Source organism: Anomaloglossus baeobatrachus, chromosome 4 (genome assembly GCF_048569485.1).
Source record: "Anomaloglossus baeobatrachus isolate aAnoBae1 chromosome 4, aAnoBae1.hap1, whole genome shotgun sequence".
NCBI lineage: Eukaryota > Metazoa > Chordata > Amphibia > Anura > Aromobatidae > Anomaloglossus > Anomaloglossus baeobatrachus.
In genome coordinates, this window is record NC_134356.1 from 674,117,924 (window position 1) to 674,262,102 (window position 144,179).

Here is a 144,179-nt window from a genome sequence, read left to right on the forward strand (position 1 = left end):
TACCATGCTCAGGTGCTCAGTACTGGTAACTAGTGATGAGCGGGCACTACCATGCTCGGCTGCTCAGTACTGGTAACTAGTGATGAGCGGGCACTACCATGCTCAGGTGCTCAGTACTGGTAACTAGTGATGAGCGGGCACTACCATGCTCGGGTGCTCAGTACTGGTAACTAGTGATGAGCGGGCACTACCATGCTCAGGTGCTCAGTACTGGTAACTAGTGATGAGCGGGCACTACCATGCTCGGGTGCTCAGTACTGGTAACTAGTGATGAGCGGGCACTACCATGCTCGGGTGCTCAGTACTGGTAACTAGTGATGAGCGGGCTCTACCATGCTCGGGTGCTCAGTACTGGTAACTAGTGATGAGCGGGCACTACCATGCTCGGGTGCTCAGTACTGGTAACTAGTGATGAGCGGGCACTACCATGCTCGGGTGCTCAGTACTGGTAATTAGTGATGAGCGAGCACTACCATGCTCAGGTGCTCTGTACTGGTAACTAGTGATGAGCGGGCACTACCATGCTCGGTGCTCAGTACTGGTAACTAGTGATGAGTGGGCACTACCATGCTCGGTGCTCAGTACTGGTAACTAGTGATGAGCGGGCACTACCATGCTCAGGTGCTCAGTACTGGTAACTAGTGATGAGCGGGCACTACCATGCTCGGTGCTCAGTACTGGTAACTAGTGATGAGCGGGCACTACCATGCTCGGTGCTCAGTACTGGTAACTAGTGATGAGCGGGCACTACCATGCTCGGTGCTCAGTACTGGTAACTAGTGATGAGCGGGCACTACCATGCTCGGGTGCTCAGTACTGGTAACTAGTGATGAGCGGGCACTACCATGCTCGGGTGCTCAGTACTGGTAACTAGTGATGAGCGGGCTCTACCATGCTCGGGTGCTCAGTACTGGTAACTAGTGATGAGCGGGCACTACCATGCTCGGGTGCTCAGTACTGGTAACTAGTGATGAGCGGGCACTACCATGCTCGGGTGCTCAGTACTGGTAATTAGTGATGAGCGAGCACTACCATGCTCAGGTGCTCTGTACTGGTAACTAGTGATGAGCGGGCACTACCATGCTCGGTGCTCAGTACTGGTAACTAGTGATGAGTGGGCACTACCATGCTCGGTGCTCAGTACTGGTAACTAGTGATGAGCGGGCACTACCATGCTCAGGTGCTCAGTACTGGTAACTAGTGATGAGCGGGCACTACCATGCTCGGTGCTCAGTACTGGTAACTAGTGATGAGCGGGCACTACCATGCTCAGGTGCTCAGTACTGGTAACTAGTGATGAGCGGGCACTACCATGCTCGGTGCTCAGTACTGGTAACTAGTGATGAGCGGGCACTACCATGCTCGGTGCTCAGTACTGGTAACTAGTGATGAGCGGGCACTACCATGCTCGGTGCTCAGTACTGGTAACTAGTGATGAGCGGGCACTACCATGCTCGGTGCTCAGTACTGGTAACTAGTGATGAGCGGGCACTACCATGCTCAGGTGCTCAGTACTGGTAACTAGTGATGAGCGGGCACTACCATGCTCGGTGCTCAGTACTGGTAACTAGTGATGAGCGGGCACTACCATGCTCGGTGCTCAGTACTGGTAACTAGTGATGAGCGGGCACTACCATGCTCGGTGCTCAGTACTGGTAACTAGTGATGAGCGGGCACTACCATGCTCGGGTGCTCAGTACTGGTAACTAGTGATGAGCGGGCACTACCATGCTCGGGTGCTCAGTACTGGTAACTAGTGATGAGCGGGCTCTACCATGCTCGGGTGCTCAGTACTGGTAACTAGTGATGAGCGGGCACTACCATGCTCGGGTGCTCAGTACTGGTAACTAGTGATGAGCGGGCACTACCATGCTCGGGTGCTCAGTACTGGTAATTAGTGATGAGCGAGCACTACCATGCTCAGGTGCTCTGTACTGGTAACTAGTGATGAGCGGGCACTACCATGCTCGGTGCTCAGTACTGGTAACTAGTGATGAGTGGGCACTACCATGCTCGGTGCTCAGTACTGGTAACTAGTGATGAGCGGGCACTACCATGCTCAGGTGCTCAGTACTGGTAACTAGTGATGAGCGGGCACTACCATGCTCGGTGCTCAGTACTGGTAACTAGTGATGAGCGGGCACTACCATGCTCAGGTGCTCAGTACTGGTAACTAGTGATGAGCGGGCACTACCATGCTCGGTGCTCAGTACTGGTAACTAGTGATGAGCGGGCACTACCATGCTCGGTGCTCAGTACTGGTAACTAGTGATGAGCAACTTCGGAGGCTTTGTACTCGGAACTCATAGCATTGTTGTGCTCCTCATCACTAGACCCTCAGCAATTGGAAAAGTTTAAACTTGAGAAAATCCCATTAATCCTCAGAAATATTCCCCCCATTACTGCTCATTGTATAAATAGCAAAAAAGGAGAAAAGAACCAAAACTCTAATTACAATTCAGAGTCATGACAAAAATTGTAAAACTTTCCAGAAGCTTCCAGCCAATGTTATCATGAGATTTACAAGAATATAACTACTATAATACTGCCCCTATGTACAAGAATATAACTACTATAATACTGCTCCTATGTACAAGAATATAACTACTATAATACTGCCCCTATGTACAAGAATATAACTACTATAATACTGCCCCTATGTACAAGAATATAACTACTATAATACTGCCCCTATGTACAAGAATATGACTACTATAATACTGCCCCTATGTACAAGAATATAACTACTATAATACTGCCCCTATATACAAGAATATAACTACTATAATACTGCCTCCTATGTACAAGAATATAGCTACTATAATACTGCCTCCTATGTACAAGAATATAACTACTATAATACTGCCCCTATGTACAAGAATATAACTACTATAATACTGCCCCTATGTACAAGAATATAACTACTATAATACTGCCCCTATGTACAAGAATATAACTACTATAATACTGCCCCTATGTACAAGAATATAACTACTATAATACTGCCCCTATGTACAAGAATATAACTACTATAATACTGCCTCCTATGTACAAGAATATAACTACTATAATACTGCCTCCTATGTACAAGAATATATCTACTATAATACTGCCCCTATATACAAGAATATAACTACTATAATACTGCCCCTATGTACAAGAATATAACTACTATAATACTGCCTCCTATGTACAAGAATATAACTACTATAATACTGCCTCCTATGTACAAGAATATATCTACAATAATACTGCCCCTATATACAAGAATATAACTACTATAATACTGCCCCTATGTACAAGAATATAACTACTATAATACTGCCCCTATGTACAAGAATATAACTACTATAATACTGCCCCTATGTACAAGAATATAACTACTATAATACTGCCTCCTATGTACAAGAATATAACTACTATAATACTGCTTCCTATGTACAAGAATATAACTACTATAATACTGCCTCCTATATACAAGAATATAACTACTATAATACTGCCCCTATGTACAAGAATATAACTACTATAATACTGCCCCTATGTACAAGAATATAACTACTATAATACTGCCCCTATGTACAAGAATATATCTACTATAGTACTGCCCCTATGTACAAGAATATAACTACTATAATACTGCCCCCTATGTACAAGAATATAACTACTATAATACTGCCCCCTATGCACAAGAATATAACTACTATAATACTGCCCCCTATGTACAAGAATATAACTACTATAATACTGCCCTTATGTACAAGAATATAACTACTATAATACTGCCCCTATATACAAGAATATAACTACTATAATACTGCCCCTATGTACAAGAATATAACTACTATAATACTGCCCCTATATACAAGAATATAACTACTATAATACTGCCCCTATGTACAAGAATATAACTACTATAATACTGCTCCTATGTACAAGAATATAACTACTATAATACTGCCCCCTATATACAAGAATATAACTACTATAATACTGCCCCCTATGTACAAGAATATAACTACTATAATACTGCCCCCTATGTACAAGAATATAACTACTATAATACTGCTCCTATATACAAGAATATAACTACTATAATACTGCCCCCTATGTACAAGAATATAACTACTATAATACTGCCCCCTATGTACAAGAATATAACTACTATAATACTGCCCTTATGTACAGGAATATAACTACTATAATACTGCTCCTATGTACAAGAATATAACTACTATAATACTGCTCCTATATACAAGAATATAACTACTATAATACTGCTCCTATGTACAAGAATATAACTACTATAATACTGCCCTATGTTCTTGGTCTCTTTCCCATGTTCTGCTGGTGGTTGTTGTGTATATACCGCCCCTATGTTGTTGCTGTCTTTCCCATGTTCAGGGGGTTGTTGTGTATATACCGCCATGTGGCTGGCGCTCGGCTGTGTACGCTCCTATGTGCCGTCAGACGATATGGAAGTGTCTTATCTTAAGTGTCCTATTTTTAAAGAATAGATAGTGAGCAGGGTATTATAAAGGCTGTAAGGCCCTGACTGACTATTTAGAGTTTAGGAGGAGGAATATAATGTGAAGCCACCTAGAGCTATAGATCAGTGTGTATATGGAGCATCCGTGCCCGGGGCTGTATACACCCCTCATAGTGTGCTGGGCATAGCTACGTGATGGCCATTATACTGTATGTATGTGTGACGCCTGGCCTATCAGGTGGTCACAGGGTATTGTGCCATGTCCCCTTCTGCACAGTATCCATCCTCCTTGGTTACGGATCCCTGGCCTTCGGTGTTGCTAAGAGCAGAGCCAGTCAAAACCCTAGGAACACTTTGCACCACACCCACCAGACACACCGTTGGGGGGGCCTGAAGGGAATAGGGCTGGACACTTGGGGGGTTGGTAGGGGAGAGTCAGAAGTGTTAGAGGAGACAAGTGTGAGGAGAGGAGAGGAGAGAGGAGGTCAGGAGCTGGACTCCTTGAGACTACTAGGTGGCAGACGTTGGTCTTGGCCTAGTAGGAGCTGGAACCCCGGTCGCAGGGGATCGTGTCAAGGGGAACGGATCTGCCAAGGAGGGCAGTCGGCGGCCTTGAGCCATCTCCAGGCAGGGGCCAGGGCACGACGGGGTACGCGGACCCTAGGCTGGGAAATAGCTTCACGTGTCCCGGTAATTTACCCAACGAGGGGGAAGTCTTCAAGATTCATCCTCCACCTGCTCCAAAATCAGGGTACTAGCGCAACGAGGGGGATAGGACTTTCCCACTACATAGTCCAGAGAATCCCAAGCGTGAACCCTGAGAGCAAGTGTGGCGCCCCTGACCTGGTCAGGCACCACTGAGTACTGCACCCATGCTGGGGGCAGTACAATACAGGTAATCCAGATGGCTGACAGGGGTGTGGAACACAGGCGCATAGTGATCAGGTCTCACACATGTACCCATGAGAGGACCCCTGGGGATCCCAGGAGGGGGCAAGCCTTCACCTTCACTGGAATAGTGGAGGGGGTAGAGCCTCCATCTCCTCTCAAGGGGTGTGGTAAGAGAGTCTGGTTGCTAGGTGGCGTAGGCAAGAACAGGAGAGGAGGAGCAGTGAGTCAGTTAGGGCAGAACTCCATAGGGCTCAGTGAGGAGCAGACCTGTGGGGATGTTGCTGTCTAACAGCGCCCGCGCAGTGGCTATTGACGGGGGAGAACGGTCAACTAGGAGTGCTGCCTGAAAGCCAGCTTCAGCTAGAGAGAAAGCACGGAGTGGGAAGTAAGGAGACTGCTAGAGAGCACCAGGCCCAACCGGGCGGCAGATCCCGAAGCGGGGATAGATTCAACTTTCTTCTGCTAAACCTGCCGGTGTGGGGCTCTCAAAGCCCACACCACAACACCACAAAAGCCGCAGCCACGTAACCGCAAGTTAGGGCCCATAGGTCATAGGAGGCAAGAGGCTGGAGTGGCCTGGTCCGGGGAACAAGCACACGGCAAACGAAGGGGAGAGAGGCTTCAGCATCTTCCCTGGGTGACCCCCATAGGGACTCAAAGTCGGGGTCACCCCAAACCACCAAGGGCTAAGGAAGGCGAGTCAGTAGTCACCCTCATAAAGTCAGCCTGAAGGATACCTGGTTCCTACCTGGTTCATCTCAGCTACGCCCGGGTTACTCACCCTGCCACCTGAAGTGAGTAAAAACCCTGAAAGACATCCTGCCTGTGTGGTCATTCTGCGACTTGTGGTACTACAAACCTACACAGGGCCCTGGGGCTTGCCTCACTCTCAGGAGGCTCCTACATCTAACTGCACACACCATCAGCCCCAGGCGACCCTCAACCTGCAGTGGCGGTCCCTACTGGCCGCAATACTGAGAGTGGCGTCACGATCAAAACCGAAGATTCCCTACCTGTGACCAGAACCAGCTACGTGGAGTCCCTGAAGGTATGCACCGACACAACACCTGCGGGGCTTCACATCTGGCGTCACGAACAGGATAAGGACTAGACCTGTCCAGACAGGTGACCATGTGCCTGGGCGGTCCGCTTGAAAAATTGGAAGCGCCGCCATATTGCCACCATGAAAAGCGCGCTGAAAAACAACAGCAGCCCGCGCTGGAAGAAGTTACCGCCCACGAAGAGGTGTGGCTACCCAGAGATCCCCTGCAGAGTTCTGACCTCGCTTGTGAAGAAAGCGGAAGCGTCCAGAGACGGCGGAGCAGAGAAGAAGCCAGTAGCGTGCTAGAGAAAATGGAGTCCAGACGTGGATACCCAGAACCAGGCACTGCTGCCTGGTGGTGCCGGGAGCTCGCTATTTTCTGCGACCAGCTGGAGGCCAGGATTGTGCGACAGCTCAGGGAAGAACGCACGGAGCTCCTGGAGATGGCTGCGGCGGTGCGGACCTACGAGGAGGGAGCCGCGCGGAGCCTGCCGGATCGAGCGGCGACGACGATTCAGACCCCGATGGGTGAGTCCGGTGTTGCCCCGGCTAGAACAAGAGCCCCGACCCTAGCTGCTACGACCGCGGTCCCAGAGGAGGCGCCCGGTGCGGCGATGCTGAGTGAGGCCGCAGCCACGCTAGGTGCGGCCCGCCAAGCCCAGGCCGCCGCAGCGATGCCCCGCCTGTCCCGCAGGGCTCCGACCACCACGGCAGTGCTCATCCGTGCTGCAGGTGTGACGCTGACCCAGGCTGCCACCCTGCTGAACCCGGTCCGCCAAGACCCCAACGCAGCAGCGACGCTCGTCCGCGCCGCAAGTGATATGCTGAACCAGGCCGCAGCCCCGCCGGGTGCGGCCCGCCAAGCTCCGATCACTGCAGCGACGCCCGACTCAGCCTGCACGGACCCCATCGAGGCTGCGACGCCAAGTGAGACCGTGGCTGCAGTGTCCAGTCCGGCCCGCCAGGAACCGGCCGTGACAGAAACGCCAATTCAGGCCGCCGCCATACAGGGCGCGGCCCACCAAGACCAGGCCGCCGCCATGCCAGGCGCGGCCCGCCAAGACCAGGCCGCCGCCATGCCAGGCGCGGCCCGCCAAGACCAGGCCGCCGCCATGCCAGGCGCGGCCCGCCAAGACCAGGCCGCCGCCATACAAGGCGCGGCCCGCCAAGACCAGGCCGCCGCCATGTCGGGCGCGGCCCGCCAAGACCAGGCCGCCGCCATGCCAGGCGCGGCCCGCCAAGAAGAGAAGACTACCTCATCATTTTCCCCGGCCTGCAAGGCCAGAGCAGACACCGCTCCCCAGTCCAGAGAGGTCCCTGCTAGGAAGACCCTGATAGGAGAGGACCCTGAATACTGGAAGCTGAAGGCTGACCTAGAGGCCCAGTTCCCGCAGGAGATGGTGGATCGGTATCTGCTCCCTCCGCATACCCCCAAGGAGATTCCGGCAACCCCTGCAGCCGCGCCAGAGAGTCCACCGTCCAGCCCAGCTGAAGAAAGCCCATCCCCAGCACTGCCACCAAAGGAGTGCCAAGAAGAACTAAGGGGGAGAGGAGGCCAGGAAGCTGAGGAGCTGACTCCAGTGCCACCAGCAGTGGACCCATACCCAGAGCCGGAGATGCTGCCCTATTCCCGCTGGGAGGAGGAAGACTTGACACCGTCAGCAGATGAAGATCAGCCCAAAGACCTCACCTGGGAGCCCGCAGGCATGAACCCAGCCCGCAAGACACGGCGCAGCAGAACAAAGTATCCTCCAACACCACAGTCTCCAGAGCAGAGAGAGGTCACAGCCAGAGACCTGGAGGAGAAAAGGTGCCTAAGAAGGTCCAAAGCCCAGGCTAGAGGACCCCTTTACAGAGGAATAGTAGAGGACTTCAACTTGAAAAGCGGATACGGCTTCATTGTAGTAAAAGGAATAAAAGAGGGCATATTTGTGAATCGGAGAGATGTTCAAGCCCACCTGCCCAGAGGACATTCAGGCAGAAATTTGAAAATTGGGGACTTAGTACAGTTCACCTTGCATCAAGGAGAAAGGGGCTACTATGCCTTAGACGTAGCACCATGTCCCAGACAAGAAAGACAAGAAAGACAAGAAAGAAAAGACAGAGATAAAGAACCAGAAGTAGAAACAGACGAAGACCAAGAAAGGAAAGATAAAGAACCTACAGATGAAACAACCACAGACAAAGATCCTACAGATGAAACAACCACGGACGACGACGGAGAGCAAGAAAGTCACAGGTGCCGGTGCCCTACATGCCCACGCCCTGGTGAAATGGAGGAGTAGAGTAGAAAGAAGTAAAGAAATACAGCAAGTTACCAGTTGAAGTTTTGACAAGTTTTGTTTGCAACGTTTAAGAAATGCGCCCACAAAAACTATTGTGAGAAAACCATAAACCTTAAGGCTATGAACTTGCTATAGCCACAAACTCTCGCAGTGTAAATAGTTACACCAGTGGCACCACCACCAGGGCCAGCCTGTTTAGGGGCTTGGCTCGTCTGCAACCAGGGGGGGCCCGTCCGTAGAAAAGGGCCTTGGCTCACCTGCGACCAGAGAGCACGCCTGTTTATGGGGCCTTGGCTCACCACCACAAAGAGGGTACCTGGTCAGCACCAACTGTGGAGGCCGCCTCTGCATCCTGCCAGAAGAGGCTGAAGGCGCGGATCCACCAGGCCAGGTATACCCTGAAACCACCAGCCCATGAAAGCCGCCTCTACATCCTGCCAGAAGTGGCTGAAGCCGCGGCCAACGGGAGAGGAAGACTGGAGGAAAGGTCTGGGGAAACGGATGGCCCAGACCTGGTTACCAACAGGACCGGTGACCTGCCTCCTGAGAGGGTTTTGGGTGGGTTAACGGACTTGTGGGTGGAGGGTGGTGATGTCTGATACCTGGTGGTTTTAAAAATGTTTTACATGTTTTAATGTTTTATGCATTTTAAAATGTTGTCTTGCAGCCCGAGGACGTGCTGGTGATAACTAAGGGGGAATGTGGCGCCCCTGACCTGGTCAGGCACCACTGAGTACTGCACCCATGCTGGGGACAGTACAATACAGGTAATCCAGATGGCTGACAGGGGTGTGGAACACAGGCGCATAGTGATCAGGTCTCACACATGTACCCATGAGAGGACCCCTGGGGATCCCAGGAGGGGGCAAGCCTTCACCTTCACTGGAATAGTGGAGGGGGTAGAGCCTCCATCTCCTCTCAAGGGGTGTGGTAAGAGAGTCTGGTTGCTAGGTGGCGTAGGCAAGAACAGGAGAGGAGGGGCAGTGAGTCAGTTAGGGCAGAACTCCATAGGGCTCAGTGAGGAGCAGACCTGTGGGGATGTTGCTGTCTAACAGCGCCCGCGCAGTGGCTATTGACGGGGGAGAACGGTCAACTAGGAGTGCTGCCTGAAAGCCAGCTTCAGCTAGAGAGTGCAACGGAGTGGGAAGTAAGGAGACTGCTAGAGAGCACCAGGCCCAACCGGGCGGCAGATCCCGAAGCGGGGATAGATTCAACTTTCTTCTGCTAAACCTGCCGGTGTGGGGCTCTTAAAGCCCACACCACAACACTACAAAAGCCGCAGCCACGTAACCGCAAGTTAGGGCCCATAGGTCATAGGAGGCAAGAGGCTGGAGTGGCCTGGTCCGGGGAACAAGCACACGGCAAACGAAGGGGAGAGAGGCTTCAGCATCTTCCCTGGGTGACCCCCATAGGGACTCAAAGTCGGGGTCACCCCAAACCACCAAGGGCTAAGGAAGGCGAGTCAGTAGTCACCCTCATAAAGTCAGCCTGAAGGATACCTGGTTCCTACCTGGTTCATCTCAGCTACGCCCGGGTTACTCACCCTGCCACCTGAAGTGAGTAAAAACCCTGAAAGACATCCTGCCTGTGTGGTCATTCTGCGACTTGTGGTACTACAAACCTACACAGGGCCCTGGGGCTTGCCTCACTCTCAGGAGGCTCCTACATCTAACTGCACACACCATCAGCCCCAGGCGACCCTCAACCTGCAGTGGCGGTCCCTACTGGCCGCAATACTGAGAGTGGCGTCACGATCAAAACCGAAGATTCCCTACCTGTGACCAGAACCAGCTACGTGGAGTCCCTGAAGGTATGCACCGACACTACACCTGTGGGGCTTCACACAAGCTCACTCCGTTAGCCATACGGGGGAGCGGAACCCGACTAGTTCCACATTACAGGGGCCAAATTGTGAAGAAAGTGCCACGGAAAAGGCCACAGGCTAACAAGCAACACCAAGGGGCACAGATCCACGCGTGCTCCCTGCCTGCTGCAGCGGTGCTCAGAATTCTGGTTTACAAGTTGTCGGTGTCAGTATTCTTGGACTGAGCGAGTACGCAGAAACCCTTTCCTCCCCAACGGCCCCCCTTCACTACCATCACCAGGCTCCCAGTGCAAAACCCCCTACCCACGGCACCACAACAGCAGCGGTGGTACTCCATCTTACCACGCACCAAGGGTGGCATCACAAACTTCTAATCCCCCTGTATATATTCCCCCCTTTTTAAATTCGAGTGTCCACGCGAACCCCACCCGGGTCTGGAGACCCCTCGAGCCACCGCGGCTCCGGATCCGAGCGGCTCGGCCGCTGACATGGGGGTGGTACACAAGCAATTATACAGTGCAAAGGATTGTGATTGGTCTATTGTACAGTACTGTATGGAGGGCTATGTGGGGCCCATTATTCTGTATGGAGGGCTATGTGGGGCCCATTATTCTGTATGGAGGACTATGTGGGCCCATTATTCTGTATGGAGGGCTATGTGGGGCTCATTATTCTGTATGGAGGGCTATGTGGGGCCCATTATTCTGTATGGAGGGCTATGTGGGGCCCATTATTCTGTATGGAGGGCTATGTGGGGCACATTATTCTGTATGGAGGACTATGTGGGGCCATTATTCTGTATGGAGGGCTATGTGGGGCCCATTATTCTGTATGGAGGACTATGTGGGGCCATTATTCTGTATGGAGGGCTATGTGGGGCCCATTATTCTGTATGGAGGACTATGTGGGGCACATTATTCTGTATGGAGGACTATGTGGGGCCATTATTCTGTATGGAGGACTATGTGGGGCCCATTATTCTGTATGGAGGACTATGTGGGGCCATTATTCTGTATGGAGGACTATGTGGGGCCCATTATTCTGTATGGAGGGCTATGTGGGGCCCATTATTCTGTATGGAGGACTATGTGGGGCCCATTATTCTGTATGGAGGACTATGTCGGGCCCATTATTCTGTATGGAGGGCTATGTGGGGCCCATTATTCTGTATGGAGGACTATGTCGGGCCCATTATTCTGTATGGAGGGCTATGTGGGGCCCATTATTCTGTATGGAGGACTATGTGGGGCACATTATTCTGTATGGAGGACTATGTGGGGCCATTATTCTGTATGGAGGACTATGTGGGGCCCATTATTCTGTATGGAGGACTATGTGGGGCCATTATTCTGTATGGAGGACTATGTGGGGCCCATTATTCTGTATGGAGGGCTATGTGGGGTCCATTATTCTGTATGGAGGACTATGTGGGGCCATTATTCTGTATGGAGGACTATGTGGGGCCATTATTCTGTATGGAGGGCTATGTGGGGCCCATTATTCTGTATGGAGGGCTATGTGGGGCCCATTATTCTGTATGGAGGGCTATGTGGGGCCCATTATTCTGTATGGAGGGCTATGTGGGGCCCATTATTCTGTATGGAGGGCTATGTGGGGCCCATTATTCTGTATGGAGGGCTATGTGGGGCCATTATTCTGTATGGAGGACTATGTGGGGCTCATTATTCTGTATGGAGGGCTATGTAGGGCCCATTATTCTGTATGGAGGGCTATGTGGGGCCCATTATTCTGTATGGAGGGCTATGTGGGGCCCATTATTCTGTATGGAGGGCTATGTGGAGCCCATTATTCTGTATGGAGGGCTATGTGGAGCCCATTATTCTGTATGGAGGGCTATGTGGGGCCCATTATTCTGTATGGAGGACTATGTGGGGCCATTATTCTGTATGGAGGACTATGTGGGGCTCATTATTCTGTATGGAGGGCTATGTAGGGCCCATTATTCTGTATGGAGGGCTATGTGGGGCCCATTATTCTGTATGGAGGGCTATGTGGGGCCCATTATTCTGTATGGAGGGCTATGTGGGGCCCATTATTCTGTATGGAGGGCTATGTGAGGCTCATTATTCTGTATGGAGGGCTATGTGGGGCCCATTATTCTGTATGGAGGGCTATGTGGGGCCCATTATTCTGTGTGGAGGGCTATGTGAGGCTCATTATTCTGTATGGAGGGCTATGTGGGCCCATTATTCTGTATGGAGGGCTATGTGGGGCCCATTATTCTGTATGGAGGACTATGTGGGGCCCATTATTCTGTATGGAGGGCTATGTGGGGTCCATTATTCTGTATGGAGGGCTATGTGGGGCCCATTATTCTGTATGGAGGACTATGTGGGGCCCATTATTCTGTATGGAGGGCTATGTGGGGCCCATTATTCTGTATGGAGGGCTATGTGGGGCCCATTATTCTGTATGGAGGACTATGTGGGGTCCATTATTCTGTATGGAGGGCTATGTGGGGCCCATTATTCTGTATGGAGGGCTATGTGGGGCCCATTATTCTGTATGGAGGGCTATGTGGGGCACATTATTCTGTATGGAGGACTATGTGGGGCCATTATTCTGTATGGAGGACTATGTGGGGCCCATTATTCTGTATGGAGGACTATGTGGGGCCATTATTCTGTATGGAGGACTATGTGGGGCCCATTATTCTGTATGGAGGGCTATGTGGGGTCCATTATTCTGTATGGAGGGCTATGTGGGGCCATTATTCTGTATGGAGGACTATGTGGGGCTCATTATTCTGTATGGAGGGCTATGTAGGGCCCATTATTCTGTATGGAGGGCTATGTGGGGCCCATTATTCTGTATGGAGGGCTATGTGGGGCCCATTATTCTGTATGGAGGGCTATGTGGGGCCCATTATTCTGTATGGAGGGCTATGTGAGGCTCATTATTCTGTATGGAGGGCTATGTGGGGCCCATTATTCTGTATGGAGGGCTATGTGGGGCCCATTATTCTGTGTGGAGGGCTATGTGAGGCTCATTATTCTGTATGGAGGGCTATGTGGGCCCATTATTCTGTATGGAGGGCTATGTGGGGCCCATTATTCTGTATGGAGGACTATGTGGGGCCCATTATTCTGTATGGAGGGCTATGTGGGGTCCATTATTCTGTATGGAGGGCTATGTGGGGCCCATTATTCTGTATGGAGGACTATGTGGGGCCCATTATTCTGTATGGAGGGCTATGTGGGGCCCATTATTCTGTATGGAGGGCTATGTGGGGCCCATTATTCTGTATGGAGGACTATGTGGGGTCCATTATTCTGTATGGAGGGCTATGTGGGGCCCATTATTCTGTATGGAGGGCTATGTGGGGCTCATTATTCTGTATGGAGGGCTATGTGGGGCCTATTATTCTGTATGGAGGGCTATGTGGGGCCATTATTCTGTATGGAGGGCTATGTGGGGCCCATTATTCTGTATGGAGGGCTATGTGGGGCCCATTATTCTGTATGGAGGGCTATGTGGGGCCCATTATTCTGTATGGAGGGCTATGTGGGGCCCATTATTCTGTATGGAGGGCTATGTGGGGCCCATTATTCTGTATGGAGGGCTATGTGGGGTCCATTATTCTGTATGGAGGGCTATGTGGGGCCCATTATTCTGTATGGAGGGCTATGTGGGGCTCATTATTCTGTATGGAGGGCTATGTGGGGCCATTATTCTGTATGGAGGGCTATGTGGGGCCCATTATTCTATATGGAGGGCTATGTGGGGACCATTATTCTGTATGGAGGGCTATGTGGGGCCATTATTCTGTATGGAGGGCTATGTGGGGCCCATTATTCTGTATGGAGGACTATGTGGGGCCCATTATTCTGTATGGAGGGCTATGTGGGGTCCATTATTCTGTATGGAGGGCTATGTGGGGCCCATTATTCTGTATGGAGGACTATGTGGGGCCCATTATTCTGTATGGAGGGCTATGTGGGGCCCATTATTCTGTATGGAGGGCTATGTGGGGTCCATTATTCTGTATGGAGGGCTATGTGGGGCCCATTATTCTGTATGGAGAGCTATGTGGGGCTCATTATTCTGTATGGAGGGCTATGTGGGGCCATTATTCTGTATGGAGGGCTATGTGGGGCCCATTATTCTGTATGGAGGGCTATGTGGGGCCATTATTCTGTATGGAGGGCTATGTGGGGCCCATTATTCTGTATTGAGAGCTATGTGGGGCCCATTATTCTGTATGGAGGGCTATGTGGGGCCCATTATTCTGTATGGAGAGCTATGTGGGGCTCATTATTCTGTATGGAGGGCTATGTGGGGCCCATTATTCTGTATGGAGGGCTATGTGGGGCGTATTATTCTATATGGAGAGCTATGTGGGGTCCATTATTCTGTATGGAGAGCTATGTGGGGCCCATTATTCTGTATGGAGGGTTATGTGGGGCCCATTATTCTGTATGGAGGGCTATGTGGGGGCCATTATTCTGTATGGAGGGCTATGTGGGGCCCATTATTCTGTATGGAGGGCTATGTGGGGCTCATTATTCTGTATGGAGGGCTATGTGGGGCCCATTATTCTATATGGAGGGCTATGTGGGGCCCATTATTCTGTATGGAGGGCTATGTGGGGCCCATTATTCTGTATGGAGGGTTATGTGGGGCCATTATTCTGTATGGAGGGTTATGTGGGGCCATTATTCTGTATGGAGGGCTATGTGGGGCCCATTATTCTGTATGGAGGGCTATGTGGGGCCCATTATTCTATATGGAGGGCTATGTGGGGCCCATTATTCTGTATGGAGGGCTCTGTGGGGCCCATTATTCTGTATGGAGGGCTATGTGGGGCCATTATTCTGTATGGAGGGCTATGTGGATCCCATTATTCTGTATGGAGGGCTATGTGGGGCCCATTATTCTGTATGGAGGGCTATGTGGGGCACATTATACTGTATGGAGGGCTATGTGGGGCCCATTATTCTGTATGGAGGGCTCTGTGGGGCCCATTATTCTGTATGGAGGGCTATGTGGGGCCATTATTCTGTATGGAGGACTATGTGGGACCATTATTCTGTATGGAGGACTATGTGGGACCATTATTCTGTATGGAGGACTATGTGGGGCCCATTATTCTGTATGGAGGGATATGTGGGGCCCATTATTCTGTAAGGAGGACTATGTGGGGCTCATTATTCTGTATGGAGGGCTATGTGGGGCCATTATTCTGTATGGAGAGCTATGTGTATGTGGCGCCCTGGACAAGCCAGGACGTCACAGGTACTACAACAACACACCCCACACCCCGGCTAGGCACACCGAAGTCAATCAAAAATCCTTGTTGCCTCCCTCCAGGGGCTGATGTCCACACCAGGGGGTGGAGCCAGGCGGTTGGTTCCACCCACCGAGGAGTTCACAGTCCTGGAGGCGGGAAAAGGAAGTCAAAAAAGTTGAGTTTGGAGTTTGAAGAGGAGAGTGAGGTGGTAGTGGAGGAGACTGACCGTGTCCAGGTGTGTTTCCCGGGCACATACAGCAAGGTTGGCAGACGGTGGTGACCGCCTGCAGGAGAGGCTGATTGAAGTGAACCGTAAGGACTGGGGACGGGCGGTAGCCCGCCGGTACCGGATCGGGGAGCGAAGAGAAGCCAGCACCATTCGGCAGGGCCTACGGACCCCGACCAGGCTAGAGTCGCCGTAAAACCGGTCAAATCCGTTAGCGAAGGGAACCTCCGGGGTTTCTCAGCAGTCAAGACCCGATTGAAGGCAACCGCTCAAACCGTGAAGGGAAACACAGTCACCGCCAAGGCTACAGTTCTCAGGGCCAGAGCCTGCGGGCAAAAGGGGCTCTCTCAGCCTTCATCCAAGCTGGGGAGCGGGTTACTGGTGGGAAGCCATTGGAACCGTGAACATAACACAGGTGCAGGGAAAGGCAGTCACCGCCAACCTACCGGGAGAAGAACTACCGCAGCCGTCTGTGGGACCCGTCCATCCAGCCGTTTGTTTTACCGCAGACTTTGCATTCATCATTGGCTGAGTGAGTACCACCGTGCCGTGCGGCACCGCGCTGCCCCTGCGACCCTGCACCTCACAAGGCCCCGTAGCCCGCCTGCCATCCCTCCCTCACCGGGCCCCGGGACAACCAACCCCCCTACCCACGGAGGGGAGAAAACAACATCCAAGCTGCTCCCTGTCACCGCTCCCGGGATCCCCGTCCAGAGCAGCGGTAGTGCCACAACCTCACCACAACCGTGGGTGGCATCACGGACAATATCCCTAAACCAAACCACCCCCTTTCATTCACGGGCGAGGAGCGCCGCTCGAGTCCCCGGGATCCGGCTCACTGCTCGAGCCACCGAGCAGCAGCAGCCGGACCCGAGCAGTGGGTGAGCGCAGCGTCCCCTCCCCGCACGCGACAACTTGGCATCACGAACAGGATCTTACCGCTCTGCCGTCTGGTAGAGGTGCGCCTTGTGACCGCCGGAGGTGTCCGGATGAAAATTTTGAGAAGCCGCCATGTTGGGCGCGAAAAGTCCCCGCTCGAGCGTCTTCCCGAGTAGTGGAGGCGCGAAAGCCGAAACCCCGCCCCTGTAGAGGAGGAGCCAGAGAAAGACTAAGGGGGAACGGGATGGAAGATGTCGGCTCCCGAGTTTGATGCTAACCCCACGCCAACTGATGGAGCGGTGGCACTCGCGGGGGCAGAGGATGGTGAGATGGCTGTAGCCCCTACTCCGGTCGCAGGAGCAGCAGGCCCCGAGAATGCGGCAGTAATTCCCCGGGCGGCAGCTGACAGCGGCCCGCCTGCCGCAGGGAGGATGTCTGCCCCGGCAATCCGCCCGACCGTGACAGGAGTGGCGGCCGGCGCGGAAGACCCGGGGGGCGCCAGCTCGGGACAGGAGACGACAGATGGAGGTAGCTCAGGGGAAGATACGGAGTCCCTGTCGGAAGATGAGACCCCCCTCGTCATTCGCGCCTTCGGAGACACGTGGGTGGCGTGCTGCAGGTACTGCCGGCAACTGGGGCACTTTGCAGGTCAGTGCCCTGCAAATGTACGGCCTTGACGTAAGAAAAGTTAGAGCATGGTAGCGGTTCTCGGTTACCTTGCTGTCGGTCCCCATTGGGACTCTGCTGACGTTCCAGACGGCCATCAAGGCTAAGGAGTCCGGTTGGAGGAGCAGTCGTACCCGCATCATCGGCAGCTGAAAATGGAGTCCTGTGGGACAGTGTCACCCCTGTGTGAGGGTGGCGTTGGGGCCTCGTGCTGTTCGATGGTGGACTGTGGGAAAGCTGCGGGAGGAAGCTGTACCGGAGCCAGGTGTTGTGGATGGCCCCTGGGACCCAGCTAACAGTCCCCGTTGGGACCCTACGGCATGTCTCCGTTAGGACCCTACAGTTTTGTTTGTGGTAGCCCATTGGCTACGAAGCACTGTTGTCCCCGTAGGGACTTCCTGCAACCGTTGCGTAAGGGACTTCTTACGGACAAGCCCGAGAACTGGCAGGGCAACCACAAACTAGTGGGATGTAAATAAAAATGTTTGGCTTGATACCGTTACCGCCTCCAGAGAGGCTAATTTGGGAGGATGGGCCTGGAGGAAAGGGATGGCCCAGGCCCGCCACTACCAAAACCGGTGGCGATCCTCCGGGGGTTCAGGGGTTCCCCATGGACGTCGGTCCCCTGAAAGAGACAGTACCCGCTCGGGCAGCCTGGTGATGGACTGGGGCAAGGGGTGCTGCCCACTTCTTAGGGGCAGCATCAGGGCCAGGTTGTTTGGGTGGGAGAAGAGCGGAAGCCGTTACCTTTTGCAACGTTTAAGAACCATACCTCCGATTAAGGGAAGTTTATACAGCAATGCTTGTTTTAATGTTTATATGTTTTTATCCCTTTTTCTACAGTTAACAAAAATAAAACCGGTGATGGACGGGCAGCCCGCAGACGGTCTGCATTTTACTAAGGGGGAATGTGGCGCCCTGGACAAGCCAGGACGTCACAGGTACTACAACAACACACCCCACACCCCGGCTAGGCACACCGAAGTCAAACAAAAATCCTTGTTGCCTCCCTCCAGGGGCTGATGTCCACACCAGGGGGTGGAGCCAGGTGGTTGGCCCCACCCACCGAGGAGTTCACAGTCCTGGAGGCGGGAAAAGGAAGTCAGAAAAGTTGAGTTTGGAGTTTGAGGAGGAGAGTGAGGTGGTAGTGGAGGAGGGGAGAAAACAACATCCAAGCTGCTCCCTGTCACCGCTCCCGGGATCCCCGTCCAGAGCAGCGGTGGTGCCACAACCTCACCACAACGGTGGGTGGCGTCACGGACAATATCCCTAAACCAAACCACCCCCTTTCACTCACGGGTGAGGAGCGCCGCTTGAGTCCCCGGGATCCGGCCCACCGCTCGAGCCACCAAGCAGCAGCAGCAGAAGCCGGACCCGAGTAGTGGGTGAGTGCAGCGTCCCCTCCCCACCCGTGACATGTGCCCATTATTCTGTATGGAGGGCTATGTGTGCCCATTATTCTGTATGGAGGGCTATGTGGGGCCCATTATTCTGTATGGAGGGCTATGTGGGGCCATTATTCTGTATGGAGGGCTATGTGGGGTCCATTATTCTGTATGGAGGACTATGTGGGGCCCATTATTCTGTATGGAGGGCTATGTGGAGCCCATTATTCTGTATGGGGGGCTATGTGGGGCCATTATTCTGTATGGAGGGCTATGTGGGGCACATTATTCTGTATGGAGGGCTATGTGGGGCCATTATTTTGTATGGAGGACTATGTGGGGCCCATTATTCTGTATGGAGAGCTATGTGGGGCTCATTATTCTCTATGGAGAGCTATGTGGGGTCATTATTCTGTATGGAGGGCTATGTTGGGCCCATTATTCTGTATGGAGGGCTATGTGGGGCCATTATTCTGTATGGAGGACTATGTGGGGCCATTATTCTGTATGGAGGGCTATGTGGGGCACATTATTCTGTATGGAGGGCTATGTGGGGCCATTATTTTGTATGGAGGACTATGTGGGGCCCATTATTCTGTATGGAGGACTATGTGGGGCCCATTATTCTGTATGGAGGGCTATGTGGGGCCATTATTCTGTATGGAGGGCTATGTGGGGCCCATTATTCTGTATGGAGAGCTATGTGGGGCTCATTATTCTCTATGGAGAGCTATGTGGGGTCATTATTCTGTATGGAGGGCTATGTGGAGCCCATTATTCTGTATGGAGGACTATGTAGTGCCATTATTCTGTATGGAGGGATATGTGGGGCCATTATTCTGTATGGAGGGCTATGTGGGGCGCATTATTCTGTATGGAGGACTATGTGGGGCCATTATTCTGTAGGGAGGGCTATGTGGGGCCCATTATTCTGTATGGAGGGCTATGTGGGGCCATTATTCTGTATGGAGTGCTATGTGGGGCACATTATTCTGTATGGAGGACTATGTGGGGCCATTATTCTGTATGGAGGATTATGTGGGGCACATTATTCTGTATGGAGGGCTATGTGGGGCCATTATTCTGTATGGAGGGCTATGTGGGCCCATTATTCTGTATGGAGAGCTATGTGAGGTCCATTATTCTGTATGGAGGACTATGTTGGGTCCATTATTCTGTATGGAGGGGTATGTGGAGCTCATTATTCTGTATGGAGGGCTATGTGGGGTCATTATTCTGTATGGTGGGCTATGAGGGGTCATTATTCTGTATGGAGGGCTATGTGGGCCCATTATTCTGTATGGAGGGCTATGTGGAGTCATTATTCTGTATGGAGGGCTATGTGGGGTCATTATTCTGTATGGTGGGCTATGAGGGGTCATTATTCTGTATGGAGGGATATGTGGAGCACATTATTCTGTATGGAGGACTATGTGAGGCCACTGTTCCGTATAGAGGGCTAGTGGGGGTTATTATATTGTATGGAGGGCTATGTGGGGGTCAGAGTTGAGGGTAAAGCTGTATTGGGATCACCATATCTTGCCGGGGTAGTTGAGGGGCATTCAGTATTGGGGCATCATACAGTGTTTGGGGGGCACTTCAGTAGGAGGAAAATTACTTTGTAAGGGCATGAAACATTGCGAGATGTGTTATATTTTTATTTGGGGGTGTTGTGGGGTGAAGTGAAAAATTTTGCTACTGGGCCCCGTGAGATCGTTGTACTCCCCTAACATGGTGGTACCGCTTTGGGGAGAATGGTGGAACTAGATGAGCAGTTGTAATATGTGAGCTACAACCTAAAGGCCTTCAAAAATCTTGCCCAAATGTTGACCTTGGTTTGGTTTTGGTAGGTGACATGATATCCTACTACTTTTTTTATTGTCCTTTTGAAAACCTTCTTGTAAGTTTCAAAACGTATGCATCAAAAAAGTCACCTTCATTCAGCATGGAAGCTACCAAAACCATCGGAAATGATGGTGGAAAAATGACCACATGTGATATTTGTCATCCAAGGGTCATGGACCATCTTGACTATCTCAAAAGTATTGATGACTTCTCCTTCTCGTTGGTCTACCAGAGGATTCTCCACTAAGTCCGGACTCAATACACTGGGCACCATGTAAGTATATCAGTGCGGTGAATATTATTCCAGTATTGCATCTCCAGCCATCCAGCCTCAGATTTCACGGGACATCTACATGTGTAGACCTCACTATGACCATCAGAACAGAAGCGGATATCACAGTCTCCTCTGGTGGCACCGATGTCACTTCTACTGATTCGGAGAAATCCCTGTCACTCGGATGATCTGGAACTTGTCACTCTTCTCATGTCTCGGCTGAATCCTGTCCCTCGCTGGCCGCCCTCCTGACCTTGACAGTAAAGAAATGTCTACACGCTCAAGTGGCTTTACATACCTTCCAGTCAGAAGATGTCAAACCCGAGGCGTCATGGCGGAGAACATGACAAATCTGCGATAAGTTCAGAAAAAAGGAAAACATTTTTAAAGGGGAAATCCATCTAAAGTTATAAGTGGAAGATGATGTCGGTGGATGTCCATGAGACAGTGTCATGGGTGTGCTCCATGTGGGGGGGGGACCTTTGGTAAGTCTTGAACCTGAAGTTCTTAATGGTGTTGTAGGGGTTTAAGGACACTTTCCTATCTGGCTGTCCTTTGGAGCTTTAATCTCAGGTACAGCTGTTTGTGACCACCCCCTTCTTCTTACCATCTGATGCCAACTATGGAATCTTATCATTCACGTCTCTGGAAGAAGCTGAGGAGTTGTGACAATTGCAGCTGTGATGTTAGTGTCGCGGGCGGAGGAGGGGACGCTGCGCTCTCCCACTGCTCGGGTCCGGCTGCTGCTGCTACTGCTGCTCGATGGTGGCTCGAGCGGTTGGCCAGATCCCGGGGACTCGAGCGGCGTTCCTCGCCCGTGAGTGAAAAGGGGTTTGGTTTTGGGGATATATTGTCCGTGACGCCACCCACGGTTGTGGTGAGGTTGTGACACCACCGCTGCTCTGGACAGGGATCCCGGGAGCGGTGACAGGGAGCAGCTTGGATGTTGGTTCTCCCCTCCGTGGGTAGGGGGGTCGGTTGTCCCGGGGCTCGGTGAGGGGTAGGGATGGATGGCAGGCGGGTTACAGGGCCTGGTGAGGTGCAGGGTCGCGGGGGCAGCACTGTGCCGCACGGCACGGTGGTACTCACTCAGCCAGTAACGAATATACAGTCTCCGGTAAAACAAACGGCTGGATGGACGGGTCCCACAGATGGCTGCGGTGTTTCTCCTCCCGGCAGGTTGATGGTGACTGCCTTTCCCTGCACCTGAGTAGTGTGTACGGTTCCAATGGGTTCCCACCGATAACCCGCTCCCCAGCTTGGATGGGTGCTGAAGGAGCTCCTTTTGCCCGCAGGCTCTGGCCCTGGGAACTTTAGCCTTGGCGGTGACTGTGTTTCCCTCTATGGTGTGAGCTGTTGCCTTCAATCGGGACTTGGCTGCTGGGAAACCCTGGAGGTTCCCTTCGCTAACGGATTTGACAATTTCAACGGCGACTCCTAGCCTTGTCGGGGTCCGTAAGCCCTGCCGGATTGTGCTGGCTTCTCTTTGCTCACCGGTCCGGTACCGCCGGGCCACCGCCCGTCCATGGTCCTTACGGGTTGCTCCAATAGGCCTCTCCTGCAGACGGTCACCACCGTCTGCCAACCTTGCTGTTCCGTCCGGGCCACAAACCCGGACGCAGTCAGTCTGCTCCTTTACCACTTCACTTCAAAACTAATCTCAAACTAATCTGCTTTTCCCGCCTCCAGGACTGTGAACTCCTCGGTGGGCGGGACCAACTGCCTGGCCCACCCCCTGGTGTGGACATCAGCCCCTGGAGGAAGGCAACAAGGGTTTTGTGTTTGGCTTCGGTGTGCCTAATCGGGGTGAGTTGGTGTAGTACCTGTGACGACCTGGCTTGTCCAGGGCGCCACATTCCCCCTTAGTAAAATGCAGACCGTCCGCGGGCTGCCCGTCCATCACCGGTTTTATTTTAACTGTAAAAAGATAAAGAAATGGTAAAACAAGCATTTTCAATCTTCCCATAATGGGAGGTACATTTCTTAAACGTTACCAACATTTTAATAAATAACGGTTAAGGCTTCCGCTCTCTCCCACCCAAGCAACCTGGCCCTGAGGCTGCCCCTAAGCAAATGGGCAGCACCCCTTGACCCCAGTCCAGCACCAAATTGCTCGAGCGGGTTCTGTCCCTTTCAGGGGCCCCGGACTCTGAAGGTCGCTTTTCACGGATTGTGTGGGCCACCAGCTCTGCCTTCCTTTGCTCCCTTCCTGCGATCTCCTGGCCCAGCGGGGTCTGTCCTCTATTCCAGTAGGGGGCTGCTGCAGGCCCCGGCACACGGGTCGGGCCCCGCGAGACCTCCTTCACACTGCCCAGGACTGGCATTCTGGGGGGAAAGTCCCGCTGTGTCATGGCCTGGGGTGCTGTTCAGCAGCGAGGGGACGAGGGGACGCTGCGCTCTCCCACTGCTCGGGTCCGGCTGCTGCTGCTACTGCTGCTCGGTGGTGGCTCGAGCGGTGGGCCGGATACTGGGGACTCGAGCGGCGTTCCTCGCCCATGAGTGAAAAGGGGTTTGGTTTTGGGGATTTATTGTCTGTGACGCCACCCACGGTTGTGGTGAGGTTGTGACACCACCGCTGCTCTGGACCGGGATCCCGGGAGCGGTGACAGGGAGCAGCTTGGATGTTGTTTTCTCCCCTCCGTGGGTAGGGGGGTTGATTGTCCCGGTGCCCGGTGAGGGAGTGATGGCTGGCGGGTTACGGGGCCTGGTGAGGTGCAGGGTCGCGGGGGCAGCGCTGTGCCGCACGGCACGGTTGTACTCACTCAGCCAGAAGCGAATACACAGTCTCCGGTAAAACAAACGGCTGGATGGACGGGTCCCACAGACGGCTGCGGTGTTGTTTCTTCTCCCGGCAGGTTGATGGTGACTGCCTTTCCCTGCACCTGAGTAGAGTGTATGGTTCCAATGGGTTCCCACCGGTAACCCGCTCCCCAGCTTGGATGGGTGTTGAAGGAGCCCCTTTTGCCCGCAGGCTCTGGCCCTGGGAACTGTAGCCTTGGCGGTGACTGTGTTTCCCTTCACGGTTTGAGCTGTCGCCTTCTGTCGGGACTTGGCTGCTGGGAAACCCCGGAGGTTCCCTTCGCTAACGGATTTGACAATTTCAACGGCGACTCCTAGCTTTGTCGGGGTCCGTAAGCCCTGCCGGATGGTGCTGGCTTCTCTTTGCTCACCGGTCCGGTACTGCCGGGCCACCGCCCGTCCACAGTCCTTACGGGTTGCTCCAATATACCTCTCCTGCAGACGATCACCACCGTCTGCCAACCTTGCTGTTTCGTCCGGGCCACACACCCGGACGCTGTCAGACTGCTCTTTCACCACCTCACTTCTCCACTTCCAAACTAATCTAATCTGCTCTCCTTTTCCCGCCTCCAGGACTGTGAACTCCTCGGTGGGTGGGACCAACCGCCTGGCCCACGCCCTGGTGTGGACATCAGCCCCTGGAGGAAGGCAACAAGGGTTTTGTGTTTGGCTTCGGTGTGCCTAACCGGGGTGTGGGGTGTGTTGGTGTAGTACCTGTGACGACCTGGCTTGTCCAGGGCGCCACATTAGCTGCATTGGAGGAGGTGGAGTGTTTTCCTTTTTGTGTCTATTTCTGCCCCATCTCTCTTCCTACCCTTTTGTTGTATTACTACAGTGGTGAGACTAGTGCTCTCACTGGCCTTCTCACTAGCCAGGGTGAGTTCAGGGCAGGTCAGGGCCTAGGCACATGATCGGTGATTTGGGGAAGAACTAATACGACATTAGGGAGTGCTGGAGGTGACCCCACTCCCCTCACTCTAGCACCAGGGCCCACTGTTGTATCGTGTTCCCGGTGAACCATTTGTTGCGGCGCTCGTCTGAGGTTCCCTTATTCCTGGCAAAACCCTGTCAGGACCTAATGGGAGTCAACCATCACTGATATCACTCCCAGTGGCACTTCCATTTCCCCCTGTCTGTCTCCTTTCCCGTGTTGTATTATTGCAGTGGTGAGACTAGTGTTCTCACAAGCCTTCTCACTAGCCATGGTGAGTTCAGGGCAAACGAGGGCCTAGACACATGATCAGCGACGAGGGGAAGGACTCATATAAGGACGTTAGGGAGTGCAGGAGATAACCCCGCTCCCCTCTCCCTAGCACCAGGACCCACTGTTGTATCGTGTTCCCAGTGAACCATTTGTTCCAGTGCTCGCCTGAGGTTCCCTTATTCCTGGCGGAACCCCACCCGGACCTAATGGGATTCAACCATCACTGATATCACTCCCAGCAGCACTTCCATTTCCCATTGTCTGTGTCCCTTCCCCTGTGTTGTATGGTTGCTGTGGTGAGACTAGTGCTCTCACCAGCCTTCTCACTAGCCAGGGTGAGTTGAGGGCAAGTGAGGGCCAACACACATATCGGCAATGAGGGGAAGGACTCATATATGGATGTTAAGGAGTGCAGGTGGTGACCTTACTCCCCTCTCCCAGGACCCACTGTTGTATTGTGTCCCCGGTGTAGCCTGTTTGTTCCGGCACTCGCCTGAGGTTCCATATTAGTGGCGGAACCCCGCCAGAACCTAATGGGCTTCAACCATCTCTGATCTCACTGCCCCAGCACCACCGTCCTCCACTGATGCCACTTTCAGAATCGTAGATGATGGCTCTAGGCTGCAAAAAATGAATTGTTATACCACAACCCCATGGTATGAAATGAATCCCTAGGTAAAAAGGGATGGAAGCAGCAACTATATGGTGTAATGGATAGAGTACAAACATGCCAATAATAGAGAGTAGATATCTCCACGGAAGGTAGGCTCTTACACGCCAATAGGTTCATAAACACCCATGTGCAGTAACAAAATACAATAAATAGGTCATGCTACCTTAATAGGTGATAGACTGCATATGGGGTCGCAGGCAGAGATTCCCTCCACACTGACACGTGTTTCACCCCCAGAAGAAGCTGGGCGAAACACAACTTGGATCAGAGGGACGTTCTGCACATGGCTGGTTATTAACCTATTCATCTGTTTTTATATTTAAGCCTTAATAAAGATATAACTTTTAAATACAATCTCTTTGTACCCAGGGATTAATTACGTACCCTGGGGATGGGGTAGATCATCTAGTGAAGTGTCATGCACTTGGTATAAACACTTTTTAAACATACTTGTAACATTGACCACTGACACCCCCCACTTTTAACATTGACCCCTGACACCTCCCACTTGTAACATTGACCTGCTGACACCCCCCACTTTTAACATTGACTCCCTGACACCTCCCACTTGTCAGATTGACTCCCCTGACACCTCCCACTTGAAACATTGACCTGCTGACACCTCCCACTTGTAACATTGACCTGCTGACACCTCCCACTTGTGACATTGACCCCCCTGACACCTCCCACGTGTTACATTAACCCCTGACACCTCCCACTTTTAACATTGACCCCTCCCACTTTTAACATTGACCCCCCTGACACCTCCCACTTGTAACATTGACCTGTTGACACCTCCCACTTGTGACATTGACACCCCTGACACCTCCCACTTGTTACATTAACCCCTGCCACCTACCATTTTTAACATGAATCCCCTAACAACTCCCACTTGTAACATTTCCCCCACCCCCTGACACCTCCCACTTGTGACTGAGCCTTGACACCTCCCACTTGTGACATTGACACCCCTGACACCTCCCACTTGTTACATTAACCCCTGCCACCTACCATTTTTAACATGAATCCCCTAACACCTCCCACTTGTAATATTTCCCCCACCCCCTGACACCTCCCACTTGTGACTGAGCCTTGACACCTCCCACTTGTCATATTGTCCTGACTCCTCCCACTTGTACATATCCTCTTTTGAACCCTGTAATCTCCAGTGGTGTAGTAGTCCTCGCTGATCATTAGTGCTGGTGCCCCATCCTGGCTGCCGGACCATCAGGTGTTCTGGACTACTGGACTCCAGACTGTAGAGCCTCATGATGCTTTATATTGTGATATTATATCGGTGTAGTTTATTGCAGGGATCTGACGGTAATAACTGAGGGGTCAGATCAGAACCCTGGAGCCAGGAGAGGCCGGGAAACTTGCTATTTTTCTGGAAATGTCAGCCATTATATTGAAAGACCCCCACCCCTGTGTGCAGAGCGCCAGCAGGTGACTGCCCCCCCCCCCCCGGTCAGGTCACTGGCACGCGGTGTGTTAATTCCTGGCGCTCGGCTCCGTCCTCGGAATATGACACTCGCTCCGTCTGAGTCTCTTTCCGCTTTTCAATAATGGATTTGGAAAGTGAATCTTATTAATGAGTAATGGCCGCTGCTGTCACCGGCGTTTCCCTGGACGTATACACAGATCCCCCCGTATAGGGGTCACCGGGGGCCAGGCGCTTCTGTGAGTACGGGGGTCTCCCCGGGGCCATCACCAGGGTCATATAATACACATATAATGATCCACAGTCCACGCCTTATATGATCTATACTGTTAGGGTTAATACAACACCCTTCATTGATCAAATATCGAAAAATCCCTGGTGGTCTAGGGTCAAAAAGACATTAATGTAAGGGTCCCTGGTGGTCTAGGGTCATATTAATGTAAGGGTCCCTGGTGGTCTAGGGTCATATTAATGTAATCGTCCATGGTGGCCTAGGGTCATATTAATGTAAGGGTCCCTGGTGGTCTAGGGTCATATTAATGTAAGCGTCCCTGGTTGTCTAATGTCAAAAAGACATTAATGTAAGGGTCCCTGGTGGTCTAGGGTCATATTAATGTAAGCATCCCTGGTGGTCTAGGGTCTTATTAATGTAAGCGTCCCTGGTAGTCTAGGGTCATATTAATGTAATCGTCCCTGGTGGTCTAAGGTCATATTGATGTAATCGTCCCTGGTGGTCTAGGGTCATATTAATGTAAGGGTCCCTGGTGGTCTGGGTCATATTAATGTAAGCGTCCCTGGTGGTCTAAGGTCATATTAATGTAAGCGTCCCTGGTGGTCTAGGGTCATATTAATGTAATCGTCCCTGGTGGTCTAGGGTCATATTAATGTAATCGTCCCTGGTGGTCTAGGGTCATATTAATGTAATCGTCCCTGGTGGTCTAGGGTCATATTAATGTAATCGTCCCTGGTGGTCTAGGGTCATATTAATGTAAGCGTCCCTGGTGGTCTAGGGCATATTAATGTAATCGTCCCTGGTAGTCTAGGGTCATATTAATGTAAGCGTCCCTGGTGGTCTAGGGTCATATTAATGTAAGCGTCCCTGGTGGTCTAGGGTCATATTAATGTAAGCGTCCCTGGTGGTCTAGGGTCATATTAATGTAAGCATCTCTGGTAGTCTAGGGTCATATTAATGTAAGCTTCCCTGGTGGTCTAATGTGGTTAAAATGATCCATGTCAACATCTCAAGAGGTCTATTGCAATAAGGCGTAATTATGAATATATCGGTTGGTCTAATGTTAATATCCTTGACCACTTATTGGTTATGGTCAGACGTCCTGCTGGTCTAGGGGAATAAGATAAATGTAATCATCCGTGGCTGTCAAGTGAAATTAAGGGATCAATCTCAGCATACCCTGTGGTTCAGGTCTCTTAATGGATTCATATCAATATCCCTAGTGGCTTAGGGCACTGAGAGGTTAATGTAAGTGTCCCTGGTGGTCTAGAGTGGTAATGAGATTAATATCAATATCTCTTGTTGACTAAGGTAAAGGTTAATTAGGGTCAAAAGCCTTGCTAGGAAAGCGAGTGACAGTATGGGCAGAAATTTGATAATATAACACTCCATAATGGTTGGCAGGGAAGGAAGCATTCCTGGTGGTCTAGTGTTCTTTGTGGGTTAACATTAGACTCCCCTAGTGGTCAGGGTGAGGTATTACGGCAAGCATTCATGGTGGTCTAGGGTAATGAAGTGGCAATGTAATCATCCCTGGTGGTCCAGAGCAGATACAGTTGAAACCAGAAGTTTCCCCCCACTCTCTATACAGACACATCTGCAGCTTTTTCTCTCCGCTCTCTATACAGACACATCTGCAGGTTTCTCCCTCCGCTCTCTATACAGACACATCTGCAGGTTTTTCCCTCCGCTCTCTATACAGACACATCTGTAGGTTTTTTCCTCCACTCTCTATACAGACACATCTGCAGGTTTTTCCCTCCGCTCTCTATACAGACACATCTGTAGGTTTTTTCCTCCACTCTCTATACAGACACATCTGCAGGTTTTTCCCTCCGCTCTCTATACAGACACATCTGCAGGTTTTTCCCTCCGCTCTCTATACAGACACATCTGCAGGTTTTTCCCTCCGCTCTCTATACAAACACATCTGCAGGTTTTTCCCTCGCACACTATACAGACACATCTGCAGGTTCTTCCCTCCGCTCTCTATACAGACACATCTGCAGGTTTCTCCCTCCGGTGTCCATACAGACACATCTGCAGGTTTTTCCCTCCGCTCTCTATACAGACACATCTGTAGGTTTTTTCCTCCACTCTCTATACAGACACATCTGCAGGTTTTTCCCTCCGCTCTCTATACAGACACATCTTCAGGTTTTTCCCTCCGCTCTCTATACAGACACATCTGCAGGTTTTTCCCTCACACACTATACAGACACATCTGCAGGTTCTTCCCTCCGCTCTCTATACAGACACATCTACAGGTTTTTCTCCCCGCTCTTTTTACAGACACATCTGTAGGTTTTTCCCCTCCACTCTCTATACAGACACATCTGCAGCTTTTTCCCTCCGCTTTCTATACAGACACATATGCAGGTTTTTCTCTCCGCTCTCTATACAGACACATCTGCAGGTTTTTCCCTCCGCTTTCTATACAGACACATCTGCAAGTTTTTCCTTTCACTCTATAAAGACACATCTGCAGCTTTTTCCCTCCGCTCTCTATACAGACACATCTGCAGGTTTTTCCCTTCACTCTATAAAGACACATCTGCAACTTTTTCCCTCCGCTCTCTATACAGACACATCTGCAGGTTTTTCCCTCCTCTCTATACAGACACATCTTCAGCTTTTTCCCTCCGCTCTCTATACAGACACATCTGCAGGTTTTTCCCTCCACTCTCTATACAGACACATCTGTAGGTTTTTCCCTCTGCTCTCTAAAAAGACACATCTGCAGGTTTTTTCCTCGGCTGTCTATACAGACACATCTGCAGGTTTTTTCCTCGGCTGTCTATACAGACAGACACATCTACAGATTTTTCTCACAACGTGACATGATATCAGAATAAACCTTTCCCGTTTTCGGTCAATTAGGAACCAAAAATATTTCTATTTGCAAAATTCCAGAATAATGAGAGAGAGAGAATGTTTTAAGACATCTTTATTACTTTCTGCAAAGTCAAGAGTTTACATACACTAAGAGCACTATGCCTTTAAACAATATGGGACCGCCCATATGATGATGTCATGTCTTTGGAAGCTTCTGATAGGTTTATTGGCAACATCTGAGTTAGTTAGAGACACACCTGTGGGTGTATTGTAATGCACACCTGAAAACACACAAAAGAAATCAGCCAAGATCTCAGGAAGAGATTTGTGGACTTGCATAAGTCTGGTTCACCCTTACATGCAATTTCCAGAGACCTGAAGGTGCCTCATTCATCTGTACAAACAATTATACGCAAGTACAAAGAAGATGGGAATGTCCATCCATCATACCGCTCAGGAAGGAGACATGTTCTGTGTGCTAGAGATGAACATGCTTTGGTCAGACATGTGCATCAACCCAAGAACAAAAGCAAAAGACCTTGTGAAGATACTGGAGGAAGCTGGTAAGATTGTGTCATTATCCACAGTGAAACGAGCACTGTATTAACATGGGCTGAAAGCCTCTCTGCCAGGAAGAAGCCATTACTCCAAAAGAAACAGAAAAAAGACAGATTAATGATTGCAAATGCACACAGGAACAAAGAGCTGAAATTTTTGAGACATGTCCTGTGGTCTGACAAACTGTTTGGCCATAATGACCATTGTTACATTTGGAGGAAAAAAGGAGAAGCTTTGAAGTCTAAGAACATCATCTCAACTATAAAACACGGGGGCGGCAGCATCATGTTGTTGGGGTTGTTTTGCTGCAGGAGGGACTGGTGCACTTCACAAAATAGATGGCATAATGAGGAAAGAAGATCATGTGGCAATACTTGTTGCACATCTTCTAGCTTCCCAGTTGCAGAACAAAGTTCACAGAGCAGATTACATGGGACAACAAGATCTTTACTTCTCAGAGCACGAGGTAAAAATATGCACAGTCATACAGCATTGTATCAGGAAAAGAAACCAAAACCAGAACGAAAAACAAAATACTTTTTTACAATACAGTGAGTAAGGAAACTTTACACAACATCGCCATCTACTGTTAGATTAGCATAAAGGCCTCCTTCACACATACAAAGAAGTCCTCATCTGTTGCATATACCAACAATACTAAAGCAACATCTCAAGACATCAGCCAGGAACTTAAAGCTTGGGCAGAAATGGGTCTTCCAAATGGGAAGTGACACGAAGCTACTGCGAAACTGGTTACAAAGTGGCTTAAGGATAACAAACTCAATGATTTGGAGTGGCCATCATAAAGCCCTGATCTCAATCCTATAGAAAATGTATGTGTGAGCAGTGACCTACAAATATGACTCAGCTACACCATTTCTGTCAGGAGGAATCAGCCCAAATTCCACCAATTATTGTGAGAAGATTGTGGACGGATATCTAAAACGTTTCCCTCAAGTCAAACAGTGTAAGGGCAATGGCACCATGTGTCACTAGACCCGGGGCTAGAATGAATCCCTTGTTCTGATCCGGAGCTAGCTCCACGTCAGCCCAATATTTACTTTATGACAAGAACACGTAGCAGGATAGATGACATATACGCTACTGCGAGCAATATATCTGAAGATCTTAAAATGTCACTTGTCATCGGAATCAAATCTCACTTCTCTAATTATGTTTTTGTCACCACAAGCCAAGAAATCCCCACATGGGACACACCCTGCCCTCATTCTCCCTATAAATCGGTTATTTTTGTCACGTAGGGTTTATCTACCAAGACAAACATTTCTCACTTTTCAGGGTGTCATTAGAGGAAAGTCAGAGATATCAGGTGTCAGTTTTTAGGACATTCCAACAATGTTTGGACCATGAATCCCTCATCTGATTCCACAGATAAATCTGACTTCCCATTCCTGACTTTTGGGGAGACTCGATTTGAAGACAAGGTGCTCCCATGGGGTTCGCTACGCCCTAAGATACCTCTTTTTTATATTACGATTACTGTATCCCCTTTGTTGGAATCGTTCCTTCTGGTCCTGAGCCTGTGCTTCACATTTCTGATCTGTGGAGCAGGCATGTCTGACCCCCAAAAACTGCCCTAATGATGGATCGTGTATTGGCTGGAGAGGGTTCACAGAAGTTTCCTTCCTGCGAATATCCATCTGACGCCATCATCCCCCACTTCAAAACAAATATCTAAAAACTCAATCCGTTTCTGATGTGCAATATAAATCAGTTTGATATTTATAATTATTCTGATTTATTTGTTTCATAATTTCCTCCATCCCAGACCTGGCACCCTGCCGCAGGAGCAGCACGTCGTCAATATATGTAAGCCAAATTACCACATGTTTGAGAAAGTGGGAGTTTTTATCAAATAATCCTCTTTCCCACAGACCAAGAAATAAATTAGCATACGGTGGCGTACGTGCTGCGCCCATTGCGGTGCCACATCTCTGCAGGAAGAATCTATCTTTAAATAAGAAAACATTAGAAGTTCAAGTAAATTCCAGTAATTCAATAACTAGTCCACAGATAGGGCCATCCCAACTACTGGCTTCAAGGAAAAGGTGAGCCACCTCCAAACCATCCTGTATAGAGGGACTCCACATTGGCCATCACCGACCACGTATCATGATCAATGTGGAGTCAGCACATCTGTAGTATCTCGAACATACAATGGCAAATTGTGCACCAGGGGTTTGAGAGAAAAGTTGATAAATTTGCAAATGGGATCACAGATGCCACCAATCCCCAAGACAATGGGATGTCCTGGGGGATTGGTGGCATCCTTGTAGACTTTGGACATCAAAAAAATGTTGGTGCCTTCGGATGTTTAACCAGTAACCATCCATCACTTTTTTGGGGATCACTCCATTGTGACAAACCCTGTCTAAAATTTCCTGTGTGAGGTTTATTCATCGATTCTTTGTAGGACCACCTTTCTGTCTTTTGGGGGATGTCTCTACCAGCTTTGCACATCTACAGGTGACATTTTTCCTTCTTCTTTGCACTTGAGTTCTCCAGTGAGATTGGATGGAGACGTCTGTGATCAGCAATTTTCATGTCTCGTCACAGATTCTCAGTGGGATTTCATTCTGGACTATGACTGGGCCGCTCACACAGAGGAATATGCTCTGACCTAATCCACCTAATCCATCCATTTAATCTCCGGCAGGATGTTTATGGTCATTGTCCTGCTGGAAGGTGAACGTACACCTGAGTCTCAAGTCTTTTGCAGCCTCTAACAGGTTTTTCTCCAGGATTGTCCTGTATTTAGCTCCATCCATCTTCCCATCACCTCTGACCAGCTTCCCTGCCTCTGCTGAAGAAAAGCCTCCGCACAGCAGGATGCTGCCTCTGTGCTGCCCCTAAGCAGGCGAACTGCTCCGATCCGGGATCGATGTGGTTCGAGGGTTTCCGGACCCGGGGCTCAGCGGCCAGTCAATGAAGAGGGTAATTACAAGGGAGTAATGTTTGTGATGCCACCTGCGGGTTGCAGTAATGGGAGTACCACCGCTGCTGGAGGGAGGACCGGGGCAGATGGTGTGAAGCAGCAAGGTGACAGTCCCTCCGCAGGTAGGGAAGGCCCCGGTGTTCAGGTGAAGGGAGGCAGGGTGCAGGGGCAGGTGTACTCACTGTGGTGGTTGATGCACTGTACGGCAGAGATAAACTGAGTCACACACTGTTCTTAACCAAGTCTCTGTGTACAGCTGACGCTGTCGGGAGCCCGTCCGTGTACCCGGTCCCACCGGTGTCACGTAGTGATTCGGAGCCTGCCTCCATGCACAATTTGTTGTCCGTTGATGGTCCCCGTGGCTTGAAGCTGTTGGGGGCCCTGCTCACTATGTGTAGTGTAACCGTGCTCTTAAGGGCTGGCGCTTGGGACCTCAGTGGGTTGCTTAGTCTGGAAAACCTGTCCCCCTCGTTGTGCTGATGCCCTCAATCTTTGAGCTCCTTGGAAGGTCCCTGAAGCACCCCTTCCTCTGCAGGTTAATTGCCAGGACATTGAATCGGCTCCTGACCTAGAGTCCTGTACCTCGTCGTGCTCGGTACCGGTCAGTTCTGTCAGTCCCTGAACCTGGTCACCAACACCTCTGGTCCCGGATCACTGCTTGCGACCCAACGTCTCCTTACTACGGTATCTCCCCGGGAGCTAACACTCCATCTCCTGTCACTTTGGGAGCTCTCTCTTCCTCCCCAGTCTGCCTGACCCCTAGGTGGGTGGTCCTGTTCAGCTGGACCAACCCACTGGTGTGTCTGACAGGTCATGATGTGAGGTGTGGGTTGGGATTTGTGGTGCAGATGGGAGTGACACCGATTTCCTGGGTACCTGGAACCATGGGGGGTAGGCCCTGCACCCTGGGTAAGGATGCAGTTCCCTGTAGCACCCTGATGTATTCAGGGGCGCTACACTTCCACTATGTATGATGGTGGGGAGGGTGTTTTCAGGGTGTTGTGCAGGCTTAGTTTTCCACCACACATAGTGTTTTGCATTTAGCCGAAAAAGTTGTCGTTTGGTCCCATCTGACCAAATCACCTTTCTCCACTGCTCTCTGTGTCTCCTCCATTGGTTTTTGCAAACAGCAAACAGTACTTCTTATGGCTTTTTGGTTTAAAAAATGTTTTACTTGCCAGTGCCACTCTTCCATAAAGGACAGATTTGTGGAGTATAGGACTAATAGTCGTCCTGTGGACACATTCTCCCCCTGAGCTGTGATCTGTGCGGCTCCTCCAGTGACCATGGCCTTTTAGCTGCTTCTCTAATTACTGCTCACCTTCTTGGGATGTCAATGTCGGTGGACGGTCATGTCTTGGTAGGTTTGCCATTGTACCATACCCCTTCCATTTTTGGTTGATGGATTGAAAAGTGCTCCAAGAGATGTTCAGAGCTTGGGCTATTGGTTATAACCTAACCCTGCTTTACTCTTCTCCACAACTTTATCCCTGACCTGTCTGGTGGGTTCCTTGGTTTTCATGATGCTGTTTGATCTTTAATGTTTAAAAAAACCTGTGAAGCCTTCATCGATCAGGTTTAGTTATACTGAGAAGAAAGTACACCCAGATGGAGTCAATTTACTAATTAGGCGACTTCTGGAGACAATTGGTCACTCAGGATTTGATTTAGGGCCATCAGATTACAGGGGGCTGAATACAAATGCACATCACAATTTTCAGATTTAAAATATTTAGAAAACCTTGTATTATTTCCTTTACACTTCACAAATACCTGCTAGTTAGTGTTGGTATATCACATAAAAGACATGTAAGTTTGTGGATAGAACGTGAAAAAACTGTGGAAAACCTCACTTGGTGTGAAAACTTTTTGTACGAGGAGGCAACACTTATAATTATCTCTTGGAATGAGTTCAACATTATATCGGATTTGATTCCTTTAGAAAAAAAAAAAATTCTGTTCCCTATTATCATCTCCAAAAGTTCTACCAATAAACATCACAATCTCTCAGATGTGCCCTCACCTTTACACCCTTTATCATTGAGGACCTTTAATCCTTACCTCCTGGCTGCTCCTTGCCCTTTCGTCAATCCTTCTTAAAGATCCTGAGATATTTCCTTGGCCTAGATACAAAGCTTTCCTCCTTTTACTAGAAGGTTTTCCTCCAGTCTCAGAACAAAGATGATGCAAATCTCGCAAAAAAAATAGTCTTCAATCTTACAGCTCCATGACTCTTCTGCTTTCTTCTCTTTGACACCTCTTTGTGGGACCTAAAACAAGTCTGTACTGAATAGCGAGGCAGTCTATTGTACAGCAGAACCTCTAGTAATAACATTGGTCAAAACTGTTTTAGTTAAATGGTGGTCAACAAGTAATATATGCAGGAAAGAAGGGGTTGGTATCTTTTTGGTAGGTTACCCCAGTTGACTTGGCCACCAAAACAAAGTTAGAAGTAGGTCTTGACTTGGATTCGTGAGGATTATCCCATTATATTGGAACAAAAATAAAATGACTAGCTCCTCTTAGTTTTTGATGATTAGAGTCTTGAGATGTTTGGACTGGACCTTCAGTATGATCCAATCAAGGATTTGGAAGGAAACTACCCACCTCAACTAACAAAAATCTGATAACTTCTGAGGGTTCATGTTTTAGGAAGACGGATTAGTTCTTTATCAGGAATCATAAAGGTCCTGCAACGTCCCTTTCCATGCGTAGTGGCTAAATCTGTGGGGCCACATGGACAGACTGGAGAAAAGGATAATTTGGGCTGAAAGAACCTTCTTCGATTTATATAATTTATTTTGAGACTCCCTTGAGACAGAAGAATAACTGTTGACTTAATTTAATGGGTAGTATGCATATGACTAACTGAGCACTGTGTGGTGACCGGTGGGTATTCGTGGGCAACTCAAAGTTGAGTGTGGTCCTTTTTTCTAACTCATCGTCTTGGATTTTCGACTACAGAACTGGCTGAACTGCTCTGATTTTTAGACCCTAGTAGAGTCATCTTCGAAGACCAAATCTGACCTTATCAATGTCATCCCTCAGCCCTCTTCTGTAAATCTAAACCTAATCTTGATGTTTCCATCTAACAGAACTTAAAAAGGTAACCATTTATGATATGTTTTCAGAGGAATAGTAGTATATACAGGAAAGAATGAGTTGGTATCTTTGAGGTCCATTAACCAAAGTTGACTTGGCTTCCAAAATCCAAACTATATAAAGATCTTGGCCTGGGCTTCAACTTTCCCTCCGTTGATTTAAAAGTTGACCACCTCTTGGTGTCAGGACTTGACCAGAAGCATGTTCCAGTCAAGGTTTGAGAAGAACAATACCAACCTCAAATTCAATTAATGGACTACACATGGTCAATTTTTTTATTGGGTATAAGGCATATGTGTAACTGAGCAGTGTGTGGTCACCAGTTGGTATCAGTAAACAACTCAATGTTGAGTGTGGTCCTTTTCTCCAACTCATCATCTTGGATTTCTGACCACAGAACTGGTTGAACCACTCTGGTGGTAGACCTTGGTAGAGTTATTCTCAAAGACCAAAACTGACCTTATCGATGTCATCCCTCACCCCTCTCCCGTAAAGCTAACCATAATCTTGATTTTTCCATCTAATGTGACTTAAAAGTGTAACCATTTATAATAAATTTTTAGAGGAAGAGTAGTATACGCAGGAAACAATGGGTTGGTGTCTTTGAGGTCCATTAACCAAAATTGACTTGGCTACAAAAACCTAAAGTAGATGAAGGTCTTGGCCTAGACTTCAACTTTTCCTCCATTGATGAAAAAGTTGACTATTTCTTTTCTGATTTTGGTGCTTGGTGTCAGGACTTGACCAGCAGCATGTTCCAGGCCAGTCAAGGTTTGTGAGGAACAATACAGACCTCAAATTCAATCTTCTAAATGAAGCCCACTTTTTGATGCACAGTTAACGTTTCCCCAGTGATGTCACTTTATAAGCTTTTTGGATATATTTTTATTGACGATCTAACACTTTATGTTTTTCAAAATTGTGATGTCACCATAAAAATGCTGAATCAGAATTTAGTTTGTCACAAGCCTTCTGTAAAATTGTAGATCTAGAAAGCCCAACAAGACGCGAGGACAATGCCATCCTCCATTCGAGAACTTCTGTTTAGCCCATAGGCATCACATTAAGTCTAGATCTTTCATCCATTCCTACCACTGACCTCACACTAAAATTGATATAAAAAAAACAAAAACAATTTCAACCTAAACGATAGTTTGTTGAGGGAAAAATTGATAGGCTAAAATAATCGTTTGTTAAAGGCAAACCATCATCAACGGGAAAGATATTTTGTTGGCCAAAGATGTTTCCTTATAGATTGTTCGTCCTTCGTCAGATGTCACCTAACATGTATTGGTCAACTACAGTCACCATGTGATCATTTAACGGGTGTTCAACCATTGATCTAAGTCGTAAAATGTACGGCCATTTTTAAGCCACAGACAAGCCAAAAAAGTGTGATGGTATTGGTTGAAGGTTACCAGACCTTACTGATACCAACAAAGGTAATTTCTGTCTTGAGTAAGAGGTGACCATCTATAATGAGGAAACAGTGACTCTCATGACATACCAAAAATTTTTTAGAAAAACACCTTTTAATGGGACTCTGTCAACAAACTCAAAAGTGACTAATTTTACTCCTATAGGATTCCCGCTGGTTCCCTGAGTCAGACACTTTTTGTTTTTTGGAAATCCACCATACGGTTCCAGAGATATGGGCCTTTTTATTTAGTGCAAATTTTTATGGACTTTGCAAGAGGGCGTGGCTAATAATGCAAAGCAGCCTAAAACCCGCCCCAGAGGAGCCAGTAAAATGTAGACATAATTAAAAAGTCTCATATCTTTTGAACCGTTTGTCCGATTTACGAAAAACAAAAAACAAAATACTCAGGAGAACAACTGGAACATAATAAGGGTAAAAACTATTCACTCTTGCTTGGTGACAAATTGTCTTCAAAGATTTTCAAAGATGGTTCCTGTTCATGTTCAACCATTTCAAATTTTTGCCAGAAGAAATGATTTTTCTATATGGTTTTTAGGATCGTTAACCTCTTCAAAAATGGAAAACCGGACCTAAATAATAGTGATTCAAAGTTATTCTCCACATTGACACATGGAGGAAGGTTTTGAAGAAGATCGTACTCGTTCCTGGGCTTCATTTAGGTAAATTGAGAACGACCTCTGGCTCAATCACTCGTGTTTTTTTATGGTTTACACAGACAGGAATTAAGGGCAGAACTCATTGTACGAAATCTCACAGCTAGAAAGTCCACAAGAAGATTAACGCTCATATCTTAACCTAAAGTTCTGGTAGACGTCCACCTGATCTCTGGGTTTAAAGTTCATCCGTTTTATGGATTTTTCCGTTTTTTCTTCCAAAAAACTGAAAAGTCAAATGACTTTTAGACTATCAGATGCGGAAAGTCCACAGGACACCTTGTACTCGTCAAACAGCTCCTTAAGGCCCTGTATGTAGAGTGCGTGATACTGCTCCACTTCACTCTCTGACGGCACCGGACAGTGCGGAACACGGATGGGCTTTCCAACTGTAATGAAAATTAAGAGAGTTAATAAAAAAAGGGGTTAATTCAACTCCATATTCTACACTATAAGAGGCAGTATTATAATAGTTATATTCCTGTATATAGGGGGCAGTATTATAGTAGTTATATTCTTGTACATAGGGGGCAGTATTATAGTAGTTATATTCTTGTACATAGGGGCAGTATTATAGTAGTTATATTCTTGTACATAGGGGCAGTATTATAGTAGTTATATTCTTGTACATAGGAGCAGTATTATAGTAGTTATATTCTTGTACATAGGAGGCAGTATTATAGTAGTTATATTCCTGTACATAGCAGCAGTATTATAGTAGTTATATTCTTGTACATAGCAGCAGTATTATAGTAGTTATATTCTTGTACATAGGGGCAGTATTATAGTAGTTATTTTCTTGTACATAGGAGCAGTATTATAGTAGTTATATTCTTGTACGTAGGGGGCAGTATTATAGTAGTTATATTCTTGTACATAGGAGAAGTATTATAGTAGTTATATTCTTGTACATAGGGGGCAGTATTATAGTAGTTATATTCTTGTACATAGGGGGCAGTATTATAGTAGTTATATTCTTGTATATACGAACAGTATTATAGTAGTTATATTCTTGTACATAGGAGCAGTATTATAGTAGTTATATTCTTGTGCATAGGGGCAGTATTATAGTAGTTATATTCTTGTACATAGGGGCAGTATTATAGTAGTTATTTTCTTGTACATAGGAGCAGTATTATAGTAGATATATTCTTGTACATAGGGGGCAGTATTATAGTAGTTATATTCCAGTACATAGGGGCAGTATTATAGTAGTTATATTCTTGTACATAGGGGCAGTATTATAGTAGTTATTTTCTTGTACATAGGGGCAGTATTATAGTAGTTATATTCTTGTACATAGGGGCAGTATTATAGTAGTTATTTTCTTGTACATAGGGGCAGTATTATAGCAGTTATATTCTTGTACATAGGAGCAGTATTGTAGTAGTTATATTCTTGTACATAGGGGCAGTATTATAGTAGTTATTTTCTTGTACATAGGAGCAGTATTATAGTAGATATATTCTTGTACATAGGGGGCAGTATTATAGTAGTTATATTCCAGTACATAGGGGCAGTATTATAGTAGTTATATTCTTGTACATAGGGGCAGTATTATAGTAGTTATATTTATTGTACATAGGGGGCAGTATTATAGTAGTTATATTCTTGTACATAGGGGCAGTATTATAGTAGTTATATTCTTGTACATAGGAGCAGTATTATAGTAGTTATATTCTTGTACATAGGGGCAGTATTATAGTAGTTATTTTCTTGTACATAGGGGGCAGTATTATAGTAGTTATATTCCAGTACATAGGGGCAGTATTATAGTAGTTATATTCTTGTACATAGGGGCAGTATTATAGTAGTTATATTCTTGTACATAGGGGGCAGTATTATAGTAGTTATATTCTTGTACATAGGAGCAGTATTGTAGTAGTTATATTCTTGTACATAGGGGGCAGTATTATAGCAGTTATATTCTTGTACATAGGAGCAGTATTGTAGTAGTTATATTCTTGTACATAGGGGGCAGTATTATAGTAGTTATATTCTTGTACATAGGGGCAGTATTATAGTAGTTATATTCTTGTACATAGGGGGCAGTATTATAGTAGTTATATTCCAGTACATAGGGGCAGTATTATAGTAGTTATATTCTTGTACATAGAGGACAGTATTATAGTAGTTATATTCTTGTACATAGGGGCAGTATTATAGTAGTTATATTTATTGTACATAGGGGGCAGTATTATAGTAGTTATATTCTTGTACATAGGGGCAGTATTATAGTAGTTATATTCTTGTACATAGGAGCAGTATTATAGTAGTTATATTCTTGTACATAGGGGCAGTATTATAGTAGTTATATTCTTGTACATAGGAGCAGTATTATAGTAGTTATATTCTTGTACATAGGGGCAGTATTATAGTAGTTATATTCTTGTACATAGGGGCAGTATTATAGTAGTTATATTCTTGTACATAGGGGCAATTTTTATTAGAAAAAACAAACATAAATACATGAATAAGAAACAAAAACTCACATTAATACAAGTCACAAATCACTGAGGTTACACAGACACCGGCACTAAATAATCAGATCAAACACAGAAATAAATAACGAGTCCACACCTGTGCGGGGGAATGAAGCATCAATGAAACTCAGCAATCACCATATAATATATAGAAGGAGCAGAGTGATACTCATCATCCCGAGTCAGGGACATTCTGTCCACCACCGGTGTCCATGGCAGATTCTACCTGAGGGTCTACAGAGAGGGGCCTCCGCTTTGGCGGGGGATGTTCCTCTATGTCCCTGTCACATTCAAGTGTCCCCAATTCCCTCTCAAAATCATCATCATGGGACAAAGCCCCATACTTGTTGGACACGACCATCGCACCCACAGAGCTCTGGACCTTCTTACTAGCCCTGTCACATGCAGCCTCAGGTCTACGGGAGGACGCGTCCTTCTTCTTCCTTTTATTCTGACTAATGGTCCAGTCATCAGATACAGATGCTGAAGGGGGGGCCACCTGAGACTGCCGGACCTGAGGGACGACCTCCATGTTCCCCTCCTCACCCTCCTGCTCTGGTACTGGTATTAGCTGAGCGGACACCCGGGGGACATCGGAGTTGGGCAGTACCTCTCCTGATGGTAAAACCTCCTCCTGGGCCACTGCCACCACCTCCTGAGCCTCTGCCACCACCTCCTGAGCCTCCACCTCCTGAGCCTCTGCCACCACCTCCTGAGCCTCAGCCCCTGCCATCACATCCTCATCAGGGAACTCTCTGCAGATGTTGTGCCAGGCGTCTGGACAGTCCCTGTGAGGATGGCCCATCTTACCACAGAGGTTGCACCTGACGTCCCGGCAGTCTGCAGCGATATGACCGATGTCCCCACACAGGCTACACTTCACCACGGTACAGGCATTGGCCAGATGACCAGTCTTACCACATTTGAAGCACTTTCGGGGCTGCCCGGGGTAGTAACATCTCCCCTTCTCCCTCCCAATGAAGAAGGAGTTGGGTAGGTGGGCAGTGATGTTATTATATTGCCTCAGCTTCACCTGTACCTTCCACCCCATAGTCCAGATACCGTCCTCATCTCTGACCTTGGAGAGTCCAGAGACGAGGTCACAATGTCTCCGGAGCCACACCTCGATGTCCTGTGGGGGAACGGCCTCATTCCAGAAGGTGACATTCACAGTGACAGTATCAGGCCTAGAAATAGGGACCAACAAAAACTCATTCCAGCCCTCGGTGTCCCGGAACTTGGGGTAATCGGCCCAGAACCTGTCCAGGGCAGACATGAGCTTAAAGCTGACGTCATAGCCCTGCCCGTCCTGCAGATTAGAGACCGCCAGGATCTCACGCGGTACAAACCCCATCTGGTGGCACAGCAGCTCCCTCACCACAAACCTGCGCTGCGGCAGAACCTCCTTGGGACCTATGTACTTAAAACGTACAACATTAATACGCTTGAAAGTCTGGCCGGTATACTGGGCTCCGGAGGTGAAGGATGGGGCGCCGCGGCTCCAGGCATTCCTGGGGGGCACCTGCCGGGACACCCTGGGCTGACGGACAGGACGAGGGTCTGTAGCAGGGGGGGCTGGTACACCTTGCGGGTTAGACAGCAAAGGGGGAAAATCACATATGTCATGCACATCAACATGAGCAGCATCATCATCATCATCACATTGTGCAATGTCCATCACAGACTGTGAATCCCCTCCAGCCCCCGACCCCACAGGCACAACAACACCATCCCCAGCCTGTGCACCGGCCTCCACAGCACAGACAGTCACACATGGAAGGTCCTGCTCCTGTGCGGGGCACTCTGGGACTTGTAGTGCCTCCACAGTCTGAGGTGTAAGCTCCTGTAGCTGCAGTTGTGTCCCATCCAGAAAACAGAATCTGGCCGCCTGTATCACCGGTCGCGTCTGCTGTTGGGGGGTCTCGTCCCGAGCGGCCTCTGACTGCACAGCAGGGGTCTCCACAGCACAGTCCTGCCTATGGGAGGCCAAACATTCCTGGGTCATATAGGTCTCCTTCAGGGGCCCCATACTCTCCAGCACAGTGTCCATGTCCTGCACCAGGGGCCCCATACTCTCCAGCACAGTGTCCATGTCCTGCACCACACTCTCCAGCACAGAGTCCATGTCCTGCACCACACTCGCCAGCACAGAGTCCATGTCCTGCACCACACTCTCCAGCACAGTGTCCATGTCCTGCACCACACTCTCCAGCACAGAGTCCATGTCCTGCACCACACTCGCCAGCACAGAGTCCATGTCCTGCACCACACTCTCCAGCACAGAGTCCATGTCCTGCACCACACTCGCCAGCACAGAGTCCATGTCCTGCACCACACTCTCCAGCACAGTGTCCATGTCCTGCACCACACTCGCCAGCTCCAAACCCTTTTTGTTCAGTCTCTGGTCACACACAGAGGTCAGGGCAGGATCTAAAGTGGCCCTTAGATTATAGAGACAGTCTATCTCCGCCTGCAGCATGCCTTTCATCGACCGTAACTCACCCAGTCTTCTGACTAGTCCAGGCATCTCATCCGCTAGCTGCGGCTCGGGCACACACACTGTATCCACAGCTTCAGGCTCGGCCACAGGTGCAGGGACCTTGAACACAGGCTTGTTACAGGCCTCCACCACAGATGTCTGCATGGTGGTCTTGCTGGACCCAGGCACTGGGACTTGCTTACCGCTGGCACCGGACTGCGACCTGGTGCGGCCTGAGCTCGCCATGCCGGACACCACATGCTGCTGCCGGAGATTTTCTTGCAGGGTCTGCTTCTCCAAAGACGTCCTCTGTCTGCGGGCCGGAGAGCTGAGCTGCACACCTGATGGTGATGGAGGCTGAGCTGCGGCTGGAGCTGTGCACTGACCGGGGCTTCTCTGCAGGAATCACAAGACTTAACACTTTGCTGCTTTTCTTTAGGGACATATTCCGGCTTCTTTGCTGCACTTGGAGTTGGTTTTCCTCCCAAAACATTACACACCGATTCCTTAGATTCTCCTTTCTTGCTGGAGCTTTGTGCAACAGTCACAGGTCTCACAGCGACTCTGGGGGTGGTATTCCCAATGGAAGAGGCCTGGGAGCCATGTCCCAGTGTAGGCCGGGAAGCCTGGGCCTTGCCTGGGGAGCTTCCCCGCCCTGGGCTTGCTCCAGACATCAGGAGAACTGCTCACACACAACCTCACAGCTTGGGGGCAGTATTATAGTAGTTATATTCTTGTACATAGGGGCAGTATTATAGTAGTTATATTTATTGTACATAGGGGGCAGTATTATAGTAGTTATATTCTTGTACATAGGGGCAGTATTATAGTAGTTATATTCTTGTACATAGGAGCAGTATTATAGTAGTTATATTCTTGTACATAGGGGCAGTATTATAGTAGTTATATTCTTGTACATAGGGGGCAGTATTATAGTAGTTATATTCTTGTACATAGGGGGCAGTATTATAATAGTTATATTCTTGTACATAGGGGCAGTATTATAGTAGTTATATTCTTGTACATAGGGGCAGTATTATAGTAATTATATTCTTGTACATAGGGGCAGTATTATAGTAGTTATATTCTTGTACATAGGGGGCAGTATTATAGTAGTTATATTTATTGTACATAGGGGGCAGTATTATAGTAGTTATATTCTTGTACATAGGGGCAGTATTATAGTAGTTATATTCTTGTACATAGGGGCAGTATTATAATAGTTATATTCTTGTACATAGGGGCAGTATTATAGTAGTTATATTCTTGTACATAGGGGCAGTATTATAATAGTTATATTCTTGTACATAGGGGCAGTATTATAGTAGTTATATTCTTGTACATAGGGGCAGTATTATAGTAATTATATTCTTGTACATAGGGGCAGTATTATAGTAGTTATATTCTTGTACATAGGGGCAGTATTATAGTAGTTATATTCTTGTACATAGGGGGCAGTATTATAGTAGTTATATTCTTGTACATAGGGGCAGTATTATAGTAGTTATATTCTTGTACATAGGAGCAGTATTATAGTAGTTATATTCTTGTACATAGGGGCAGTATTATAATAGTTATATTCTTGTACATAGGGGCAGTATTATAGTAGTTATATTCTTGTACATAGGGGCAGTATTATAGTAATTATATTCTTGTACATAGGGGCAGTATTATAGTAGTTATATTCTTGTACATAGGAGCAGTATTATAGTAGTTATATTCTTGTACATAGGGGCAGTATTATAGTAGTTATATTTATTGTACATAGGGGGCAGTATTATAGTAGTTATATTCTTGTACATAGGGGCAGTATTATAGTAGTTATATTCTTGTACATAGGGGCAGTATTATAATAGTTATATTCTTGTACATAGGGGCAGTATTATAGTAGTTATATTCTTGTACATAGGGGCAGTATTATAATAGTTATATTCTTGTACATAGGGGCAGTATTATAGTAGTTATATTCTTGTACATAGGGGCAGTATTATAGTAATTATATTCTTGTACATAGGGGCAGTATTATAGTAGTTATATTCTTGTACATAGGGGCAGTATTATAGTAGTTATATTCTTGTACATAGGGGGCAGTATTATAGTAGTTATATTCTTGTACATAGGGGCAGTATTATAGTAGTTATATTCTTGTACATAGGGGGCAGTATTATAGTAGTTATATTCTTGTACATAGGGGCAGTATTATAGTAGTTATATTCTTGTACATAGGGGGCAGTATTATAGTAGTTATATTCTTGTACATAGGGGCAGTATTATAGTAGTTATATTCTTGTACATAGGGGCAGTATTATAGTAGTTATATTCTTGTACATAGGGGCAGTATTATAGTAGTTATATTCTTGTACATAGGGGCTGTATTATAGTAGTTATATTCTTGTACATAGAGGCAGAATTATAGTAGTTATATTCTTGTACATAGAGGCAGTATTATAGTAGTTATATTCTTGTACATAGGGGGCAGTATTATAGTAGTTATATTCTTGTACATAGGGGCAGTATTATAGTAGTTATATTCTTGTACATACGGGCAGTATTATTGTAGTTATATTCTTGTACATAGGGGCAGTATTATAGTAGTTATATTCTTGTACATAGGGGGCAGTATTATAGTAGTTATATTCTTGTACATAGGGGGCAGTATTATAGTAGTTATATTCCTGTACATAGGGGGCAGTATTATAGTAGTTATATTCTTGTACATAGGGGCAGTATTATAGTAGTTATATTCTTGTACATAGGGGCTGTATTATAGTAGTTATATTCTTGTACATAGAGGCAGAATTATAGTAGTTATATTCTTGTACATAGAGGCAGTATTATAGTAGTTATATTCCTGTACATAGGGGGCAGTATTATAGTAGTTATATTCTTGTACATAGGGGGCAGTATTATAGTAGTTATATTCTTGTACATAGGGGCAGTATTATAGTAGTTATATTCTTGTACATAGGGGCAGTATTATAGTAGTTATATTCCTGTACATAGGGGGCAGTATTATAGTAGTTATATTCTTGTACATAGGGGCAGTATTATAGTAGTTATATTCTTGTACATAGGGGCAGTATTATAGTAGTTATATTCCTGTACATAGGGGGCAGTATTATAGTAGTTATATTCTTGTACATAGGGGCAGTATTATAGTAGTTATATTCTTGTACATAGGGGCTGTATTATAGTAGTTATATTCTTGTACATAGAGGCAGAATTATAGTAGTTATATTCTTGTACATAGAGGCAGTATTATAGTAGTTATATTCTTGTACATAGGGGGCAGTATTATAGTAGTTATATTCTTGTACATAGGGGCAGTATTATAGTAGTTATATTCTTGTACATACGGGCAGTATTATTGTAGTTATATTCTTGTACATAGGGGCAGTATTATAGTAGTTATATTCTTGTACATAGGGGGCAGTATTATAGTAGTTATATTCTTGTACATACGGGCAGTATTATTGTAGTTATATTCTTGTACATAGGGGCAGTATTATAGTAGTTATATTCTTGTACATAGGGGCAGTATTATAGTAGTTATATTCTTGTACATAGGGGCAGTATTATAGTAGTTATATTCCTGTACATAGGGGGCAGTATTATAGTAGTTATATTCTTGTACATAGGGGCAGTATTATAGTAGTTATATTCTTGTACATAGGGGCAGTATTATAGTAGTTATATTCCTGTACATAGGGGGCAGTGTTATAGTAGTTATATTCTTGTACATAGGGGCAGTATTATAGTAGTTATATTCTTGTATATAGGGGCAGTATTATAGTAGTTATATTCTTGTACATAGGGGCAGTATTATAGTAGTTATATTCTTGTACATAGGGGCAGTATTATAGTAGTTATATTCTTGTACATAGGGGGCAGTATTATATAGTAGTTATATTCTTGTACATAGGGGCAGTATTATAGTAGTTATATTCTTGTACATAGGAGCAGTATTATAGTAGTTATATTCTTGTACATAGGGGCAGTATTATAGTAGTTATATTCTTGTACATAGGGACAGTATTATAGTAGTTATATTCTTGTACATAGGGGCAGTATTATAGTAGTTATATTCTTGTACATAGGGGCAGTATTATAGTAGTTATATTCTTGTACATAGGGGCAGTATTATAGTAGTTATATTCTTGTACATAGGGGCAGTATTATAGTAGTTATATTCTTGTACATAGGGGGCAGTATTATAGTAGTTATATTCTTGTACATAGGGGCAGTATTATAGTAGTTATATTCTTGTACATAGGGGCAGTATTATAGTAGTTATATTCTTGTACATAGGGGCAGTATTATAGTAGTTATATTCTTGTACATAGGGGCAGTATTATAGTAGTTATATTCTTGTACATAGGGGCAGTATTATAGTAGTTATATTCTTGTACATAGGGGCAGCATTAGTTATATATTTATATGCACTATACATGCTCCACATTATTAGTAAACAGTTAAAGCTGATGGAATAGATATCAGGTGGACCATTTTGGGTAGCCCCTATTCGTCCCCCCCTCTGATTATATAGATCTCCCACTCCCATTGATTGCGGCCCCTCATTACTGTGTCCTCTCCCTTCCTCCGGTGTCTGTATACTCCATCTGTCCCCCTGCCATTATGGCAGCTTTTCTTCCCCCTCGTCTCTCGCTGCCCCCTCCTCGTCCTCTGTGTCCTTCTCTTTGTGTTCTTCTCTTTTCTTTCCCCTTTTCTTCCTGTGTGCCCCCCGCTCTGCCAGGCTGTGGTGTATCCGCTCCCCCCTCCGGGGTCCAGTGCCCCCTCTGCCCCCCGCTGCGCCCTCTCCCCGCTCTCTGTGCCCTCGTCCTCTATCTCTCTGTGTTCTCAGTATCTCTGTAACCAGATGACACAGAATCTGCATCTAATGTTACCGGAACCTGGAATTACACCCACTGCAGAGCATCTCACCCAGACAGTGCAGAGCATCTCACCCAATGTGTGCCACCCTCACTGCAGAGCATCTCACCACAACAGTGCACCAGCTCACACATACATAAAGTGCACCATCCCTCTGCAGAGCATCTGACCCAATGTGCACCAGCCCACTGCAGAGCATCTCACCCACGCATAATGTGCAGCAACCCACTGCAGAGCATCTCACTGAGACATAATGTGCACCAGCCCACTGCAGAGCATCTCACCCCTACATGATGTGCACCAGCCCACTGCAGAGCATCTCACCCTGACATAATGTGCAGCAGCCCACTGCAGAGCATCTCACCCCTACATGATGTGCACCAGCCCACTGCAGCGCATCTCACCCCGACATAATGTGCACCAGCCCACTGCAGAGCATCTCACCCTGACATAATGTGCAGCAGCCCACTGCAGAGCATCTCACCCTGACATAATGTGCAGCAGCCCACTGCAGAGCATCTCACCCCGACATAATGTGCACCAGCCCACTGCAGAGCATCTCACCCTGACATAATATGCACCAGCCCACTGCAGAGCATCTCACCCCGACATAATATGCAGCAGCCCACTGCAGAGCATCTCACCCTGACATAATATGCAGCAGCCCACTGCAGAGCATCTCACCCTGACATAATGTGCAGCAGCCCACTGCAGAGCATCTCACCCCGACATAATGTGCACCAGCCCACTGCAGAGCATCTCACCCCGACATAATGTGCAGCAGCCCACTGCAGAGCATCTCACCCTGACATAATATGCAGCAGCCCACTGCAGAGCATCTCACCCCGACATAATGTGCAGCAGCCCACTGCAGAGCATCTCACCCCGACATAATGTGCACCAGCCCACTGCAGAGCATCTCACCCCGACATGATGTGCACCAGCCCACTGCAGAGCATCTCACCCAGACATAATGTGCACCAGCCCACTGCAGAGCATCTCACCCTGACATAATGTGCACCAGCCCACTGCAGAGCATCTCACTGAGACATAATGTGCACCAGCCCACTGCAGAGCATCTCACCCCGACATGATGTGCAGCAGCCCACTGCAGAGCATCTCACCCAGACATAATATGCAGCAGCCCACTGCAGAGCATCTCACCCCGACATGATGTGCAGCAGCCCACTGCAGAGCATCTCACTGAGACATAATGTGCACCAGCCCACTGCAGAGCATCTCACCCCGACATGTTGTGCAGCAGCCCACTGCAGAGCATCTCACTGAGACATAATGTGCACCAGCCCACTGCAGAGCATCTCACCCCAACATAATGTGCACCAGCCCACTGCAGAGCATCTCACCCCGACATGATGTGCAGCAGCCCACTGCAGAGCATCTCATCCCGACATAATATGCAGCAGCCCACTGCAGAGCATCTCACCCCAACATAATATGCAGCAGCCCACTGCAGAGCATCTCACCCTGACTTGATGTGCAGCAGCCCACTGCAACCCAGACATAATGTGCACCAGCCCACTGCAGAGCATCTCACCCCGACATAATGTGCAGCAGCCCACTGCAGAGCATCTCACCCCGACATGATGTGCACCAGCCCACTGCAGAGCATCTCACCCCGACATGATGTGCAGCAGCCCACTGCAGAGCATCTCACCCCGACATGATGTGCACCAGCCCACTGCAGAGCATCTCACTGAGACATAATGTGCACCAGCCCACTGCAGAGCATCTCACCCCGACATGATGTGCAGCAGCCCACTGCAGAGCATCTCACCCAGACATAATATGCAGCAGCCCACTGCAGAGCATCTCACCCCGACATGATGTGCAGCAGCCCACTGCAGAGCATCTCACTGAGACATAATGTGCACCAGCCCACTGCAGAGCATCTCACCCCGACATGTTGTGCAGCAGCCCACTGCAGAGCATCTCACTGAGACATAATGTGCACCAGCCCACTGCAGAGCATCTCACCCCGACATGATGTGCAGCAGCCCACTGCAGAGCATCTCACCCCGATATAATATGCAGCAGCCCACTGCAGAGCATCTCACCCCGACATAATATGCAGCAGCCCACTGCAGAGCATCTCACCCTGACATGATGTGCAGCAGCCCACTGCAACCCAGACATAATGTGCACCAGCCCACTGCAGAGCATCTCACCCCGACATAATGTGCACCAGCCCACTGCAGAGCATCTCACCCCGACATAATGTGCACCAGCCCACTGCAGAGCATCTCACCCCGACATAATGTGCACCAGCTCTCTGCAGAGCATCTCACCCAGACATAATGTGCACCAGCCCACTGCAGAGCATCTCACCCCGACATAATGTGCACCAGCCCACTGCAGAGCATCTCACCCCGACATAATGTGCACCAGCCCACTGCAGAGCATCTCACCCAGACATAATATGCACCAGCTCTCTTCAGAGCATCTCACCCAGACATAATGTGCACCAGCTCTCTTCAGAGCATCTCACCCAGACATAATGTGCACCAGCCCACTGCAGAGCATCTCACCCCGACATAACAGGTAGTATAGCCGCTCCATTGTGCAGATCATCTTCCCCATATTCTGACATTCTGCAGACTATCTTTCTTGATCTGATGAATATAGTTCCCCCTAGACAATAAGGCCATGTCTCAGCCGCCCCCTCCCCTGCAGGGTCAGTGCGCAATGCTCTGCAGCCTGAGGCCGCCGGTCTTTATGGTGGCGTGTGCTGGTGTCAGGCGGCTCCTGTAAAGGGGCCTCATTTTTATCATTGTGATGTTCCCTATTCACTGGCTGTTACTTACCCACAGAGGTCACGGGGCGAGGGAAGGGGTTCAGGCCCCAGCTGGCCTCCCCGAACACCGCTGTGCCTTTAAATAGACAGGGGGCAAATCCGACATGTTTCTGGAATAGGAGCTGAAGTTTCCAGCCCCAGGAGTCCGGGGAGAAGCGCACCTGCTCATAGAGATCGTTCTCTCCGAAGGAATACACGGGAACCAGGTCCGCCCTGAAATCACAGCGACACGTCACCAGGCGCAAAGATCATATAGTGTATATTGTATTTGCATTTTTACATTTGGGTTTCATTATAAATGTTGCACCCTTTTCCTTTACAGCCTTTTTTGTTGTTGTTGCACATTCTACTTTCATGTGGTCACAAATCAGCTGAAAGGAGCTCAGAAAAATAACCAACTCACTGACCGGATCTCAGTTACCTCATTCTGCAGCCATTAGTAGGGATTATAGAAGGCAATGGTGCCAAATTGTTCATAAGACTCAATTACTAATGGGGAGGGGGAGAACTGATGATTCATTTGGAAGAGGACAGGGACTAATATGAGTAATGGCGATAATCTCTGTACAATGCTGCAGAGTAAGTTGGTGAAATACAGTAGTGAAAAGAATGCTACAAAGTAAGACGCTTCCAACAATAAAAGCGTTAATGGTTTATTTCTTATTAATGATCAAAATGCAAACGAAACCAAATATCCAGCCAAGGTCATTAATAACATAGAGTCATAGAGGTGATGATCCGGCCCCCACACAGCCCCGATCCAGCCCTCGCAGAGCCCTGATCCAGACTCTAAAGTGCCTGATCCAGCCCCCGCAGAGGCCTGATCCAGCCTCCAAAGAGCCTGATCCAGCCCCCACAGAGCCCTGATCCAGCCCTCGCAGAACCCTGATGCAGCCCCCACAGAGCCCTGATCCAGCAACACACAGAGCTCTGATCCAGCCCCCGCAGAGCCCTGATCCAGCCTCCAAAGAGCCTGATCAGCCCCCACAGAGCCCTGATCCAGCCCCCGCACAGCCCTGATCCAACCCCCGCACAGCCCTGATCCAGCCCCCACAGAGCCCTGATCCAGCCCCTGCAGAGCCCTGATCCAGCCCCCGCAGAGCCCTGATCCAGCCCCCGCACAGCCCTGATCCAGCCCCCACAGAGCCCTGATCCAGCTCTCGCAGAACCCTGATGCAGCCCCCACAGAGCCCTGATCCAGCCCCCACAGAGCTCTGATCCAGCCACTGCAGAGCCCTGATCCAGCCCTCGCAGAACCCTGATCCAGCCCCCACAGAGCCCTGATCCAGCCCCCACAGAGCTCTGATCCAGCCCTCGCAGAGCCTTGATCCAGCCACTGCAGAGCCCTAATCCAGCCCTCGCAGAACCCTGATCCAGCCACTGCAGAGCCCTGATCCAGCCTGCAAAGCGCCTGATCCAGCCTCCAAAGAGCCTGATCCAACCCCCTGCAGAGCCTGATCTGTCCCCCCTAGAGCCTGATCCAGCCCTCGCAGAGCCCTGATCCAGCTCTCGCAGAGCCCTGATCCAGCCCCCGCAGAACCCTGATCCAGCCACTGCAGAGCCCTGATCCAGCCCTCGCAGAACCCTGATCCAGCCACTGCAGAGCCCTGATCCAGCCTGCAAAGCGCCTGATCCAGCCTCCAAAGCGCCTGATTCGGCCCCCACAGAGCCCTGAACCAGCCCTCGCAGAGCCCTGATCCAGCCCCCGCAGAACCCTGATCCAGCCACTGCAGAGCCCTGATCCAGCCTCCAAAGAGTCTGATCCAGCCTCCAAAGAGCCTGATCCAGCCCCCTGTAGAGCCTGATCTGGCCCCCACAGAACCATGATCCAGCCACTGCAGGGCCCTAATCCAGCCTCCAAAGCGCCTAATCCAGCCTCCAAAGAGCCTGATCCAGCCACCTGCAGAGCCTGATCTGGCCCACGGAAAGCCTGACCTGGCCCCCGCAGATCCTGACCCAGCCACCTGCAGAGCCCTGATCTGGCCCCTGTAGAGCCTAACCTAGCCCCCATAGAGCCTGATCCAGCCACTGCAGAGCCCTGATACAACCTCCAAAGTGCCTGATCCAGCCTCCAAAGAGCCTGATCTGGCCCCCGCAGAGCGTGATCCAGCCTCCGCAGAGCCTGATCTGGCCCCCGTAGAGCCTGATCCAGCCTCTGCAGAGCCTGATCCAGCCCCTGGAAAGCCTGACCTGGCCCCCGCAGAGCCTGATCTAGCCCTCGCAGAGAATGATCCAGCCCCCGCAGAGCCCTGATCTGGCCCCTGCAAAGCCTGATCTGACCCCCGTAGAGCCTGATCCAGCCCTCGCAGAGCCCTGATCCAGCCCTCGCAGAGCCCTGATCCAGCCCCCACAGAGCCCTGATCCAGCCCTCGCAGAACCCTGATCCAGCCACTGCAGAGCCCTGATCCAGCCCTCGCAGAACCCTGATCCAGCCACTGCAGAGCCCTGATCCAGCCTGCAAAGCGCCTGATCCAGCCTCCAAAGAGCCTGATCCAACCCCCTGCAGAGCCTGATCTGGCCCCCCCTAGAGCCTGATCCAGCCCTCGCAGAGCCCTGATCCAGCCCTCGCAGAGCCCTGATCCAGCCCCCACAGAGCCCTGATCCAGCCCTCGCAGAGCCCTGATCCAGTCTCCAAAGCGCCTGATCCAGCCTCCAAAGCGCCTGATCCAGCCCCCACAGAGCCCTGATCCAGCCCTCGCAGAGCCCTGATCCAGCCCCCGCAGAACCCTGATCCAGCCACTGCAGAGCCCTGATCCAGCCCTCGCAGAACCCTGATCCAGCCACTGCAGAGCCCTGATCCAGCCTGCAAAGCGCCTGATCCAGCCTCCAAAGCGCCTGATCCGGCCCCCACAGAGCCCTGAACCAGCCCTCGCAGAGCCCTGATCCAGCCCCCGCAGAACCCTGATCCAGCCACTGCAGAGCCCTGATCCAGCCTCCAAAGAGTCTGATCCAGCCCCCTGTAGTGCCTGATCTGGCCCCCACAGAACCATGATCCAGCCACTGCAGGGCCCTAATCCAGCCTCCAAAGCGCCTAATCCAGCCTCCAAAGAGCCTGATCCAGCCACCTGCAGAGCCTGATCTGGCCCACGGAAAGCCTGACCTGGCCCCCGCAGATCCTGACCCAGCCACCTGCAGAGCCCTGATCTGGCCCCTGTAGAGCCTAACCTAGCCCCCATAGAGCCTGATCCAGCCACTGCAGAGCCCTGATACAACCTCCAAAGTGCCTGATCCAGCCTCCAAAGAGCCTGATCTGGCCCCCGCAGAGCGTGATCCAGCCTCCGCAGAGCCTGATCTGGCCCCCGTAGAGCCTGATCCAGCCCCTGCAGAGCCTGATCCAGCCCCTGGAAAGCCTGACCTGGCCCCCGCAGAGCCTGATCTAGCCCTCGCAGAGAATGATCCAGCCCCCGCAGAGCTCTGATCTGGCCCCTGCAAAGCCTGATCTGGCCCCCATAGAGCCTGATCCAGCCTCCGCAGAGCCTGATCTTGCCCCCACTAGAGCCTGATCCAGTCCCTGCAGAGCCTGATCCAGCCCCCGGAAAGCCAGACCTGGCCCCTGCAGAGCCTGATCTAGCCCTCGCAGAGAATGATCCAGCCCCCGCAGAGCTTGATCTGGTCCCCTCAGAGCTTGATGGAGTCCCCGCAGAGCCTGATCCAGCCACCGCAGAGCATGATCCATCCCCTGCAGAGCCCTGATCCAGCCCCCAAAGCACCTGATACGGCCCCCGCAGAGCCCAGATCTCACATCAATCCATCTGAGATCAAGAGACAGCCTTGATCACAAGCCTCATACACAGAAGATCGGGGGTGAGTTCTCTAAGATGTTGGGAATGACCTCCTGCCAAATTTCTCCAAAAACTGTGTACAAGTGTCCAGTGTCTAGAAGAACTGAGATCTAAGGGGTAAGGTCTATCCTTGTAGAGAGTGACATGCCAGTGTAAGAAGACATATAGAACAGCTGTTACCCCTTGGACCTCAGCCAGAAACCTTTCATACAGTTAATTCAGATCTTCTGCTTTGCACTGAGGAGGATCAATACCCCAAAACATGTTTCTGCAAATAGACAGACTGGTTTGGCTTTTATCCTAAGTCATGTGGCAAGGCTCGTTAAATGGTCTGTGTTGACTTTTCGGATTGCCTTTTTCAATAGGTGGCATAAGAGTTCAAGTCATCTTCCTCTCTGAAGAGGCAATTTATTTCCCAGAGGAGCATTGTATGGCTTATAAGTCTCCTTTCACTGGCATGTCATGCATGTCACTCTGCACAAGAAGAGATGTTACCCCTCAGGCCCCAGTGAGAAGCATCTCATACAGCCACTCAGATCTACTGCTTTGCACTGCTTAGGATCAACACTTCCAAAATGTTTCTGCGAATAGAGATTCTGGATTGGCTTTTATCCTAAGTCATGTAACAAGGCTCGTTAAAGGGTCGGTACTGACTTTTAGGATTGCTACTTGCAATAGGTGGCACTAGAGTTTTCTTCCTCTCTGAAGAGGCAATTTGCATATTTAATTTTCCAGAGGAGCATTGCATGGCTTATAAGGCTCCTTATACTGGCATTTCAAGCATGGGACTCTCCACAGGAAGAGTTGTTACCTCTTAGACCACAGTGAGAAGCACCTCATACAATCAGATCTCCTGCTTTGCACAGAGGAGGATTAAAACACCGAAACACGTTTCTGCAACTAGAGATTCTGGTTTGGCTTTTATCCTAAGTCATATGGGAAGCCTCCTTAAAGGATTGACTTTTAGCATTGGTACTTCCAATAGGAGATGCTAGAGTTCAAGACCTCCTCATCTTTCAAGAGGAAATTTGAATACTTAGTTTCCCAGAGGAGCATTGCATGGCTACTAATGCACTGATGAAGGGCAAACACCCCGAAACGCATGTTTGCCAATACAAACTCTAGATTAGCTTTTATCCTAAGTCATAAGGCAATGCTCGTTTTGACTTTTAGGATTGCTACTTCCAGTAGGTGGCACTAGAGTTTCCGTCCTCTTTTCTGAAGAAGCCGATCATCGAGGAATCCTGAAGAACAAACAGGGATTTCCAAAGTGCTCTAATCTAATATATAAATCTGAGTGTGTGTGTGTGTATGTATGTGTGTGTATGTCCGCTAAAGAAATCCGCACCGTTGCATTTACAATCATGAAATTTTGCACAGATGCCTCATGTGACCCAGGGAACGTCGTAGACTATGTTTTCACAGGAAAATGTAACCCTGCGCTTTACAGTTACTCTCCAAAAAACATGGCTCCATTCAAATAAATGGAGCCTGGAACTACAGTTTATTAATAGGAGCTATGATTGGTTGTTATAGGAACAAAAGACATTCATAGTATAAAAAGCTGAGGTAACATGATGTCAGTGGGGAGACAGATAGAGAGAGACAGAAAGAGACAGACAGGGAAAGAGACAGAGAAATAGAGACAGACAAGGAAAGAGACAGACAGGGAAAGAGACAGGAAGGAGACGGGAAGACAGACAGGTAAAAAGACAAACCTGGAAAGAGACAGACAGAGACAAGCAGACAGGGAAAGAGACAGACTTTGAAAGAGACAGACGGGGAAATAGACAGACAAGGAAAGAGACAGACCTGGAAAGAGACAGATGGGGAAAGAGATGGGGAAAGAGACAGACGGGGAAAGAGACAGACGGGGAAAGAGATAGCCCTGGAAAGAAACAGACCTGGAAAGAGACAGATGGGGCAAGAGACAGACAGACCTGGAAAGAGACAGATGGGGCAAGAGAGAGACAGACCTGGAAAGAGACAGACAGGGAAAGAGACAGACAGGGAAAGAGACAGCCCTGGAAAGAGACAGATGGTCCAAGAGAGAGACAGACCTGGAAAGAGACAGACCTGGAAAGAGACAGACGGGGAAAGAGACAGACAGGGAAAGAGACAGACGGGGAAAGAGACAGACAGGGAAAGAGACAGATGGGGCAAGAGAGAGACAGACAGACACAGACATAGAGACAGACACAGAGATAGAGACAGACAGACAGACACAGAGAGACAAGGAAAGAGACAGACAGAGACACACACAGAGACTGGGAGAGAAGAGAGACAGAGACAGTTACTATCCCGGGTAACGCCAGGTACTACAGCTAGTGAAATTATATTTATGTATCCTTTAATTACATTATTGCTATGTATGTATTTTTGGCCGTCCGCTACCCAAGGCTGCACTCACTGGTATTGGGACCTACCCGTTTTCCAAGGCGAGTCGTACAAATCCTTTCCTGTTGCTCAGAGTCACGGAATGCTCCCCGGGGCTGCTCTGCAGGGACTCGGCCGCCCCTCCGACCACGATGAAAACCGCATTCCCCGTACCACAGCAGGACAGGAGGTACTGAAGGCTGTCTTTACTCACAGGGATAGTGCCTAGGTAAGAAGGAGGGGGTGAGATAATGAGCAAAACACTAAGGAATGACACAAACTATGTGTAATATAGAATATCAGCTGTGGTATATGGGATTCCTGCCCAGAATAGTGCACAAATAACACCATAGAACAGCACAACGGGAAAGCTCGACATCGCCATCTGGTGTTCAGTCATGGTACTTCATTATACAATTTTGGCTTTTTTTGCCGATTGAATTGACGTCTACAAACATAAAATTCATTTATTTATTGATTTATCTATTTCATAAACCAGTATTTCATATAAAAATAGAGAAATCTGTTTCTTTCTCCACCTGGATTGATCATTCATTCTCACTTTTCTGGATTCAAGGGTAAAATGTGTCTTTTTTGAATACGCTTTCCCATTACTGAGACAGAAGATGATGGTTGGTGCTCATAAAATTCAATGGAAAACTAACTGTCGTTTCAGAAGAACTTGCAGTCTGTGTCTGTCTCTAGCTCCTCCTCTATATGCCTCTAGCTCTTCCTGTATGTGTGTGTCTGCCTCTAGCTCCTTCCCCTCTATGTCTGTGTCTGTCTCTAGCTCTTCCTCTATGTCTGTGTCTGCCTCTAGCTCCTCCTCTATGTCTGTGTCTGTCTCTAGCTCCTTCCCTTCTATGTCTGTGTCTGCCTCTAGCTCTTCCTGTATGTCTGTGTCTGCCTCTATCTCCTTTCCCTCTATATCTGTGTCTGCCTCTATCTCCTTTCCCTCTATATCTGTGTCTGCCTCTATCTCCTTCCCCTCTATGCCTGTGTCTGCCTCTATCTCCTTTCCCTCTATGTCGGTGTCTGTCTCTAGCTCCTTTCCCTCTATATCTGTGTCTGCCTCTATCTCCTTCCCCTCTATGTCTGTGTCTGCCTCTATCTCCTTCCCCTCTATGTCTGTGTCAGCCTCTATCTTCTTCCCCTTTATGTCTGTGTATGCCTCTAGCTCCTTCCCCTCCATGTCTGTGTCAGCCTCTAGCTCCTTCCCCTCCATGTCTGTGTCAGCCTCTAGCTCTTTCCCCTCTATGCCTGTGTATGCCTCTAGCTACTTTTATATGTTTGTGTCTGCCTCTAGCTCCTTCCCTTCTATGTCTGCGTCTGCCTCTAGCTTCTCCTCTATGTCTGTGTATGCCTCTAGCTCCTCCCCTCTATACCTGTGTCTTCCTCTAGCTCCTCCTATGTCTGTGTCTGCCTCTAGATCTTCCCCTCTATGTCTATGTCTGCCTTTATCTCCTCCCCCTCTATGTCTGTTTCTGCCTCTATCTCCTCCCTCTCTATGCCTGTGTCTGCCTCTATCTTCTTCCCCTCTATGTCTGTGTCTGCCTCTATCTCCTTCCCCTCTATGTCTGCCTCTATCTCCTACCCTCTATGCCTGTGTCTGCCTCTATCTCCTTCCCCTCTATGTCTGTGTCTGCCTCTATCTCCTTCCCCTCTATGTCTGCCTCTATCTCCTCCCCTCTATGCCTGTGTCTGCCTCTATCTTCTTCCCCTCTATGCCTGTGTCTGCCTCTATCTCCTCCCCTCTATGCCTGTGTCTGCCTCTATCTCCTCCCCTCTATGGCTGTGTCTGCCTCTATCTTCTTCCCCTCTATGCCTGTGTCTGCCTCTATCTCCTCCCCTCTATGCCTGTGTCTGCCTCTATCTCCTCCCCTCTATGCCTGTGTCTGCCTCTATCTTCTTCCCCTCTATGTCTGCCTCTATCTCCTCCCCTCTATGCCTGTGTCTGCCTCTATCTCCTCCCCTCTATGGCTGTGTCTGCCTCTATCTTCTTCCCCTCTATGCCTGTGTCTGCCTCTATCTCCTTCCCCTCTATGTCTGCCTCTATCTCCTCCCCTCTATGCCTGTGTCTGCCTCTATCTTCTTCCCCTCTATGTCTGCCTCTATCTCCTCCCCTCTATGCCTGTGTCTGCCTCTATCTCCTCCCCTCTATGGATGTGTCTGCCTCTATCTTCTTCCCATCTATGCCTGTGTCTGCCTCTATCTCCTCCCCTCTATGCCTGTGTCTGCCTCTATCTCCTCCCCTCTATGCCTGTGTCTGCCTCTATCTCCTCCCCTCTATGCCTGTGTCTGCCTCTATCTTCTTCCCCTCTATGTCTGCCTCTATCTCCTCCCCTCTATGCCTGTGTCTGCCTCTATCTTCTTCCCCTCTATGTCTGCCTCTATCTCCTCCCCTCTATGCCTGTGTCTGCCTCTATCTTCTTCCCCTCTATGTCTGCCTCTATCTCCTCCCCTCTATGCCTGTGTCTGCCTCTATATCCTTCCCCTCTATGTCTGCCTCTATCTCCTCCCCTCTATGCCTATGTCTGCCTCTATCTTCTTCCCCTCTATGTCTGCCTCTATCTCCTCCCCTCTATGCCTGTGTCTGCCTCTATATCCTTCCCCTCTATGTCTGCCTCTATCTCCTCCCCTCTATGCCTGTGTCTGCCTCTATCTTCTCCCCTCTATGCCTGTGTCTGCCTCTATCTTCTTCCCCTCTATGTCTGCCTCTATCTCCTCCCCTCTATGCCTGTGTCTGCCTCTAAGTCCTTCCCCTCTATGTCTGCCTCTATCTCCTCCCCTCTATGCCTGTGTCTGCCTCTATCTCCTCCCCTCTATGCCTGTGCCCGCCTCTATCTTCTTCCCCTCTATGTCCGCCTCTATCTTCTTCCCCTCTATGCCTGTGTCTGCCTCTATCTCCTCCCCTCCATGTCTGTGTCAGCCTCTAGCTTCTTCCCCTCTATGTCTGTGTCAGCCTCTATTTTCTTCCCCTCTAATGTCTCTGTCTGCATCTAGCTCCTTCCCCTCCATGTCTGTGTCTGCCTCTAGCTCCTTCCCTTCTATGTCTGCGTCTGCCTCTAGCTTCTCCTCTATGTCTGTGTATGCCTCTAGCTCCTCCCCTCTATGCCTGTGTCTTCCTCTAGCTCCTCCTATGTCTGTGTCTGCCTCTAGATCTTCCCCTCTATGTCTATGTCTGCCTTTATCTCCTCCCCCTCTATGTCTGTTTCTGCCTCTATGCCTTCCCCTCTATGTCTGTGTCAGCCTCTATTTTCTTCCCCTCTAATGTCTGTGTCTGCATCTAGCTCCTTCCCCTCCATGTCTGTGTCAGCCTCTAGCTCTTTCCCCTCAATGTCTGTGTATGCCTCTAGATCCTTCCCCTCTATGTCTGTGTATGCCTCTAACTACTCCTATATGTCTGTGTCTGCCTCTAGCTCCTTCCCTTCTATGTCTGTGTCTGCCTCTAGCTCCTTCCCTTCTATGTCTGTGTATGCCTCTAGCTCCTCCCCTCTATGCCTGTGTCTGCCTCTAGCTCCTCCTATGTCTGTGTCTGCCTCTAGCTCTTCCCCTCTATGTCTATGTCTGCCTTTATCTCCTCCCCCTCTATGTCTGTTTCTGCCTCTATCTCCTCCCTCTCTATGCCTGTGTCTGCCTCTATCTTCTTCCCCTCTATGTCTGTGTCTGCCTCTATCTCCTTCCCCTCTATGTCTGCCTCTATCTCCTACCCTCTATGCCTGTGTCTGCCTCTATCTTCTTCCCCTCTATGTCTGTGTCTGCCTCTATCTCCTTCCCCTCTATGTCTGCCTCTATCTCCTCCCCTCTATGCCTGTGTCTGCCTCTATCTTCTTCCCCTCTATGCCTGTGTCTGCCTCTATCTCCTCCCCTCTATGCCTGTGTCTGCCTCTATCTCCTCCCCTCTATGCCTGTGTCTGCCTCTATCTCCTCCCCTCTATGCCTGTGTCTGCCTCTAGCTCCTTCCCCTCTATGCCTGTGCCTGCCTCTATCTTCTTCCCCTCTATGTCTGCCTCTATCTCCTCCCCTCTATGCCTGTGTCTGCCTCTATCTCCTCCCCTCTATGCCTGTGTCTGCCTCTATCTCCTCCCCTCTATGCCTGTGTCTGCCTCTATCTCCTCCCCTCTATGCCTGTGCCTGCCTCTATCTTCTTCCCCTCTATGTCTGCCTCTATCTCCTCCCCTCTATGCCTGTGTCTGCCTCTATCTTCTTCCCCTCTATGTCTGCCTCTATCTCCTCCCCTCTATGCTTGTGTCTTCCTCTATCTTCTTCCCCTCTATGTCTGCCTCTATCTCCTCCCCTCTATGCCTGTGTCTGCCTCTATCTCCTCCCCTCTATGCCTGTGTCTGCCTCTATCTCCTCCCCTCTATGGCTGTGTCTGCCTCTATCTCCTCCCCTCTATGCCTGTGTCTGCCTCTATCTCCTCCCCTCTATGCCTGTGTCTGCCTCTATCTCCTCCCCTCTATGCCTGTGTCTGCCTCTATCTCCTCCCCTCTATGTCTGCCTCTATCTCCTTCCCCTCTATGTCTGCCTCTATCTCCTCCCCTCTATGCCTGTGTCTGCCTCTATCTCCTCCCCTCTATGCCTGTGTCTGCCTCTATCTCCTCCCCTCTATGCCTGTGTCTGCCTCTATCTCCTCCCCTCTATGTCTGCCTCTATCTCCTTCCCCTCTATGTCTGCCTCTATCTCCTCCCCTCTATGCCTGTGTCTGCCTCTATCTCCTCCCCTCTATGCCTGTGTCTGCCTCTATCTCCTCCCCTCTATGCCTGTGTCTGCCTCTATCTCCTCCCCTCTATGCCTGTGTCTGCCTCTATCTCCTCCCCTCTATGCCTGTGTCTGCCTCTATCTCCTCCCCTCTATGCCTGTGTCTGCCTCTATCTCCTCCTTCTTCTGTCTCCTGTATTATTGATTTATGAAATAAAAATTAAAACGAAAGATCCACTTTAAGCAAGAAAACAGTTGAAAATGCTGCAAATCGATAAAGTTGATACAGATCTGGTAGACTGAGTTCTTGTCACCTCCAGCCTTCTCACCTGCCGACATGATATAGTCCCGGTATATAGGCAACCTGAAGACCCCTGCTAGAACAGCCAGCCACGGGCGGACCCCCGGATAAATCTCAGAGAAACCGGTGGCCTCAGTAGCAAAGTTACAGAAGGACGAAACTGAGAATATTCCGTGGGGGTGACACCCCAGCACGTAATTCCTGTCGGGGCTGAGCGGAGCCGCCTGGACGAGCTGTTAGGGTAGAGAACACAAAGCTTCATAAAAGCAAAAGTGAGCCAAAACGATAAAACTGAACATACTATAAACTGATGCTGAACCAAAGGAGTGACACCGGTGTAGAGTGGATGGGCGCCAAAGGGGGTGGCAAAAAGCCAATGTGCTTTTGCAATGGTATTTAGATATAGGGCTAGAACATCAAAATGTATCTTTGCCCCTTAGGATAGCTCGGCCATGTCTTTGCCTAATCAGGCTTGAATTGATTGGATCGGGCTATGACTTGGGACAATCAACTACTCAATATATCAATAGGGTCATGATGATGCTAATAGAAGAGTCATGATGACCCCATCCTACATGGCATAGTTGGATATATGGGCAACACAGATAGTACTTGACCATTCCATTCTTTGGTCAATGCATAGAAAATTATGGCTACCCGCATCAGTCTCCTCTGCCAACATGAACTGGTTGACAGCAGGTCTGCACTGAGTAAAGTGGATAACAGGGGATCGGGGCTTCTAGACTGGCCCTCAGGCTAGGGGACAACTATCTGTCCCTTCACTCAGAGATACGCCTAATCGTGAAGATGTCTGGGCCACCTTCCTTGCCCTGCTCCTGGCCAGCTCTAAGCTAATACGCCCTCTCGACCCACCCCCGGGGCTGGGTCAGTACATGAGTGGTTGAACCCACAGATATGGACAAACAGGGGAACCCAATACTCTATCACACAGCACGCTCACACAGAGATATAAGACAATACGTGATAAGGAGGAAATTAAAAGCAGGGAGGAAATAACCAGACAAGATGAAGTCCACATAACACCAAGCAACACACAGTTACTGGAACACAACAGCAGCTGGGACCAGTTGAGCAAAAGCTATAGTGGGCATGAGAAGACAGGTTCCTCCATCTTAGAAAGGCGGGAAGTAACTGCGATAAGTCTCCGCAACATCTGATCCAAGAAGCAACGAGTAGGCTAACAGAAATGTACTCATGCTAGCCTGATCACTAATGAGCACACAGCTGCTTGAGCTCGAGCCTGTCTGTGCATAGTGTCTGCAGTCTGAACAGTGTCTGATGCCACCACAACACTCGGTGAGTTAGGAGCCAAACACCGTGTGACAGTTTTTGCTCTTGTGAAAGTTTTGAGATCAGGGAAGACAAAAAAATTGTGGAAATGAAGACGAACGTAGTTGTGGAATTTAGCTTGAAACACGTAGGGCCATGAAGGTCTATCTTAATTTGCATGCAGACCATGAAGGACCAACTCAATGATGAGGATAATCGTGATCAGGAGAGATGAAGGCACAGAAGAAAGAGGAAGATGAGATGGATAAGGGCAATCACCAAAATCATGCACAAAGCAGAAGACAGGACATTCTGGAGGCACTCCATCCATATGACCACCAATAGGACATCCCATCATGGTGGCACCCAATGATGATAATACCGGAAATAAACCAAAATCACATGGAAAATCTTAGATTTGGGTCACGGTGTGTAATACTGAGGTTACCTTTATGGGGAAGTAATCTCTGAAATGCTTCCAGATTGTCCATCTCCTCACCCATTGTACTCTACGACCACCTGTCAAGAAAGACCATATAGAATAGATATGTGCATGAAATTACCAGGGCGCCATCCAAGTGGCATTCTAGTTCTCTTTTAGATTGGTGATATATTGGGATGTATAAAAGTAGATTAGCAGTAACTCACCCAAACTGTGGACCACAATGTATAGGACAATGGACCTACGCGTTTCGGCTTATAATATAGTGATACCATAAGGTCTATTTCTTATGATATGATCACAAATAATCTACTTGTGAACCTACCATGTCTGTGCACGTGTTTTGTTTAGCTAGAGGCTAGGTCCTTAGGATCCCTCTGGTGGCCCAAGGAACCCAAGTTCAACAATGGACCTAATCAAAATGTTGGAGATCAGATCGCGTGTTTCAGTGGTTTCTTTGTTCTATGGTGATACGACAGTTGTGTCCCACCAAGGTTAGTGATGGCCCCAGAATATCCCTGGAGTTATTGGAGTGGGGAACGCTTGGACTATGAATTGGATAGGTTCCTCACAATAACAATTGGGTCATTCTTATTAGTACTATGTGATTTCGATAAATCAGTGAAGATGAGTTAACCTCATAAACCCCAAATGCTCATTTGATTTTTTGCTAAAGTTTAGTAAGTCCATACCTTTCACTGGAGTGTCCCAATCAATTAGAAGAAACGTGAAATACACCACAGGTATGATCCAGAAGGAGGTGAACAACAAGTACAACAAAACGATGGTGAAAAATGTCCCTAAAAAGGAGACAAAACACATTTGTAAAAATAATACAGCAGGAAAGTATCTGTGCACATGTGACGCCCTGGACTAGTCAGGTCGTCCCAGGTAGTCCCATGCCCACACATCCCCTCCCTGAAAAGGTGACAGCAGCCAACCAAGAAACTCTTCTCACCACCCTCCAGGTTTGATGTCCACACCAGGAGGGTGGAGCCAAGTGGTTGGCTCCACCCACTGAGGAGTTCACAGGCCTGGAGGCGGGAAAGACACACAAGTACAAGTTCTAGTGCAGAGTGAAGAGTAGTCTTGACAGTGAAGGAGAGAGGTTGAGTTCAAGGGCAGATCTGTGACCAGGCCTGCCAACAGTCTACTCAGGTGGCTGGGTCGGAGCCCAGTCACCTCTGGCAAGGAGGCAGATGGTGGTGGCCGCCTGCAGGAGCTGGGATTACAGCCGGTGGAACCATAGGGACCGGGGTCGGGCAGTGGCCCGCCGGTACCGAACCGGGGAACTGATTGGATCCGGAGCACCAGGAGGGGTACTCAGACCCAGTACAAAGCCCCAAATCAACAGGGCTGAGTCAAATCAACTGATTGAGGACTGGACTTAAGGACCTATCCCACACAAGACCCGTTAGAAGACAACAGCCCAACCATACAGGGTAAAGCCACCGCCAAGGCATAGAGACCCAAAGGGCCAGCGTCTGCGGGCAAACGGGGCTCTTCCAACAACCAGCAAGCCGGGGAGCGGACTACCGTTGCTTAGGCATAGGAGTCAAACATTCATATAAAAAGGTGCAGGAGAAAGGCGGAAACCACCAACCCGTTCAGGGAGAAGCTGCAGCCGGCAGTGGGCCCCGTTCATCATCTTGTTTGGTTTACCAGAGACTCCAGTGTATTGTGTCATAGTGAGTACACCAGTGCCTTCGGGCCGCGCACCGCGCTGCACCGCGCCAGCATCCAGCTCGCACCCGCTCCCACGCCTCATCAGCTCCCTCGGGCCCCCGGGACCATCACTCCCCTACCCACGGAGGGGTCAACACCAAGCTGCGCAACACTGTCACCGGGAGGCCTAGTTAACGGCAGCGGTGTTGTCCATCTATTCACCACAACCCGTGGGTGGCGTCATGAACTTACACCCCTACCAAACCACCGCGGCCCCGGCCGTGGAACTTCCCCCCACTGAAGTCCCTGCGTGTAGCGCCAACCCCCTTGCAGAGCGACGTGACCCCCGGGTCCGTGAGGAGCTCAAGCCACCCACCGTATGAGCACGGATCCGAGTGGCTCGGCGGTCACAGCCGAGCCCGTGGGGCGGTACATATCTATCATCCAGCTGTGAAAAAGATCCTGGAATATTGGATAGCAGTAGTGGAGGAGAAAGCTGATGTTGTAGGGGGCTGTGACTTGTCCAAAAATGTGAAGCTAAAGCCTTATGCCATAATTGGTGGGGTTGGTGGAGATGTAGACCCCGACAGTAGCTCCAGCTTCTGGAGAGATTGGGCTAGAGAAAGCATAGAGGTTTCAGTTTGGCTCTAAATTCGCCAAGTGTCATGGCGGCATCAGACGCTATTCAGACTACATACACTGACACTTCTCACTATGCTTTTTCTGGTGCTTCTGAGTAGTACAGACAGGCTCGGGCTTCAACCAGCTGTGTGTTCATTACTGATTGGTCTAGCATGAGTTAATTTCTGCTATCCTGCTGGTTACCTTTTGGATCACATGTTATGAGAGCTATCACAGTTACTCCCCCCTTTTTTAAGATGGAGGAAATTGTCTTCCCATGCCGACTATAGTATTTGGCTAAACCGGTCTGTGTGCTGTTGTGTTCCATTATCTGTTGATTTACTGCGTGTTGCTTGGTGTAGAATTCCTCCTGTCAGCTGGTTATTTACTCTCTGCTCTTTGTTTTCCTCCTTATCATTGTTGTCAGATTACTCTGTGAGCATGCTGCGTGATAGAGTTTGGTGTTGGCGTTAACATGCTCCTGTCCAGTACCCCCCACCCCTGGGGTATGGATGGGGTGTTTGATCACGGCTGGTCAGGATCAGGGTCAGGCTGGTGGCTCAGACATCCTCACCATCAGAGGTAACTTTGAGATAAGGGATAGCCAGGGCCCCCCTAATCTGAGGGCCAGTCTAGGAGCCAGCCCCGGTCCCTGCTCTCCCCCGATGACCATGACACTATCATATGGAATGGTTGACTTGGCTAGTTTCCCTCTGGAACAAACACCCTGTCACCACATCTCGACTCATTCATGGGTCAGTTCTAAGTGTACAGCTCAGAGTATCCCAAGTATACAAAGTATGTTCAGACCGGTGTGGGCTCATTTTTCGGCTAGACTGTGGGTCTGTGGCCATGTCTAGTGTGGATTTTCCAGACTGATAAACCCAGTGATATAGGCTATAATGTTCCTTCCACTTACCCATCAGAAGAAACGTCATCACCCACTGGAAAACGCTAATGGACAAGACATGTTTTCTCACAGAGTCGTCCATCCTGGGCCTCGTAATTGTGTCACCTGGCAATGGGAACACAAGCCATAACATTGGTTGTCCTCATTTAGGAAGCAGAGTCAACCACATATCTCCATATCACTTCCTCCCACCATTTAGACTATCATGCTTTCTGATTGGTATTTGTAACCAAACTTGGGCTGCCGTAGGCTTCCAATCAGTCTCAAACTTTTCCCTTGGAATCAGAGGAACTGAGGGTTGATTGTCTTCTTACGAAGACTGTACATGTCCAGCTATAATGAGACTCAAGATCCAACTAGAAGGTAAAAAGGTTAATAGATCCTTACACTTGGCCAAAACTGTTGCTTACATGGAAGTGGTTATTAGATGGAGTACTGATTAATTTTTTTAACAATTACCCATTCCATGTTGGTGGACATCTCTAATATATCGGAGAGTTTTCAGTTTCATAATTGGCCAAGAAGAAGGTAGTGCCGGCATAAAAATGGGTCAAGACTCAGAGCACACGATGGTGAAGAACAATGGGTTTATGACCTGAGCTGTACCAAGAGGTAAAGGTCCTATAGAAAAATGCTGTCCTCCTGGCAAAGGTTCATAACTCTGGTACCCTGCTACAACAGGACCTAGATCTTCAGGGCGAGGAGTAACATAGGCCATATGTAATTTACTCAGTTTTAGAAATGTCAGTGAAAGTGGAAGTGTTGGAACTTCCACCAAAATTCTGGCAATGATCGGTAAGTGCCTTCAGCTGTTATGAACTATTCATTGGAGGTGGAATTTCTCACCTCAAAGTGCTAATTCTCGGAGGCCTCAACCACCCAAACTTCCCTCCCAGGTCAGTGTTTTTGATCCCAAATCTTAGCTTATCCTTATTATTATCAATCACAGTTTGGAAATTGTAGGTCTTTGGAAAGTTTGCTGTGGGAATCCTTGGATCCAAACTGATGGGGAATCCTGTGGTGGCTGTCAGAAATCGTGTCAAGCTTAGGTTAGGTATGGGCTGAGGGAGTTACTTAGAGCAGAGGTGGTCTCTATCGAGCAATTGTCCTTCCTATATGTGGCAGCCATGAGAAGATAGATGGGTTCTGGGTCCCATGAATGTAAATCCAACCACCTAGCTATCCATGTAGGTCCACCGAGCACAAGCTTCTGGTATATGTGGGCCCTCTGCATCTATGGGTAACCTATCTACCCTACATTTTGGATGACAATTGTAGAACATGTTGACCAATGGGCCCATGAAGATGAGTGGGAAATGACATCAGGTTTGAGGACTGCTGATGAAGGCTGGATGATGGCTGATGATGGCTACGGACCTGATGGATGATGATGGCTACGGAACCCTTCATTTTCTCCTTCATCATCTAATGGTCAGGTCAGTTGTCTTCTGACGTTCACGAGAGTCATTTCTCCCATATTTCAGCTATTATTAAATCATTCTATTCACACAACTTGGGAATTTTGGGGGGTGCCATTACCTAGTACATTTGTAACAAACAAATCCTAAATAGTAAAGAGAGGAGAATTAAAACAAGATAAAAGCAAATAGGTCGAGTTACCGGGACATGAAGAGACGTCTTTGGTCAACGAGGGTGGCCGACCTCACCCGAGCCTCCGCAGCCGACCTCTCCCGAGCCTCCGCAGCCGACCTCACCCGAGCCTCCGCAGCCGACCTCACCCGAGCCTCCGCAGCCAACCTCACCCGAGCCTCCGCAGCCGACCTCACCCGAGCCTCCGCAGCCAACCTCACCCGAGCCTCCGCAGCCGACCTCACCCGAGCCTCCGCAGCCGATGTCACCTGCACACATATACAATGCACTGTATAAAGACAGGTGCACAAGGCATCACCTGTACATAGAGACATCGCCTGTATATAAAGACATTACTTGTATATAGAGGCATCACCTGTACACAGTGATTATTACCTGTATATACAGACCTCACCTGTACACAGTGATTATTACCTGTATATACAGACCTCACCTGTACATAGTAATTATTACCTCTATATACAGACCTCACCTGTGCACAATGATTATTACCTGTATATACAGACCTCACCTGTACACAGTGATTATTACCTGTATATACAGATCTCACCTGTGCACAATGATTATTACCTGTATATACAGACCTCACCTGTACAGAATGATTATTACCTGTATATACATAACTCACCTGTACTCAATGATTACTACCTGTATATACAGATCTCACCTGTGCACAATGATTATTACCTGTATATACAGATCTCACCTGTACTCAATGATTACTACCTGTATATACAGATCTCACCTGTACACAGTGATTATTACCTGTATATACAGATCTCACCTGTACTCAATGATTACTACCTGTATATACAGATCTCACCTGTGCACAATGATTATTACCTGTATATACAGACCTCACCTGTACACAGTGATTATTACCTGTATATACAGATCTCACCTGTACTCAGTGATTGTTACCTGTATATACAGACCTCACCTGTACACAGTGATTATTACCTGTATATACAGACCTCACCTGTACACAGTGATTATTACCTGTATATACAGACCTCACCTGTACACAGTGATTATTACCTCTATATACAGTTCTCACCTGTACACAGTGATTATTACCTCTATATACAGTCCTCACCTGTACACAGTGATCATTACCTCTATATACAGACCTCACCTGTACACAGTGATTATTACCTGTATATACAGATCTCACCTGTACTCAGTGATTGTTACCTGAATATACAGACCTCACCTGTACACAGTGATTATTACCTGTATATACAGACCTCACCTGTACACAGTGATTATTACCTGTATATACAGATCTCAGCTGTACACAGTGATTATTACCTCTATATACAGACCTCACCTGTGCACAGTGATTATTACCTGTATATACAGATCTCACCTGTACTCAGTGATTGTTACCTATATATACAGACCTCACCTGTACACAGTGATTATTACCTGTATATACAGGCCTCACCTGTACACAGTGATTATTACCTGTATATACAGATCTCACCTGTACACAATGATTATTACCTGTATATACAGACCTCACCTGTACACAATGATTATTACCTGTATATACAGATCTCACCTGTACACAATGATTATTACCTGTATATACAGGCCTCACCTGTACACAGTGATTATTACCTGTACATACAGATCTCACCTGTACACAATGATTATTACCTGTATATACAGACCTCACCTGTACACAGTAATTATTACCTGTATATACAGACCTCACCTGTACACAATGATTATTACCTGTATATATACAGATCTCACTTGTACACAATGATTATTACCTGTATATACAGACCTCACCTGTACACAGTGATTATTACCTGTATATACAGACCTCACCTGTACAGAATGATTATTACCTGTATATACATAACTCACCTGTACTCAATGATTACTACCTGTATATACAGACCTCACCTGTACACAGTGATTATTACCTGTATATACAGATCTCACCTGTACTCAGTGATTATTACCTGTATATACAGACCTCACCTGTACTCAATGATTATTACCTGTATATACAGATCTCACCTGTACATAGTGATTATTACCTGTATATACAGACCTCACCTGTAGACAGTGATTATTACCTGTATATGCAGGCCTCACCTGTACACAGTGATTATTACCTGTATATACAGATCTCACATGTACACAATGATTATTACCTGTATATACAGACCTCACCTGTACACAATGATTATTACCTGTATATACAGACCTCACCTGTACACAGTGATTGTTACCTGTATATACAGACCTCACCTGTACACAGTGATTGTTACCTGTATATACAGATCTCACCTGTACACAGTGATTATTACCTGTATATACAGACCTCACCTGTAGACAGTGATTTTTACCTGTATATACAGACCTCACCTCTACACAGTGATTATTACCTGCATATACAGATCTCACCTGTACTCAGTGATTATTACCTGAATATACAGATCTCATCTGTACACAATGATTATTACCTGTATATACAGACCTCACCTGTACACAGTGGTTATTACCTCTATATACAGACCTCACCTGTGCATAGTGATTATTACCTCTATAAACAGACCTCACCTGTACACAGTGATTATTACCTGTATATACAGATCTCACCTGTACTCAGTGATTGTTACCTATATATACAGACCTCACCTGTACACAGTGATTATTACCTGTATATACAGATCTTACCTGTACTCAGTGATTATTACCTGTATATACAGATATCACCTGTACACAATGATTATTACCTGTATATACAGAGCTCACCTGTACACTGTGATTATCATCTGTATATACAGACCTCACCTGTATACAGTGATTATTACCTCTATATACAGACCTCACCTGTACACAGTGATTATCACCTGTATATGCAGACCTCACCTGTACACAATGATTATTACCTGTATATACAGACCTCACCTGTACACAGTGATTATTACCTGTATATACAGATCTCACCTGTACTCAGTGATTATTACCTGTATATACAGACCTCACCTGTACACAATGATTATTACCTCTATATACAGACCTCACCTGTACACAATGATTATTACCTCTATATACAGACCTCACCTGTACACAGTGATTATTACCTCTATATACAGACCTCACCTGTACACAGTGATTATTACCTCTATATACAGTCCTCACCTGTACACAGTGATTATTACCTCTATATACAGACCTCACCTGTACACAGTGATTGTTACCTCTATATACAGTCCTCACCTGTACACAGTGATTTTTACCTCTATATACAGACCTCACCTGTACACAGTGATTATTACCTGTATATACAGATCTCACCTGTACTCAGTGATTATTACCTGTATATACAGACCTCACCTGTACACAATGATTATTATTATTATTATTATTATTTATTATTATAGCGCCATTTATTCCATGGTGCTTTACAAGTGAAAGAGGGTATACGTACAACAATAATTAACAGTACAAGACAGACTGGTATAGGAGGAGAGAGGACCCTGCCCGCGAGGGCTCACAGTCTACAGGGGATGGGTGATGGTACAATAGGTGAGGACAGAGCTGGTTGCGCAGTGGTCTACTGGGCTGAGGGCTATTGTAGGTTGTAGGCTTGTTGGAAGAGGTGGGTCTTGAGGTTCCTCTTGAAGCTTTCCACGGTAGTGGAGAGTCTGATGTGCTGAGGTAGAGCGTTCCAGAGTATGGGGGATGCGCGGGAGAAATCTTGTACACGATTGTGGGAAGAGGAGATAAGAGAGGAGCAGAGAAGGAGATCTTGTGAGGATCTGAGGTTGCGTGCAGGTAGGTACTGGGAGACTAGGTCACAGATGTAGGGAGGAGACAGGTTGTGCATGGCTTTGTATGTCATGGTTAATGTTTTGAACTGGAGTCGTTGGGCGATGGGAAGCCAGTGAAGGGATTGGCAGAGTGGCGAGGCTGGGGAGTAGCGAGGGGAGAGGTGGATTAAGCGGGCCGCAGAGTTTAGGATAGATTGGAGGGGTGCAAGAGTGTTGGAAGGGAGGCCAGAGAGCAGGAGGTTGCAGTAGTCGAGGCGGGAGATGATGAGGGCATGCACTAATGTTTTTGCAGATTCTTGGTTAAGAAAAGCACGGATCCGGGAGATATTTTTGAGTTGCAGTCGGCATGAGGTGAAGAGGGCTTGGATGTGTGGCTTGAAGGATAGAGCAGAGTCGAGGGTCACTCCAAGGCAACGAGCTTGTGAGACTGGGGTGAGTGAGCAACCATCAAGTTTGATGGAAAGGCTTGTTGGAGGAGATGAGTGAGGAGGAGGAAAGACAATAAACTCTGTTTTGTCCATGTTAAGTTTTAGGAATCGTGCAGAGAAGAAGGATGAAATAGCAGACAGACATTGTGGTATTTTGGTTAGTAGAGAGGTAATGTCAGGTCCAGAGAGGTAGATCTGTGTGTCATCGGCATAGAGATGGTACTGGAAGCCGTGGGACTCTATGAGCTGTCCCAAGCCGAAGGTATAGATGGAGAACAGCAGGGGTCCAAGAACTGAGCCTTGAGGGACACCAACAGATAGGGGGCGAGATGAGGAAGTGGTGTGAGAATGGGAGACGCTGAAAGTTCGGTCGGTTAGGTATGAGGAGATCCAAGATAGTGCCAAGTCTGTGATGCCCAGAGATGAGAGAATCTGTAGTAGGAGGGAATGGTCTACTGTGTCGAAGGCAGAGGACAGGTCCAGGAGGAGGAGGATAGAGTAGTGTCGCTTGGCTTTGGCGGTTAGTAGATCATTGGTGACTTTGGTTAGGGCAGTTTCGGTAGAATGATGTGGTCGGAAGCCAGATTGAAGCCGGTCAAAGAGGGAGCAGGAGGAGAGGTATGAGGACAATTCAAGATGGACATGCTGTTCCAGTAGTTTTGAGGCGTAGGGGAGAAGGGATATGGGGCGATAGTTTGACACAGAGGATGGGTCAAGGGAGGGCTTTTTGAGGATGGGTGTAATGGAGGCATGTATAAAGCATGAAGGGAATACACCACTTGCTAGTGATAGGTTGAAGAGATGGGTTAGGGCTGGGATGAGGACTGCGGTGATGTTGGGGATGAGGTGCGATGGGAGCGGGTCCAGTGCACAGGTGGTTAGATGTGATCTTGAGAGTAGAGTGGAGAGATTGTTTTCTGTCATGGTGGAGAAGCTGGATTTGGAGGAAGAGGGATGAGTAGCTATGATGAGGGGCTGTGGTGATTGTGGGCCAAAGCTTGCTCTGATGTTGTCAATCTTCCGCTTGAAGAAAGAGGCGAAGTCTTCAGCTGAGAGGAGAGGAGAGGGAGGTGGTGCCGGAGGACGGAGGAGAGAGTTGAAAATGTTGAATAGCTGTTTAGGGTTGTGAGAGAGAGAGGATATGAGGGATGAGAAGTAGGTGTGTTTTGCAGCAGTGAGTGTGGACTTGAAAGTGGTGAGGGACTCTTTATATGCAATGAAGTGCTCAGTGGAATGAGACCTCTTCCATCTGCGCTCAGCAATTCTGGAAGCCCGTCTAAGTTCTTTAGTCTGCCTCGTGTGCCAGGGTTGCCTGTTGATTGTGCGGGTTTTGGTGTGTGTGAGGGGGGCAGCTGATTCGAGAGCTGCAGAGATTGTAGTGTTGTATAAAGTTGCAGCGGCATCTGCATCATGTAGAAATGCAATGTCTGTGAGAGGAAGAAGGTACTGAGAAAGTGCATGTAAATCAATGTGTTTGATATTTCTGCGAGGGTGTGAAAATTTGTGGAGGGGGGGTTGCATACTTGGAGAAGAGAGGGAAGAGAATGTGAGTAGGTTGTGGTCAGACAGGGGGAGAGGCGAGTTAGAGAGGATAGATAGGGAACAGAGGCGAGTGAAGATGAGGTCCAGCGTGTGGCCATCTTTGTGAGTAGCTGCAGAGGACCATTGGGTGAGGCTGAAGGAGGAAGTGAGTGTTAGAAGTTTGGAGACAGATGAGTGTGAAGTGTCAATGGGGATGTTGAAATCACCCATGATGATGGTGGGGATGTCGGTGGAAAGGAAGTGTAGTAGCCAGGTGGTGAAATGGTCAAAAAAGGCAGTGGCTGGCCCTGGAGGGCGGTAAATGACAGCCAGCTGAAGGTTGGAGAGGGCGTAGATGCGTACGGAGTGCACCTCAAAAGAGGGGAGCGTGACAGAGGGTGGTAGTGGAATTGGTGTAAAGGAGCATTGGTCGGACAGGAGCAAACCAACTCCTCCACCATGCTTGTTAGTGGGGCGGGGGGTGTGAGAGAGTTGGAGACCGCCATAAGAAAGTGCAGCAGGAGAGGCAGTGTCAGAGGGGGTGACCCAGGAGAGGCAGTGTCAGAGGGGGTGAGCCAGGAGAGGCAGTGTCAGAGGGGGTGAGCCAGGTTTCTGTGATGGCGAGGAAGGAGAGTTTATTAGTGATGAACAGATCATGAATATAGGATAGTTTGTTGCAGACAGAGCGAGCGTTCCATAGAGCTCCTGTTAGTGGGACTGGGGGAGCGGGGGCTGGGTGAATGGGTATGAGGTTGGTGAGGTTGCGGAAATTTTTGTTAGGTTGTTGAAGAGGGTTTGAATTATTACCTCTATATACAGATCTCACCTGCACACAGTGATTATTACCTGTATATACAGATCTCACCTGCACACAGTGATTATTACCTGTATATACAGATCTCACCTGCACACAGTGATTATTACCTGTATATACAGATCTCACCTGCACACAGTGATTATTACCTGTATATACAGACCTCACCTGCACACAGTGATTATTTCCTGTATATACAGACCTCACCTGCACACAGTGATTATTACCTGTATATACAGATCTCACCTGCACACAGTGATTATTACCTGTATATACAGATCTCACCTGCACACAGTGATTATTACCTGTATATACAGATCTCACCTGCACACAGTGATTATTACCTGTATATACAGATCTCACCTGTACACAATGATTATTACCTGTATATACAGATCTCACCTGCACACAGTGATTATCACCTGTATATACAGATCTCACCTGTACTCAGTGATTGTTACCTGTATATACAGATCTCACCTGCACACAGTGATTATTACCTGTATATACAGATCTCACCTGCACACAGTGATTATTACCTGTATATACAGATCTCACCTGCACACAGTGATTATTACCTGTATATACAGACCTCACATGTACACAGTGATTATTACCTGTATATACAGATCTCCCCTGTACTCAGTGATTGCTACCTGTATATACGGACCTCACCTGTACACAATGATTATTACCTGTATATACAGATCTCACCTGTACACAGTAATTATTACCTGTATATACAGATCTCACCTATACACAGTAATTATTACCTGTATATACAGACCTCACCTGTACACAGTGATTATTACCTGTATATACAGACCTCACCTGCACACAGTGATTATTTCCTGTATATACAGACCTCACCTGCACACAGTGATTATTACCTGTATATACAGATCTCACCTGTACACAGTAATTATTACCTGTATATACAGATTTCACCTGTACACAATGATTATTACCTGTATATACAGACCTCACCTGCACACAGTGATTATTTCCTGTATATACAGATCTCACCTGTACACAATGATTATTACCTGTATATACAGACCTCACCTGCACACAGTGATTATTACCTGTATATACAGATCTCACCTGCACACAGTGATTATTACCTTTATATATATATCTCACCTGTACACAATGATTATTACCTGTATATACAGACCTCACCTGCACACAATGATTATTTCCTGTATATACAGACCTCACCTGTACACAATGATTATTACCTCTATATACAGACCTCACCTGTACACAATGATTATTACCTGTATATACAGAACTCACCTGTACTTAATGATTATTACCTGTATATACAGTCCTCACCTGTACATAGTGATTATTATGTGTATATACAGACCTCAACTGTACTCAATGATTATTACGTGTATATACAGACCTCAACTGTACACAATGATTATCACCTGTATATACAGACCTCACCTGTACTCAATGATTATTACCTGTATATACAGACCTCACCTGTACACAATGATTATTACCTGTATATACAGACGTCACCTGTACACAATGATTATTACCTCTATATACAGACCTCACCTGTACACAGTGATTATTACCTGTATATACAGAGCTCACCTGTACACAATGATTATTACCTGTATATACAGATCTCACCTATACACAGTAATTATTACCTGTATATACAGACCTCACCTGTACACAATGATTATTACCTGTATATACAGACCTCACCTGCACACAGTGATTATTACCTGTATATACAGACCTCACCTGCACACAGTGATTATTTCCTGTATATACAGACCTCACCTGCACACAGTGATTATTACCTGTATATACAGATCTCACCTGCACACAGTGATTATTACCTGTATATACAGATCTCACCTGTACACAATGATTATTACCTGTATATACAGACCTCACCTGCACACAGTGATTATTACCTGTATATACAGATCTCACCTGCACACAATGATTATTACCTGTATATACAGACCTCACCTGTACACAGTGATTATTTCCTGTATATACAGACCTCACCTGTACACAGTGATTATTTCCTGTATATACAGACCTCACCTGTACACAGTGATTATTACCTGTATATACAGACCTCACCTGTACACAGTGATTATTTCCTGTATATACAGACCTCACCTGTACACAATGATTATTACCTGTATATACAGAACTCACCTGTACTTAATGATTATTACCTCTATATACAGACCTCAACTGTACTCAATGATTATTACGTGTATATACAGACCTCAACTGTACACAATGATTATCACCTGTATATACAGACCTCACCTGTACTCAATGATTATTACCTGTATATACAGACCTCACCTGTACACAATGATTATTACCTGTATATACAGACGTCACCTGTACACAATGATTATTACCTCTATATACAGACCTCACCTGTACACAGTGATTATTACCTGTATATACAGATCTCACCTGTACACAATGATTATTACCTGTATATACAGATCTCACATGCACACAGTGATTATTTCCTGTATATACAGATTTCACCTGTACACAATGATTATTACCTGTATATACAGACCTCACCTGTACACAGTGATTATTACCTGTATATACAGACCTCACCTGCACACAGTGATTATTACCTGTATATACAGATCTCACCTGCACACAGTGATTATTACCTGTATATACAGATCTCACCTGTACACAATGATTATTACCTGTATATGCAGACCTCACCTGCACACAGTGATTATTACCTGTATATACAGATCTCACATGCACACAGTGATTATTACCTGTATATACAGATCTCACCTGTACACAATGATTATTACCTGTATATACAGACCTCACCTGTACACAGTGATTATTACCTGTATATACAGACCTCACCTGCACACAGTGATTATTACCTGTATATACAGATCTCACCTGCACACAGTGATTATTACCTGTATATACAGATCTCACCTGTACACAATGATTATTACCTGTATATACAGATCTCACCTGTACACAGTAATTATTACCTGTATATACAGATCTCACCTATACACAGTAATTATTACCTGTATATACAGACCTCACCTGTACACAGTGATTATTACCTGTATATACAGACCTCACCTGCACACAGTGATTATTTCCTGTATATACAGACCTCACCTGCACACAGTGATTATTACCTGTATATACAGATCTCACCTGTACACAGTAATTATTACCTGTATATACAGATTTCACCTGTACACAATGATTATTACCTGTATATACAGACCTCACCTGCACACAGTGATTATTTCCTGTATATACAGATCTCACCTGTACACAATGATTATTACCTGTATATACAGACCTCACCTGCACACAGTGATTATTACCTGTATATACAGATCTCACCTGCACACAGTGATTATTACCTTTATATATATATCTCACCTGCACACAATGATTATTACCTGTATATACAGACCTCACCTGCACACAATGATTATTTCCTGTATATACAGACCTCACCTGTACACAATGATTATTACCTCTATATACAGACCTCACCTGTACACAATGATTATTACCTGTATATACAGAACTCACCTGTACTTAATGATTATTACCTGTATATACAGTCCTCACCTGTACATAGTGATTATTATGTGTATATACAGACCTCAACTGTACTCAATGATTATTACGTGTATATACAGACCTCAACTGTACACAATGATTATCACCTGTATATACAGACCTCACCTGTACTCAATGATTATTACCTGTATATACAGACCTCACCTGTACACAATGATTATTACCTGTATATACAGACGTCACCTGTACACAATGATTATTACCTCTATATACAGACCTCACCTGTACACAGTGATTATTACCTGTATATACAGAGCTCACCTGTACACAATGATTATTACCTGTATATACAGATCTCACCTATACACAGTAATTATTACCTGTATATACAGACCTCACCTGTACACAATGATTATTACCTGTATATACAGACCTCACCTGCACACAGTGATTATTACCTGTATATACAGACCTCACCTGCACACAGTGATTATTTCCTGTATATACAGACCTCACCTGCACACAGTGATTATTACCTGTATATACAGATCTCACCTGCACACAGTGATTATTACCTGTATATACAGATCTCACCTGTACACAATGATTATTACCTGTATATACAGACCTCACCTGCACACAGTGATTATTACCTGTATATACAGATCTCACCTGCACACAATGATTATTACCTGTATATACAGACCTCACCTGTACACAGTGATTATTTCCTGTATATACAGACCTCACCTGTACACAGTGATTATTTCCTGTATATACAGACCTCACCTGTACACAGTGATTATTACCTGTATATACAGACCTCACCTGTACACAGTGATTATTTCCTGTATATACAGACCTCACCTGTACACAATGATTATTACCTGTATATGCAGAACTCACCTGTACTTAATGATTATTACCTCTATATACAGACCTCAACTGTACTCAATGATTATTACGTGTATATACAGACCTCAACTGTACACAATGATTATCACCTGTATATACAGACCTCACCTGTACTCAATGATTATTACCTGTATATACAGACCTCACCTGTACACAATGATTATTACCTGTATATACAGACGTCACCTGTACACAATGATTATTACCTCTATATACAGACCTCACCTGTACACAGTGATTATTACCTGTATATACAGATCTCACCTGTACACAATGATTATTACCTGTATATACAGATCTCACATGCACACAGTGATTATTTCCTGTATATACAGATTTCACCTGTACACAATGATTATTACCTGTATATACAGACCTCACCTGTACACAGTGATTATTACCTGTATATACAGACCTCACCTGCACACAGTGATTATTACCTGTATATACAGATCTCACCTGTACACAATGATTATTACCTGTATATGCAGACCTCACCTGCACACAGTGATTATTACCTGTATATACAGATCTCACATGCACACAGTGATTATTACCTGTATATACAGATCTCACCTGTACACAATGATTATTACCTGTATATACAGACCTCAACTGTACACAGTGATTATTACCTGTATATACAGACCTCACCTGCACACAGTGATTATTACCTGTATATACAGATCTCACCTGCACACAGTGATTATTACCTGTATATACAGATCTCACCTGTACACAGTGATTATTACCTGTATATGCAGACCTCACCTGCACACAGTGATTATTACCTGTCTATACAGATCTCACCTGCACACAATGATTACCTGTATATACAGACCTCACCTGTACACAGTGATTATTTCCTGTATAAACAGACCTCACCTGTACACAATCATTATTACCTCTATATACAGACCTCACCTGTACACACTGATTATTACCTGTATATACAGTCCTCACCTGTACATAATGATTATTATGTGTATATACAGACCTCAACTGTACTCAATGATTATTACCTGTATATACAGACCTCACCTCTACATAGTGATTATTATGTGTATATACAGACCTCAACTGTACTCAATGATTATTACCTGTATATACAGACCTCACCTCTACATAGTGATTATTATGTGTATATACAGACCTCAACTGTACACAATGATTATCACCTGTATATACAGACCTCACCTGCACACAGTGATTATTACTTGTATATACAGATCTCACCTGCACACAGTGATTATTACCTGTATATACAGATCTCACCTGTACACAATGATTATTACCTGTATATACAGACCTCACCTGCACACAGTGATTATTACCTGTCTATACAGATCTCACCTGCACACAATGATTATTACCTGTATATACAGACCTCACCTGTACACAGTGATTATTTCCTGTATATACAGACCTCACCTGTACACAATGATTATTACCTCTATATACAGATCTCACCTGTACACAATGATTATCACCTGTATATACAGACCTCACCTGTACACAATGATTATTACCTGTATATACAGACCTCACCTGTACACAATGATTATTACCTGTATATACAGACCTCACCTGTACTCAATGATTATAACCTGTATATACAGACCTCACCTGTACACAATGATTATCACCTGTATATACAGAACTCACCTGTACTTAATGATTATCACCTGTATATACAGACCTCACCTGTACTCAATGATTATCACCTGTATATACAGACCTCACCTGTACTCAATGATTATTACCTGTATATACAGACCTCACCTGTACACAATGATTATCACCTGTATATACAGACCTCACCTTTACACAATGATTATCACCTGTATATACAGACCTCACCTGTACTCAATGATTATTACCTGTATATACAGAACTCACCTGTACACAATGATTATTACCTGTATATACAGACCTCACCTGTACTCAGTGATTATTACCTGTATATACAGACCTCACCTGTACACAATGATTATTACCTGTATATACAGACCTCACCTGTACACAATGATTATTACCTCTATATACAGACCTCACCTGTACACAATGATTATTACCTGTATATACAGACCTCACCTGTACTCAGTGATTATTACCTGTATATACAGACCTCACCTGTACACAATGATTATTACCTGTATATACAGACCTCACCTGTACACAATGATTATTACCTCTATATACAGACCTCACCTGTACACAATGATTATCACCTGTATATACAGACCTCACCTGTACACAATGATTATCACCTGTATATACAGACCTCACCTGTACTCAATGATTATTACCTGTATATACAGACCTCACCTGTACACAATGATTATTACCTGTATATACAGACCTCACCTGTACACAATGATTTTTACCTCTATATGCAGACCTCACCTGTACACAATGATTATCACCTGTATATACAGACCTCACCTGTACACAATGATTATTACCTGTATATACAGACCTCACCTGTACACTGTGATTATCACCTGTATATACAGACCTCACCTGTATACAATGATTATTACCTGTATATACAGAACTCACCTGTACACAATGATTATTACCTGTATATGCAGACCTCACCTGTACACAGTGATTATTACCTGTATATACAGGCCTCACCTGTACACAGTGATTTTTACCTGTACATACAGATCTCACCTGTACACAATGATTATTACCTGTATATACAGACCTCACCTGTATACAATGATTATTACCTGTATATACAGAACTCACCTGTACACAATGATTATTACCTCTATATGCAGATCTCACCTGTACTCAGTGATTATTACCTGTATATACAGACCTCACCTGTACTCAATGATTATTACCTGTATATACAGACCTCACCTGTACACAATGATTATTACCTCTATATGCAGACCTCACCTGTACACAGTGATTATTACCTGTATATACAGACCTCACCTGTACTCAATGATTATTACCTGTATATACAGACCTCACCTGTACACAATGATTATTACCTCTATATGCAGACCTCACCTGTACACAGTGATTATTACCTGTATATGCAGACCTCACCTGTACACAGTGATTATTACCTGTATATACAGAACTCACCTGTATACAATGATTATTACCTGTATATACAGACCTCACCTGTACACAGTGATTATTACCTGTATATACAGGCCTCACCTGTACACAGTGATTATTACCTGTATATACAGACCTCACCTGTGCCGGTTGCAGGCTCCCCTTACCTGGGTGCAGGTTTCCCTTGCCCTCTCTGTATTTGGTGCTCACCTGTGCAGTGTCAGTGCCCCCGCTGCTCTGCGCTCTTCATGGCGCTCTGTATACAGCGCTCAGTGTGCTCTCGTGTGCTGCGGTGTCTGCGGCGGCCGCGGTCCCATTATCTGATGTTCTGAACTTTGCTCGTGTTACTGATGAACTACAAGGACTGTGACCAGGAACACACTGAGATTTAACCCTTATGTCACTACCGCCATAGACATCTACAGATCCTACATTTAACTCATTGTATGCCATGACATCTTATAGACCACCGCATCCAATCCTATATGCACATGTCTGTGGCCCAGAGGATCTGTCTTCACCAATTCACATCAAAATGTAGATTTAAAGGGACACCAACACGTCACTGTGTCACAGTCTATAATTCTCTGTTATCAGCCATTTTATGGAAAGGCATACAGGACATGAGCAATAAATACCCCAGAGTAGTCTCTACACAAACAACAGCTCACTAATGTGCTTTGGCCATTTCTAGGGATACTGGCCCTTTAAGGCCAGGTATTATTGGTGATACCTGTTATCTCTGTGGCTCCGGCTTCCTTGTTGCGGCACAATTTTAATTTTTGTCATCTCATATTTTGTTTTCTTTGGGTATAAGGGCCACTCTCTGAACTCTGCCCGGCACATGACTCATATAATCTTTGGATGTCTGTTCCCTGGTGATCAGTGGTGTATTGTACCAGTAGATTACCGCAGGAAGCCATCACGGTGTTGTCACATTCTGCTGTGTGCACTGTATGGCGGCATTAATTATTAATTTTTTTTTAGCATTCTTTAAACAGTACTTTTTGTGCATTGTAGTGTGGTATTATTGTATTACTTTTTTATTACTGTTTTTATTTCTATTTCTGTTTTTATTTCTATTTGTGCATTGTATGATGATATTATTTTATTATTTTTAATGCTTTTTGTGCACTCTATGGTGGTAATATTTATTGTTTCAAAATAACTTTTACAGTGTAGTATATTCATTATTTACTTGTATTATTTGTTTACTATTAATTGGACAATGTTAATTTTGCATTGTATGGGAGTATTTTTTCTATTTTAGTTTATATTATTATTATTATTGGTGTATTATATGGTGGCATAATTGCTTTATTATTTCTTATTTAATATTTAGACAGTTTTATTTTTTACATTTTATGGCAGTATTATTTGATTACTGTTGTTTAGTATTATTTGGATAGTGCTATTTGTGCATTGTTTGGCGATATTATTTTATACTTTTTTAAGTATTTGGGCAAAGATATTTGTGCATTTTTAGTGGTATTATTTTATACATTTTTTAGCATTTTGCCAGAGATATTTGTGCATTGTTTGGCGGTATTATTATTATACAGTTTTTTAGTATTTGGGTAAAGATATTTGTGCATTGTTTGGCGGTATTATTTTATATTGTTTTGTAGTAGTTGGGCACAGATATTTGTGCATTGTTTGGCGGTATTATTTTATACTGTTTTTTAGTATCTGGGCAGCAAATATTTGTGCATTGTCTGGCGGTATTATTTTATACTGTTTTTTTAGTATCTGGGCAGCAATATTTGTGCATTGTCTGGCGGTATTATTTTATACTGTTTTTTAGTATCTGGGCAGCAATATTTGTGCATTGTCTGGCGGTATTATTTTATACTGTTTTTTAGTAACTGGGCAGCGATATTTTTGCATTGTTTGGCAATATCATTTCATACAGTTTCTAAGAATTTGGGCAGACATATTTGTGCATTGTTTGGTGGTATTATTTTATACAATCTTTTAGTATTTCGGGAGGGAAAGCAGTGAATATGTATGAGGGTTAATGAGCGGACTCCTAAGTAGTGTTACAGCCGCCCGGTGACTGGTAAATATGTTTTGCTTTAACCCTTTTGCTTCCTTTTTTTACAGTGATTTCCCTGGCCAATCACATCCATGCCAATACAAGACATGGCTGTGATGTGTACGGAAGTGGATGGTTTCTGCAATAGTGTAAACTCGAATAGTTACCGAAAAAAGCATTTATCCATGAGATATTCCACTCAGAATCTCATTCTCTTGAACCATTCTCTTTATATATTGGTGTACACTCCTGTGATGAATTAGTATCACCCGTCACCTTCATATACAGTATATGACGCCTTTTGTGTGTTCTGTTATTTTCCTATGCTATCAGAAATCATCTGTGTCATTATTTGATGTATTTTACCTTCTTTGTAGGAGTTTTTTACTCTATACCCCGTGAGGAAGGTCTATTGAGCGAAACGTTAACGATGAAATAAAATCGTATTCTGCATTCTGATTCATGTTTCGTGATATTTTCTGCTCTGGAGTGATTCCCCTCTACCATATCCACCAAACCTATCCTGAATGTACTCCTATACTCTGTAAATATCGTGCTTTCGCCCCGGCATTGACACTAATAAATTACTGATTAAGTCCTTCCCTATCTCTCCCCGTGACCTCGTGCACTTTGTATTTTGCATGTCCTTCTTCATTGTCCATTGATCGATTCTTACCTCTGGCCCCAGATTACATGAAACAGAGCAGATTATATGGAGCAAATTGTGCTCCAAATGCTCTGATTAAAGGGGCATTTACACTGAAAAATGGCGGCCATTGTGCCCTGAGCCATCTATTCCACATTGTTCATTGCCTATCTGAAGAAGGGTCTGACTGTGTAGACGGGTTATGTCCCCCGATCCGTTGATATTTACTGACCCGCCGTAGTTTTGTGCCGCCAACTGGTTAATGTAAATGGACCCTTAAAGGGGTATTCACACTTCCAAGATCCCAACCTAATATGATGTAGATTAAATAATAATAATAATAATAATAATAATAAAAAAATATCAGCAAATAGAAATTAGGAATGTAGTATAGTTCTTCTGATTCACTATGTCGCTTATCTAATGTTCAGGGCATTGCAGGACCTTAGGTTTCTATGGCTACAATCACACATACTGTATAGGGACAGTTAGTTGCTGGTGTTCGTAACCATGGATACCTAAGGTCCTGCACATGAGATAGCGACATAGTGAATCAGAAAAACTATACTACATTTCTAATTGGAGGCAATTGATAATATTCTTATTATTACACCTACCGTACAACATATTTAAACTTAAAAGATGTAAAATTAAAAACTGACTGAAACAAAAAATACTCAAACACATCTGAAAATAGCTGATGCGACACTTTATTTTCACCGTCACAGAAAAATATCGGATTTTTCTTTTATTTACAAGAATTAAGTAAAAAAAATATTAAAAAATAAGTTGATTTTGTCTTCTTTAGTAGCTTATTTTGGACCCCCGTTGGGCTTTCTGGTGCCAATAGCACCTCTGCGCCACCTTTAGTTATACTCCCAAGCAGTGTCCATGGGCCCCTGATCAGAGGAGCACCACAATCAGTGATAAGGGCACCTCATACCGATATAATTAACCCAAATTAAGTAATGCACCAGGTAAAAGTTTGGATACTCTTGTTATTGCAGTGATTCTGCTTCTTTTTATTGGATTGTGCACATTGTAAATTCAGACTTAAGGCAGCAAAACCATAAAGAGACACGTGTGGGAACTAGGAGTAAAGAAGCACGTGTGGAATAAGCCAGAATCTGTATTAAACCTTGAGTTCCTCACAGTAACTCCCCTACTACTCTGATGACAGCTTAACACCACCTTGGCCTTCTCTCCAGCAGATTCATCAGTCACCTGAGATGGTTTCCAACAGTTTTGAAGGAGTTCGCAGAGGTGCTGAGCTCTTGTTGGCTGTTTTACCTTCACCCTCCAATCCAACTCATCCCAAACCATCTCCGTTGACTTAAAATCAGGTGATTATGGAGGCCATGTCTTCTGACACAGCATCCATCCCTCTCCTTCTTGGTCACACAGCTCTTACATGGCCTGCAGATGTTTTTCATCATTGTCCTTTTGAGTAAAAAACAGATGGGATGGGATGTCAATGCAGAAAACTGTGTTTGTGTATCATTTATGAGGGCCGTTATCTGAGGTGCTGTCAATTTGTGGTTTCTGAGGCTGGTAACTGATGAACTTATCCTCTGCAGCAAAGGTAATTTGTGGCCTTTCATTATTGGGGTGATCCTCATGAAAACCTGTTTCCTCATAACAATTAATGGTTTTAATGACTGCACTTGTGGACATCTTCAAGGTTCTAGTAATTTTTTGGATTGACAGATCTTCTTGTCTTTAAGAGTTAATGGACTGTTGTTCCAATTTACATAGTTGAGATAATATGAACTTATCCTCTGCAGCAAAGGTAATTTGTGACCTTCCTTTCCTGGGGTGATCCTCATGAAAGCTTGTTTTATCATAACATTAATGGTGTTCATGACTGCACTTGTGGACACCTTCAAGATTTTAGAATTTGTTGGGATTGACCTACCCTTTTGTCTTTAAGAATTAATGGACTGTTGTTCCTCTTTATATAGTTGAGAGGATCTTGATACATATTTGGATACTTCAAGTTTCTAGCAATTTTCCAGACTGACTGACCTCTATGTCTTAATATAACAATGGATGGTCATTTCTCGTTACCTCATTGGGTGGTTCTTGCCATATTCTGGCTTAGAACAGTTGTGGAGTAGGTTCAGCACTGTATGAAGCTGAGTACCAACACAAATACCTATCCATTGGAATCTATTCAAAATGATGACCTAATGAAGCTCTTTTAGAGAATGCCGAGGGGTTGAAAAGCTGTGATCAGAGTAAAAGGGGGGTACTGTGAGGAATCTACAGTCTAACACACATTCAGGTTTATTTCACAGGTGTGTATTTACCCCTTGTTTTAATATGTGCTCCTTTGTGTTTTTGCTGCTTTCAGTCTGCATTTACAACATGCACATTTCGATAAGAACAAAGAAAACCAAGGCATGAGCTGGAGCATTCAAGCTTTTGAATGATACTGTATATGATGGACATATTGACCCAAATGTCATGGTATTATGGTAGGAGGCCCGAGACCTTAAAAGCTTACAGGCCCAGATCATGCACAGTCCATTCCTGGGTCACAGTCTAGCAACCACACCATTCCTAGGGTGTGCATTGCATGTTACATTGCCAGGACAACAGTTCTTAAGAAAATTCTATAAGGGAGTTCTTAAGCTCTAGACAAGAGTTCTTGAGTGACTTCAAGACAAGAGGTTTTGAGAAACTCAAAGGTAAGGTCTTGAGAGACTTCTAGAAGAGAGCTATTGCGTTCTAGACAAAAGTTCTTGAGAGATTCCTTGGAGAGTTCTTCAAAATCTCAGAGGAGACATCTTGAGAGACCTCAGAGAGAGGTCTTGAGAAAGTCAGAGTAAACCTTTTGAGAGACTTCTTGGAGAGAGGTCTTGAGTTCTAGAAGAAAATTAGTGAGACTTCTAGACGAGAGGTCTTGAAAAACTCAGAGGAGAAATCTTGAAAGACTCCTAGATGAGAAATTTTCAGTTCTAGAGAAGAGTTCTTGAGAGATGTCTTGGAGAGAGGTCTTGAGAAACTCAGAGGAGACATTGTGAAAGATGTCCATACGTAAGGTCTTGAGAGACTTCTAAATGTGAATTCTTGAGTTCCAGATGGTCATCATCTTAACTGAAGGAAAGTCTTCTTCTACTGCAGTGGACAATGGGATTCTCCAAGGACCTCCCCTTCATAGACTTGCTCAGTAATTTGTATATATCATCTCGGGATCTTCAATACCTCGTCAGAGGAGCACGAGTTGACGCTCTTTTTCAATTCCGTACTTTATTTTATGGGTCTCAAAAAGTTCCTTCAGCTTCTCTACGTAGAGAGCATGGAGGGATGTGATGTCCTCAGGAGACGGAGAAGGGTTTTTCATCACCGGGATAGGGGACCCAACTGAAAAAAGGAGAAGCGATGAAGAGATATGGAGCAGAGCGTCTAATCACTGGAGACCAAACCACAAACTAAATCAACCTGCCCCATTACACTAACCCACAAGTCAACATTCACAGGGTCTGTATGAAGAGGGCAGGAGGAGGTTGCATGCCAGCCAGGTCCTTAAGAAAAGCTTCAACCTTTGTGAAAGTGCAACTCTTAGCTTAGCTTGACAAATGACTAGAAGATGCTGGGACAATGGCACTAAAAGCCACATATGATAATTAGTATATCTCAGGAGAACCTCTGGCAGTATATATCAGTATATTTTCGAGACACATAGGTTGGCACAATAATCTGACAAATGCCAGTGAAAACCTTAAAGATCCTCTCAAAAAATGCAGGTTCCAGGACAACATACTATGGATCTCTGTGGTTGTTTTGCAGCGATGAGGAAAGATCTCAAGGATATCTGAGTCTTTTCTGGTAACGAGATGTAAATATTCCACTTACCCACTGTATAGACCGGTCTCCTGTGGGGAAGTAGGCCCAAGCTGTACTGGAAGACCCCCCGGCCATGGAACAGGGGTATGGCTAGTCCCATAATTTTCTGCAGCTTTTCCTGGGTGCTTCGTAGACGAGATCCCGGAGGATTGCTGACCTGATAGTAGAGGTTGTTCTCTCCGAAGGATAAAACCGGGACCAGGTGAGCCCTGTATAGAAAAACAAGGGGTTTGAGCATCCTAAAAACAGAAGGACATCTCTCTACCATAATGGCCTCGGTGACTCACCCATGGGTCAAGGCCAGTTTAATGAAACCAGTTCTCTTCAGGATTTGTAGGGTCAGTTCTCCGGGTTTTGCATCTAGAGCTTCTGGGGGACCTCCAACTGCTATGACCAGAGCTTGTCCGCCACTCTTCTTAGAGAGGAGGTAGGAGGCGCTTTTCTTGTCAGAGGACACAAGACCTAAAAGGTAGGTGAGATGTAGAAACACAACCTCAAGAGATGGTGAAGAGAGGGGAAAGTATCGGAGGAGCTCGAGATGGACAGGAATCAGATATGGGAAGAGGATGACTGCGGTTCTCTACTTACTCCCACTCATGATATACTCGCGAAAGAACGGCACTCGGAACCAAGCTGGCAGCATGAGGAGGTGAGGAGTGAGGCCTGGGAAGAGACTGGAAAATCCCGTTCCTTCAGTGCAAAAATTTCCAAAAGCTCCGACCACAAGAACCCCGTGAGGGTGGAATCCTAAGATGTAATTGTGTTGAGGGTCGAGAGGGGCCGTCCGGACCAGCTGTAAGACAGATCGCAGAGAGGGGAGTCAGACACGTGCTAATTATTCCCTGTGTATAAATTATTATCAGAGTTTCAATTTTTCTGGGCAGCAGTTTGTGCTCCAGAGCAGCATTCACTATAGAAACTGCAGACTGGAAGTTACACTTGGAATGGTAGAGAGGTAAAGATAGATGGATGGATGGATGGATGGATGGATGGGTGAATGGATAGATAGATAGATAGATAGATAGATAGATAGATAGATAGTCAGACATATACTGTAGGTCTTTGTTGGCTCTGGTCCTACTCACTTTGATAGGGAAGTAATTGGCAAAATACTTCCATACAGTCCAGCTCCGCACCCACTCCGACCTCCGGCCGCCGGTGGATGGGGTGTCCCAGTCTATATACAGCCATGCGGAGTAGAGGACAGCCAGGGCCCAATATTGGGAGAAAACCAGGAGGACATAGAGGACCAAACAGCACTGTGCTGAAAAGCAGGAGAGAAGGTATAAGGAGACGCTCAATGCCCAGCCTCTGCCCCTGCATCCATCCTACATATACAGAGCAAAGGGAGGCCCCCTTCCAAATGTGAGACCGGGGTCCCAACAGTGTGTTCAATATGGCTGGAGGAGACTACCAGGTTCAGATTATGGTCACTGCACTTTACCAGCACTCCGTGAGGTCAGGAGGGGTACTGCAAGTACTACGCCAGAAAAAGAGACCTCACAGAGGGGTAAGAGACAAGTGGACAAGTGGGAAGGGACAGGAGAGAGTAATCAAAGTAGGATAGAAAACAGAGAGAGAAATAGTGATGGGAGAGAAGAAAAAGAGAGAAAGATGGGAAAGAAAGAAAGAAAGAAAGAAAGAAAGAAAGAAAGAAAGAAAGAAAGAAAGAAAGAAAGAAAGAGAGGAAAGGAATGTGAGAAATAAAACAGAGGGATGAGAGAGAAATGAGAAAAAGAAACCAATGGGGATGAGAGAGAAAGTGAGAGATGACAGACGGAAGAGACAGAGAGGAAAGAGAGGGATTAGAGAGGGGAAGAGAAAGATGGGATAATGAGAGAGAAGTGTCAGGTGAAGGAGGAATACGAGATAGAAAGGAAAGAAAGTGATGGGCGAGTGAGAGAAAAAAGAGAGTGATAGAGGTGACAAAAAAAGATATGAGAGAAGCGAGAACAAGAGACTGATAGAGGGATAAAAGAGAGAGATCAGGAAGGGAAAAAGAGGGATGAGAGCAAGGAAGGAAAGTGAGAGAGCGAGGGATAGAAATGAGAGAGAAAAAGTGAGAAATGAAGGGGAATAGAGGTGAGAGAGGGAATGAGCAAGACAGAAAGAAAAAAGAGTGAGACAGAGAAAGATGGGGCTAGAGGTGAAAAAAGAGAGTGAGTGGAAGAAAGAATAGATAAAAGTAAGAGAGAAAGATGTAAGAGATATAAAAGAGATCACACGGGAGGAAAGATAAAAGAAAGAGTAGAAAAAGAGTGATATAGAAGGAGGGGTAGGAGAAAGAGGAAACGTGAGAGACAGAGAGTCTGTGTATGAGAGGGAAATGATGAGAGGAGAGAAGAGAGAAACTGGAGAGTGAGCTATGAGAACGAGGGATAGAGAAGACAGAGAAAAAGAGATAGAAATATGAGAGAAAGGGATAGAGATGAGAGAAAGAGGGATAGAGATAAGAAAGAGGGATAGAGATAATAAAGAGAGAAAGCAATACAAAAGAGAGAGAGGGATAGAGATAAGAGAGAGAAAGCAATACAGAAGAGAAAGGGATAGAGATAAAGAAAGAGGGATAAAGATAAGAGAGAAAGAAAGAGGGGATAGAGATAAGAAATAGAGAGAAAGAGAGGATAGAGATAAGAAATAGAGAGAAAGAGAGGATAGAGATAAGAAATAGAGAGAAAGAGAGGATAGAGATAAGAAATAGAGAGAAAGAGAGGATAGAGATAAGAAATGGAGAGAAATAGAGGATAGAGATAAGAAATAGAGAGAAAGAGAGGATAGAGATAAGAAATAGAGAGAAAGAGAGGATAGAGATAAGAAATAGAGAGAAAGAGAGGATAGAGATAAGAAATAGAGAGAAAGAGAGGATAGAGATAAGAAAGAGAGAGAAAGAGAGGATAGAGATAAGAAATGGAGAGAAAGAGAGGATAGAGATAAGAAATGGAGATAAAGAGAGGATAGAGATAAGAAATGGAGAGAAAGAGAGGATAGAGATAAGAAATAGAGAGAAAGAGAGGATAGAGATAAGAAATAGAGAGAAAGAGAGGATAGAAATAAGAAATAGAGAGAAAGAGAGGATAGAGATAAGAAAGAGAGAAAGCGATACAAAAGAGAGAGAAAGGGATACAGATGAGAGAAAGAGGGATAGCGCTAAAGAGAGAATGAGGGCTACAGATAAGAAAGAGAGAAAGCGATACAGAATAGAGAGAAAGAGAGGATAGAGATAAGAAATAGAGAGAAAGAGGGATAGAGATAAGAAAGAGGGATACATAAGAGAGAGAAAGAGGGATAGAGATAAGAAATATATATATATATATATATATATATATATATATATATATATCTGGGAGGGTACATATATATCTGGGGGGGCACAGGATGGAAGGCATATATATCAGGATGGGGTACACATATACCAGGAAGGGGCTCAGGATGGGAAACATACAGTATATACCAGTATGCTCCCAGGATCGGGGAAATGTATGCCAGGAAGGGGCCCAGAATGACGGACATATATACTAGGAAAAGGCCCAGGATAGGGGACATATATTCTAGGATGAGGGACATATGCAATGATGGGGAACATATATACTAGAAAATATATACCAGAAATGGAACTAGGATGATGTATACATAGATATCAGGATGGGGGATATATATACCAGGAAAGGGCCCAGAATGAGGGACATATATACCAGGAAGAGGCCCAGGATGGGGGACATATATTCCAGGATGAGAGACATATACAAGGATGGGGAACATATATAATAGAAAATATATACCAGAAAAAGGCCTAGGAGGATGCATATATAGATATCAGTATGGGTGGACATATATACCAGGAAGGGGCCCAGGATGAGGGACATCTTTTCCTGGAATAGGCCCATGATGGAGGCCGTATATTATAGGATGGGGACATATATACAAGAAAGAGGCTCAGTATGTTGGACATATATATGAGGAGGGGGCCCAGAATGGGAGACTTATACAGTATACCAGGATGTGAGACATATACCAGGAAGGGGGACATATATATCAGTATGGGACAAGGTTTGAGACATATATATTATTCCAGGACTGGAGACAGATATATCAGGAAGGGGCCCAGAATGGAAGACATATATAGCAAGATGGAGGACATGTATACAAGGATGGGAGACATTTATACCAAGACGGGGACATATATACCAGGATGGGGGACATACAGTATATACCAGAATAAGAGTCATATATACCAGAATGGGCCCAAGATGGGAGACATATATACTAGGATGTGGGACATATATACTAAGAAGGGGCCCTGACATTAGTACAGGATGGGGGACATTACTACATAATGGTGAAGAGAGGGCAACATGTATGTCTTTATAGGATTTAGAAAGGAATAAAGAGGGATAGAGATAAGGAAGATTGACAGAGGAAAAAAGAAGCGATAGAGAAGAGGGGAAAAGGAATGATATCGGGGAGAGAGAGAGTAAATATTAGTGGATGAGACTGAGGGAGAGTTAGAGAGTGATAGAGATGAGCGAGGGAGAAAATGAAAGTGAAAGGAAGAGAGAGTAAGAAAGATGAAACAGAGATGTGAGAAGAGAGCGCCCTCTGTGGCCGGACCTGGTATTATCAGTAGAGCTGTACATAGCGGCAGTACGTCTGGTGTTATCGGGGGTATTAGGATGGGCACTGTCCTATCCATAGTGGCCACTCTCTAATGTACCCATAATGCATTGCTCTATTCCACAGTTTCCCCAACAGAGTGAAGAATTGTGATTGCAGCTCTGGATGTAACTCCAGCACAATACAGAAGTATAATGGAGAACTCACCCAGAGCCAGGAAGGAGAAGGTCCACTGCAGCACGGCCGCCGTCTGCAGCCTCCGGTCCAGGGGAACGTGCAAAGGGGCAAACTGGATCCACATGATGAGGAGGGGATCAGAGAGGACAGGCGAGGAGGGGATCAGAGACGACAGGCGAGGAGTGGATCAGAGAGGACAGGCGAGGAGGGGATCAGAGAGGACAGGCGAGGAGTGGATCAGAGAGGACAGGCGAGGAGGGGATCAGAGAGGACAGGCGAGGAGGGGATCAGAGAGGACAGGCGAGGAGGGGATCAGAGAGGACAGGCGAGGAGTGGATCAGAGAGGACAGGCGAGGAGGGGATCAGAGAGGACAGGCGAGGAGGGGATCAGAGAGGACAGGCGAGGAGGGGATCAGAGAGGACAGGCGAGGAGTGGATCAGAGAGGACAGGCGAGGAGGGGATCAGAGAGGACAGGCGAGGAGGGGATCAGAGAGGACAGGCGAGGAGGGGATCAGAGAGGACAGGCAAGGAGGGGATCAGAGAGGACAGGCGAGGAGGGGATCAGAGAGGACAGGCGAGGAGGGGATCAGAGAGGACAGGCGAGGAGTGGATCAGAGAGGACAGGCGAGGAGTGGATCAGAGAGGACAGGCGAGGAGTGGATCAGAGAGGACAGGCAAGGAGAGGATCAGAGAGTATATAGCTGTGCACCACTCCCCGGGGGCCCCGTCTGTCTGAGACACAAGGGCCAAAGGCTACACGGACGCCCCCTCCAGACACCACCGCCGCCTTGGCCGGAGCCACCACTTAGGGTTTGAGAAATAATTGGCACAAGACAGAGCCAAGAGGGGACAGTGCAGACAGAAATTATGTAAGAGATTTCACAGACCCACAAGAACGGGAAGAAAGTCACAGAAAAGGTCAGAAAGCCATAAAATAAAGTGTACAGGAAAATCCCACTAATCCTAATCTCCGTAATCCGGTGTGGAGCCTGACAGGGCGATGTGGCATAATCCTCAACAAAATGAAGGCTAATTGAGCAGGTAAAAGTGCTCAGCCCAGGCCCCGCGCCCCTGCAATGCCCCGTCCTCAACACACCGGCTTTTTTTTGCTGAAAGATGGAAAACAAAAAACTTGCATAAATGATATCCAGGAGGTAATGGCGGCTCTAGCTGCATCTGATTGTTCTTTTTTATTAATATCTGTCTTTCCTTGACCAAATTGAAATTGTGTCAAATTTTGAGGAACAATTTCACTCCGTCATTTTGCAGAAGATCGCATCTGCTAGCAATGGGTCACATGAGCTGGGGTGCAACTGCCAGAGCTTCCCTATACAGCCCCACAGCTATCAGATCACATGGTAAAGAGCAGCCAATCAGAAGGGACTATCACAGCCAGTATAAAAGCCGAGGCAGGGCATGCAGCAGCTGTCTTGTGGGGAATCTGGATAGTGAGGGACGTCCCAGCTCACAGATTACCAAGATATCGAGAAAGCCCTAAAATACTGAATAAACTGTACAGATAGTGTGTGACAGCTCAGCAGTGAGGAAGACTACACTGTGCACAGAATTATCAGGCAGTGAGTGTTGTCACCAGATCATCGTTTTTCTGTAGCTTTCCACCTCCGAGCTGAATGCTGATTGGATGGAGCAGATCAGGTGGTGTGTATTTGTGTAATGAGGGGGGCATGGCCTCAGAATACAACGTCCTTTACCAGGGTGAAGAATTATTAGGCATCCTGTTTAACTCAGGCAAAATGTTCCAAAAAGAGATGAACCTGAACACCACTGAGCAAGACACAGAAGTACAAGATGTCCAGTGTTCAGAGATACAGCCGAGGTGAGGAGGCTGAACATGACCACCACTGAGCAAGATACAGAAGTACAAGGTTTTCAGTGTTCAGAGACATGGCTGAGGTGAGGAGGCTGAACCTGACCACCACTGAGCAAGACACAGGAGTACAAGGTGTTCAGTGCTCAGAGACACAGCCGAGGTGAGGAGGCTGAACCCGACCACCACTGAGCAAGACACAGAAGTACAAGGTGATCAGTGTTCAGAGACATGGCTGAGGTGAGGAGGCTGAACATGACCACCACTGAGCAAGACACAGAAGTACAAGATGTCCAGTGTTCAGAGATACAGCCGAGGTGAGGAGGCTGAACATGACCACCACTGAGCAAGATACAGAAGTACAAAGTTTTCAGTGTTCAGAGACACAGCCGAGGTGAGGAGGCTGAACATGACCACCACTGAGCAAGATACAGAAGTACAAGGTGTTCAATGTTCAGAGACATGGCTGAGGTGAGGAGGCTGAACCTGACCACCACTGAGCAAGATACAGAAGTACAAGGTGTTCAGTGTTTAGAGACATGGCTGAGGTGAGGAGGCTGAACCCGACCACCACTGAGCAAGATACAGAAGTACAAGGTTTTCAGTGTTCTGAGACATGGCTGAGGTGAGGAGGCTGAACCTGACCACCACTGAGCAAGACACAAAAGTACAAGGTGTTCAGTTCTTAGAGACACGGCCGAGGTGAGGAGGCTGAACCTGACCACCACTGAGCAAGAAGCAGGAGTACAATGTGTTCAGTGCTCAGAGACATGGCTGAGGTGAGGAGGCTGAACCTGACCACCACTGAGCAAGATACAGAAGTACAAGGTTTTCAGTGTTCAGAGACATGGCTGAGGTGAGGAGGCTGACTCCAACCACCACTGAGCAGGACACAGGAGTACAAGGTGATCAGTGCTCAGAGATGCAGCAACTGACCAGCTATGGTTGGGATCCATACTTTTGGACTCGTGGCTGCTCTGTACTTGTTAAATAATGAATTTAATTGACTAATAATTGCCTAATAATTGTGCACAGTGTAGTGTGTGAGGATAAATCAGCCCCCGGCCTTCTTGCTGATGGTTACTATTGTCCAATTTTTTTTTATTTTTTATGAAATCAAAGTTCAAGCATCAGAGAAAGAAAAGTAACGGAAAAGGGAATTTTTGAGAATTGGTGAAGGTTTTTTTTTTTTTTTTTTTTTAATTACAACCCAAATTTCACATAAAACCAGCTGCCCCCCAAAATACATGCGACGATAAATAAAAAGATGGGAAAGAGAATGAGACAGATGGGTGCAGGGAGGGATGTCACCACGAGTCTGAGTGATGGAAAAGTAGAATCCTCCGGCTGAGAAGATGAGGAACCTGGAATGAGAGAGCAGTGATTATACGCTATATGATGTAGTAGATGCTCATATATACAGTATATATATATATATATATATATATATATATATATACATATATATATATATATATATAGACATGGGTGACGATGATTATTGGGGTGTGTGATGTCTAAATAGAACACCCCCTCCTCCACAGCATCGTATAAAGAACTGATTTTGGACTTTTGAAGCTCTCCCTTTATCTATCTCCCCTCTCGCAGCAAACACTCACAGAAAAAGCTGAAGAACAAATGTATATTTCTATCCTGCCAATCTGTTCAGATTTTTTTGTCTCACAATTTACAAGGGGTGTAGAGGGAGCCCCTCAAAAAGTGGCTGTTACCTCAATCCCCAAGTTTGTACTCTACTCAACATTATAAGAACTGTCTCTAATGCCAAGATGGAAATCCTTGCTGCAGGGGAACGTAGATGTGTAGGTGGCGGATATATTTTTTTGTCCTTTTATATTTTGCACTCTACATATCATTTTTTGTACAATTCAGCCTCATAAACAAGTCATCAGAGACGCGTCTCTCATCATGCCACTCGGGGTCAGATCAACAGGAAAGGCTTGTGCCAGCCTAATGCACTCAATCAGCCATGACTGGCATGTCGCCCAGTACCCTGCATTGTGTGTGATGGGTGCATGTGAGAAGAGGATGGCATATAGGCATACACAAACACATACCTGGCTAAACCCAAGCCCCATTGTGGACTTTGGAGGATATATCCGGAAAAACAACCAGAACTGGGACATTTTTAACCAGTTATGGTCATTTTTTGAAGAAGTCACTTTCCACCAGAGGATCAAATATATCAGTTTATAGCATCTGTTTCTTCATGCAGTCAGGAAGTGACTGTTCGGAAAGTGACTATTCTGGATCACCAGTGGCTTATGGAGGTCCAACATTTCCACTATTGCCAAGCATGACCAGAAGATGCAAAGTCTGGTCTTATTCCTCAGTGAACCAGAGTAAGCACCTTCAGAGGTGATATCTCAAGAAATGACTACTCTGAACCACCAAAGAAAAGTTAGCAACCACTGGACGTCCAGTCCTCTGACTAGTCCCGGGTATGACCACTACATGCAAAGTTCGGTTCCATTAATCAGTGATCCACAGTAGAAACCACCAGAAGAGATATCTCAAGAAGTGACTACGCTGAAGCACCGATGAGAAGTTGGCAGCCAATGACAGTCCAGTGCTCTCACTATTACCAGGCATGACCAAAACATGCAAAGTTTGGTTCTATTAATTGGTTATCCAGAATAGAACCCACCAGAAGTGATATCTCAAGACGTGACTTCTTTGAAACACCAATGAGAAGTTGGCAGCCAATGGAGGTCCAGTGCTCTCACTAGTACCGAACATAACCAAAAGATGCAAAGTCTGGTTTCATTCATCGTGGCCTAGAGTAGACACCACTGAAGATGATATATCAAGATGTGACTACGCTGAAGCACCAATCAGAAGTTGGCAGCCAATGACAGTCCATTGCTCTCACTATTACCAGGCATGACGAAAACATGCAAAGTTTGGTTCTATTAATTGACTATCCAGAATAGAAACCACCAGAAGTGATATCTCAAGAAGTGACTACTTTGAAACACCAATGAGAAGTGCTCTCACTAGTGCCGAACATGACCAAAAGATGCAAAGTCTGGTTTCATTCATTCATTTTGTCTAGAGTAGACAAAACTAAAGGTGATATCTCAAGAAGTGACAACTAACCACCATTGAGAAGTTGGCAGTCAATGGAGGTCCAGTGCTCTCACTAGTACCTGGCATAACCAAGAGATGCAACATCTGGTTCCATTCATCATGGTCTAGAGTAGACACCACTAAAGGTGATATCTCAAGAAGTGACTATGAACCACCAATGAGAAGTTTGCAGCCAATGGAGGTCCAGTGCGCTCAGTAGCACAGAGCATGACCAAAAGATACAAAGTCTAGTTCCATTCATCGTGGTCTAGAGTTGAAACCGCTAGAGGTGATATCTCAAGAAGTGACTACTGTGAAGCACCAAAGAGAAGTTGGTAGCCAATGGAGGTTCAGTGCTCTCATTATTACCAAGCATGACCAGTAGATACATAGTCTGGTTCTATTTATCGTGATTTAAAGTAGATGACTACTCTGAACCAACAAAGAGAAGTTGGCAGCCAGTAGAGGTCCCTACAATGGCCAGTAGATGTTCCATTCATCGATGATCCAGAGTAGTCACCACCAGAAGGATTTTTCTTGAGGTCACTTCTCCGAATCACCAATGAAAAGTTGGTGCCATAGGAAGTCCATTGCTCTCACTAGTCCATGGCAAGCCTGGTATTTGCCCAGGGGCTCCATCATCCACAGGGCCCCTTTTAGACCCTATACATCTGCAGGGTTGGTGGGCTGGTTTGTCCCTTGGTCACCAATCTTAAAAAATAGAGATTTCAATGGTAAGAATTGTCCTTTATTATTAGTGTAGCCTCCAAGATTAACAGGGTAGAAGGACTTTTGGTGACATCACAATCACATAACCATAGGTCTTTCATTCTGCAGAGTGTTGAGGAGCCAAGAGACTGGTGATCCATCTACACCAGTGGTGGGCAATTCATTTTCCAGAGGGGCCACATGAGAGACCGTGACTGGTGTGGAGGGACGAACCAATAGGCTGAAATTAACTCTACTCAATATTGATGCTAACATATTAATTATAATTATTACTTTATATTTATATCTATTGTATCACTTAATAATGAGCAGAATTAAGAATGCTGACATCCCCCTATATACCATATGAGCCCACACAGCCCCCCTGTAAACAGCATGAGCTCCCACACAGCTCCCTGTATACAGTTGTCACGCTTCCCGGTCCCCGTGCCCCGCTCTCCGGTCCCCGTGGCCCGCTCCCCACTTCCCGGCGGCGTTCCCGACTCACCACTGCGGTCCCGGTCTCCTCTTCCTCGCCTGCGCCCTCCATGCGTCCAGCTCCCCGCTCCCGGCGCTCCTCAGCGACGTGGGACACCCTGCCGGGCACCCCTGCTTCCTCTGCACCGCTCCCTGGACTGGCTTCTGGCACACGGGCCTCGCGCATGCGCATTAGGGCGCGCGCGCGCGGTCATTGACCCTTTCTTAAAGGGCCAGCACCTTCAAACAGGAAATTGGATAGACAGGTACAGGGTATATTAGGATTCTCCTTCCTGGTGGGCGGGGCCTGTTCTACGTGTTTAGTAAGCTAGGAGTTCAGGTCCCCGTATTGCTTTGCCCTGTATTAACCCTGTCTGTCTCGCAGAGCCTGTCCTGCCACGCCAGCCGCTCCGAACCACGTCTGTGCCAGTACCCTGACGGTGACTTCGGCGGATGTTCCACCATCTCTGCAGCTCCGCCAGTCTCCAGTCCCTGGCTCCGTTGGGTGACCCGTCCCATCGCTCAGCAGGTTCCGGATCCCGCCTGACCCTTCAACCCGGCCTTGGACCCTGAGCCTCGTCACCCGGACTACCGTCCAGAACTCCGTGTGTTCAGCAACATCCACCTTTCCAGCTCCCCTACGGACTGTCTGGCTACCAATAGTGCTTCGGCTGCCGTGCATCAAGACCCTCTGGCGGGGTGACCGGCCTGGCTGCCTCCTCAGGGGAAACCGGTGTACGGTCCAGAGTTTCCACCACCCAGACGTAACAGCTAGAACAGGCCATGGATCCCGCCGAAGCACTAGCGGCCTTGCAGCAGGAACTCGTACGCCAGCGGAGACCCAGACCCGCATGCTGACCTTCATGTCTTCTGTGGATACCGGCCTGAACACGCTACAAGCAACGGCCACGTCCTTGGCATCTCAGGTTTCCACTGTACAATCCACGGCCGCAGCTCCCGTGGCAGCCTCCTCGGATGTTTCCAAACTTCGTTTGGCCTCGCCGCCCCGGTACGCCGGAGATCCCAAGACCTGCAGGGGATTCATAAATCAATGCTCCCTCCATTTCAAGCTGCTGCCGCACCTTTTTGCCTCTGACCAAGCCAAGGTCGCGTTCATGATGTCCCATCTAGAGGGAGAGGCATTGGCCTGGATGAACCCCTTGTGGGAGAAGGGGGATCCAGTAACCACCGACATCCAGGAATTCCTGCAGGCTTTTCGTAGCACCTTTGACGAGCCCGGACGCGCCTCCGCGTCTGCCTCATCCCTCCTCCGGCTACGTCAGGGGACTCTGACGGTGGGCCAAGTGGGCCAATATGCTATTCGTTTTCGCACCTTGGCCTCGGAACTAGGGTGGAACAATGAGGCCCTAACCGCCGCCTTCTGGGATGGACTCTCGGGTCGTATTAAAGATGAGCTGGCTGGTCGTGACGTGCCGTCCACCCTGGATGCCCTGATTGCTCTAGCGACTCGAGTGGATCTTCGCTTCCAGGAACGATCCAAAGAGGTGTCCCGCGAGAGGCATCCAATAAGGCACTCTCCCCCACCCCAGAAGTCCATCGCTCCCCAGTTGGTGTCACCTGGCGCGTCTACCTACGAGCCCATGCAGATTGACCGCCTGAGACAATCTGAGCAACGCAGAGCAGAACGACTAGCAAAGGGTCTCTGCTTTTACTGCGGTGATGGCACACACCTGCTACGCTCCTGTCCCGAGAAGCTGGGAAACCCAAAGCCTAGGCTTGGTAGGAGAGGCCACCCTAGGTGCTGGGACGCTCTCAGACTCCGTTACATGGACTATTCAAGTCACTACAGAAGAGACCCAGTTCACGGCAGAGGCGTATCTCGATTACGGAGCAGCAGGCAACTTCATCCAGCAGGCCACGGTGGATAAGTATCAGGTGCCTGTCCTCCCACTAGAAAAAACGCTGGTGATCGCCTCTGTAGATGGGAGACCCCTCTCTGACACCGTCTCTCTGATCACCAAGCCTGTGGAGGTACGGATCGGTGCTCTGCACACCGAGAAGATCACCTTCTACGTCCTCCCGCGCATGTCTCATCAGATCCTGCTGGGACTCCCACGGTTACGGGCACACGAACCATCGGTCAGCTGGAGTACAGGTGAAATTACCCGATGGGGCTCCTCGTGTCACGAGAGATGTCTGAAATCCATCCAGCCCATCCGACGACCTCCGGTTCCAGGGTCTCTACCAGGACTGCCTTCTGCCTACTGGTCCTTCTCGGACATCTTTGACAAAAAGGAGTCAGAGGTACTACCGCCTCATCGTCCCTACGACTGTGCCATCGATTTACTGCCAGGAACTACGCCTCCTAGAGGAAGGATCTACCCCTTGTCCCCTGCTGAAACACGGGCCATGTCTGCCTATATCACCGAGAGCCTGGCTAAGGGGTTCATTCGGAGATCTTCGTCCCCTGCCGGAGCAGGTTTTTTCTTCGTCAAGAAGAAGGAAGGTGATCTGCGCCCTTGCATTGACTACCGGGGATTGAACCAGATCACCGTAAAAAACAAATACCCTCTGCCACTTATCCCCGAACTATTCGATTGGCTCCGAGGAGCTCGTGTGTTCACCAAGTTGGACCTCCGTGGGGCCTATAACCTGGTTCGCATTCGCTCTGGAGACGAATGGAAGACCGCATTCAACACTCGGGATGGGCACTACGAGTATTGTGTCATGCCCTTTGGTCTGTGTAACGCTCCGGCAGTCTTCCAAGAACTGGTGAACGACGTGTTCAGAGATCTCCTCTATGTCTGTGTCGTGGTTTATCTGGATGACATCCTGGTCTTCTCTCCGGACCTACAGACCCACAGAGAGAACGTGCAGCTAGTTCTCCAGAGGCTTAGAGAGAACCGTCTGTACGCCAAGTACGAGAAATGCATCTTTGAAAAGTCGTCTCTTCCCTTCCTGGGTTATGTAATCTCGGACACTGGCCTGCAGATGGACCCAGAGAAAGTGTCTGCCATCATCAACTGGCCTCCTCCTTCCGGACTGAAGGCTATCCAACGCTTTCTCGGCTTTGCGAACTATTATCGCCAATTCATCCCGCACTTCTCTGCCTTGACTGCGCCTCTCTCTGCCTTGACTAAGAAAGGAGCTAATCCTAAGGACTGGCCACCGGCGGCCGATGCCGTGTTCTGCTCCTTGAAACAGGCGTTTGCTTCTTCCCCGGTTCTCCATCGCCCTGAATTAAACCGACAGTTCACCTTAGAGGTGGATGCCTCCTCATCAGGAGTCGGGGCAGTGTTGATGCAGAACTCCTCCTCCGGAAAGATGGTCACTTGTGGATTCTTCTCCAAGAGCTTCTCGGCACCCGAACGCAACTACACCATCGGAGATCGGGAGCTACTGGCTGTTAAGCTGGCCTTGGAGGAATGGCGCTACCTCTTGGAGGGAGCAGTATACCCTGTGATCATATACACGGACCACAAGAATCTGGAGTACCTGCGGTCAGCCCAAAGACTGAACCCGCGCCAAGCCCGCTGGTCCTTATTTTTTGCTCGATTTGATTTCCAACTCCATTTTCGGCCTGCGGATAAGAACGTGCGGGCAGACGCTTTGTCCAGGTCCTTCGTGCCCGTGGAGTTGGAGGAGGAGACGTTCCAGCCCATCATCAACCCCAGTAAAGTCATTCCGGTGACTCCTGTCGCTCTAACTCAGATACCCCCTGGGAAAACCTATGTCTCAGATACTGACAGACAGAGAGTCCTGCACTGGGGCCATGCCTCGAAGATCGCCGGCCATGCTGGTCAGAAGACTTGGAGTACGATTGTCCGTCACTACTGGTGGCCGTCTCTCCGTAAAGACGTCGCAACCTTCGTCTCAGCCTGTCCATCCTGTGCCCGGAACAAAACACCCAAGCACCTGCCATATGGACGTCTTCTGCCTCTGCCCATTCCTTCCGTTCCGTGGCAACATATTGCAATGGACTTCATTACGGACTTACCCTTATCCTCCGGACACACGGTCATATGGGTTGTAGTGGATCGCTTCTCAAAGATGGCTCACTTCGTTCCCATGGCCGGGCTGCCCTCTGCCCAGGAGCTAGCTGATTCCTTCATACAGCACATATTCCGATTACATGGCTTCCCCGCACACATTGTGTCCGACAGAGGAACTCAGTTTACCTCGCGCTTCTGGAGGGCTCTCTGCAAACATCTGGGAGTACCCTTGGACTTTTCTTCGGCCTACCATCCTCAGTCGAATGGCCAAGTGGAACGGGTTAATCAGATCCTGACCTCCTTCCTGCGCCATTACGTCAACATCCATCATGACGATTGGTCCACGCTCCTACCTTGGGCTGAGTTCTCCCATATCCAGCACATCAGCGAGTCCACCTCCAGCTCTCCCTTCCAGGTCGTTTACGGACTTCAGCCTTCTGTCCCATTGCCAGTATCCTCGGCTTCCGATGTCCCCGCGGCAGATGCTCTGGTTCGGGACTTCTCAGCTATATGGAGCTCTGTCAAGACTTCCCTAGAGCGTGCTTCTTTGCGAATGAAGAGACATGCGGACAAGAAGCGCCTGGATCCCCCGTGTTTCTCCCCAGGTGATCTGGTCTGGCTTGCATCCAGATATGTCCGATTGAAGTTGCCTTCGTACAAGTTGGGTCCTCGCTACATCGGGCCGTTTAAAGTCATCAGCAAGATTAATGCTGTCTCCTACAAGCTGCAGCTCCCGGCCACGATGCGGATACCCAACTCCTTCCATGTCTCCTTGCTCAAGCCTGTCGTCCTTGGTCCCTTCTCCGCTGCTGCCAGTCCTGCTCCTCCTCCTATCGCTGACGATGACATCTATGCGGTAAGGGATATCGTGGCCATGAAGACCGTACGAGGTCGGCAGTATTTCCTGGTGGACTGGGCGGGTTATGGTCCCGAGGATAGGTCCTGGGAGCCCCGGGAGAATGTTGGCACTCCTCTGATTCGTGCCTTCCTGTCCCGGTTGCGGGGAGGGGGGTGTGGGGGAGTGGGTACTGTCACGCTTCCCGGTCCCCGTGCCCCGCGCTCCGGTCCCCGTGGCCCTCTCCCCGCTTCCTGGCGGCGTCCCCGACTCACCACTGTGGTCCCGGTCTCCTCTTCCTCGCCTGCGCCCTCCATGCGTCCAGCTCCCCGCTCCCGGCGCTCCTCAGCGACGTGGGACACCCTGCCGGGCACCCCTGCTTCCTCTGCACCGCTCCCTGGACTGGCTTCTGGCACACGGGCCTCGCGCATGCGCATTAGGGCGCGCGCGCGCGGTCATTGACCCTTTCTTAAAGGGCCAGCACCTTCAAACAGGAAATTGCATAGACAGGTACAGGGTATATTAGGATTCTCCTTTGTTAAAGACGGGGTCTTGTTTCCTCTCAGGTAGCAGGGACGGACCGGCCGGTTGTGAGAGCACGCTTAAAACACCATGACAGACAGGAGTCTATAGTGATTCAAATTAGCTCTGCCTCTTTATTGGATCTGAAGGTTTCTTTATACCTTCCAAGCTGATTACGCAATATGAGACATGTGATATAGTTACATAACTTTAGATAGATGCCAAATATAGTCATTTGGGATATAAGCATGATATCATCACATAAGGAAAGGATTAATATTTTAAGCCAAAGAAATATGTAATAAAAAAAGTGTTTCAAGAGATGTGATCAATCAAACCTTGTAAAGCAAGCTCCAGGTCAAGATGACCGTATAAACAATAAAAGAATAGCAGATGTGGAATAGAACATCAATTACTCATTCCAAGATTGCATAACTGATTGCATAACTGATTGCATAACTATATTAGAATATAATGAACTAAAAAAGATACAAAATGGCTTCTCTAACAATTCCCCTCTTTTGATTAATTATGTTCTATCTCATCTGTCCCTTCCTATAGGGTAGACCGCAGAGACTTGTCCTACTTTCACAATACACTAGGCTTTCCCTACGCGCATCATGGGGCCCTGCCATTCAAACGTGCTCTGTGGGATCGGCCTACATGTCCCTATACCCATCCTATCTACTGTTCCTAGAGGGGAACATATACTTAAGGCTATATAAGGCTATATATGTAGTATAATATCATATATGTATGTTCTACCAGTTTATTCATTATATAAATGTGATATATGTTTGTATAGTCCTTGTAGTGTGTTTATATATCACACACTTTATGGTGTTTTACACAATATGTATAGTCCTTGTAGTGTGTTTATATATCACACACTTTATGGTGTTTTACACAATATTAAAGTTCTTTTCATGCTGATGTTCTTGCATCTTGTGGTCAAACGATTCCATAGGACTTCCACAGTAAGCACAGTCGGTTAAGTCCATCAGGGTATCTTTGTCACATATCATACATCTGCATCTCTTTGTGGTTGTTATTCATACATCTGCATCTCTTTGTGGTTGTTATTCATACATCTGCATCTCTTTGTGGTTGTTATGGTCATCATTACTTGAGTTTGGAGGGATTTAGTATCAATAGCTTCTTTCTTTTGGGGTTTGTATGTTCCTGAAAAACAGCTACAATTAGCTATTAATATATATTCATGATTAGTGATGAGCGAGTACTAAAAAGCTCGGGTGCTCGAAGCTCGGGCCGAGCCTCCCAAGATACTCGTGTACTCGGGCCGAGCACCGAGCCCAATGTTATCCTATGGGAGACCCGAGTATTTTTGTGAAATGACCCCCCGGCAGCATGGAGAAACCCTAAAAATGTCACAAAAGTCTCAGAAGAGTGCTCAAATGACATGGCATCAGCATGGGGAAGACCCCTTGAAGCATTTATCACTCAAAAGTCACAGCTGTGAACAATTTTGTCCGAGTTTTACGCCATTTTTACGGACTCACCAGAAAACCTTCCAAAATGACACCAAAATGAATTTTCATGGCGGAAATGTTAAGGGCACATACTCAATAGTGAGATAGAGCTGGTGTATGTTACTTTTTGAGATTAATACATGAAAGATTTTACATGAAAACCTTGTGTGGCACTCCGATGTCCAAAACGCACGTTTTGTGCTTTTTACTAGCGATGTCGGTCATTTTTTTTTTTTTATTCTATCTCTCTCAGTCCGTCGGTCTGTCTCTCTCTGTCTTGTCTGTCCCCCTCTCACAGTCTGTCGGTCAGTTCCCCCCCCTCTCTCTTACTTACCGTTCCCCGATCATTGCCGCGGCGCTGCACAGCTGTTCAAACTCCGGTGGCTTTTCCTCTTTTGAAAAAGCCGGCCGCTCATTAATCAATCTCCTATTCCCTGCTGTCCTGCTTTTCGGCGCCTATGATTGGTTGCAGTGAGACACGCTCCCACACTGAGTGACAGCTGTCTCACTGCACCCAATCACAGCAGCCGGTGTGTGTATACTGTGCAGTGAAATAAATAATTAAATAATTAAAAAAAACGGCGTGCGGTTCCCCCCAATTTTAAAACCAGCCAGATAAAGCCATACGGCTGAAGGCTGGTATTCTCAGGATGGGGAGCTCCACGTTATGGGGAGCCCCCCACCCTAACAATATCAGTCAGCAGCCGCCCAGAATTGCCGCATACATTAGATGCGACAGTTCTGGGGCTGTACCCGGCTCTTCCCGATTTACCCTGGTGCGTTGGCAAATCGGGGTAATAAGGAGTTAATGGCAGCCCATAGCTGCCACTAAATCCTAGATTAATCATGTCAGGCGTCTCCCCGAGATTCCTTCCATGATTAATCTGTAAATTACAGTTAAAAAACACACACACCCGAAAAATCCTTTATTAGAAATAAAAAACACTAACAAAGTCCCTCATTACCAATTTATTAACCCCGACAAACCCTCCATGTCCGGCGTACTCCACAGTCCTCCAGCGTCGCGTCCAGCTCTGCTGCATGGAAGTGACAGGAGCTGCAGAAGACACCGCCGCTCCGGTCACCTCCACGCAGCTAATGAGATGAGTATAGCGATCAGCTGAGCTGTCACTGAGGTTACCTGGATCCAGCGGTGGATGCAGCGGTGGCCGCGGGTAACCTCAGTGACAGCTCAGCTGATCGCGCTACTCACCGCCGCTCCAGTCAGCTCCATGCACCAACTGAGGTGAGTATAGCGATCAGCTGCTGTCACTGAGGTTAATCGCGGCACCGCTGGATCCAGCGGTGGCCGGGAGTTACCTGACTGACAGCAGCTGATCGCGCTATTCCCTTCATTAGCTGCGTGGAGGTGACCGGCGGCTTTTACTATTTTGAAAAAGCCGGCCGCTCATTAAACAATCTCCTATTCCCTGCTTTCCCCGCCCACCGGTGCCTATGATTGGTTGCAGTGAGACACGCCCCCACGCTGAGTGACAGGTGTCACACTGCACCCAATCACAGCAGCCGGTGGGCGTGTCTATACTGTGCAGTAAAATAAATTAATAAATAATTAAAAAAAAACGGCGTGCGGTCCCCCCCATTTTAATGCCAGCCAGATAAAGCCATACGGCTGAAGGCTGGTATTCTCAGGATGGGGAGCTCCACGTTATGGGGAGCCCCCACCCTAACAATATCAGCCAACAGCCGCCCAGAATTGCCGCATACATTATATGCGACAGTTCTGGGACTGTACCCGGCTCTTCCCGATTTGCCCTGGTGCGTTGGCAAATCGGGGTAATAAGGAGTTATTGGCAGCCCATAGCTGCCAATAAGTCCTAGATTAATCATGTCAGGCGTCTATGAGACACCCTCCATGATTAATCTGTAAGTTACAGTAAATAAACACACACCCGAAAAAATCCTTTATTAGAAATAAAAACACACACATATACCCTGGTTCACCACTTTAATCAGCCCGAAAAAGCCCTCCATGTCCGGCGTAATCCAGGATGATCCAGCGTCGCATCCAGCGCTGCTGCATGGAGGTGACCGGAGCCGCAGCACACACAGCCGCTCCGGTCACCTCCACACAGCAAATGAACACAGCCGCGCGATCAGCTGCTGTCACTGAGGTTACCCGCGGCCACTGGTGGATGCAGCGGTGACAGCGGGTAACCTCAGTGACAGCAGCTGATCGCGCGGCTGTCTTCAGTTGCTGTGTGGAGGTGACCGGAGCGGCTGTGTATTCTGCAGCTCCGGTCACCTCCATGCAGCAGCGCTGGATGCGACGCTGGATCATCCTGGATTACGCCGGACAAGGAGGGCTTTTTGGGGCTGATTAAAGTGGTGAACCAGGGTATATGTGTGTGTTTTTTATTTCTAATAAAGGATTTTTTCTGGTGTGTGTGTTTATTTACTGTAATTTACAGATTAATCATGGAAGGAATCTCGGGGAGACGCCTGACATGATTAATCTAGGACTTATTGGCAGCTATGGGCTGCCATTAACTCCTTATTACCCCGATTTGCCAACGCACCAGGGTAAATCGGGAAGAGCCGGGTACAGCCCCAGAATTGTCGCATATAATGTATGCGGCAATTCTGGCCAGCTGCTGACTGATATTGTTAGGGTGGGGGGCTCCCCATAACGTGGGGCTCCCCATCCTGAGAATACCAGCCTTCAGCTGTATGGCTTTATCTGGCTGGTATTAAAATTGGGGGGAACCGCACGCCGTTTTTTTAATTATTTATTTATTTATTTTACTGCACAGTATAGACACGCCCACCGGCTGCTGTGATTGGGTGCAGTGTGACACCTGTCACTCAGCGTGGGGGCGTGTCTCACTGCAACCAATCATAGGCGCCTGTGGGCGTGGAAAGCAGGGAATATGAGATGGCTGTGTACAGAGCACAGCGCGCCGGCCGGTATAAAGGCTCGGTCACGCTGTGCAGGCCGGCCAATCACTGCAATTCCACAACTAACAGGGCTGTGGCATTGCAGTGGTCTGCCAGCCAATCCCTGCATGAGGGCTGGCTCTCAAAAGAGCGCCAACATGCAGGGATGAAGACCACGAGTAAAGCACGAGTATTGCAAAATTACTCGGTACCCCGCCGAGCAGCCCGAGTACAGTGATACTCGTGCGAGTACCGAGTAGTTACAAGCATGCTCGCTCATCACTATTCATGATACATTACAAATTTATTGTCCCACTGTTTATACCTAAAAGGAAAACAAGAAAAAGAGAGAAGCAATACGCAATACTTCCCTAATGCCATTTCTTTAATCTTTGTGAACCCTCCTGCAATGGGATGTATGGACTTTTACTGAGGTTGGTGTACTAAGTTGGACTTGGTGTAGATCCAAGTTTCCCCCACACGCCTCCAGACCGTCACCCAGTCCCCCAAACTTCAGAGAATGTGTGCCAGATAGGAAGGATCTGGAATGAAACTGAAACCAACTGTTTATTACATGGTATTACATATTTAATCAATCATTTATATATCAAAAATTACACGTCTAATTACTGGATCTGTGAACAAAAATTGCATTTTGTACCTTTTTATCTTTTATCTTTTATACATATCTCACATATACAATTTCTATCATGTGCTTTTCTAGTAATAACATATCATTTTCTGCACTGGATTGCCTCTGACCAAGTCTGGGAAAAAATCTACAGAACACGCACAAACTTGCATAACACTTGCTCATAGTATATCACTATAATTTATCTGCGGTCTCTGAGATGGGAAGAGCCAATGCAGGGTATATTTCTATGAACTATACAGTTTTCCTTCTTACATTATTTTGGGTATTTTGGGCATATGTCTTACAAGTCTGGGTAAATCTGGACTAAATTCCGGTGTCACCCATACCTTGTCTCTTAAGACACACATTAATATCCGTTTTTCACAGAGAATTCCTTATTAATCTATTGGTTACCTGGACCATCAATAAGAAGAGAGCTTATGGCAGAGAAATATTACCGCCCTGTATCGACAGACCTCAGTCAGCTGGGCTTCCTGCGTCTCTATCTCCACTCCTCGTTGAATTTCTTGTACCTGTAGGGATTTAAGAACACAAGAAGTGGCAGACGTCACAGACGTGACAGGAGCGACCAAGGTGGTCTGTACAGGGAAAGATGGAAAACTCTCAACTCTAGGCCCGGTTATTGTTTCTTTGTTAACTACACCTGTGTAAGCATCTTTTTGTGCTCCATCACTGTCAGCTCAGGTCTAGACTTTATCTTCATTGTACCTGGCTTATTTAATAACAGGAGAGCAATAACAGGAGAACCTTCATTCGGGCTCATACGTATTCTACAGTTTTTCATTTCAGTTGACACTCAGTAAGGATCTATCGCTTATATTTTTAACTATCTTACCCAGTTCTGCTTTTCCCATTCAGAGAGGGCCTCATCATCACTGCCTTCTGTACTAATATAGGTAAGAAGGGAGTGGTTTAAATTTTAATTATTTCGTGCTGTGTAAGCCGTAGCATTTCCAGTGCAGAAGCGACCAATCATCTGTAAAAACAAAGCTAAAAATATGTCACCACATCATTCTTACAACATTACCTCCAATCAGTTAATAATCTTCAGCACTTATACTTTATATGGTCAAAAATACTGAACAAAACAACTATATTTTCTTTTTCTAGTTAACAGACATGTTTCATAGTGACTATTACAAGGGAAGTGCTACTATACTACTAGAGTATATAATAGATAACCTCCTTTCCCCCCCTTTTGTATATTTATTCACTCAAAATTTTTGCTGGACAAATATACAATATACAAACAATTCAAAGGTTGTGGGTTTTCGATACAAACAATTGTCTCTAAACTTACTATCTATAATTTTGCTAGTGGGAAGGGTTACCTGTGCAGTGGCTAAGGGGCCATCTACAGGTTCGACCCTAATAATTAGCTTTCCTTGGGGGCTGTCTATTTCCCAGTCCCAGTCTGTTGTTTTTATGATTGTAACCTAGGTCTGTTCTATTATATATAAGCATGATATCATCACATAAGGAAAGGATTAATATTTTAAGCCAAAGAAATATGTAATAAAAAAAGTGTTTCAAGAGATGTGATCAATCAAACCTTGTAAAACAAGCTCCAGGTCAAGATGACCGTATAAACAATAAAAGAATAGCAGATGTGGAATAGAACATCAATTACTCATTCCAAGATTGCATAACTGATTGCATAACTGATTGCATAACTATATTAGAATATAATGAACTAAAAAAGATACAAAATGGCTTCTCTAACACCTTCCTGGTGGGCGGGGCCTGTTCTACGTGTTTAGTAAGCTAGGAGTTCAGGTCCCCGTATTGCTTTGCACTGTATTAACCCTGTCTGTCTCGCAGAGCCTGTCCTGCCACGCCAGCCGCTCCGAACCACGTCCGTGCCAGTACCCTGACGGTGACTTCGGCGGATGTTCCACCATCTCTGCAGCTCCGCCAGTCTCCAGTCCCTGGCTCCGTTGGGTGACCCGTCCCATCGCTCAGCAGGTTCCGGATCCCACCTGACCCTTCAACCCGGCCTTGAACCCTGAGCCTCGTCACCCGGACTACCGTCCAGAACTCCGTGTGTTCAGCAACATCCACCTTTCCAGCTCCCCTACGGACTGTCTGGCTACCAATAGTGCTTCGGCTGCCGTGCATCAAGACCCTCTGGCGGGGTGACCGGCCTGGCTGCCTCCTCAGGGGAAACCGGTGTACGGTCCAGAGTTTCCACCACCCAGACGTAACAACAGTGCGAGCCCCCACATAGCCCCCTGTATACATGGCACCCACATACAGCTATAGTCAAAGAGAAAACACAGCTCCTCTATATACAGTGTATATACATAGCCTCCTATATACAGTATGAGATCCCAGACATCCTCCTATATACAGTATGAGGTCCCAGACATCCTCCTATATACAGCATAACCTTCCACATAGTCTCCTATATACAGTATGAGCCCACACATAGACTCCCATATACAGTATGAGCCCCACATAGCCTCCTACATACAGTATGAGCCCCCACATAGTCTCCTATATACAGTATGAGCCCCACATAGCCTCCTATATACAGCATGACCTTCCACATAGTCTCCTATATACAGTATGAGCCCCCACATAGTCTCCTATATACAGTATGAGCCCCAACACATCCTCCTATATACAATATGAGCCCCCATACAGCTCCTTATATACAGCAGGAGACCCCCCACATCCTCCTATATACAGTATGAGCCTCTACATAGCCTCTTATATACAGTATGAGCCTTTACATAGCCTCTTATATACAGTATGAGCCTCTAAATATCCTCCTATATACAGTATGAGCCCCCACATAGCCTCCTATATACAATATGAGCCCCCACATAGCCTCCTATATACAGTATGAGCCTTTACATAGCCTCTTATATACAGTATGAGCCCCCACATATCCACATATCCTCCTATATACAGCATGAGCCCCCACACATCCTCCTATATACAGTATGAGCCCCCACATAGCCTCCTATATACAGTATGAGCCTCTACATAGCCTCTTATATACAGTATGAGCCTCTACATAGCCTCCTATATACAGTATGAGCCCCCACATATCCTCCTATATACAGTATGAGCCCCCACATAGCCTCCTATATACAGTATGAGCTTCTACATAGCCTCTATATACAGTATGAGCCCCCACATAGCCTCCTATATTCAGTATGAGCCTCTACATAGCCTCTTATATACAGTATGAGCCTCTACATAGCCTCCTATATACAGTATGAGCCCCCACATATCCTCCTATATACAGTATGAGCCCCCACATAGCCTCCTATATACAGTATGAGCCCTCACATTGCCTACTATATAGAGAATAAGCCCAAACATAGCCCCTATATATAGTTTGAGCCCCCACACATTCTCATATATACAGTATGAGTCCTCACGTAATCTCATATATAAAGTATGAGCCCTCTATAGACAGTATGAGCCCCCACACAGCCTCCTATACGCAGTATGAGCCCCCACAAAGCCTCCTATACACAGTATGAGCCCCCACACAGCCTCCTATACACAGTATGAGCCCCCACACAGCCTCCTATACACAGTATGAGCCCCCACACAGCCTCCTATACACAGTATGAGCTCCCACACAGCCTCCTATACGCAGTATGAGCCCCCACACAGCCTCCTATACACAGTATGAGCCCCCACACAGCCTCCTATACACAGTATGAGCCCTCACATAGTCTCATATATAAAGTATGAGCCCTCTATAGACAGTATGAGCTCCCACACAGCCTCCTATACACAGTATGAGCCCCCACACAGCCTCCTATACACAGTATGAGCCCCCACACAGCCTCCTATACACAGTATGAGCCCCCACACAGCCTCCTATACACAGTATGAGCCCCCACACAGCCTCCTATACACAGTATGAGCCCCCACACAGCCTCCTATACACAGTATGAGCCCCCACACAGCCTCCTATACACAGTATGAGCCCTCACATAGTCTCATATATAAAGTATGAGCCCTCTATAGACAGTATGAGCTCCCACACAGCCTCTTATACACAGTATGAGCCCCCACACAGCCTCCTATACACAGTATGAGCCCCCACACAGCCTCCTATACACAGTATGAGCCCCCACACAGCCTCCTATACACAGTATGAGCCCCCACACAGCCTCCTATACACAGTATGAGCCCCCACACAGCCTCCTATACACAGTATGAGCCCCCACACAGCCTCCTATACACAGTATGAGCCCTCACATAGTCTCATATATAAAGTATGAGCCCTCTATAGACAGTATGAGCTCCCACACAGCCTCCTATACACAGTATGAGCCCCCACACAGCCTCCTATACACAGTATGAGCCCCCACACAGCCTCCTATACACAGTATGAGCCCCCACACAGCCTCCCTATATACAGTATGAGCCCCCACACAGCCTCCTATACACAGTATGAGCCCTCACATAGTCTCATATATAAAGTATGAGCCCTCTATAGACAGTATGAGCTCCCACACAGCCTCCTATACACAGTATGAGCCCCCACACAGCCTCCTATACACAGTATGAACCCCCACAAAGCCTCCTATACACAGTATGAGCCCCCACACAGCCTCCTATACACACTATGAGCCCCCACACAGCCTCCTTTACACAGTATGAGCCCCCACACAGCCTCCTATACACAGTATGAGCCCCCACACAGCCTCCTATACACAGTATGAGCCCCCACACAGCCTCCTATACACAGTATGAGCCCTCACATAGTCTCATATATAAAGTATGAGCCCTCTATAGACAGTATGAGCTCCCACACAGCCTCCTATACACAGTATGAGCCCCCACACAGCCTCCTATACACAGTATGAACCCCCACAAAGCCTCCTATACACAGTATGAGCCCCCACACAGCCTCCTATACACACTATGAGCCCCCACACAGCCTCCTATACACAGTATGAGCCCCCACACAGCCTCCTATACACAGTATGAGCCCCCACAAAGCTACTATATATAGATTTTTTTTGTACCCTTCTCCTGACTGAAAACTTTCAACAATAAGATCCCTTTGTTATGTTGTCAGCTGTTTACAGACCATGACCAACTTCTAAGACAGCAAAACTGTAAATGGGGTCAATCAGCATCCATATAAATGATGGCTGCCGCGTACTGACTACTATGTAACATGAGGGTAAATGAGATTGGCTAATTCTGAATACAATCATATCCCCAATTATAAGAGGGTGTCCACACTTATGCAATCACATTTGAAATGAAAGATCCTTCAAACCTCCATAAAAAGGTACCAAGGTTAACCTTCCACCCACCTGTGATGGGACCTTCCGCCACGTTGACCAGGGTCCCGTTACCCCTCCTACTGGTTATAGGAAGAGGACTGTGGATGGTCACCGCACAGATGTAGAGGGCACTGTCCTCGGGAGCCACACTATCAATAGTCAGGAGGCTACCTCCTGACAAATCAGATTTCAGAGACACCCGGGGGTCACCCAAATCTGTTATGTTGCTCTCCTTGATTCCCTCTCTGTACAAAAACTCATAGATAATGATATTCTTCCAAGACCACTGTAAGGAGGCCACAGACGGAGGAGACACGTGATGGGTAAAGGAGCAGCGAAGAACAACGGACCCTCCTTCATAGACATGAACGGATTCTGGCCATTGAGAGACCATCCAAGACGACACCGGCCCTGAGAATGAAAAGAGCGGAAATATCTAATCATCACTGTCTATCTAATAACTAATTATATTACTATCTGTTCTATCTACTATATCTAGTTACACAATATCACTGCATACAAGGTAATACAGAAAATACCCAGGTTATACCGGCTGTACATATATAATTATATACAGAAAATACCCAGATTATACCGGCTGTACATATATAATTATATACAGGAGATGCCCAGGTTATACCAGCTGTACATATATAATTATATACAGGAGATGCCCAGGTTATACCAGCTGTACATATATAATTATATACAGAAAATACCCAGGTTATACCGGCTGTACATATATAATTATATACAGAAAATACCCAGATTATACCGGCTGTACATATATAATTATATACAGGAGATGCCCAGGTTATACCAGCTGTACATATATAATTATATACAGGAGATGCCCAGGTTATACCAGCTGTACATATATAATTATATACAGAAAATACCCAGGTTATACCAGCTGTACATATATAATTATATACAGGAGATGCCCAGGTTATACCAGCTGTACATATATAATTATATACTGGAGATGCCCAGGTTATACCAGCTGTACATATATAATTATATACAGGAGATGCCCAGGTTATACCAGCTGTACATATATAATTATATACAGGAGATGCCCAGGTTATACCAGCTGTACATATATAATTATATACAGGAGATGCCCAGGTTATACCAGCTGTACATATATAATTATATACAGGAGATGCCCAGGTTATACCAGCTGTACATATATAATTATATACAGGAGATACCCAGGTTATACCGGCTGTACATATATAATTATATACAGGAGATGCCCAGGTTATACCAGCTGTACATATATAATTATATACAGGAGATACCCAGGTTATACCGGCTGTACATATATAATTATATACAGGAGATGCCCAGGTTATACCAGCTGTACATATATAATTATATACAGGAGATGCCCAGGTTATACCAGCTGTACATATATAATTATATACAGGAGATGCCCAGGTTATACCAGCTGTACATATATAATTATATACAGGAGATGCCCAGGTTATACCAGCTGTACATATATAATTATATACAGGATATACCCAGGTTATACCAGCTGTGCATATATAATTATATACAGGAGATGCCCAGGTTATACCGGCTGTACATATATAATTATATACAGGAGATGTCCAGGTTATACCAGCTGTACATATATAATTATATACAGGAGATGCCCAGGTTATACCAGCTGTACATATATAATTATATACAGGAGATGCCCAGATTATACCAGCTGTACATATATAATTATATACAGGAGATGCCCAGGTTATACCAGCTGTACATATATAATTATATACAGGAGATGCCCAGGTTATACCAGCTGTACATATATAATTATATACAGGAGATGCCCAGGTTATACCAGCTGTACATATATAATTATATACAGGAGATGCCCAGGTTATACCAGCTGTACATATATAATTATATACAGAAGATACCCAGGTTATACCAGCTGTACATATATAATTATATACAGGAGATGCCCAGGTTATACCAGCTGTACATATATAATTATATACAGGAGATGCCCAGGTTATACCAGCTGTACATATATAATTATATACAGGAGATGCCCAGGTTATACCAGCTGTACATATATAATTATATACAGGAGATACCCAGGTTATACCAGCTGTACATATATAATTATATACAGGAGATGCCCAGGTTATACCAGCTGTACATATATAATTATATACAGGAGATGTCCAGGTTATACCAGCTGTACATATATAATTATATACAGGAGATGTCCAGGTTATACCGGCTGTACATATATAATTATATACAGGAGATGCCCAGGTTATACCAGCTGTACATATATAATTATATACAGGAGATGCCCAGGTTATACCAGCTGTACATATATAATTATATACAGGAGATGCCCAGGTTATACCAGCTATACATATATAATTATATACAGAACATACCCAGGTTATACCTTCATGCTCCATATCACTATATACAAGGAAATATACTTAAAGTGGTAATATCTTGAAGATGTTGGTTCACCTGCGAGTAGTAACGGTATAACCCAGGTAATCCGCATCAATACGTTTTTGAGGTGCTCGGACCCCTCCTTTCCGGGCAACACAACAGTCCCGGTAATTAGGAAGTGCCGACCCCCTCCTCTGCCTCCGCCGCCTACATACAGGATCACACCTTGTAGATGTAGGTCAGCGCGCGCCTATGTGTGAGATGCCCGAGGTGGGCTCCAGCTTATGTTAGAGCAGCCTCAGCAACAACAGGAAAGACGAGCGGTGTCTGTGGTTCAGTATTGCTGCATTGCTCCGTCTGGTTTCATCACACGGTCTCGGTGCCATGACCCTCGTTTCATCACCCGGTTACGTGTGTAATCCTCCGGTTGGGTCAGTTCTTTGTCTGCTTTTCGGCCCATATTATGTGTTCATTTTTATTCCTTCCTTTCGGTCTCCTCAGGATGTCACTGCGTCCTAGATCCACGCTTCATTCTGTAACCTCAGGTATTGCTCCCCAGCTCGGCCATATTGGAGCTTAGTCACCCAGTCACCCACCTGGCCCTGCTCTACCTGCTTACCTTCCTCCCATCGTTTTTATACTTCTTCCTTATTACTCGGGGCCCCCTAATTCAAAAGAATAATGGGGGTCAGTCAGCACTGGTATCATGTTTTGGTACTGTCACACGGAGTTTTGCACAAACTGTCATGGCGGCATCGGCCTCTGTTCAGATTGCAGATTCTGATGCTCCGCCCAATGGTTTCTCTTGTGACTGGGATCAACACAGGCAGACTCGGGCATCGACCTGCTGTGTGGTGATTCACAGGCAGCTTGTGAAGAGTTAAGGCTCCGTTACACGCAACGACGTCGCTAACGAGATGTCGTCGGGGTGACGGAATTCGTGACGCACATCCGGCCTCGTTAGCGATGTCGTTGCGTGTGACACGTACGAGTGACCGCTAATGATGGAAAATACTCACCTTATCGTTGATCGTTGACACGTCGTCCATTTCCAAAATATCGTTGCTGCTTTTGGACGCAGGTTGTTGGTCGTTCCTGAGGCAGCACACATCGCTACGTGTGACACCGCAGGAACGACAAACAACACCGTACCTGCGTCCTCCGGCAACTGGGTGGGTGTGACTTCTATGTGGCTGCACTCCGCCCCTCCGCTTCTATTGGACGCCTGCCTTGTGACGTCGCTGTGACGCCGCACGAACCACCCCCTTAGAAAAGAGGCTGTTTGCTGGCCACAGTGACGTCGCTAGGACGGTTAGTATGTGTGATGGCTCCTAGCGATATTGTGCGTCACGAGCAGCGATTTGCCCGTGACGCACAAACGACGGGGGCAGGTGCTTTCATGAGCGACATTGTTAGTGATGTCGCTGCGTGTAAAGCGCCCTTTACCCTCTGCTGCTCTGCTTGATCCTTTGATCAAATTGATCATATCGCTCCCCTCCTATTTATGCTGGTTGAGTCCTTCCACCTATGCCAGCTATAGCTTGTCTTTGTTGGTCTGTGAGGTGTTGTGTCCCAGACTTTCTGGTAAAAGTTGTGCTTATTGCTTGGTGCGGATGGGCAGTGTTTACTCCTATTTTTTGTACTTCCTTCCTGCTCTTGTTTTTGCTCCTGAACCTCGGATTATATTTACCTTTGTGTACGTGCTGTGTGACAGAGTTTTGGTTTTCCTTTGTCAGTATTTATCTGTGGTTTCATCACACTCCTGTCCCGTCCCTCGCTGGGGGGGGGGAGGTGGAGAGAGAGTCAGATCAGGACTGGTCAGGAGCAGGGCCAGGAAGGAGGCTCAGGCATCTCCACCATTCAGAGTATCCCTGAGATTAGGGATGGCATAGGGCCCCAAGTTTGAGGGGCAGATTAGGGGCCCCAGTTCCCTGCTATGCCTTAAGAAAGGTAACAAAACCCCACAATGGTCAGTGCAGTAACATATAAACAACCAAATTAATTTTTCATTTATTGAATATTAGCTAATGAGATTCAGACTTTTTTGCTTCTAAATTTTAGTTCAACAGAAAAATAAAAAAAATAAAAAAATGAATGAAAATGTCCTGGACACAAATGATTGTTCCCGTAACTAAATATTTGGTTGCACAAAGTTTCGAGGCCATAACAGCAAACAAATTATTTCTGTGACTCTCAGTGAGACTTCTGCTCCCGTCCACAGGGGTTTGTGCCGACTCCTCGGGAGCAGACGACTCCTTGTGTTTCCGGTGTGAAGGTGTCTTCTCCAGACTGCAGGTCTCAGCTCCTTCCACACATGTTGCCCCCTAATCCTGAAGACCTCAATCAACATAGGCAATAATGTACATAATGTTGATGTGGTTATGCTTGTGTTGCACATGTGGCCATCCAGTGGCCGGTTTTAGGTACTGCTTCTTAGCAAGATATCGGAGGTTGTCTAGTGATAGGAGTAGCAAGGCAGTGAGCAGTTAAGGAGAATATATACTGTAGACAGGCAGAGACAGAGTTTCAGTAGGAGTAGTGTAAAGAGAAGTGTAAAATCATCTGTTAGTGTGGAGGCCACCAAGTGCCTAAGGTTCAGAGAACGGGTGTAGCTGGAAAGATCTCAAACCAGAGACTATAATGTAGGACTGAACAGCAGGGTGCTGTATCCCACCGTAGTGAGTACCAAACCTTATACCAGGTAGCCTGGGTCACAACTGTGTGAAGCAGTACTAGTTCTATAGCGGAGGACTGACATAGACTTGGGCAAACAGGTTGGCATGGATAAATGAACAAACGTTGTCTGACGGCAGTGCATGTCGGAAAGACCATTAGTAGGAATGGTGCCCTATCGGATGGACGCAACCATGGCCGAATAAGACTCTATGACTTTACTGAGGGGAACCGTGGTGTCAGAAAGTGAAGGAAAGGCCAGTGTAAGAGCAGCAGTAGTACCAAGAGCTAAGGAGCAGATGACAGTTCATGTGTGCTTTGACGTAAAGTGTACCGTTCCTACAATGTTCAAGTGCTGTGTGTTATAAATGGTGTTTTTGTTGGTTTGCTTGTTGCTGGTTGTGAAGGGGTTGAGTCTTCCTGAGGATATTTCTGGGCTCCCTCTAGTGGCCCATGCTGGAAGTGAGTCAGGTTCTCTGCTTGTCACTGAGACAGGTGCGGGGCCTGGCTCTAATCCCAGTGGGCCAATTATGTCCAGCCCTTGGTGTATAAAGAAAGAGATTCTGCCTCAAGCTGACGCCGGTGATATTGTTTCCTGTGTCAGTTTTTCCCCAGTGAACATGTCTTGAACACCAGGCCCTCCAGTTATGTTGGCTGTGTGCCTGTGACCTGCCGGTCACTTCTCCATTGCGCTCCAGCTTGTCTTTTTCTCTTGGAGATCTTCAGTGCTGTCACCTTTGGAGCCTGGGATAAGTACTTTGTTTTCTTTCCTGTGACAGTAGTTTTCATGCATTTTTCCCTTGTGTGCAATGTTTATTTTCATTCTGTTTCTTTCGATCTGAACATGGACCTGCGTTTTTTCGCTCAAATATAGGTTTTTTTGTGACAATTTCTTTTGGATGCTAATCCTATCTGGTGCCTTGCACAAGAGTTCCCTGATGTAGAGGGTGGAGGATTGTGTGGTCCTAAGGGAATTTTGATCATCAGGAGTTGGCATATATCAGGGTTTTTGCTGACAGCACACAGTTATCTATCCTATCCTTTGTGTCTGAGTTAGCAGGGCCTCTCTTTGCTTAAGTCTATTCCTAACCAACTGTTTATTATTTGCTTCTTATATATTTGCTTCTTATATCATCGTTAACATAAGTTGGGGGCTTTCACTATCTCTTTAGGGCTGCTCTGAGGCAAGTTAGGATTCTTTTCTCCATCTTTGAGGCTAGCTAGTTTCTTAGGCGGTGACGAGGCATCTAGGTAGAGTAGGCACGCTCCACCGCTACTTCTAGTTGTATATGTATAGTCAGCGGTTGGCTGCCAGTTACTTTACAACCACTCTTGTGCTCTGTTTCTGGGGTTTACCTGTTTTTTTCCTCTTGAACTCTTGGGGTAGTAGTTCATAGTTCTTGGGTTGTCTCTATCCCTGTATACGAAAGGACTTTACCCTTGAAAGGGATATTTACAGGAATATCAGCGGTCTCCTGACCATAACAGCTGTGCTCACAGTAATGATATTACTGAAGTATTGTTAGTAAAAGACTGTTGAACAAGAAAACTGAATCTGTGTCCATCAATCCATGGTGGGAATCTCCTGTATCATACAAGGACATGTGTAGAGGTATGGCTTGCACACACTAGGTGTCATGATCCAGGACGATATTCCCCATTCCAGAGTTTCCCAGACCCAGCCTGGCCATGTCAGGGGTTAACCCCCATCAGCCTTGTTCCTGTTTCAGGAGACACTTTATCTGGTCACTGCACCAGCATTCCAGCGCTGGTTATAGTTTTGCTCTGCAGCCTGTTACTGGCTCTGGTGAGATTTCTTGTTTGATCTGACTCCTTGTTACCGTGCCCTGACCTGTGCCCTCCCCTGTTCGTCCGTCTGTCCCAGTCCCTGACTTCCCGCTCCTAAATTTACCCATCCTGGTTCATCCTCTTCCCATGTTTGGGTCACCTCACCCTCTGGTCTTGTCTTCTGTTCCCTGTGCCCTTTGTGCTTCCTTCTACATACCTGATCTCCCAGCATCCGACCTTGGTTCTGTTTTCTGATCTGATCTTAATCCTCCCTCTTCAGTTCCTTGACTTCTCGACTAGACCCTGACTGCTTGACTACTCTATTGCCCCCTGGTGGTTCGCCTGTGAACTGCCTGCTGAAGTTACTCTGCTGTACTTCAGCCTCCCTTCTTTTACATTGTCACTTTGCCTCTCATCACTATACTGCTGCCACCTAGTGGGGAATACGCTGTACTACTTCTCACCAGCTCTTTGTACAGTGTGACACTTAAGTCCACACACTCCCTAGAAACCCCGCCAACCACCCCCTTTCCACTTGCTCTGTGGAGAAGACCGTGGCCTGGGCCAAAGAAAAAGAAGGGCCCATTCACATCAGAAGGATTTAATCTGGCTCGCGTCCACTGCCACCCCTCTACTGTATCTATATTAGTCACCTGTACAGATGCAGCAAAGCAGCCAGAAAGCATAACCAAGCCTACTCCAAGTCTTATGTTCTCTGCTTTGTCTGCTTCATTAAATGTTAGGCTAAAAATCTCCACTCTAGTCTCCTCCGTCCAGAGGACATTCCCCCAGAAGCTTTGTGGCATGTGAATATGCATTTTGGCAAATACAAGTCTTGCTTTATTATGATTTGCTTCTTCGTCGGTCGTCTTCCATGAAGTCCACTTTGGCCAAGACAGAGACGAATAGTTAAATCTCACACCAACTGGAGTCCATCTCTAGTCTCTCTGGAAGTTGTCCTGGGCTTTTAAATTTTCATACATATTATACATCTCTTCAATTTGTTATTTTTTCTCTTGTGGCCACATTCTAGGAGGTCTTCTACAGTCCCATCGACCTTAAACCTCTGAATAATATGTCCTACTGTTGTAATAAGAACATCAGGCTGTGTTGAGACGTCTTATAGTCTTTACCTTTAACATGTATGTCTATGATTTCCTTTCTAATCTCCTGAGACAATGCTCTCCTTAGCTCCCTTCGCTCCATGTTCAGTATGGTACACACCATGATACCAAACAGCACAATGACTACTTTTCACCCTTTAAATGTGCAGATTGACGGATTCCAAGTGTGTAGAAAACCTGTGATGGAAATTACAGGATACACCTTAGTTTTACTGTCCCTACGGTCAAATTATTTTCAATCTTTTCTAGTGATACCATCATTTTTGTCCAAGACATTTTGATTAGTTTTATTTTTAATTGTTTTCTTGAACTAAAATTCAAGAGCGATGTCTGATTCTCATTAATTGATATTCAGTAAATGTGAATTGAAAATTGATTTTGTCGGTTTCAAGGTATTTCAGTGACAATTGTGGGTCTTTCTTACCTTACCAGAAGGATACCAACAACTGTGTCCTCAGCTTCCTTTGCTCCATGTTCAGTGTGGTACACACCATGATACCAAACAGCACAATGACTACTTTTCACCCTTTAAATTGGCAGATTGACGGATTACAAGTGTGTACCAGAAGGATACCAACAATTTTGTCCATGGGTGGTAGAGAGGGACAAAGTGCTTTATCTGGCCTCATATTATTTCTATGGGCCTCTGGCCCAGCCGAAGCCATCGGAGATCAAACAATTTTGGACAATTTCTTTTCCCATCAGCATTTTTTGGAGGTGTGAAATGGGTGTGGAGGAAAGGGAATGAAACAAAAGATGTTACAAGGCGTATGTAACCTGTGAAAGAAGTAATCAAACGTTCAGTAGTGCATATCCAACTTAATTTATTGGGTGAAAAGTAGTCACTGTGCTGTTTGGCATCATGGTATGTACTACACTTAACATGGCCCAAAAAAAGCTAAGGAGAGAGTTGACTCAGGTGATTAGAAAAAAAAATTATAACCTCATCAAGTTGCTAAGAATACTGTAACTGAATAACAGTCATATTACTTAATGTCAGGAAGTCAGGAAATATGCAGTCCACAATCCAATGGGCAACGGTTATCAAAGTTGGCCATTTCTTGGTGCTTCTTGAGCAGCACATGTTGAAACTCAACCAACCCCCATCTACTCTGAGCCAACCCCTCTTGGTGGAGACTCCTAAGCTATATGTAAAATGTGTGAATGTGGAACACCGGTGATTAACCCCCCCTTAAATGAAGCGCAGTATCCTGTGGCAACCAGACCCTCAGGGGCGCCACACACTTTTCGAGAGTGCGGCACAGGGGCTGCCTAAGGTGAGTTTAGAAGGCCAAAATTTGGTGACAGGTTCCCTTTAAATTACACATCAATTGTGTGCAAAGAAAAACTGAAGAATTTTTACCAACTTTTTTTTGCATTTCCAACAACCAGTAATATATGTAAAAATCAGGATTTTTTTTTCTTGAGAAATGTGTCTATAATTATGTATAAGTAACATTCGGGAATGACTCATAGAAATACATCAGAGCGTAAGATTACAAAGCGTCATGATTAAAAATAAATCCTGCTTCAGAAGGAGCCGCAGAAAATCATTGCAGCTGAAAGTACAATAAGAACTAAAAGGAATATTTGTCAAGGTGATCCGGTATAATTGTAACACAGCTCTCAATCTACAGTACCTGTTAAACGTTTGGTGACATCTGGTTCCCTTCTTATTTTTGGAATGTGCACATTGTAAATTCAGACTGAAGGCGGCAAAATCACGAAGGTACATATATGGAAACAAGGAGTAAAGAAACACCTGGGAAACAAACCAGAACATGTGCTACAACCTTAAATTTCTCAAAGAAGCCCCTTCTTATTGTGATGACGGCTTTACACCCCCTTGGCATCTCTCAAGTAGCTTCATCCGATCGTCAGCTGGAATGACTTCCAATGAACAAGTAAGCCTCATCATTTGTGGAATCACCAGTCTTCCGAAAGTATTTGCAATCGTCAGGAGTGTTTTGTAGTGCTCAGTGCTGAGTCCTGAGTAGAGTTGAGCGCGGTTCGCGGTTCGAGGTTCTCCAGTTCTAGGCTCGAGTGATTTTGGGGCCTGTTCTAGATCGAACTAGAACTCGAGCTTTTTGCAAAAGCTCGATAGTTCTAGAAACGTTCGAGAACGGTTCTAGCAGCAAAAAAACAGCTAATTCCTAGCTGGCTTTCCGCTGTAATAGTGTAAGTCACTCTGTGACTCACACTATTATGACATTTCAGTGTATAGTGTGCGTGAACAGCGCATTCAGATCACTGCTGTTTGTATAATGGCGATCGCCATTTTTTTTTTTTCCTTGTCTTCCTTCCCTAAGCGCGCGCGTGTAGTGGGGCGGGCCAGCATGTCAGCCAATCCCAGACACACACACAGCTAAGTGGACTTTTAGCCAGAGAAGCAACGGCATGTGTGATAGGATGTCCATGTCACATGTCCCTGCATTATAAAACCGGACATTTGCCTCCAGGACGCCATTATCTCTTCTGCGTCCTTGGTGTCAGACATCACTTGTGCAGCTGCGTCCTGAGTCCTATCGCCGATACAGCTGTATACGCTCCATACACAGCGCTGGACAGCATAGGGAGAGCACTTTCCATCAGTCCTTTTAAGGGCTCGTACCGGCAGGGTCAGAGCCATAGGTGACAGGTCCTGAAAACAGAGACAGCTTCTGTGTAGCCAAGGTCAGGGATTTCCTCCCTGCATTTCCCCATTAGGAGGGAATAGAAAGGCAGGCTTCCATTCCTCTACCCAGAGCCCCACAATCCTGCCACTGTACCCTCCTGTCCTCTGCACACTCCAACTCATTATAACTAAGCCATTATACTAGCAAACACTCAGTGTACCTAGTGGCATCCTAAACGTGGCTATTGGACTTTGCTATAGTCACACTAGTGCAAAGACATTTGCAGAGCGCGTCTGCCTGCATTGCACACTCCAACTCATATAACTAAGCCATTATACTAGCAATTTTTGCTGCCAGTTTAAGGGCCGTAGTTGCATTGTCAGGGATATTTATTCTTTATTATTCTGCTGTTAATAAAGCTAGACCACCGCTGCAATCTTCACCACCTCTCAATTTTTACTACCACATTTTCAGTGCACAATCTTGTCACAATCAACATGAGTGGCAAAATGACAGATGCTGGTGGAAAGGGGAAGAGGCGTGGTGGTAAAGGCAAAAAATGTTTTGTCAGTGGGGAAGGTGGCAAAGCTCCATTATCATCTGCTGAAGATAGAGCATCTACCAGCAAAAGTAAGATGTCTACTACTTACCGTGGACAATCCGATGTGCTCCCTTTTTTACGGACACGAACAACAGGAACAAAGGTAGATGATGGCCAAAAAAGGAAAATGCTTGAATGGATCTCAAGTGGTCCAACAAGTGCCCTCTCAGCCTCTTCAAGTACCGCATCCAAAAAACACCAGTCCTCTGAGTTGTCATCCCAATCAAACTTGCTTTCTCCCAGCTCTGAAGTCTCCATCCGCCCTGCACAGTATGGTGGAACTGAGATGGCTGAGTCTGCAGAGCTGTTCAGTCACACTATAGCCTGGGAATCAGAGGTCTGCTCCCAAGCTACAGTGAGTACAGAACAGGAAATGGTCTGCAGTGATGCCCAGAACCTTTGTGACTCTGATTCAGGCCGTGAGGACCAAGTTTCTGAGCATAATGTTGACCCTTTGTCACAAACTGTAACACCTGTGGTTATAGACAATGAGGAACATACTGATGAAGATGAGACGCAGATACCCGATTGGGATGACAACTTAAATATTCGGTCAGGGCAAGAAGAGGCTCGGTCTGAGGGGGAGGGGAGTGCAAACACAACAATTGATGATGAAGTTCTAGATCCCACCTACTGTCAACCCACAGTCAGGCACTCGAGGAGGTCAACAGAGGCGGTGGAGGAAGATGCAACTGATGACGAAGTTACCTTGCGCCTTCCTGGACAGAGTCGGAGTACTGGTAGCACGTCTACAACTGCATCCTCAGCCACCACTCTGCCTCTGAGCATTATTCGGGGTGGATCAACAGGTCGCATGGCCTCTAAGCCTTGCCTAGCCTGGTCCTTTTTTGACATAGAAAAAGATCGCCCAAATTATGTGATCTGTAAAATTTGTCATGGTTCTCTTAGTAGAGGTCAAAACCTCAGCAGTTTGACAACTTCTTCCATGAATCGTCACATGAATAAATATCATATGGCCCGGTGGGAAGCTCACCGTGCTGCAATGCGGCCTAGCGGAGCGAACCATCCACCGCCTGCCCCTTCCAGTGCATCCGCGCGCTCGTCATCTTCTAGGACTGTGGGGACAGCTGTCACACCTGTTTTTCCACCCACAACTTCCACCACTGTAACCGCAACAGGCAGTTTGCTTGGTAGGTCGTCAGTTGGTTTGGAAGGGGAAACAAGTGAGTGTGTACAGCTCTCTCAGACATCGATAGCACCAACGTTGGATGAAGGCAACATCATGTCTCCGCCAGCACTTTCCTCACAAACCTGCATTTTTCCAGGGGCACCCCACTCAACACCGTCTACACACAGCAGCCAGATCTCTGTCCCTCAGATGTGGTCAAATAAAAGGCCACTTCCTGCGACCCATGACAAAGCGAAGAGGTTGACTCTATCCCTCTGTAAGCTGTTGGCTACCGAAATGCTGCCTTTCCGCCTAGTGGACACACAGGATTTTAGAGACCTTATGTCTGTTGCTGTGCCCCAGTACCAGATGCCTAGTCGCCACTACTTCTCTAAGAAAGGTGTGCCCGCGCTACACCAGCATGTCGCACACAACATCACTGCTTCCTTGAGAAACTCTGTGTGTGAACGGGTGCATTTCACCACCGATACTTGGACCAGTAAGCATGGACAGGGACGTTACATGTCGCTGACTGGGCACTGGGTAACTATGGTGATAGATGGTGAAGGGTCTGCTGCACAAGTCTTGCCGTCCCCACGACTTGTGTGTCAATCCTCTGTCTGTCCAAGTTCCGCCACTGCTTCTGCATCCTCCACCTCATCTGGGTCCTCCACCTCCGCCCCAAGCCTGCCTGGTCAGGCCACCAGCGTTCTCACAGCGCAAAAGGAATCACGCACCCCTCATTACTATGCTGGCAGCAGAGCGCAACGGCATCAGGCGGTCTTTAGCTTGACATGTCTTGGGAATAAGAGTCACACAGCTGAGGAGTTGTGGTCAGCTCTGCGGTCCGAGTTTAATAAATGGTTGTCTGTCTCCACTCAACCTGCAGCCTGGTAAGGCCGTGTGCGACAATGCTGCAAACCTGGGTGCGGCTCTTCGCCTGGGCAAGGTGACACACGTACCTTGTATGGCTCACGTGTTGAACCTTGTCGTCCAGCAATTTTTAACACACTATCCCGGCCTAGATGGCCTTCTGAACAGGGCACGAAAACTGTCTGCTCACTTCCGCCGTTCAAGCGCCGCAGCTGAGCGACTTGCATCGCTCCAGAAGTCTTTCGGCCTGCCAGTTCATCGCCTGAAATGCGATGTGGCGACACGCTGGAATTCAACTCTCCACGTTACAGCGACTGTGGCAGCACCGCCGAGCCCTGGTGCAATACGTCATGACGTATAGCCTGGGCCAACGAGATGCAGAGGTGGGTCAGATCACCCTGATGGAGTGGTCTCAGATCAAGGACCTATGCACCCTTCTGCAGAGTTTCGACATGGCGACGAATATGTTTAGCGCTGACAATGCCATTATCAGCATGACGATTCCAGTCATTTACATGCTGGAGCACACGCTAAACACTATTCGGAGTCAGGGGGTGGTACAACAGGAAGGGGAGGAACTACAGGAGGATTCATATGCGCAAGATGTCGCGGGCGGGGAGGAGGGTGTCGGCACACTACGCTCACCCCTTCTGCTCGGGTCCGGCAGCTGCTCAGTGGTGGCTCGAGCTGTGGGCCAGATCCCGGGGTTTCTCGAGCGACACTCCTCGCCCGTGAGTGAAAAGAGGGGTTTGTTGGGTGTGGGGATGATTATTGTCCGTGACGCCACCCACGGTTGTGGTGATTGCACCACCGCTGCTCAGTATGGGCCCGGGAACGATGGTGGGTGGCAGCGAGATGTTGGGTTGCCCCTCCGTGGGTAGGGGTTGGTGATCCCGGGGCCCGGTGATGGAGATGGAGGTGCAGGGCCTGGTGGGCGCAGGGACGCGGGGGCAGCGCTGTGCCTTGCGGCACTGTGGTACTCACTCAGCCTGAGACGTGACACAGTTTTGCGGTAAACCAAACGGCTGGTAGGACGGTCCCACAGACGGCTGCACCTGCACTCCCGGTAGGTGACGGTGATGTCCCTCTTCCTTGCACCTATGGTTGACTTGTGGTAGCGGTGGATTCCCTCCGGTTACCCGCTCCCCGACTTCAATCTGGGCCGGAGGAGCCCTACACTTTGCCCGCAGGCGCTGGCCCTGAGAAACTGGTGCCGTGGCGGTGGCGGTGTCTCTCCGGTTCGGGTTGGGCTGTTGCCTTCAATCGGGACTTGGTTGTTGGGGGATCTACGTCCCCTTCACTGACGGATTCGGCAAATTTGGCGACTCCTAGCCTTGCCGGGGTCCGAGAGGCCCCTGCCCTGGTGCTGACTGTCCTTCGGAACACTGCTCCAGACCACCGGGCACACAGCCAACGGGGTCCTTCCAGGAACTTCCAAACGGTCCCCCTCCAGACAGTCACCGCCGTCGCTGACCTTGCTGATCTGGCCCTACACAAAGCTGGACCCTTCAGGCTTTCTTTCTTCACTGTCACTTCACTTGCTTTCCTCCTTTACCAATTTTCTACTTTCACTTCTTGTTTACTCCTTCACTAGCTCCTCACACTTCCTCCTCCCTGACTAGACTTGCTGTTTACTCCTTCATGTCCCTCACTGGACTGCCTGGTTTTCCCGCCTCCAGAGTTGTGAGCTCCTCGGTGGGCGGAGCCAACCGCCTGGCCCACCCCCTGGTGTGCATCATCAGACTCCTGGAGGAAGGCAACAAGGATTTCTGGTTAGCTTTGTTGTTCCTACCTGGGATGCGGGGTGTGGTGGTGTGTGACCTGTGTCCCCTGGCTTGCCCAGGGCGTCACATTCCCCCTTAGCAAAATGCAGACCGTCCGCGGGCTGCCGTCCTACACCGGTTTTATTTTTCTGAAAATGATAACATTTTGGAAATTAACATATATACATTTTTAATCATAACTCTTCCCAAGACGGGAGGCACATTTACTTTTAACGTTGCAAAAGGTTTACGGTTACGGTTTCCGCTCTCTCCCACCCAAGCAACCTGGCCCTGATGCTGTCCCTAAAGCCCAGGCAGCACCCCTTGACCCACAGTCCAGCACAAGTTACCCGAGCGGGATCTGTCCTTCCCCTCCAGAGGGTGGCCACCGGTTCCTTTGGTGGCTGGGCCCTAGCCTGCTCTGCTCAGGGCCCTCCCTCCAACCTGCCTCTCCGGAGGCGGCACTGCGGAAAACGGTAACGGTAACCAACATATTTACAAGCCACTTAACGTTTGTGGTGCCCTGCAAGTTCACGGGCTTGTCCATAAGGAGTCCCTTATGCAACTTTTAAACGGTCCCCACGGGGACAACGGTGCCGGCTCCGGCCGGTTCAATCACTACAGACAATCAGGTAACTTCTTCTTGGATCAATCATTTTTCAAAGCTTTCAAACAAAAACAAACTCTAAACTCACATAACTGCCTTCCTGATCCCCTTTCTAAAGGACGGTTTCTCTGTACCTAAGTGGGGGTCTACCTAAGTTGGAACGGGTGGACCTCCGGAGACCGGTATCAGTAGGGCTAGGCAGTGGAGCAGAGGGAACAACTGGTTCCCCCTCCCGGCTATCGTGTGGGACAGGTGGAGGCATAGGGGAGCTGGGCATAGGTTCATCCCTGGGCACTGGCATCGGTTCTGGCTCACGGTTGACCGCTTCCACCACTTCTTCATCCACAGGTTGTGGGAACAGTATCACTGGAAGAATCACCGCGCCGTTCTGCATAGGCCAGTCTGCTGGGAGGTCACCCATCACCGTGTGGATCACCTCTTTTTCCTTTTCCGCTGGTGGAGGAGCTGGCATCTCCGGCATTGTCCTCAAGGCCGGTGGGCACCTTTTCAGATGGTCCCGAGAAACCGTGGCTAAAGTGCCCCCTTGGTCGCGACTGATCTGGTAAGTCTTTCCATTCTCCCATCCAGTGGGCTGAATGACGTAGGGTGTTTGTTCCCACTGATCATCCAGCTTGTGGGTTTTTCTTTTCCGCTTCAACACCACATCTCCAGGCTGGAAAGGCCCGGCAGCCGCTCTCTGATTGAAGTGCCGCTCCTGCTGTTTTCGACTCTGACCCAGGTTCTTCTCCACATACTCCTGAATCTGTCGGTACTGCACCCTCCGCCGGGCATCCCATTCAGCCGTTGCGGGGAGCGTCTCTGGGGCTTCCAATCCCATTTCCAAATCCACTGGCAGCCGGCCAGGCCGAGCTCTCATCAGATACGCTGGGGTGCACTTCGTTGAGCTGGACTGATATTATTGTACATATCGACCAAGTCAGGCAGCTTCTCCGGCCACAGGTTCCGTTCCTCTAGTGGCAATGTCTTGAGGAGACCCAGGACTAGATGGTTCATCTTCTCACACATACCGTTGGTCTGGGCATGGTAAGGGGTGGTCCGGATCTTCTTGCAACCATACAGCTGACAAAACTCATGGAATACCTCCGCCTCAAAGGCTGGACCTTGGTCGGTGAGCACCCTCTCCGGGTATCCATGGGGCCGACAGAAGTACGCCTGGAATGCTCTTGCAGCGGTACGGCCGGTTAAGTCCTTGACCGGGACAACCACCATGAACCGAGAATAATGGTCTACTATGGTCAGAGCGTAGGTATACCCACTTCGGCTGGGGGTGAGCTTTACATGGTCCAAGGCGACCAGCTCCAACGGTTGGTGTGTAACGATGGGATGCAGGGGGGCCTTCTGGCTAGCTTCATCCTTCCTCCTCAACGTACAAGGACCACATTCCCGACACCAGGCTTCCACCGATTCCCGCATCCCACTCCAATAGAACCGCTCTCTTAACAGCATCTCCAGCTTCTTCCATCCGAAGTGGCCGGCGCCATCATGGTACGCCTGCAGAACGGTGGGCACATCAGCCTGGGGAATAACCAACTGGCGGGTCTTCTCGTGGGTCTTCGGGTTAATCAGCTCCCGGTACAGCCTCCCCTGATGCAGGCACAGCCGGGACCGTTCTTTCCACAAGCGTTGGGCCTCCGCTGGGGCGGCAGGGTCCATCCCGGCGGCGCCTTGCTCTACCAGGTTCTTGACCAGGCGGACCGCAGGCGCCTGATTTTGAGCTTCTTGCCACTTCTGACTGGGTAGCGGATCCAGATTCACCCGTTGTTGATGGACATGGATCTTCTCAACCGATGGCCGATGGAATGCAGGCAACTCGATCTCCTCGAGGTCATCATCTTCGCACTCACCCTCTGACAAGTGGGGCATTCGAGAGAGGGCATCAGCATTGATGTTGACACGACCAGCCCTATACTTAATGGTAAAGTCGTAGTTGGCTAGTCTGGCTACCCACCGTTGTTCTAATGCACCCAGTTTGGCCGTGTCCAGGTGAGTCAACGGATTGTTATCCGTAAAAGCGGTGAACTTTGCGGCGGCCAGGTAGTGGCGGAACCGCTCGGTGATAGCCCACACCAGTGCCAGGAGCTCAAGCTTGAAAGAGCTATAGTTCTCAGGGTTCCTTTCGGTCGGTCGGAGTTTTCGACTCGCGTAGGCAATCACTTTCTCCTTGCCTTCCTGGACCTGGGACAGGACTGCCCCCAAACCCACATTGCTGGCATCAGTGTGGAGAATGAATGGGCAGCCGTAGTTCGGATACGCCAGGACCTCTTCTCCGGTCAAAGCCGCCTTCAGCTGACGGAAGGACTCCTTGTGCCTATCCTCCCACACCAGTGGGGCTGGTCTTCCCCCTTTGGTCTGTCCCACGAGGAGGTCTTGCATGGAGGCAGCCATCTTCGTGTACCCCTTGATGAAGCGCCGGTAGTACCCCACCAGACCCAGAAACTGCCTTACTTCCCTTACTGTAGTTGGTCTCGGCCAGCTCTGGATGGCAGTGATCTTCTCAGAGTCGGAAGCGACACCATCCGCACTCACCACATGCCCTAGATACTGCACCCTGGGCTTCAGCAGGTGGCATTTAGAGGGCTTCAATTTCATCCCGTACTTGGCAAGGGACGCGAACACTTCGGCCAGGTGCTCCAGATGGGCTTCATACGTCTGGGAATAAACAATCACATCATCCAAGTACAGCAGGACGGTCTCGAAGTTTAAATGTCCCAAACAGCACTCCATCAGCCGTTGGAAGGTTCCAGGGGCATTGCACAGCCCAAACGGCATGCTATTGAATTCGCAAAGCCCCATCGGGGTGGTGAAGGCGGTCTTCTCCCGGTCTTCCGGGGCCACAGCCACTTGCCAGTATCCACTGGTGAGGTCCAGGGTAGAGAAATAATTTGCCGTCCGCAGTGCGGCCAACGATTTTTCAATACGGGGCAGCGGGTAGGCATCTTTGTGGGTGATCTGGTTAATCTTCCGGTAGTCCACACACATCCGCATGGTACCATCCTTCTTCTTGACCAGTACCAACGGAGCGGCCCAGGGACTACAGCTATCCCGAATGACCCCCTGCCTCCTTCATATTCCTCAACATATCTTTGGCACACTGGTAATGTGCAGGGGGAATAGGCCGGTACCTCTCTTTGATAGGGGGGTGTTCACCAGTGGGGATGTGATGTTGGACCCCTTTGATCTGCCCGAAGTCTAGTGGGTGCTTACTGAATACCTGTTCATACTCCTGCACCACCCTATATACCCCCGCTTTGTGATGTGTAGGGGTATCGTCAGTGCCCACATGTAGCTGTTGGTGCCACTCTTTCACCTCCCCCTGCGGTGGGGAAGTGCTGGTAGCAGGTGGGGAGACCGAGGGACTGGTTTCGTGGATGGTGTGAGGGTCTAGGGTGAGCAGTTTGGCGATGGTAGCATACCGGGGAAGCCTGACTTCTTCCTCCCCACAATTCAACACCCTCACGGGCACCCTCCCCTTTTCACGTCTACCACCCCTCGGGCGGCTATTACGGTGGGCCAGTGCTCGGAGGGTATGGGCTCCATCATGGCAGGGTAGTCACGCCCCTGGGGTCCTACTGCTGCCCTACACCAAATCATCATCTCACTTCTAGGGGGCACAAGCAGCGGGGCCACATCCATCACTCTCACTCCACCAATCTCCCCTCCTGTTGAGCTTACATGCTGGCGGTACATCAAGGCTCGAATCTCACGCTGCACAGCTCTCTGTCGGCTCCCCGCCGCCGTGGCGGCCAGCTGTTGCAATAGGGCCAACACATCACCCATACAGTGCTCCATTACATTGGTCCCTAGCACTATCTTTGGGTTATGATCACTGGGCTCATTCATGATCACAATCATACCCTGGTGTTGCAGTTCAGCTTGCCCCACTGTCATGGCCACCTGCTTGTACCCTACTTGGGTCAAGGGGAGTCCATTGGCAGCAATCAGCGTTATACTAGTATCTGGGGGTGCCAGCTCATCCGCCCCCCAATACCGCTGGTATAATGTGTATGGTATGGTGGTTACCTGGGATCCAGTGTCCAAGAGAGCCATCACCGGTATACCGTCCACAACCACGGGAATGATGGGTCAAGCTCCGATATACCGATCCCGCCAGTCCGAGGGGCCACGGGGTTCTACTCCTGAGGATTGGCCCGGGGCCCCAGGGGTTGCTCGTTTAACGGGCACTCTCGAAGGTAATGCCCGGCTTACGGCACTTGTAGCAGATTGGAGGCCTGCTCCGCGGGGGATTAGCACCTCTCCGATGCATCCAGGGTACATCTTCAGGGCTGTCAGCAAGCTGTATCTGTGCTGGAGGCTGAGATCTGGTCAGAGGTTGGAGTGCAGCAAGGATTTTGGCAAGGTCTCCGTCCATGCGACGGACCTGGGCTGCCAGCTCTTCTACTGTGCTGCTCGGGGCTGCAGGTACTAGGGAGGTTGGTTTGGCTGAGGCCGCCACAACGTGAGCTGTCTCGACGGGCCACGGGACGGGCTCCAGAACTTCGGCAGCTGGGGGCTGTAGTGCTTTGATAGCCCGCTCCTTTAACACAGCAAAGTCCACATCAGGGTGTTCCAGGGCCCACAGCCGGAGTTGTTTACGATCCTCAGGGGACCTCATCCCCTGCGCAAATTGCTCCACTAACATCTTGTTGCTATCCGCCTCATTAATAGAGTTTACCCGCTTCAGCGTGAGGAGGGCGGTCTGCAGACGTAGAGCATAGTCCCGAATGCTATCCCCAGCTCGTTGCCGGTACTGGTAAAACTGCATCCTCAGCTCAGCTTCAGTCCGGGTCTCGAAGGCAGTCTGTAGCTTCTCAAAGATGGTGGCTACAGAGAGCCGGTCCCCCTCGGCCCAGGTCTCCGCTTCCTGCTCAGCCGCACCGGTTAGCTGGCCTAGCACTATCGCTGCACGTTGCTTATCAGTCAGGGGGTACAGCTCTAGCAACGGGTTAAGCTTTTTCCGGAAGGCCTGTAGGGCATCCGGTTTCCCATCATACTGCGGTAGCCAGGCAGCTCCGGGCGCATAGGGCAAGGAGAACGGCATGACCTGAGCGAGCGCGGGGGCCGCGGCACAGCCGGGACTTGGGCAGGCCCATTCCCATCCGCGGGTGCCGCTGCGGCTGCGACCACCGCTCCTCCAGCGGCTCCGTCGGGCGCAGACATCTTGTTTTCGTCCCCCTTAGCTCTTTCCGGCCCCTCCTCTCTCGGGGCGGGGTTTTGGCCTTCGCGCCTCTACTGCTCGAGAAGACGCTCGAGCGGGAACTTTTCGCGCCAAAGATGGCGGCTTCTGAAATTTTTCTGCCGGATACCTCCGGCGGTAACAAGGCGCACCTCTACCAGACGGCAGAGCGGTAAGATCCTGTTCGTGATGCCAAGTTGTCGCGGGCGGGGAGGAGGGTGTCGGCACACTACGCTCACCCCTTCTGCTCGGGTCCGGCAGCTGCTCAGTGGTGGCTCGAGCTGTGGGCCGGATCCCGGGGTTTCTCGAGCGACACTCCTCGCCCGTGAGTGAAAAGAGGGGTTTGTTGGGTGTGGGGATGATTATTGTCCGTGACGCCACCCACGGTTGTGGTGATTGCACCACCGCTGCTCAGTATGGGCCCGGGAACGATGGTGGGTGGCAGCGAGATGTTGGGTTGCCCTTCCGTGGGTAGGGGTTGGTGATCCCGGGGCCCGGTGATGGAGATGGAGGTGCAGGGCCTGGTGGGCGCAGGGACGCGGGGGCAGCGCTGTGCCTTGCGGCACTGTGGTACTCACTCAGCCTGAGACGTGACACAGTTTTGCGGTAAACCAAACGGCTGGTAGGACGGTCCCACAGACGGCTGCACCTGCACTCCCGGTAGGTGACGGTGATGTCCCTCTTCCTTGCACCTATGGTTGACTTGTGGTAGCGGTGGATTCCCTCCGGTTACCCGCTCCCCGACTTCAATCTGGGCTGGAGGAGCCCTACACTTTGCCCGCAGGCGCTGGCCTTGAGAAACTGGTGCCGTGGCAGTGGCGGTGTCTCTCCGGTTCGGGTTGGGCTGTTGCCTTCAATCGGGACTTGGTTGTTGGGGGATCTACGTCCCCTTCACTGACGGATTCGGCAAATTTGGCGACTCCTAGCCTTGCCGGGGTCCGAGAGGCCCCTGCCCTGGTGCTGACTGTCCTTCGGAACACTGCTCCAGACCACCGGGCACACAGCCAACGGGGTCCTTCCAGGAACTTCCAAACGGTCCCCCTCCAGACAGTCACTGCCGTCGCTGACCTTGCTGATCTGGCCCTACACAAAGCTGGACCCTTCAGGCTTTCTTTCTTCACTGTCACTTCACTTGCTTTCCTCCTTTACCACTTTTCTACTTTCACTTCTTGTTTACTCCTTCACTAGCTCCTCACACTTCCTCCTCCCTGACTAGACTTGCTGTTTACTCCTTCATGTCCCTCACTGGACTGCCTGGTTTTCCCGCCTCCAGAGTTGTGAGCTCCTCGGTGGGCGGAGCCAACCGCCTGGCCCACCCCCTGGTGTGCATCATCAGACTCCTGGAGGAAGGCAACAAGGATTTCTGGTTAGCTTTGTTGTTCCTACCTGGGATGTGGGGTGTGGTGGTGTGTGACCTGTGTCCCCTGGCTTGCCCAGGGCGTCACAAAGACACAACAACATCACCAAGGTCCAGACGTTCATCATCACCAAGGCGGCAGGCATGGGACCATGGGGGACAGGGATCAACAAGGGCGCATGGTAGCAGGCGAGATGTTGAGGAAGGTGCAGGAGAACATGAAGAAATGGAGGACGAACTGTCCATGGACATGGAAGACTCAGCGGATGAGGGAGACCTTGGTCAAATTTCAGTTGAAAGAGGTTGGGGGGAGATGTCAGAGGAAGAAAGAACAGGTAGCACCTCTATGCCACAAACACAGCGTGGACTTGGTCCGCATGGTTGCGCAAGACACATGAGTGCCTTCTTGTTGCACTACCTCCAACATGACCCTCGTATTGTCAAAATTAGAAGTGATGATGACTACTGGGTTGCCACACTATTAGATCCCCGGTACAAGTCCAAATTTTGTGACATAATTCCAGCCATAGAAAGGGACGCACGTATGCAGGAGTATCAGCAGAAGCTGTTACTCGATCTTAGCTCGGCTTTTCCACCAAACAACCGTGCAGGTGCAGGGAGTGAATCTCCCAGTTGTAACTTGCCAAACATGGGACGGTCTCGTCATCTTCAACAGTCTACCCATACCAGTAGGACCGTATCTGGTGCTGGTAACAGCAATTTTATGGAATCTTTTCATAATTTTTTTAGACCCTCCTTTGCAAGGCCACCAGAGACAACAAGTCTGACACATAGTCAACGGCTGGAGAGGATGATACAGGAGTATCTCCAAATGAACATCGATGCCATGACTTTGCAAATGGAGCCTTGCTCCTTTTGGGCTTCAAATCTAGAAAAATGGCCAGAGCTCGCAACTTACGCCTTGGAGATCTTGTCGTGTCCAGCTGCCAGCGTTGTCTCTGAACGTGTCTTCAGTGCTGCTGGGTGTGTGCTGACAGATAAGCGCACGCGTCTGTCCAGTGACAATGTGGACAGACTAACGTTCATCAAAATGAACAAGTCATGGATCCACAAGGAATTTACTACCCCTGTGTCATCCTGGGGAGAGTAAATGCTTGTGGATTTGGAATGTGCTTGATGCAAATCAAAACATCCTGTTTGCAACTAGGGCCCAAGTGCTGCCACTGATGGGGTGGGTGTGTGTGGGGCCCAATTTTTGGAAAAAAGGGAGACTCCGCTTGGAGTAACCCTTGCTTGCTGTGTTTTTAAAAGAAGCCAAGATGAACAGAGCTGGGATCAGGAAAGACTTTGCTACCTACCCCGGTGTCATCCTGGGGACGGATAAGAATAGCGTATTTTTGAATGTGCTTGATGCAAATCTAGCTGTGAATTGTACAACTAGGGCACAACTGCTGCCACTGAAGGGGTGGGTGTGTGTGGGGCACAATTTTTGGAAAAAAAGGGAGACTACGCTTGGAGTCACCTTGCGGTGTTTTACATGATTTTAGAAGGGCATGCCATGCCTATATCTGTGCCTCGACCTCTTTTTCCTTGTCCTGCTCTTTTGTTTTCGCATGAGTATATGTCCTTGTCACTTTCCCATGTGTTTGTGTTGTGTGGTGAGTTGTTTATCACCTTTTGGACACCTTTGAGGGTGTTTTCTAGGTGTTTTTCTGTGTTTGTGATTGCCTGCCATTGTTTCCTATGCAGTTCGAGTTCGGTTCGTCGAACGTTCGACGAGCCGAACTCGAACGGGAGCTCCATTCGGCGAACCGACCTCGAGCCGAACCGGGACCGGTTCGCTCATCTCTAGTCCTGAGTCCTATTCCATTCGAAAAAAAGTAGCAAGAGCCACCCAAATACGTAAAGAGGAACAATAGTCCATTAATTTATAAACATAAGAGTGGTCAATCCAGAAAATTGCTAGAATCTTAAAAGTATACAGTCAGGAACACAATCAGTCACTATGTGAAAATTGGTTCTCATGAGGACCACATCAGAAAAGGAAGACTAAAAATGACTTCTGCTGCAGAGGATAAGTTCATCAATTACCAGCCTCAGAAGCAACAAGCTGACAGCAGCTCCGATAACAGCCATCATAAATGCACAGACATCAAGTGGCAGGCACATCTGAACATCAACTGTCCAGAGGAGACAGTGGAAAGAGGGTTTTATGCCAAATTGTCGCAAAGAAGCCACTTCTGAGAATAAAGAAGAGACGTATTTATGCCAAACCTGCAGGGACTGGACATTAGATGAGTAGAAATCTGTACTGTGGTCCGAGGAGTCAAAATTTGGGATTTTTGGTAACATCTGCCATGTCTTACTGAGGCACAGAAAAGGTGAATGGATGGTATCTACATGTATGGAGTTGACCATGAAGCATGAAGAGGCAGGTGTGATGGTGGTGGTGGTGGAGGTGGTGGTGTGGGGAAGGTCCACTGTTGGTGATGATGAGTTAATCCAAATCCAGCCATAATGTTCTCCATCCACATACCATCTCATCTGGATTGCACGTAATGGAAGCAGAATTTGTGTAGCAACAAAACGGTAACCCAAATCTGATCTCCTGGCTACGTAAGTGAGATGTAATCAAGAGGGAGAGGGATGGAGGTTGTGTCAGAAGACATGACCTCTGCAATCACCGAACTAAACCCAGTGGAGATGTTTTAGGATGAGATGGACGCAAAGTGAAGGCAAAGAGGCCGATAAGTTCCCACAAATTCCTGCCCCCTATGTACAAGAATATAACTGCTATAATACTGCCCCTATGTACAAGAATATAACTACTATAATACTGCCCCCTATGTACAAGAATATAACTACTATAATACTCCCCCTATGTACAAGAATATAACTACTATAATACTGCCCCTATATACAAGAATATAACTACTATAATACTGCCCCCTATGTACAAGAATATAACTACTATAATACTGCCCCCTATGTACAAGAATGTAACTACTATAATACTGCCCCCTATGTACAAGAATATAACTACTATAATACTGCCCCTATGTACAAGAATATAACTACTATAATACTGCCCTATGTACAAGAATATAACTACTATAATACTGCCCCCTATGTACAAGAATATAACTACAATAATACTGCCCCTATGTACAAGAATATATCTACTATAATACTGCCCCTATGTACAAGAATATAACTACTATAATACTGCTCCTATGTACAAGAATATAACTACTATAATACTGCCCCTATGTACAAGAATATATCTACTATAATACTGCCCCTATGTACAAGAATATAACTACTATAATACTGCCCCTATGTACAAGAATATAACTAGTATAATACTGCCCCCTATGTACAAGAATATAGCTACTATAATACTGCCCCTATGTACAAGAATATAACTACTATAATACTGCCCGTATGTACAAGAATATAACTACTATAATACTGCCCCTATGTACAAGAATATATCTACTATAATACTGCCCCTATGTACAAGAATATAACTACTATAATACTGCCCGTATGTACAAGAATATAACTACTATAATACTGCCCCTATGTACAAGATATAACTACTATAATACTGCCCCCTATGCACAAGAATATAACTACTATAATACTGCCCGTATGTACAAGAATATAACTACTATAATACTGCCCGTATGTACAAGAATATAACTACTATAATACTGCCCCTATGTACAAGAATATAACTACTATAATACTGCCCCTATGTACAAGATATAACTACTATAATACTGCCCCCTATGCACAAGAATATAACTACTATAATACTGCCCCTATGTACAAGAATATAACTACTATAATACTGCCCCTATGTACAAGATATAACTACTATAATACTGCCCCCTATGCACAAGAATATAACTACTATAATACTGCCCCTATGTGCAAGAATATAACTACTATATTACTGCCCCCTATGTACAAGAATATAACTACTATCTCTAGTAATAGGAAGATAGCTCGGATCTCACGTCTGGATGTGACAGTTGCACATTGTCAGTAGTGGTCGTGTTATTTCTGGGTCTTTTTCCGTTTTGTTTTCCCCATGTCCATTTGAGTGACAATAACAGTTTAGCTGCGGCTTTGTCGGGGTCAGTGGAAGATCATCCACATTCTAATGTGTGAAATCCAGGGTAATCCTCCTATGATGGAGCCCGTCCATTAGCTCCTGCCCTTGGGATAATCATCAGGAAGCAGCATAGTTTAGGATCGATGTCCGGCAGGGATCAGGCCCCGTCCTCTATACTGTGCAGCCGTTTGTTCTGTGAGATTCAGAAGCTTTATCTGACTGCAGAACAAGAGCGGGGCCTATCGGGGTCCCACATATTATATCACACATGCTCGTCAGCAAATAATTAACCCTGACTAAAGTGGTAATAAATGTTTACTAATAAATAATATATCCATACAGTGAACAAATAATACCTTTATAGTTGTTTATTTATTTATTTTATTAATTAAAGGCATTTAGCTCGATCTCGAGCCATGGTGACTTGATGAATGAACACTGTCGGAAGACCGCTCTTGCGCAGCATAGATAGGTCCACCAAGGTCTTCTCTGCCTAGATAGTTTCAGCAGAGTATTCACCTAAATAGGTCCACCAGGGTCTTCTCCACCTAGATAGGTCCACCAGGGTCTTTTCCACCTAGATAGGTCCACCAGGGTCTTTTCCACCTAGATAGGTCCACAGGGTCTTTTCCACCTAGATAGGTCCACAGGGTCTTTCCCACCTAGATAGGTCCACAGGGTCTTCTCCGCCTAGATAGGTCCACCACAGCTTTCTCCGCCTAGGTAGGTCCACCGAGGTCTTTTCCGCCTAGATAGGTCCACCAGGGTCTTTTCCACCTACATAGGTCCACCAGGGTCTTTTCCACCTAGATAGGTCCACAGGGTCTTTTCCACCTAGATAGATCCACCATGGTCTTGTCTACCTAGATAGGTCCATCAGGGTTTTCTTTGTCGAGATAGGCTCACTAGGGTCTTCTCCACCATTATCTTAATTGTATGAAGCCATCGGGTTGCTGGTCATAATCTTTACCTGTTCCTTCTATTTCTCTGACCATGATGTCCTTCTGCAGTGGTTGCTCTCTTCATATGATGTGTCCAAAGTAGGCAAGTCGTAGCTTGATGATCCTTGCTTCCAGCGGCAATGTCTGGCTTCATTTGTTCCAAAGTTGATTTGTTTGTTTGTTTGTTGCCATCCATGGTAGTGATATTTTCCTTCTCCAGCACCACATTTCGAAGGCGTTGATTCTTGTTATGTCTTGTTTTTTTATCGTCTAGGTTTCTCATCCATTTGTTACTACAGAAAAGACTAGACTATGTATGAGCTGAGACCAAACTATGTATGAGCCGTGTCTTCATCACCAGTGATATGTTCTTCAATGTGTGGACCATGTGCCACTAGTGACTTCATTGTTGATTTGCCCATAACTATTCTCCTACTGACTTCTGGTATGATCTCTGCATCTTGAATGATCATTGATCCGTAGTTTGAAATCC

At 47.3% G+C, this 144,179-nt stretch overlaps 2 protein-coding genes across 2 annotated transcripts; both read right to left on the reverse strand.

The window, feature by feature from the left end:
* Positions 1-35,230: 35,230 nt before the first annotated feature.
* LOC142304364 (diacylglycerol O-acyltransferase 2-like) lies at positions 35,231-83,775 on the reverse strand. The gene is made up of 9 exons (XM_075346668.1): positions 83,676-83,775; positions 69,325-69,563; positions 67,714-67,809; positions 65,201-65,308; positions 64,515-64,585; positions 62,805-63,009; positions 57,825-57,999; positions 51,627-51,829; positions 35,231-39,341 (listed from the first exon to the last, which is right to left on the reverse strand). The coding sequence occupies exons 3-9, from the start codon at positions 67,784-67,786 to the stop codon at positions 39,187-39,189; spliced, it is 990 nt and encodes a 329-aa protein (XP_075202783.1). The 5' UTR covers positions 67,787-67,809; positions 69,325-69,563; positions 83,676-83,775; the 3' UTR covers positions 35,231-39,186.
* Positions 83,776-86,837: 3,062 nt separating this feature from the next.
* On the reverse strand, positions 86,838-95,462 carry LOC142304365 (2-acylglycerol O-acyltransferase 2-B-like). The gene is made up of 6 exons (XM_075346669.1): positions 94,814-95,462; positions 91,081-91,259; positions 90,584-90,788; positions 90,283-90,457; positions 90,005-90,204; positions 86,838-89,512 (listed from the first exon to the last, which is right to left on the reverse strand). The coding sequence occupies exons 1-6, from the start codon at positions 94,905-94,907 to the stop codon at positions 89,358-89,360; spliced, it is 1,008 nt and encodes a 335-aa protein (XP_075202784.1). The 5' UTR covers positions 94,908-95,462; the 3' UTR covers positions 86,838-89,357.
* Between the last annotated feature and the right edge of the window lie 48,717 nt (positions 95,463-144,179).

What these genes read in the sequence shown, in the direction of transcription:
- LOC142304364 (XM_075346668.1), bottom strand. Translation starts at nt 67,786, where the DNA reads ATGGACGACTCTGTGAGAAAACATGTCTTGTCCATTAGCGTTTTCCAG. An exon ending in GATGACGTTTCTTCTGATGG is followed by an intron (nt 65,309 to 67,713) that starts GTAAGTGGAAGG and finishes TCTCCTTTTTAG; the next exon opens with GGACATTTTTCACCATCGTT. An exon ending in TCGCCCCGTGACCTCTGTGG is followed by an intron (nt 39,342 to 51,626) that starts GTAAGTAACAGC and finishes TTTTCATTACAG; the next exon opens with TTGGAAAGCCCATCCGTGTT.
- LOC142304365 (XM_075346669.1), bottom strand. Translation starts at nt 94,907, where the DNA reads ATGTGGATCCAGTTTGCCCCTTTGCACGTTCCCCTGGACCGGAGGCTG. An exon ending in CTTCTCCTTCCTGGCTCTGG is followed by an intron (nt 91,260 to 94,813) that starts GTGAGTTCTCCA and finishes CCTGCTTTTCAG; the next exon opens with CACAGTGCTGTTTGGTCCTC. An exon ending in GAGACCGGTCTATACAGTGG is followed by an intron (nt 89,513 to 90,004) that starts GTAAGTGGAATA and finishes TCCTTTTTTCAG; the next exon opens with TTGGGTCCCCTATCCCGGTG.